The sequence below is a fragment of the Arachis stenosperma genome, chromosome 5 (assembly GCF_014773155.1).
Source record: "Arachis stenosperma cultivar V10309 chromosome 5, arast.V10309.gnm1.PFL2, whole genome shotgun sequence".
Classification (NCBI taxonomy): Eukaryota; Viridiplantae; Streptophyta; class Magnoliopsida; order Fabales; family Fabaceae; genus Arachis; species Arachis stenosperma.
In genome coordinates, this window is record NC_080381.1 from 5,151,265 (window position 1) to 5,295,443 (window position 144,179).

The 144,179-nt window shown below is 32.5% G+C and overlaps 12 protein-coding genes across 12 annotated transcripts; 6 read left to right on the forward strand and 6 right to left on the reverse strand.

Moving 5' to 3' along the window:
- The first annotated feature begins 15,134 nt into the window (after positions 1-15,134).
- LOC130980318 (uncharacterized) lies at positions 15,135-15,822 on the forward strand. Its single transcript, XM_057904009.1, has 3 exons — positions 15,135-15,291; positions 15,387-15,488; positions 15,562-15,822. The coding sequence occupies exons 1-3, from the start codon at positions 15,274-15,276 to the stop codon at positions 15,820-15,822; spliced, it is 381 nt and encodes a 126-aa protein (XP_057759992.1). The 5' UTR covers positions 15,135-15,273.
- Positions 15,823-23,060: 7,238 nt separating this feature from the next.
- LOC130980319 (uncharacterized) lies at positions 23,061-25,379 on the forward strand. The gene is made up of 6 exons (XM_057904010.1): positions 23,061-23,280; positions 23,368-23,609; positions 24,319-24,528; positions 24,653-24,745; positions 24,802-24,900; positions 24,996-25,379. Exons 1-6 carry the CDS (start codon positions 23,061-23,063, stop codon positions 25,377-25,379), a joined length of 1,248 nt encoding a protein of 415 aa, XP_057759993.1.
- A 2,929-nt stretch (positions 25,380-28,308) lies between these two features.
- Positions 28,309-29,270, reverse strand: LOC130983019 (ethylene-responsive transcription factor 5-like). Its single transcript, XM_057907186.1, has one exon. It carries the CDS (start codon positions 29,252-29,254, stop codon positions 28,427-28,429), a length of 828 nt encoding a protein of 275 aa, XP_057763169.1. The 5' UTR covers positions 29,255-29,270; the 3' UTR covers positions 28,309-28,426.
- A 20,255-nt stretch (positions 29,271-49,525) lies between these two features.
- LOC130981783 (ethylene-responsive transcription factor 1A-like) lies at positions 49,526-50,890 on the forward strand. The gene is given in 2 exon segments (XM_057905485.1): positions 49,526-50,463; positions 50,466-50,890. Coding segments are annotated over 2 exon segments (900 nt in total). The 5' UTR covers positions 49,526-49,673; the 3' UTR covers positions 50,576-50,890.
- Positions 50,891-60,705: 9,815 nt separating this feature from the next.
- LOC130980320 (protein FAR1-RELATED SEQUENCE 5-like) lies at positions 60,706-65,766 on the forward strand. Its single transcript, XM_057904011.1, has 6 exons — positions 60,706-60,822; positions 61,585-61,761; positions 62,371-62,391; positions 62,478-62,582; positions 62,867-65,134; positions 65,674-65,766. Exons 1-6 carry the CDS (start codon positions 60,706-60,708, stop codon positions 65,764-65,766), a joined length of 2,781 nt encoding a protein of 926 aa, XP_057759994.1.
- Positions 65,767-77,443: 11,677 nt separating this feature from the next.
- LOC130980321 (uncharacterized) lies at positions 77,444-78,449 on the reverse strand. Its single transcript, XM_057904013.1, has 3 exons — positions 78,378-78,449; positions 77,812-78,273; positions 77,444-77,695 (listed from the first exon to the last, which is right to left on the reverse strand). Exons 1-3 carry the CDS (start codon positions 78,447-78,449, stop codon positions 77,444-77,446), a joined length of 786 nt encoding a protein of 261 aa, XP_057759996.1.
- Positions 78,450-82,368: 3,919 nt separating this feature from the next.
- LOC130980322 (uncharacterized) lies at positions 82,369-83,091 on the forward strand. The gene has a single exon (XM_057904014.1). It carries the CDS (start codon positions 82,369-82,371, stop codon positions 83,089-83,091), a length of 723 nt encoding a protein of 240 aa, XP_057759997.1.
- Positions 83,092-103,224: 20,133 nt separating this feature from the next.
- Positions 103,225-105,794, forward strand: LOC130982351 (G-type lectin S-receptor-like serine/threonine-protein kinase LECRK4). The gene has a single exon (XM_057906325.1). It carries the CDS (start codon positions 103,262-103,264, stop codon positions 105,659-105,661), a length of 2,400 nt encoding a protein of 799 aa, XP_057762308.1. The 5' UTR covers positions 103,225-103,261; the 3' UTR covers positions 105,662-105,794.
- A 25-nt stretch (positions 105,795-105,819) lies between these two features.
- Positions 105,820-108,263, reverse strand: LOC130982352 (ubiquitin carboxyl-terminal hydrolase 3-like). Its single transcript, XM_057906326.1, has 9 exons — positions 108,135-108,263; positions 107,868-107,999; positions 107,712-107,750; positions 107,437-107,542; positions 107,298-107,356; positions 107,095-107,169; positions 106,845-106,893; positions 106,666-106,742; positions 105,820-106,233 (listed from the first exon to the last, which is right to left on the reverse strand). The coding sequence occupies exons 1-9, from the start codon at positions 108,216-108,218 to the stop codon at positions 106,135-106,137; spliced, it is 720 nt and encodes a 239-aa protein (XP_057762309.1). The 5' UTR covers positions 108,219-108,263; the 3' UTR covers positions 105,820-106,134.
- Positions 108,264-109,278: 1,015 nt separating this feature from the next.
- Positions 109,279-111,614, reverse strand: LOC130979626 (probable enoyl-CoA hydratase 2, mitochondrial). The gene is made up of 7 exons (XM_057903102.1): positions 111,278-111,614; positions 111,030-111,199; positions 110,878-110,952; positions 110,537-110,627; positions 110,375-110,426; positions 109,902-110,005; positions 109,279-109,786 (listed from the first exon to the last, which is right to left on the reverse strand). Exons 1-7 carry the CDS (start codon positions 111,501-111,503, stop codon positions 109,530-109,532), a joined length of 975 nt encoding a protein of 324 aa, XP_057759085.1. The 5' UTR covers positions 111,504-111,614; the 3' UTR covers positions 109,279-109,529.
- Positions 111,615-113,547: 1,933 nt separating this feature from the next.
- On the reverse strand, positions 113,548-115,607 carry LOC130983230 (uncharacterized). The gene is made up of 6 exons (XM_057907429.1): positions 115,541-115,607; positions 115,367-115,403; positions 115,011-115,213; positions 114,838-114,874; positions 114,470-114,705; positions 113,548-114,290 (listed from the first exon to the last, which is right to left on the reverse strand). Exons 1-6 carry the CDS (start codon positions 115,577-115,579, stop codon positions 113,640-113,642), a joined length of 1,203 nt encoding a protein of 400 aa, XP_057763412.1. The 5' UTR covers positions 115,580-115,607; the 3' UTR covers positions 113,548-113,639.
- A 3,785-nt stretch (positions 115,608-119,392) lies between these two features.
- On the reverse strand, positions 119,393-127,039 carry LOC130982024 (polycomb group protein EMBRYONIC FLOWER 2-like). Its single transcript, XM_057905841.1, has 14 exons — positions 126,893-127,039; positions 126,373-126,428; positions 125,788-125,852; positions 125,467-125,519; positions 124,411-124,464; positions 124,261-124,320; positions 123,386-123,432; positions 123,164-123,285; positions 122,798-123,074; positions 121,851-121,899; positions 120,885-120,968; positions 120,606-120,685; positions 120,377-120,466; positions 119,393-119,777 (listed from the first exon to the last, which is right to left on the reverse strand). The coding sequence occupies exons 1-14, from the start codon at positions 127,016-127,018 to the stop codon at positions 119,654-119,656; spliced, it is 1,287 nt and encodes a 428-aa protein (XP_057761824.1). The 5' UTR covers positions 127,019-127,039; the 3' UTR covers positions 119,393-119,653.
- Between the last annotated feature and the right edge of the window lie 17,140 nt (positions 127,040-144,179).

The window sequence follows — 144,179 nt, forward strand, 5'->3', positions numbered from 1 at the left end:
AAACACAATAAAGAAGAAGAGAGTAAAAGTAACTGTTTGGTCTAACTTAAATTAGTTTTTTTAATTAAACTATTTGTATAAAATAAATTAATTTTTTTTAAACCAAATGAGGTTGCCCTTCTGAATTCAGCCTCCAAGACGTTTGGGAAGTATATGTCTGCAAGAATCTAATCATGTCTTCAATCGCCACTCATCTTCTCACTATAGGAGTATAATAAAATAATTTATTATTATCATATTTAACATTATCTTTTTTTAGAGTTATTTTTTTTTAGTTTTTATCTTTATTTTTGTGGCTCATTGTTTTTGTTATGGAAGCTGTGAATATGTCGTGCGTGGTTATGGATTTTAGAGGTGATAAACTAGTTTGTGGGACAGCTTTTGCTCAGCTTTGGCGTAAAGAAATCAGGCCATCCGATTTCTTTGGAGGAAAAATTTTGTAAGCAAATCGGAGGGTTCGTTTTCCACAGAAGAAAGATTTGAATTTTCAGATAGCTAATCGTACCGTCCATTTTGTATATACATACACACACATAAATCGATTAGTGTAAGCTAATTCAAAAATAACATATAATAATAAAATCGGACCATCCGATTTGATTTTCTGAAAATTATATATATATGAAGGTGTGTAACACGTAAACAGCTGATGAGATCCACTCTTTTTCATCTTCTTCGACTTGCTCTTCTTCTTTCTTATGCTCTTGTGTCTCTCTAGTTGGCTTTGAAAAAAAAATTGATAGTGAAGTTTCTGTTTCTGTTTAAGTGAGTGAGAGAAATAGATGATAGAGTCCTTTTAAAAGTATAGTATTTTGGTCAGATTTTGTTACGAACATCTGAAAGAGTAAAATTTATTTGTGAAGATCCATTAGATGTTGTTATTCCCTTCACAATTTCATTTGAAGAGTTTAAAGGTGTGATTTGTGAGAAGATAGGTTCGGAGATGTCAAGAAAAATATCATGTATTTTATATAGATATCTCGTACCAGTATTTGGTGGATTTGTTCAATTTCAAATCAAATATATAACAGATGAAGCGAGTATGCAAGAGATGTTTTCAATGTATATTGAAAGTCATGCTCAAATCTCGTTCATCGAGTTGTACATTGAATTCGAACAATCTAAGGCCGACCGAAATATTTTACGGGAAGATTACAATAGTGACAATGAGGAAGATTTTGAAAATAATTACGAAGTTATTGGTCCAAACGGAGATGAAGATCAAGGTGAAGGCACTGTGGCTCCAAATGTGATAGATGTGGCAAATGCACTCGCAAACGAAGTGCCGTTTGAGGAGCCATCTTTCATGCGAGTTTTGGATTTGGAAGTCATGCATGCTCCGGAGTTTTCAGAATATATGAGTGCAAGTACGTAATTACGTATATTTATAAGAAGAATTAGAATTTTGTAATAGTTGATATTGATCGATGGACCAAATAGTTAAGTGACTTGTGAAAATATACTCAATTAGCATTTGTAAAAGTGTTTATTTAGTCAAGTTTAAGATAATAATATTTTTAGTTAATTAGTATTTAGGAATCAGTATTTATTTAGTTATTTAGTTAATTAGTATTTATTTTAGTATTTATGAAGTTATTTAGTTGATTAGTATTTATTTTTAGTTATTTAGTTAATGTATATTTATTAATCAGTATTTATTAATGTGTTTATGTTTTTATTTTATTAAGATTGAGATAATAACCTAATGTAAAATTTATTTATATCATTATTGATGTTATGAGTATTGATTTACTTTTAATTTCGGTTTTTAAATAATCGTGTATTAAATACTTATGGTATGGCTGCCGTCGTGGCAGAAGTTTTTATTGTCGCAGATGGTGAATTCGCCATGAGGATAGAATTTAGTTGTAGGAAAGCTGTTATTAAGGCAATGAAAGAGTATATCCTCCGAAGAAGTGTAGACTACCGGGTGTATGAGTCGGAGCCGTTGACATTTTATGCCAAGTGTACACAGTACGGGTCAGGGTGTGATTGGCTTATCAGAGTTAGCATGATCAGCAGAAAGTACGATTAGGTTATAAGGAGGTATAACGGCAGTCACACTTGTACCAGAGCCACCATTTCTCGCGAGTATAAAGTGTGTTACCAGCGTTTAGGAGAGCGAGGCGAGGCCTACACTAACTGGTTAAATCGTGTTCCCCGCGAACAGTATGCGTTGGCATTCGACGGTGGTTACCGATGGGGTTACATGATGACAAATCTAGTGGAATGCATCAACTCAGTCTTGAATGGTGCACACAATCTCTCCATCAATGTACTTGTGAAAGCAACATTCTACAAACTTAATGAGTTGTTCACTTGGAAAAGAGTTGAGGTGGAGGCTCGGATTAATGCTGGCCATTTGTTTTCTGAGCTTGTGACCTCAAAATTGCATGCAAATCAACTTGCAATAGGAAACATCCAAGTTAATTGCTTCGATAGGCAGAATGAGGTCTTTGAAGCGCGTGAGATGCCAAATGAACTGGAGTATGCCGTCGACCTCCGTTGTCAATGATGTGACTGGAGTGAGTTCCAGGTGGACCGGATTCCTTATCGACATGTGTTTGCATATTGTGCAAATCAACGACTAAATTGGCAAGTATATGTGCATGACGTTTATAAGATGGACCAAGTTAGACAGGTTTATTGAGCTAGGTTTAGGCCACTCGAAAATTCTACTATGTGGCCTTCTTATAACGGTCCTCGATTCGTACCGAATCTGTACCTGAGATGCGTTACCAAAGATCGCCCTAGGATGACGCACTTCTTGAATGAGATGGACACGTGAATGTTACATCGTCCTAGGCGATGTAGGCAATGTGGGGTTGAGGGACACAGTCGTAGAAGATGCCGTCAAACAGGTGGTCCAAGTGCCGACAATAATGCGCAGTAGAATTATATTTTATGGTATTTGAAACATTGTAACTTATGTCAATGATGCCAAGGCATCTTAGGCTAGTTTCACTAGTATTTTTCTGTTAGTTTTAGTTGTTTTATGCATTTTCTTGAGCTTAAAGTAACCAAGAATGGTTAAATGAATAACAAAGCAATGAACCATCCAAACAGTATGATTTTGATGCAAATTCCATGAGTTTTTAGTTATATTACTTGAATGCTATGAATGGAAGATTTCTCATGAAATTTTGCAAGACTTTGATGCAGTTGTTTGGATGATTTCAGGGAAGAAGAGGTTAGGCAAGGAAGCAACAAAATCAATAAAGGAAGCTTGAATATCACATGTGGAGTTTAAGCTCCAGTTTAAGCTCCAGTTTAAGCTTAAACTGGAGCTTAAACGCCAAAATCATGAAAGCTGAGGAAAAGCTGAAAGTGGCGTTTAACCTCCAGTTTAACCTTAAACTGGAAGTTAAACGCCAGAAATGAGAAATGCACCAGGGAGCCATTTCCACGTTTAAGCTCCAGTTTAACCTTAAACTGGAGCTTAAACGTGTTCGACCCAAATTCTCCTCCAGGGTTGCTTTCTTCATTTCCACGTTTAAGCTTCAGTTTAACCTTAAACTGAAGCTTAAACGTGTTCGACCAAATTCTCCTTCAGGGTTGCTTTCTTCATTTCCACGTTTAAGCTTCAGTTTAACCTTAAACTGAAACTTAAACGTGTTCGACAATTCCACACTCCAGGGTTGCCTTCTTCCATTTCCACGTTTAAGCTTCAGTTTAACCTTAAACTGAAGCTTAAACGTGTTCGTCTACTTTACCCTCCATGGTTGCTTTCTTCCATTTCCACGTTTAAGCTTCAGTTTAACCTTAAACTGAAGCTTAAACGTGCTTGAATTATACCACCTCCAGGAGTGTCCAACGTTTAAGTTGCAGTTTAAGCTTAAACTGCAACTTAAACGCCACTATTTGAAAAGGTTTCTGGGCCAAAGATATTGCAGTTTAAGTTAGCATTTGAGCACAAACATTAACTTAAACGTACTCTGGTATGAAACCCAATTGAATACCATGGTTTATGGGATTCGACCTCACTCTATTGTGAGTTTTTACTTGACGATAACCGGTGCACTTGCCGGAAGGAATTTTTGCCGCTCGTGCAATTTCCTAAAATCGTAGCTATCAGTCAACGTACTCTATGAAATATCTGACTTTAGATTCTATCCATACAGTTTACAATATTCGAAACATTATAACTTGTCCAAGTATTCCATCATATGCATAGTAATGATACATATAATCGTTAAATGAAAACTTAGAAAAGTTAATTCAAACATAGAATAGTTAATTGGTACTTAGGAAAGTTAACTCATACATAGAATAGTGAACTGATACTTGGGAAAGATAACTGATACATAGAGAAAACTAACTACGCCACAACTACTTTCTCGTTGCCCACTTTACACCTTTCACAAGATTCTTGCATTTTTTGGCAGCCTTTTTGAACACAGATGGAGTGTATCGACTAGTGCTACAATGCGGCGGATCAACCATGAGATTGTAGCATTTGCCTGTCTCATCTGGAGTACATGCGTCACCTGTATATAATATAATCAGACCATGCAAGTATATAATATAATCAATCCTAACCAAGATACCATAAATGAAACAACATCAATTGACCAAACAAGTATATAATATAATCAATCCTACCCAAGATACCATACATGAATATAATAACATCAATTGACCAAACAAGTAAAGCAATAATAGGACCTGCATCATTACGGGATTCTTCATCCTCGTTCATGTCCTCATCTTCATCCTCATCCATGTCCTCATCTTCATCCTCCTCTTCGTCCTCGTCATCTGGTTCATCCACTAGATACTCATCAGTCTCATGCTCAAGTGTCTTAGCATTTTCTTCAATCAGAGTCATCGAAACACGGTGAGAGTTTTGACTATTAAGAATTTCTCGACCACCGTCACTCCTACTAGAATCACCAGATACTAACCCTTCAGAAACACCCGAGGAAGTGCGACATGGATGCCTTGCGTCGAAGGAATAGTTACCCGCCATGAAATCAGGCTGATAGCCATATTGTACTTGGTCGGCATCTAAAGCCATGAACCTAAGCAACTGGCTAAAAGAACCTCTGTCTCCTGAGTCAAACTATGGCGTACTCCAATACTGCCGATATATTAGGAACGATGGGGTAAACTGTGTTTGAGGTATATATTGGCTTGAGGACTAAGGTTGTTCTTGTGGAGGTAGAGGTGGAGGTGGAGGTGGAAGTAGCGGTGACTGTGCCTCATGTCCTTGATTGTCGTCATCCATAACCTGATTACCCTCAACATCCTCTTGAACCACAAGATCCGACAAGTTCAAGTGATTGCCATAGTACATGTAAATATCTAAGGGATGCTGTGAAGCCATGAGAAGCTCAGTAAGAACGTGATTATACCTGTTTATCCACTGCATCTCCCAAAATGAATGAGTCGTGGCTGTGACCCAGTTAAGATTCTTAGGACCAGTCAAGACTTTTCCGTGTACCTTGTCTAGATTCCGTTCATGATGAGGAACTTCCTGAACGAAACCAAACTATCGTCTAAACCTGTCGGTTGCATGCCATTCAATACATTCGAAAGACACCAACGACATCGTAGCACTCCACACAACCGAGTGCATGTAGATATCTGCAGGAATTATGTCCGGATCAACACGATCAACAGCATATGCAACCCACACAAACTGGGAATAATAAAGCAAACAAATGATTACAATCCAAATAACAATATCACTAAACCTAAAACAAATACTACTTTAATGAAAACACACCTGACCTTCCTGAAGATCATCCAAGGCCTTCCTAAAATGAGCAAGTTTAAGATATCTATAGACTCGGTCTCCACGCTCCTAGTTACGCCTAATATGACTTATTTCATTAAAACAATTGGATTCTAAATATGAAGATACCGGGTAAATGTAAGATAATGTTACCTGTTTGCAAGCAGAAAACTGCGGGATTCTCTAGGAATCGGCGCTAGATATGGTATGTAGGGGTGGAAAAAGGTCAAGCGGCCTATTATAAAATAGGCACAGGCTCAAGCTCTTATAAAAGCCTTATTATGTTAATAGGCCAGGTTCAGACTCACTAATTAGCCTTATTAGCCTGTCAGCCCTGCTTGGGTCTGTTAATACATAATTACATATATAAATAATTTTTTTATTATTAATAAAAGTATGAGATATTTTAAATTTGTTATATTTAATTATAAATAGTTGTGTATATTTTAAATACTTTAAAATTTAAAATTTTTTATAATTATTAAATATGACATATTACATTTAAATATGTTTTTTAAAAAATATTTTTTTAAATAATATTTTTATTTTTGTAAAAAAAATGATCAGGCCTTTTAACAAGCTGCAGACCAGGTTAGGCTGAATAACATGTCAGACTTAGTACATTAAAAAAGTCTATAACAGGCTGCAGGCCAGGCTCAGGCTAATTGACTACATGACAGGCCAGACCTGTTAAGAACAAAACCTGGCCTGGCCTGTTTCCACCCCTAATGGTAGGTGAATCTAAGCCCAACTAAGCAGAAGTGTTAGCGGACCATCGATTTCCTTACAGTCAAAACGTGATGCCCGGCATGACGCTATGTACAGGAGTGCTAGGCATGCTGATCCCCAGCTATACTGTCCTATACTAGCAAAATCATGAAGCAGAGGCAGAAATTTTCAGTGCACAGATGCCCCAGACTTGTCTCCAAACAAGATCGTATCGACTAACAACATAATTGGCACTTTACGTATACCTGTATACTGTTTTCATCAGTCAACTATAATCGTTCTTTTAAACCCTGTAGTCATGTCAGTTTATGCAGCTTCCTCTACAGTCCGACTTTCTCGGTGCAACCCCAAATTGGTGCAGACACTCCGCCTCTAAGACTTCAAAACCATTCAAAATCATTCCTGTGACTGGAAGACCGTCCGTCGGAAGATCGAGGATCATACCCGCGTCTTCCAGTATCACGGCACATTCACTAACCGAAAGGTAAAAGGTATGTGTGTTCGGATGCCACCTTTCGACTAAAGCATTTACCAGTGCTTTTTGACATTGGACTACTCCAATCTAGACCACATGGTAAAAACCAGTAGATCGTAAATGCTCCTCCACCCTCTCATTGTACCGATCCGGAGGGACAGATCATATGTTAACATTCGTGAACTCTATAAAAGAATAGCAAAATCACGATTCAAATTCCACAACTATCATAAATAATTTTAAAAAATCTAATTAAAACATATAATTTTACTGAATCCAATTTACTAAGTAATAACATTTTAACTTCTAACTTTAATTAATGTTTCTAGAGCTTATTTCTAACTTCCTACAGATAATAATCCCTAATACATACTTCCAAATACATTATATTTTACCGATCCTAATTTCTAATCGAAATTATCAACATTATTTTAAAAAATTATACACCGATTTAATTTATCTATTGTTACAAAAGATTACTATAGTTTATAAAATTATAATTTTTAGAATTAATTATAACAATTAACTAATTAATTATAATTTCTAAAATTATTACAAAAAATTATAAACAAGTCATTTTTAATACTAATCTATTATATTAAAAAAAATTCTAAACAAAAATTAATTACATTTAAAAACACATATTTCTAACTATTATTTAAACATATATTCCTAAATTTTTAAAATTAATTATAACAGTTAACTACTTAACTATAATTTCTAATATTATTGCAAAAACTTCTAAACAAGTATTTTTTTATTACTATTCTATTATAATACAAAAAAATCTAAATAAAAATTAACTACATTTAAACATATATATTTCTAACTATTATTTACACATATATTCCTAAATTTCTAAACTTAATTATAACAGCTAACTACTTGATTATAACTTCTAATATTATTGCAAAAAATTCTAAAAAAGTATTTTTTTTATTAATCTATTATATTACAAAAAGTTCTAAACAAGAATCAACTACATTTACACTTTATTTAAACATTTATTTCTAAATTTCTATCAATAAAAATAATAATTAAGTCACATATATCTTCTTCAGTTCAACTTCTAACAACAAAAAATATAATTAAATTTCTAAAAATAATAATTATAATCCTGAAATAAAAAAATAACAAATAAACTTACATAATCATAATGGCTAAGATATTTTATAATGTGAAGTTCAGGACGATCAACATTTCTAAATTTTTGTTTTTTTGATTTTTTTTTTTTTAGTGAAGTAGATGAACCAAACAGCGTTTAAGGAGGAAGAAAAAGAAGGAATGGATGCTGGGTGGGGATGAAGGAAAAAGTGACTCGAAGGGTGGGTACGGCAGGGGCGCAGGTAGGTATAAACAAAGGGGGGCAATGGCCCCCACCAAAATTTTAGCTTTTATTCAAAAAAAAAAAAAAAAAGTCTGATCCCCCTTTTTTTATTTCTCAGCCCCCCCTCTCTTTTTGTTTTATCTTTTCCAATCCCCCTCCCCCTCTCACTTTTAATTTCTACAAAACCCAGCCCAATAGCCCATCTGCCCATTCCCTATCCCTTTTCTATTTTCCAATCCTTATCTCTTTTTTATTTCCCAACGTATAATCACTAATCAGTTCCCCAATCCCCTTTTTCTATTTTTCAACATACAACCGGTCTCTTCCTCTCCCTCTCTTCCCACCTTGGCTTTCAAAAAATTTAGGTAACAATTTTTTCTATTCTTCTTCTTCTTTATCTCTTTAATCTTTTTATCTTTTACAATTTTACCTTTTTAACTCTTTTTTTTGTTTTTTGCAGATTAAAAAAAAAGAGTAGTTTAACAAGTGATTTTTCACTCCTCTTTCTCAAAAAAGGTTCTATTTTTATTCTTTTTTATATATTTAGTTATTTACTTAATTAGTTAATTTATTATTATTTGTTAATTAAGTTTATGTTATTATATGTTAGTTTGTATATTTAGTTTTTTTTATTAGTTAACTATTTAATTACAATTTTATATTATTTATACTAAGATGTTAGTATTATTGTTCTGAATTTTAATATTTTATTTTAAATTGAAATATAATTTTTATATTTTATAAAGATTTAGACTGTAATTTATACTTTTTGCTAAATATATTTTAAATTATAGGAACTTATTTGGCCATTTGAACTTATTTGACTCTCAAATACAAGAGTTGAATAGTAGATTTAATGAGCAAACAATAGAGCTTTTGACTTTGAGTTGTGCTTTGGATCCTAAGGACAATTTCAAATCATTCAATATTGAAGAAATCAGCAAGTTAGCAGAGAAGTTTTATCCCCTTGACTTTCCTTCTAATGAGCTAAATATTTTGAAATCTCAGTTGCAACATTATCAGCATGATATACCAAATCATTTGAAAGGCATTGGTACACTTTCTGAATTGTGCAACAAGTTGCAAGAAACGGGAAAATCAAGAACTTATCACATGGTTGATAGATTAATACGTCTTGTTTTGACTCTACCAGTGTCTACAGCAACAACAGAAAGAGCTTTTTCAGCAATGAAAATTGTTAAGACAAGACTCCGAAGTAAGATGGCTGATGAATTTCTTGCAGACAATTTGGTCATCTATATAGAAAAAGAATTAGCAGCTATTTTTGACACAAATTCAATTATAGATGATTTTGAAAATAGAAAAAAACGTCGAATAGCCTTTTCATGATACAAAACTGTAAGTAGTAATTTTTATATATTATTGTCTTATTTTGATTGAGATTATATATATATATATATATATTTTTTTTTTATTTTATCAATAGAAATAGTAATATAAATTATAACACCGCCCCCCCTAAATAGTTAGCCTAGCTCCGTCCCTGGGGTACGGTGTGCGTGCAATGAAGGGGTATGTGGGGTTAAAGGGGCACCGTTTGTGGGGAGCAACACGTATGCGACACGTGGCTGGAGATGAAGAACTCAGACCGTCCGTTTTATCACGAGGAACTCGGACCATCCAATTTGTCAGCTCCAACTCGCACGGTCCGATTACTCCATCGCTGACACCATAGGCAGGTAAAGTACGACTGCTCTCCATATCGGAATCCTATTTCATTATAATCTCCATAACAAAATTGAAAAGTGTATTTTTGTGTTATGTATCCGTAATTTAGAAATAACTTCATGTGAAATTGACTGCAGGTGAATTTTTATTTATTTATGCATATATAATTAAATTAGATTAGTTTAATAGTTAATTTACCAATCTACTTAAATAAATGAGGATTCAAATTCTGTCTTAACTTGTGCATATAATAATTTATTGATTAATAATAAATATTTAAATAAAATTTTGATCCACGATAAATTGATCATTATCTTATTAAACTGGGGGATACCGTGGAAACCGAATATTATTTATACCCACGAGTGTGTTCAACAATGAGCTATTTTCTTAATTTGCAACTAGAAAATTAAATGTAGTAATGATAGAATCTCTTATTAATTATTATATTGCGTGATGTGTTTGCATTGCTCAAGAATTAGTTTGTAATCTTGTATCATTATATTACATGTGTCCAAAAAAAAGCGCCCTATATGTCACGCCTACGCCAGCATTCACCTGGAACCTGGAGAGCAAGTAAAACAATCAAAGCGACTTAATTAAATAATGACCTGAAGATATAAATAAGAATTATTTTTATTTATATAAATAGAAAGGCAGCAATAACAATTAAAATAATGATAGCACAGAGTTGAAGTCAATGGAGAACCTAAAACTACAAGACGACATTAAATTATATATTTTGAAAAAGTCGCTATTCACTCCAATGTAGATTGTAGAGAGTATTGAAAACTAATTAACATTGATGCAGGGAAGGGTGAGGACTGAGGACCCATCGGTGATTTTTCAATTTGGCACGACTTTAATTAGCACTGGAAGGAAGTAATGACTTTGTATATAAAGAAAAATAAAAGGGAGTTATGACTTTTTATTCTACACCTTAGTTTACATACCCTACGAGACAATAATATTTCATATGAATAATTGAGTGTCGTGTCCATCAACAACTGAACATTTTGAAAAGTATGCAAAATTATTTTGCACTTTAAATATTTTTCTATAATTAGAATGTTTCTTGTTTCTTGAAAAGTTGTAAGATTTTTTACTTACATTTCGAGACAAACAAAATTCGAACTCGGATACGTATTTTTCTTGTTTCTTAAATTGATCTTTCTTTTTTTAGAACTTTTCAACTAAAATTAGAGAGGTCTAAAACGTCTTTTTTTAAAAATATTTTTTATTAATTAAAATTTAATACATATAATCGATTAAGTTATGTTATTTTTGTTAAAATTATATTAGACAAATTAATTTAATAAAAAAAATAATGAATCAAATATTGAATCGGTTTAAATTAATATTATTTTTTATAGAAAATAATTACAATATCCTTATTATAAAAAATGACTAAAATACTTTTATTATATATATATATATATATATATTTAAAAATTCTAAATCTTAATCCTATAATGGCAGAAAAGTAAAAGATTAGAATTTAAAATTCACAAAATTAATATATATAATAAAAGTATTTTAGTTATTTTTTTATAATAAAAATATTATAATAATTTTTTATAAAAAATAATATTAATTTAGATAAATTTAAAATCTAATTCACTATTTTTTCGGTTAAATTAATTTGTATGGCCTAATTTTAACAAAAATAACCTAATTTAATCGATTATATAAGTTAAATTTTAGTTACTAAAAAATATATTTTAAAAAAGACGTTTTAAACGTCTTTATTTGACGGATTCCTTTTTTGTATCTGATAAGTTAATCATTTGTTAATGAACTAACTACTAAACTGACATAACAAATTAGTTTAGACATATTCAAAGCAGTTGTTAAATAATAATTTGATTATGTTGACAAAAAGAAATCCTATATATTCGAAAATACTTTTGTTATTTTCTTTTTTAAAAATAATATTTGTTATTTGTTAACACTGAAATCTTTAATAACCTATTTTACTGGTTAACCATTTGCTAATTCAAAGAGTATATATCTATCTTATATACGCACCTTCTTATATCATATGTTGTTAATTTTGACCGGTCTTTATGAGTTCACAATCATTCATAGACGGATGATTGAAAGTTTGAAACATGAAATGCTGACCAAGTTCCAGAAAACTATTACATATTTAGTTATTTACACGTGATGGAATGAAATTCAAACCACGCTCGTGGGTTTAAAATTTAAATTAATTTGACAATATCGGCATATCACTAACAATATTATTGGAATTGACAATATATAGCCGTATACCGTACGTAGTAATAACCATTATTACTACGCATTATTTAATTTATTACACCAAAAATAAAACAAATGATAAACTGCAATCTGCTAATAAAGCTATATCAAACTAAGGCATCATAAAAATTATTACCTTCGTTTAGGTTATATGAAATTGATTCACAAGATAACGAGTTAATACAATTTCTTGGAGGGTTATGCTACGTGTAATTAACCACTAAAGTGTTAATCACCAGTATAAAATATATGTTGAAATATAAATATATTATAAAAATAAATTAAAATATATATGTATTTATACACAAATATATTAGTGACTGATTTTAGTGACTAATTTTGGTGTACAAATAGCATTTCTCTTTCTTTCTTGGACTTACGAGATAATGGAATGATGTTAGTTATTATATATTCAATAAGAGACTTTTGACAAAAGGCATCACTACCACAAAAACGGAGTCTAGCCACTAAATTTTAACCACGAATACTGAAACGTGATAAAAATAAATGAACGTGTCTTATATTTAGTACGAAACATTGTCACAGTGGCTAAAATTTAACATTTTGCCACAAACAATATTTATCGTAGCCTTTCAATTTAAAGTTTATATTGCTCATTATTTTAGTAAAAGTGTTTTTTCTCTTCTCCTAAAAATAAAAATCAAATTATAACCTCTTCCCTTACTTGTTTCTGCTTGTTTTCCATGATCAATTTATAATATTTTTTTTAAATATCCTAACATCAACACATATTTATGAAATTAAATTTAAAAAATAAAAAAAATTTAGATAAAACAAATAATTATAAAAATAAAAGTTATATTCTAATAATTAAGTTAATTATAAAGATAAAATTTATCTAACTAAGATAAAATAATTTGGATAGGTAATAAAAAATTAGTAATTTGTAAGTAAAAAAAAATTTCAGTAAATTTTTTACAAAAAATAAATTATTTTATTATTTGTTAAATTTAAATAATTGAAGATAAGTAAAAAAATTAGTTTTTTATTTATATAATTTAGTACTCACTACATATATTTGTGAGTACTGTACTCTTATTATATGTATAATTATTTTTTAAAAAATTATTTTATGAAATTATAAATTAAGTTTTTTATTTATACTATTATTTAATTAGAATATACTATTAATTATTTCTTTTATAATTATTATTGTAGATAAATATTAATTTTACTGTATATTTTACTATGTTAGTATGTAAAGATAAATTAAATTTGTCAAATACAATAGCAAGTAATTAATATTTAGTACTAATTTTTTATTATATTATTTTTATTTTAATGAATCACTTTTTTATTCATAATATCCTTCGTTTTATTAGGTCACATTTTGTTTCACATAATTTTTTATTTCATTAGTTAATAATAAATAATTTAATTATTTTTATTTTATTTTAAATTTTTATTTATAATATTAATTACATTTTACTTTATATTATTGTAACAAAAAAAATAAAAAATATACAAGCTCAAACTAACAAATCAAATTCTTAATTGGATTTAATCATTAAATGAAAATAAATGAATATCATTTTAAAATAAAATATTTTAAAATATATTATAGATAAAAGGTAAAACGTAAAAGGAGAAAAAAACTCTAATAAATCCCTAAATCGAAGGTATTGGGAATCCTTCTCCTTCTGCTTAGTTTCAATCCCCTTTTTTTTGAATCCATCTTCTCAGATTTCGATGATTCTTTGAGTTTAGTTATCTTCCTTCAACGACACTCAGGACATGCATTGCTTCAGGAAAATGTGTGTGACTTTCTTAGTAGCTGGGCTTCTAAAAGGTACGGTCTTTAGCCACGCAATAATATTACTGATACAAAATTATTGCACAAATTGGACGGAGATTTATGACAAACTCATATTTTCGTGGCAAGAATTGTATAAGGCTTTCACATCTTCGGAATTTTGATTTTCCACCAACAACACCCACCGTAGCAAAGTTGGGCGCGATGAATATTTTTGGTATCGTTCCCACCATTTTCTCCCATTTTTTACTTAAATATCTTCCCTCTATTTTGGTTAAAAATTTTTAACTGTTCCCTCTAATTAATTTGGTGCAGCACAAAATCACACTGCCAGAGAATTGGGAAAATCTTTTATCAGGTAACACTTAACTATTATCCTTTCTTATCCTCTTTTAATTTCTGTGAGTATCATGTTTATTTATATTTTTGTGAATATCATGTTTATTTATATTGTGTAAATACAATTTCTGCAATAATTATACTAAATTTTTTTCTTATACTTCTCGTTATTTTTGTAATTGTTGTTTCTGAGTTATTTGTTGTTATTAGGTTATTGGGTGTTTGCTCTTGTTAGGTTTTTGTTATTTAGTTCTTTTACATTAATGAAAAGAAAGATATGATATGTTACTACGATATCTTTTCCTTCATGTTTTTTGTGAAAATATATAGTATTAATTTATCTATTACTTATGTTTTTTTTCCTACCGTTATGATGGTCATTTTATATTTGTTGAAGATTATAGTGCATGCTTGCTGGTTGAGGCTAGTTTTATTTGAAAATAACGTCAAATTTTAATTAAAGTGATAAAAACTACATATAGTATTTAAAACTTGCATAATTACATATAAAAAAAATAAACGACAACCTTTAATTTGCATATTCAATTTTTAATGTTCAAACACATTGAAAATGCTATATCTACTTTTGTTTTTTTATTCATAGTGTATTTCGTAATATTCAGGTGATCAAAGATGGCAATTCTATCTGAGCATGTTCATACATCATTACCCCAAATCCCACAATCTTGCAGCAAATCTTCAAATTGGATTGCTATGGAAGAAAGTGAATTTCTTGAATGCTGTGGAAGCATCAAATTCGCTAAGGAAATGGCTTCTGCCTCTCCTTTCTCCTCGTTGCAACACGCACTCGATGTTGCCTCTAAGGTTTGGTTTAATAAGATCAATATCCATTCCTGTTGGTGGCTCTCAATGCTCACACGAATATCTCTGAAAAAGCACCCTTCTATCGAGAATCCTACGATAGTGCTTCATCCACTAGTATGGATTCTACTCTTAAGGTTTGCCACGTTTGCCATTCTTTTTGCGTTTTGTTATTTAATTAAAAATAATCCTTTAAATGTTTCCTGGATTATGATTCATTTGAAACTTGTAGGAGATATATGCATTGAGCATGCAGTATCTGGTAAGGTTCGGTTTTCCATACTTTAAGAAAGATTCTGATTGGGATACTGATGTTATACTAATGGATTTGAAGGTAATTTTAAAAAATAATTTATTTGGCAAACAATATAAATAGCTGAATTTGAATCATTACATTTTCTTTGCAGATGAGTGTTAAAAACAAGCCGGCATGTGAGTTCCATTGGGCATGTCGAAAGCAATTCAATATCATAGAACGACATATTGCAAAGTTTTTTCAAAAGAGAGGATATGTTCGCTCTACAACTGAATCGCCAATCATCCAAACTGCTGTAAAAGACTTTGATCTGAACAAAAAGCCGTATCCTATAGATGATTTGGATCCTATTGCGCGTGACAAAGCTAGGCAATTTTGTGAAATATGGTATCCAGGAGAATACTATGTTTGATGTATTTTTGTTTGTTTTACTTTTGTTGAACATAACTATTCTGTTAAATTCCAGTTCTATCTAGGCTTAGTATCTTTGTTTAATGTTATTTTTCGGTTTCAATTGAACATATCTGTCTACGTAATTGATTATTATGACTCATCTGAAAAGTAAATTTTCCATTGTAAGAGTTAATATTCTTTCAAAAATAGCATTCTCGTCCTCTAAAATTTTTATATACTAATGTGTCCAGTTAGCATGATTATTGCTATTTAAACAAGCTAATTGAAATAAAATTACTACAATAATATTAGAAAACAGACACACAATACAGAAGGAATGAACATTAAATCAAATTAACATTTATTTCAAAAAAAAGTGAAATTCAGAGGCTTAAAAATAAAATAAGTTTTATTTCAATTAATAATATGTATTTAATTAAATCAAGTATCAATATTTAAGAATATTTAAATTGAATGTTTTAAGATTTTGAATTTAAAATTTGTTATAAAAAAGGATAAAAGTAACAGAAAAGGATAAAAACAACGACCAATTGATAAGATAGTTCAAATATGCTTAACTAATTCCTAACCCTTTGTTTAACTAATTCCTATAAATATGCTTCATATCAAACATTATATAAGAACTAATACTCATTCTCATTCATTTGTATGTTCTTATCGAGACTAGAGATAAAGGTAAATTATTTCACAACATTATACCTTACTTCATATGATTTAAGTATACTTTATATATTTTTGGATTCATAAATAGCCTGTTCTCTCTTGTAGGACACTGAAGGTCAAATTAAAGAAGACAAATAAAGTGTGGAGCCAATCTTAATCAACTTTTTGAGATTCCAATTACCTTGAAGGTTATATTTTCTTATATTTGATTTTTTATTCCTTGTGCACCACTACTCTCTTTATTATATTTGATTTTCAGAAATATATGACCGTACTCACAGTAACCCGAGATTGACTGAAAAAGTTTGAGGAGACCAACAATTTTAAGATAAAAATCATGATAAAAGTTTTATATAAAAATAAAATTTATAAATAAAAATTATTTTTTATTACTAATATCATAAAAAATAAATATTTACAAATAAAAATTATAAAATATTATGTAATGGTACTCAGTGTTGAGAATTTTAATAAAATTTTAGTTTCCATAACTACTAATAAATAATTTTATAAAAAATTTTGGGGCCATACCCCTCCATGGTCAAACTAAAGTGTATCTTTGCATACTCATTATAAATATTTGTTAGACTTTTTTACAACCTCAAATACCCTTTTTTTTTTTTTTACCAAAGATAGGAGACTTGAACCCGCAACCTCAAATGCCCTTACACAATACTATTGTGCATTAAACATAATTTGATATACTTTTAAATAAATCATGCTATCACTTCAGATAAATTTTATGGTGTTTATATTGCCTAACTTTTTCTTTCATATATAACATGCATAACATATTTAAAAAAAAAAACTATATAACATATTATACATAACAACTTTTAAAATGTTTAAAATATATTAAAAAATATCTATTTACAATTTTTTTAGAGTAAGTTATGCACCGTGTTAACAAGACCATATCCTTATCCATTACTTATTCCTTTTTATATAGAAATTTTTTTTGTATATTTTTACTCAAATATTATATAAACTTATTTGTTTTATGATTTTCTACCGTAATAATTTTTAAACTTATTATGCATAATTGATTATTGAGGACAAGGTTCATTTTTTTGTTGCGATGCAAATTGTGAGTTCTATAATATAATTTTACTTACTCTATAGCTAATTAGTGAGTAATATTAATATTAGTTTGACGATCTGTTTAGGTTAGTTCAGTAACACCTCCTTTTACACTTTATGTCAATACATTTCTGTAATTTGTTGTGTATATTAATTAGGAACTAATACATGATATGCTGATTTTTTTGTATAATTCATTGTTATGCCTTTCATATACTTATATTTTGGTACATTATTATTTAAACAGAGTCATTCAATTATGATTGATAAGAGTTGGATTCATAAATCAATTACATCAACAGAGTATAAATGCGGGGTTGAAGAATTTTTAGAGTTTGCCTTTGCTAGAGCTGCTATAAATGAAAAAATTATATGTCCATGCATCAAATGTGGGTTCAACAATATGGGGACGAGAATTGAAGTATTAACTCATTTACTACAAAAATGATTTCCAGAAAAGTATACTTCTTGGTATATGCATGGAGAAACTATAGTCCAGCCGGAAGAAGAACTATTGGGTCATAATCAGACAGAGCCTGTTGAAAAACCACCACTGCATGATATGTTGACTGATGTTTTCGGTATAGATGATATCAACTATGAAGGTGATGATGATGAGCCCTTTGCTTCGAGAACTGATTCCGTTCCAATGCCGTCGGAAAATGACACTAACGAGGATTCAAGAAGAATTACAGAGTTGCTAAAAGATGGAAATCGTAAATTATATCCTGGGTGCGCAAAATATACCAAGTTATCATTTATTGTTGAGTTGTATCATATCAAGGTGTTGTGCGGTGCTACTGACAAGACATTCTCCATGATAGTCGATCTTCTCAACAATGTTTTTTCCCATGCTAACTTGCCCACTTCATTTTATGAAGCCAAAAAAATGATTAAATTGTTAGGTTTGGGATACGAGAAAATTCATGCATGTCCAAATAACTGTATGCTCTTTTGGGGAAAAGACAATGAGAAAAAAAATAAATGTGTGGTTTGTAACGCATCTCGATATAAAGTTGAAGAGAACACCAGCAACAATACGGAAGTTGTGGAAACAAGTCAAGATCAAAAGAAAAAGATACCAGCAAAGGTGTTGAGGTACTTTCCTCTTACTCCTAGATTAAGAAGGTTATACATGTCCTCTAAGACAGCAAGACTAATGCGCTGACATTCGGAGTTTCCTAATTCAGATGGAAAGTTAAAGCATCCTAGAGATAGCAAGGCATGGAAAGATTTTGATTTATTACATCCAGAATTTGCTAAAGATCCTCGTAACATAAGGCTCGCTTTAGCAACCGATGGCTTCAATCCATTCGGGACTCTCAGTTCAAACATTAGCATTTGGCCAGTGATGCTATATATATACAACTATCCTCCATGGTATTGTATGAAGCAAACTTCCCTTATAATGTCTATGATAATTCCTGGTCCAAAGATGCCTGGAAATAATATTGATATTTTTTTGCAACCACTTATTTGTGAGTTGAACGAATTATGGAAAGGTGTTGATGTCTACGATTCTGTTGATGGTAACAATTTTCGTATGTATGCTGCACTATTTTGGACTATTAGTGATTTTCCAGGTCTTGATAATCTGTCTGGGTGGAATACACATACGAGCCTCGCTTGTCCATCATGTAACTTCGATACAGTCTCTAGAAGGTTGAAGTTTGGCATGAAGTATTGCTTTATGGGACATCGTCGATGGTTACCCGATGATCACGAGTATAGGCACAATAAACACTCTTTTGATGGCCATACAGAACTAAGAGGCCCACCTCCGACGTTATCAGGCAGAAGGATTTTGTCCCAAATTGAGAGTAGTCGAAAAAGACCTCAAGATGCACTCAACGATGGCAACATCCCACTACAATGGAAAAAGAGGAGTATTTTCTGGGATTTACCATATTGGAAGGATAATCTTGTTCGTCATTGTCTTGACATGATGCACATAGAGAAAAATGTGTGTGATAATGTGCTTTTTACTATACTTGATGACAAACAAAGGACTAAAGACAACTTGCAAGCTCGTAAGGACTTGCAGTTGATGGGAATCAGAGAACAACTCCATCCATATCCTAATTCTTCCAAGTACCCTGCCTCGTGCTTTAGAATGAAAAATGTTGACAAGGATATTTTTGTAGGTGTTCTAAAGAGTGTCTCTTTTCCAGATGGTTACTCTTCAAATATTTTTAGATGTGTCGATATTAAAAAACGAAAGGTAAGCGGTCTAAAGAGCCATGATTCACACATTCTTCTAGAACATATCTTGCCAATTGCACTTAGAAGATCCTTGCCGAAGGAGGTTATATCTGTGCTTATCGAGCTGTGCAACTATTTTAGAGAAGTCTCAGGCAAATCATTATCACTAGAGAATTTAGAAAGACTACAACAACGAATTGTTTTGACGCTTTGTCACATGGAAATGATATTTCCTCCAGCATTTTTCACTATTATGGTTCATCTAGTTATTCATCTGGTAGAGGAAGCAATGATTGCAGGTCCAGTGCAGTATAGATGGATGTATCCTGTTGAAAGGTAAATTTTGGCACTCTAACAAATTTTAATTGAATCTATTTGTTACGATATATTTTTATGGATAACTAATTTTCTCTTTTTGTTATTAGGGCCCTGGGACATTTAAAATCTTATGTCCGTAACAAGGCTGCACCAGAAGGGTGCATAGCTGAAGGTTACATAATAGAGGAATGTCTAACTTTCTGCTCTAGATATTTGGAGGATGGTAATATTGAGACAAGGTTCAACCGACCAAGGCGCAACGATGACCAAAATGAAAACACTTCTAGTAGTTGCTCTACTGTCTTATCTAAGATTTTTCCAGCCTTAGGAATATCTCGTGGAGCTCATAAGATTTGTTCGTTAACACCAACAGAGAAATTGCAGGCCCATCGTTATGTGTTGACAAATTGTTCACTGGTGGACAAGTTTCGCGAGTGAGTTATGTTGTTATTTCTAACTTAGATTTCAATTATTTTCTATAACTATTACATAACTGTAATCTACTTTACCAGAAAATGTAGATGTGAGATTGCCAGAATATACCGTGGTAGAAAAAATGCAACCAAGCTTGTTGAAGAATACATCCATGCCAAATTCCATGAGTGGTTTAGGGATTATGTGAGTTAGTTACATTTTGTAAAACTTGTTTGTTCCAAAATAGAATTTAGGATCACATATTCCTAATCTATTAACACATGTAGGTTGCAAAAAACAATGATCCAGATATCACTCCCGAAATCAAGTGGCTTGCAGAAGGGCCTAATGATATTGTGAAGAGGTTTGAGGAGTTTAATGTTCATGGGTTCAAGTTTCGTACAATGAAGAAAGATCAAGGCCTTAAAACACAAAATTGTGGCGTGGTTATGTCTGCTATTACTAATAGTGTTTCAAATGGCAGGAACCCTATTATAGTAGCAAGCGACAACACATACTATGGTAAAGTGGTAGATATGATAGAGTTAGACTACTTTGGCAAGCTGAGGGTTGTGTTATTCAAATGTATTTGGGTTGATACCACACTTAACAAGGGAATCAAGATAGATCAATTTGGGATCACAAGTGTAAATTTTTCTAACTTGATACACACCGGTGATAATGAAACAGATGAGCCATTTATTCTTGCAATAGATGCAAGAATGGTTTACTATGTTGATGATCCAGTTGATGAAGGTTGGTGTTCTGTTTGTCATATGAAACCCAGAGATTTATATGATATGGGAGATTTGAATGAGGAGGAATTAGATGAATCTTTGGTGGAAGACATACCATTTTGTGAGCAACAAGTAGAGAATCTTAAAGAGTTTCAATTGACGAGGGACGAGATTGATGAAGCAGATCAGGATGAAATGCATGTTGACGAAAATGATGATAATGACTGCGATGATGATGATGAAATAGATAATTTAGACAATATTTGATGCATTCTAGATAATTTGTTACTCTAGAGTTTCTCGAGGTCTCGAGAATTGGCTTTGATCTGGATGTTTTTATAACAATAATATGAGATAATTTAATTTTATTATTTAACAACTATTAGCTTTGATGGTTTTATACGTTTAAGGTTGATTTATAGTGATAGTGAGTAATATAGTATGCACTAATATTAAAATGTCTAATGCTAGAAGATAATATTAAATATTGAATAATTACTTTTGACTAAAGTTATGAGAAATATAATAAAAGACAATACAAAAACTAAAGATAAGAGGATAATTAGCTATTTTTTTTATTAAACTTATGAAAAATCTATTAGTAACAACTTAAATTATAGAAGACATCTTTTTTTATTAATTCTTTGAAAAATTTATCATTGACGACTTAGATTAAAAATAAATTAAAAAATAAACACTAAAAATTACCCTTAATATGGAATTTTTTAAAGGTTTAATAAACTTTCCATTCCAAGTATTGTCTAATTTTTTTTTTAACTAAAATATTAATTTTTCTTAGTTTTTTTTTAATCACTCTTTTCACTCTGAACTCAAAACAAAAACAAGAAAAGAAGCACAAAATATATCAAGGGATCAAGCAAAAATTGATTCATCACCTTTCTAATAAATTGATTCACAAAATACAAAATAATAAACTAGTTTAATTTAAAATTCAAGATCGACATGAATTCATATCTGAATTAAGTTGTCAATCTTACTTGTAAGAAAATTAATACTAATAAATTAATGATTATGTACTCACTTCTATAAAAGTTCTTAATTTTATTAAGTAGTAACATAAACGAATGTGTAAAATTTATTAAATAAATTTTATAATTTTTCTTATAAAATTAAATTTTAAATATGGACTTAGTAATTAAAATTTAACAAACATTAAATTTTTTAGGTAAAAATATTTACAAAACCGAGTTAATGTATAACTCTTACTATTGTTTCGTGCAAAATAGGAAAAATAATTAAATTATAGTGCATCGTTTGAATCATCATTCACATGTAGTGAGAAATTGTGAGGGTCATATATTTATTAAAATGATTTTTACATTATTTAATATTATTACAAAAATTAAAGATAAAAATATATAGATTAAAAATTAAAAATTAAATTTCTAATCGTATTTGACCGTTAAAAAATAAATAAATAAATAACTATTGTATTAGAAATAAATTAATATAAGATTTATTTAATAGATAATAAAAAATAGAATTAAAAAAAGATTTTCAAAATTAAAAAAAAAAAGGTAAAAAGACGGCAACAACAACCATGACTATTTTGAATATTCAAGATTTAAAATTTCAAAGTGCGCTTAATTTTTAATATACCCTTTGGCGGAAACTTAAGATAACCACCCATCACTCTGTTCACGTCTTATTTTGAATCTGTTACTCTATAGCACGTGAAGGTACTTCCTTTAACACGTTACATGAGTCGTCTCATATGACAACATTCTCCAAATAAAAAATACCGAACAATTTTTTTTTTCATTTTAGTGTTATTTGTTAGTTTGTTTTGGCAGATTTTCTCATGAAACAAAAACGTAATAGTTCAGGAGAGACCCTTCTAGCAGAACTTCGACAACCACAAAATATCAACAGCAACGAAGAATTTGCAGAGGGTTTGGATGAAATAAATCTCGACCAAGGGGATGCTGGATCTTTGGGTATAGACATGACGAATGAGCGTGATACAGTGACTGCACTCACTAAAAAAGATCATAACGACCCTTTAGTTGTGAATGTCAAAGGTAGATATAATTTCAAATTTTTACGTGATTTTTTTATGTTCTAATCTTTGATTTATTTCTTTTATTCAATGTTGCATTCGTTTATAGACACTTCTACCGGAGAAATTACAGCTCGCAAAATGAGTGCCATTCAAGTTTGGTATTTGAAAAAAGAAGAAAAAGTCATGATGGAACTTGATGGCCATGGACAAGGTCGAGATAATGGCGCAAATTTATTGGTACGGTTTCTGGGTTTAATGGCCCGTAGAGCAACGCTGTGTCCAATTTCAATTCAAAGATGGGATCAGATGCCTGAAGACAACACAAAAAAGCAGTGGAACTATATTGAAGTAAGTATGTATACTTTAGAAAAAACCAAAATTTTGTCTGCCTTTTAAAATTTACCTTTATCTTTCTAATTTATGCGCCTTTTCATTTTTAATGTTTAGTTTTGTTCGATTATTATATTTCCCCATTTAATTTCCTGTATATTATTTTGATTTCTCTTCTGTGATTTTGGAATATGATAATATTATATTAGCTTGAAAATTTTGATATGTCTTGTACTCATAAACTATTTAGATATCATGTTCTCAAAAGATGTGAGTTATGCAAACATTAAAAAAATAGTTTAAGAATAGTTAATAAAGAGAGAATTTCCGAGAGAGTACTACTTGAAATAGACAAGATAAGAGGATTGGATTTGGTATTAAATAAGAGTGATGATACCTTATTTAAATTTGGTTGTATTGTTGGAAATACAAACAATGTTGATAAACTATGAGTGTTTTGAAAAATGCATGCTGGCTAGCTTGATTAATAGTATTTGTACGTTTTAAAAAAGAGATAAAATGAGAGAAGGATATTAATGTTATTGGAAAAGTGCATGTATCTGGCTATATTTTTATTAGGTCTACTTTAAAAAATTCATTGTGTAGAATTAGTTTGTTTTTTCACTCATTAGGTCTGTTTTTTATTTTTTATTTTTAACTTAAAATGTTAAAATAAGTAAAGGGATGAACAATATAAATTTTAACATTATGTATAAATATTTTGAAGGAAAACTTTGAGTTTGATTATGCTGCTGGCATTAAATGGGCACTAAGGACATTGGGTGATCGATGGAAAGCCTACAAATATTCGTTACGGAATATTTATTTTTATCCTAATAAAACAAAAGAAGAAATTCTAGCAACTAAGATTGATTCAGATATACCTCCTATTGAATGGGCGGCTTTTGTGCATCACTACACAAATCCTAAGACAAAGGTAATAGAATAATGTTTCTTTTAGTAGTACTGTTATATTATTATTATTTTTTTATTACAACTATCTTTTTTCTTGTTATTTTTATAACAATATTACCTTTATTTTTTATGATTATAAATTTTAGAAACAGTGCTTGCAAAATAGAAAAAATCGAGAGAAGCTTCAAGTATCACATGCTGGTGGTAGTAAAAGCAATGCTAGAAGAGCAAATGAAATGGTATTTTAACGTTTATTCCTATTGTAAGCGTTGATAATGTAACTGTCTTATGATAGGAAAAAAAGTTAGGAAGACCTGTATGTCGGAGTGAAGTTATTTTGTCGACTCTGGTGAAGAAGAATGGAAATTATGTAAATGGTGGGCACAATTTAGCGGTAAGTTATTATGTTATTTGTTTTAGTTTAATGTATAATTTAATTTTATAAATTAAAACTTGGTATACACTAATCTAATTTTTTTTCTTGTGTAGGAGCAAATATTAGAGCATTTGCCTGAAGATCAAGAACGTGCTGCTGCTGAAGGAGTACCTTCGAAAGTGTTAGCTCATCCTAATGATGCAATTGGAAAGGTCTTTGGTGCTGAAAATGTAGGGCGTGTGCGAGGTTTTAGTAGTGCTGTATGTCCAGTAGGTTTTGGCAAGTCTAAGCGTATTTTTGGATTTACAACCGGAGGAGTCTCCAGCAACGTATCTCAGCAGCATGTGTTAAATTTAGAGAAGCAGGTTGAAACATTAGAAAAAAAGTTAGACGGATATGAAGAAACCAAAATTCAATTGGCAGCTCTGCACAAATTTTTATCATCAAAATATGGCGATGAAGTACCTAATATGTCTGGTGATATGTCAGACATTTAGTTAGTATAGTTAATAAATAATAGTTAAAATTTTAAATATATTTACTCTAGAACATGTTAGAATTTTAATTATTTATGTTAGAATTTTTCTTATTTTTTATTGTATACAAATTTAGACTTGTCATAATAATAATAATAATAATAATAATATATTATTATTATTATTATTATTATTATTATTATTATTATTATTATTATTATTATTATTATTCTGAATCTTTATTATATTTTTTATTAAAAAATATTAAATATTATATATTTATAAAGTTTGACTTACGTTATTAATGATATATACGTAAATATAATTTTAATTTAATAAAATTGTTCAATTAGCCACGGTCAAATTAAAACGAAAGCTACATATTATGACACAATAAAAAAGAAGTTAATTACAGAAAAAACGTAGCAAATTAGTATAAATTAGCCACGAATGGAATATAAAAACCAGTGCACGTTAGCTACAAAAATAGCGTGTTTAAATAACCCGGCGTTAGCCACGCAAAATATTGTAGCTGAAAAATTCGGCCTGCACAAATTAGCTACAGATGAAGTGTGGTAGAATTATACTTTTTAATTTGATAATTTTTATTTTGCCACGACATTAAGTGTGGGTAATGATATACGAATCGTGGCTCTTTGAAGGTCTCCACGGTGTTTAAAACTGTGGCTAGTAACTCCAAAATTGTGGCAAATTGAAAATGCAACCCCCTGATTAGGCACAAATATTTTTTCGTGGCCAATGTATAGTTGCTACCGTTATCTTGAAGTTTAGCCATGATTTTTTCTGTGGCTAAACCCCTTGTTTCTTGTAGTGCATGTGCAGGAAATTATAAATGATTTTATGACAATCACCAAAAAGAAAAAATTTATGAGTAGATTTGGGTAAGGTTTAGTTTTAAGAAATATATTGAGGTATTTCTCTTCTTTTACGTAGCATTGTAGGTTAGGGGATTCAATTAGCCCCTCGTGCTTACCAAAAGAAAAAGATATGAGCCAAAATTCTCTTAGTTCATAAAGAGTTAAAGACTAATCAAGTGTACATATATACTTTCAAATAAAGATTAATCAAATGAATATACATTACCTCCAAAAGACCAAAGCAGTGGCGGAGCTTGGGAAAATTTTGTTGGGAGGCCAAATTTTTTTTAATACAAAATATATAATAATAAAATTAAATTGAAGTTTTGTTAAGAATATTTTAATTTTTTTATCTAATAAATGAGTGATACTTTAAATTATTTTTTGAGAAATATTTAGTCAAATATATTAGTTCTCAACAAATTTTATTAACTAAATCGGTTTCTAATTAAATTTTTATTTGGTTAGACAAATTAATCCGCATATTAAATTATTGTCTATATAAAATGACTAATTTAAAAATTTTAAAAATTCTTAACGTTATTTTGGCTTTATAAAATAATAACATATTGATTTGTCAAACTTTTTTTTACCAAAATTTGATGTTAGAACTGATATGTTCAATAAAAATAAAAAATAAGAAAGTCTGAAGAACCAACATTTTTATTAAAATTAGCTACATTTAATTAGTAAAAGAAAAATGAATAATTCTACACTATTAGATATAATTTTACACCATTAAAAATACTATTAATGACTAATTAATAATTACAAATTACAAAAACTGCTAGCTTTCTAACACTCCTCATAAAAAATTACAGAATGATTAAGTGATTAAATTTTGTTAAAAATCAAATTATTTAACTAAAAATTTTTTTAAGACTGATTTGACATTACTCTTTAATAAATACATTAAAAATTTAATTTTTAGTTATTTAATAAAAAATTATTCTTTCGAAATCTTTTTAAATATAGCACTTATTATTTTATTAGTTAAATCATCAAGTTATTTATATATTTCGAGATATAATTTAAAAAATAATTATAAAAATCGTGGAGAATAGAATTTAAACCTACAAAATTATAAAAGAAAAATCTAATTTTAATATGTTAACCAAAATAATTATAAAGATATTTGTTCTACCAAATATATAACTAATAATTTTTAAAATTTTGGGGAGCCATAAGTCCATAATTAACCACCCATTACCATAACTAAGATTCGCCCCTGCTGCAAAGTTATAAGGTTTTCATCAGATTCTACTCAATTTTTATCCAAAAGTATGTAGAACGAGTAAATATCAACTGTCATTTTCAAAATTTATCCCCAACAAATGAAGCATACATCAATTAAACATTTTTCTGTTTCAAGTTTTTGGATTTCAATAATCTCTTTTTATGGTGTGTTTGTCTCTTTTTTTTTTTAATCTTTATTCCCTATGATCTTTATGAATTATTGACATCATGATGCAAACACAAAGAAAAAGATATATTGAAAAAACTTTTTTGTGCATGAAAATATTTTTAGAAAACAATTTAAATTTAGTTAAAAAAGAAAAAATGATAGCTTATAATAACATTGTAATATTTTTTATGTAAATTTAGAAACTAGAATGACTTTGAATTTATCTATATTTTTATTTGTTAAGATTTTTTAATAAAAAATATACTTTTTTAGATTTGATATAAAAAAATACTTATTTTTTTTTAGTTTTAGATTTAATATTTTTTCATTAGTACATTGATTATTTACATAATTAAAAATAACTAATTAAATTATTTTATACAATATTTATTTACATCTTAATTATTATTTTTAGATGATATCTTTAGTCTAATACCCTTATGAGTTGATAATTTATCGTTATTAAATAGGTAAAAATAAATCTTTTGCAGTAAAAAAAATTAGATGGTGTCTAATGTTTAATTTTATCTTTTATTATTTTTTTTATTTAATTTTAATTTTATTTATATAAAATTAAAAATAAAAAATTATATTTTATTCTCTTAAATATTAAAAAAAATAAAGAGAATCTATTTTCTCGAATGGACAAGGGATATATGCTCAAGAATTTATAAATAAATAATGTCCATTATCAGCATATAATGTACTTAACAGTTAACATCCCTTAAATAGGATGCAATTAACTTTAAAAAAAAGGAACACATAAAAAAAAAAACTAAAAAAATTCACACAACCATAAGCTGGGGAAACCCCAAAGCCGGGTGGGGAGATAACGGCGATAACGGTGGCACACTGAAAATACCAGTTACGTCAGCGTCCCAAAAGCCAGTCCAACTAGACGGCGTTAACGGAATATCTCTTACACCACTAACGTCAGATGATTCCTCCATCTTCTCCTTCTTGACGACCGGCTTCTCCTCCACCTCCTCCTCTTGACGGGGGCGCTTCCTGTCATCGGCGTTGGCTTCGAGAGGGAAGTTGAGGATGGCTTTCGAGCCGCGGAGCTTAAAGGCGGCGCGGTCGTAAGCCTTGGCGGCATCGATGGCGGTGTCGAATGTTCCAAGCCAGACTCTGGAGCCTCGCTTGTTAGGATCTCGAATCTCGGCGGCGTACTTTCCCCACGGTCTCTGTCTTACCCCTCTGTAGTGCTTCTTCTTCTGTTGTTCGCTGCTCTTGGAAATCTCCTTCTCCTCCCCGAATTGGATCCATTCGGTTTTCTTAGGGAGAGAGATTTGCAGAGACGGTTTTCGGTTCGACGAAGACGCCGATGAGTGCGGTTTGGATCTTGGCGTTTCTAGGTTGTTGACCACTTCGTTGCAGTTAAAGTATTGGTTGACCGAAGCAGAAGAAGAAGAAGAAGAGGAGGAGGAGGAGGAAGAAGAAGTAGTAGGGTTAGTTTGGTAAAATTGGAAGGAGAAGGAAGAGTTATGAGGAAGTGGTGAGAGTTCTCCAAGAAGATGAATTTTGATTTGATTGAGGGCAGAAAGTTCAGCTGGGTTCGCCATAGTTTTAAGTTTTTGAGTTTGAGTGGAAAAGTGAGAGTATGTATGCATATATAGAGGCAAGGTGATGGATGGATATGTGAATGTGATGATTATTAATGTAAGTTTTAAAATTTCAAAGGATTGGTTGCTTTGTCAATGACGGAAACTCGAAGGAACCATCCTCTATCTCTATCGTCTATCCTTCTCTCAATTATTATGGATTTTTTATCCTACGCTACTCTCCACATTACCTTGCTCTGCACCCTATCTATTCTTCTTTGACTTTCTTTGGCCTCATCTAGGCCTGGCAGCATGGACCCTATCCGCGGGTACCTAATCTGACCCAACTTGATCGGGTAGTGTTGTCAATCCGATCCGCTGCAGGTAGGGTTAGGCACAAAGGACCTTAAGCATGTGCAAAAGGTTCCTAGCCACTGAACTAAGGATATTTGTATTATTTATGAGATATTTGTGTCATTATAATATTTTTTTTGTCAACCCGCAAGTAGGGTCGGATACCCGCGGGTTGAACGCGGGTAGGATTAGGGTTGGGTATTTCTCAACCCGCGGGTAGGATAGGGTTGAGTGTTAGTCAAAAACTCAACCCGCGATTAGGGTTAGGGTTGGGTTCAAACCCTACCCTACCCTACCCATTGCCACCCCTAACCTCATCCATGCGCTCATTACCCCATTCTTAATGCATTCTTGCCATTGCTTTAACCTGCCAACTCGAAAATAATATTATCATTATATATTTTTAATCAAAATATATCACATGTACTTCTTTAATTATAATTAAAACAAATTTTTTTATTATATCTTATACAACAATTATACTACCTATACATTAAAATTATTTATTAAAATTATTCACTAATATAAAATACATTTTAAAAATATATTAAATAATACATGTATTTATGCATTAATTTGGCCTAGCCTATCAAAAACTGGGATCTACCTGACGAACTCACGACTTGACGGTCCCCGACATACTTGAATAGCAAAGTGTCCCTGGCATGACACAATTCCCTCGGTTTGAACACATAACTAGCAAAAATTTTCAGATAATTAGACCCAAACGAAAGGGTCCACTCGATAAAAAAGAATAAAGGAGAGGAACCTAGTCCTCTCTTGAGATACATCACTACAATCCTAATTAGCCGACTTATCATACAGATTTTTACTTTGACATCGGAATATCCTTAAAAATAGTCTTATCCACCAATCAACCAACGATTCGTAAACACAATATCTCATCTGAGCCTTGTATTGAGGTCCCAATCTTCATTTCCAACGCTTTCTCACCAACCAATTCAATGAACTAGCAAACATACATAAATATATAATGACTAATTTTGGTAGCTAATTTTAGCATACAAGTAGTAGTTTTGATTATACAAATACAACTATATTTGATATACACTAAAATCAACTATCAAAATCAAATATTAATGTAAAATACATATTAAAATACAAAATATACATTAAAAATAAGTTAAACTATATGTTACTTACGCATAAATATAACACAAAAATATTATTTATACACCAAAATTAGTCATCGAATATTTATCTATCTATATATATTGTTTAACTTTTTTAATATATATTTTAAATTAATATTTATTAATTATTGTTATAATAATTATATAATTTTATATGTAATAAATATATACCTATAAATACTATATGTATAAAATTATAAATATTGAGTTAAATAAACTAACTTTGATTATTGTCTCTCCGGGATTAATGATACTTTAAATCACTTGAAAATAGAGCTTACTAAATGCTTTTCTGCCTTTGAAGTTGAAGTAGGACATTCAGTTGTAGTACTAAATTGGGTAATTAAACATTTGTTTATAAATAATGTATACATAACAAGTCATACGGAATCATTTATATATACTATATAGCATGCGGCAATGAATATATAATTAATCCAAGCACTGAATATAATTGAAATTGCTAAGTAGTGATAATTACGTAATGTATCTCGTGGGTTACGTTAGTTGTAGAAGATACAGGGGCAGGGACATTTTGTTGCTGTGTTTAAGAATTGGTGAAACTTTTACTCAAATTTTGCAACTTGCAAGCAAAGAATTGGGTTGTTAGTGACAATTTTATTTTATTCATTTATTTATAGTGTCACGATTTGTATTCCTTATCTTGAGACATTAATAAACGGATTGAATGGTTGGAAAGTCAAATAACTTTTACCAGCGGTCAGATAAATTCACTCTGGACACACATGCAGAGGCAGATAATACACAGTTTGAAGGTTCCATAAACCGTGTATGTCAACACATTGATGATATTCATCAAATTCTATATGAATTTATTTTGGGGTTACGTCATTTGAATATGCATTCGTAGACTCTGGAAATTGAATGGATATGTACAAGTAAATGCTCTAGAACCTGCCATCTTGCTATAAGCGCTTTAATTCTAATCTGTCATGTAGTGATAAATAACAAGAACAATTCATACATAAGGAAAATTTTTTATATATATGCAAATACAATTGTATGGTAACTAATAAGTATCAACTGAAGATAATTAGAGCTAGAAGATGATCAATTCTGTTGTAAGGAGTTAGAAGATTTTATTCCTACTTTGTAATCAGATTCTGTCACAACTTCATTTCACTAAACTCTTATCTCTAATAAATTGAGTCCTCAGCTTCGCATAAGATAGGGTCTAACGTTTTTATTTATCTTTTAAATGATCGAAGGGTTCTGAATTAGTCAATTATTGACTGGTTATATGATCTCATGAACCGTCCTTGTCTTTAATATATGTCAAGCCTCTTGGATGTTTCAACCACTCAATTCTTAATTAATATATATTTAAGAAAGGGCCAAAAGCAAATAGAATTATATAGTTAATTTAGTAGTTAATTAATATGTGATAGTGTTAGAAAAATAATAAAAAAATCAGTCAAAAACAGTTTAAATTTATTTTATTTAATTTTTATAATTAATAAATATTAAATAAAATAAATTTAGACCGTTTGAATTAATTTTTTATTATCTTCCAAATATTATATTGATTAATGTGCATGGGATCAATGGAAGATGCAATCTTGTTTATTCATGCTGGAATAATTCCCTTCCAAACACTCCAAAACATAGGGGGGCGGGGATGGAATCTACGATTAATTAAGCCCTTGACATAGTCCTAATCATTCATCTTGTACCTTCACGGCTTCACCTTGTGAGGTAATTAGGGGTGACAATATATATCTAATTCGGGTGTATCTAATTTTATTCTATTCAAATGGGATAGGTTGTCAATTTGATTTGATGTAGGTAAAATTGACTGTCTAACTAATCTGAATGCAGACTGAATTTTAATTTTTACCTCGTTAATCTGCATCTTATATATATACAATATTATAGTATAATATTTTATTTATGTTTATATTATTAATTTAAATAAAGATTTTTACGTCAAATTAAACGTTTGATGGTTATGTTATTTATAAGATGATTGTGTTGTTTGTGGAATGATTATGTTATTTGTATTGAATTTTTAATTTTTAATTTGTATATTTATTAAGTTATATAATAATATTACATATTTGTAAAACTTGCGAGTAGGGTCAAATATCCACTGTGGTGTTAGGGTTGGGTTGTTTTCAACCCGCAGGTAAGAAAGGATTGAATTTTCATAACAAATTTATTCTGCTGATAAAATTAGGATTGGGTTCAAAGTCTACCATACTTTACTTATTGTCATCCCTAAAAATCATCATTTTCTGTTTGAAATTCTTAAAACTTTTTTATACCTAAACTAAGTATTAAATTTTTTAACAAGGTAAGATCGGTTCAGGATTATGAAATCTTTTTCTATCAAATAGAAAGCACTATTTTAAAAAATATACTTTTAAGTAATTTTTCCATAAGAAAATAAATTTAAAAAGTCTTTTTTTTGTCTTAAAAGTCTTTTCTGTTCAACATAGTCTCCATAAGGTTTTAGTCATAAATTCATGGATTTATTTTTGTTGTTACAAATTTTGGATCTTTTTAAAGGCCCAGTCATAATCCACACTTTTGAAGGCCCAACTCAGACACCCTAGGGTCCAATTAGTGTATAGCTAGCAAAACTAATGTAAGCAGATGAGGTTTGGCAGCAGCGGACATCCAGTTTAGATGGCATATTTGTATGCCTCTTGAATGTTGCATTTGGATTCAAGTCCTAGTTTAGGTTGGATGACGTTTAAAAATTCCATAGTATGTGTAAATGGATTAGTGTGTAAATACTAAATAGTGTATAATAAGTAATAACACAAAAAAAAAAAAATGAAATACAGGAATATAGGAAATAATGACAAAGGTGTTTGCCTTAAACTAAGCCACACCAGGTTTAAATCCTAGCAGTGGTAGTTAGGTTAATGTGTGTAAGTGTGTTTTAAATTTAATGATAACATAAAAAAAAAGATTTGTTGATCTCTATACAGTAAACATGAATTTAACTCATGTAGTGGAATATAGGAATTCATATATAATTGTGTGTATTTATATAGATAAATGGTAAGTTTGTTAGGTAATACTTAAAATTGAGAGTTGTTAAATTTATCTAAAAATAACTAATGTAATAGTTGGCTTATTCATCTAATTGCCACAATGTTACAAGGTAATGACTTTGTGAGAAGATGGAAAACCTGTCACTATTTTCAAATTATTATTAATAAACCATTATATTAAAACATATCAGTGATTTTTAATCAAAATAATAGAGATAAATATCAAGAAGGAAAACATAAATAATGACGCAATATTGTTAGCATGTATCATTTATATGTGATATAAAATATATATCAAATAAAGTTTAATAAATTTGACAAAAAAAATTAGCTAATTGTGAACGATTGACAAAAGGAAATTCCATCTTTAAATAAATATTTTTATCAAGTATAGTCATTGTTATATATGTAATATTTAATTCTCTATTATCAAAGTCACAGTTCTAAATTATTGTTCATAAATCATAATAACTATTATAATCATTTAAATTATTAATTATGGTATGGTTAGATACAAGATTCATCTCCTACGTAATTTATAAGTCATAATTAATTTAAATTGATTAAGTAGTTAATTCATTTATTTGCTATTTTAAGCAAATATAAAAAATTTATTTTTTTATATATAGAGTAATTTATTATTAACAATAAGCAAACTTTGAAATACAAGTTAGAATCATATATGAAAAAAACACTTTTTTTCAGTGTTTATTTATTTATTTTTAACGACAATAAAAAATTAAAAATAACCGCTAATATCTTTACCAATAATTAGATATTAGTCTTTTTATATTTTATTGCTAAAAAAATTTGATAGTAATTATATATTTGTTGGTAATAAAAACTTTTTAATACTATAAAAAATATATAATTGTCACTATAAAATATAGTAATAATGGTAAATATATAATTGTCGCAAAAGTATAAATTAAACAAGACATGTAATATAATGGCCATTATATTATTGCTACTAAAAATATTTTTGTTATAGTGGGAATTAAGCTGTGTTTAGTTAGTGTCTTCAAGATACATGAATATAGAAACAAATATACCAAAAGACATAAATGCAAATATACATATTTTTTTTATGTGTTTGACGATAATATATAAAACACAACAATTTAATTCAAATGTCAATTTTATTCTTATTAATTTTCTCTCATCATCTACTACTAACACTAACACCACCACTACCAAAATTTTCTACCACCACTATTATTGTCATTACCGATTTTTAACTTTATCACAAAATACTATCACTTTTATTCGTTCACCATTTTAACAAATTCAATTTTTTTATTAAAAAAAACTTAAAATAGGTTAAAATAAATGAAAAAAAATGAAAGGGAGACAGATAATAAGCAATGTGATTGTCAAGACGAACATAGTGAAAACGGATAAATCTAAAAAGAGATGATGACCAATAACAATAATGAGTGTGGTGATGCAAAGAAAGGAAGATAAGAAGAGAGAAGGAGATGAAGAATAGAGAAATAGCAACAACAACGGTGTAAAAGAGGAACACGATAATAAAAGGAGAAATAGAGGTGATAGGTGCAATGATGCAAAGTGAGAAAGAAAGAAAAAGAGATAGTAACAAAAGTAATAATGTGAAAGAAGAACACAATAATGGCAAAAAGAAGAAGAAAAAGGAAAAAGAGAGGAGAAAGAAATGTAAATATTGAAAGGAGTTGAAAAACAAAAGAAAAAATAAGAGGAAGTAGGGGATTAGGCTTAAATTAACACAAGGGACAAAATTAGAATTTTAAAACAAAAAAAGATAAAAATATAAAAAACTGTGTCTCAATGTCGTAACTTAAAAAAAAAATAAAAAATACATATATTTTGTATGTACTTATGTATTATTATATTTATTAAAATTTTGTATTTCAACAAATAAATCGTGGATATATGTCATTGTGACTATGTCTTTGGAGGTACATATCTAGGGATGGTAACAGGGCAGGGTCGAAATAAAAAATGCCTTCTTACTTCCCGTCTTTGCCTCGCAGATTAGGCAGATTTATTTTCCGTTCTCGCCTCGATCCTTGTCGTGGGAGAATATTTTTCAATTTCTATTTTTCACAGGGTTTCATTTTATGTGAGACCCTATTTTCCATCTAATAATAATTTATATAAAAATTTTAATAAAAAATTCACAAAATATTATTACAATATATAGATAAAGTATTGTCCAAGATTATAAATCTAAAAATATAAAATAACACACCATAATTATTAAAAAAAGACTGAAAATGTAAACAGTATAATATTAATATTATAAAAAAATAATTTTTAAATTTGAATTATATATTTTTCAATATATATATATTATGTGAAATAACTAAAAAATTTATATTAAAAATATTTAAATAAATTTAATAATTCAGGAACTAATAAAAGAAAATAAAATCAGTCAGATTTTTGCACCTGTTTTAAGAAAAATTTTACTCTCCATTTCTATCTTCATAAAAAAAATTCTCCATCTTTAAATTATCATTTAAAACGGTCTCCACACAAATTTTGACGTTTCAAAAATTTTCGCCATCCTTATACATACCAACCAAACTCACGCTAAGGAGACGCAGTTTGCACAATGCAACAATTACACCTGGCTCTTATCATTTGATTCCATTCACGTTCATACACCTTATAGTAACCGGATCTTGAGTGACATATTGACCAGTCTTTGCTTGGAAAAGTTGAGAGCCTGCTTCATAACAATAGTAATTAAGCCATCAAACAGAATGTTACACTAATATTTTACTCAATGAAAATATTATTTGTATGTTAAAATTAAATATAAAAATTAATAATAATATATTTTATACTAATACTTAATTTTAATAACTAAATATAGTATATATATCTAATATGATTATTTACTTAAATAATCCTTAAATAAATCAAATAAATAAATTGAAGCTTTTTTATGTCCACTTATGATCACAAATTAACTATTGCATGCATATCCCGTCCTCATTGCTAGATAAAATGAATCTTTTTTATTTACAATCATTGAAGATTTTGATTATCTAATTTGAACTAATACACGATTGACCGTTGCCGCACAAAATCTTAAACTTATATTTCGAACTACTGCTAGCATGTATATTGAACATGCTCAATAGTGAATATATAAAGCTTTCTCAATTATTAATAAACTTTCCAAATCAGTTTGAAATGGCCGACAATAATATGGATAAAAAATTAGCAACTTGAGGGGATGGTGTATTTTTATATATATTGAATAGAAATTCAACTTGTTTGAATTAAGAGATTCACGCAATTGTGCAATTTAGATGCCGCCGATTTGTATGGGGTTTGGAATTTTCTTAACGCAACCACTTATTTTATTCATAAATCATAATAAGTAGTAACAAGTTTTGCCAACGAAGTTTTGTTTAGGCGTTTAATCGGAGGTTATCAAGGGATTTTAATGGGATGGTTTTAAATTGTACGCAATCGAATATTTCATATGGTAAAAAAAAAGGTAATAGCACGTTTAATTTATGAGTGTTAAGAGATTAGTAAATTTTGTGATTTATAGTTATTAATTAGTTATTATAAATATTTTTAATAGTGTAAAATTTTATCACTACAACAATATAGATTATTTTTTAGGATTATATGTGTCAAAAAAATTAAAGTTTGTCAAAAAAATAAATTTTGACACTATTTTAACTATAAAAAATATGCTAATAAAAAATGTCAAAAATAGTATTTTTAACATATAAATAATTGTAAAGAAAACTTAAATCTTATTTTGATAAATATTGACTCTAAAAAATAATTTGTTAAAAAAATTTGAGAATATATTTTTTATGATACTTATTAACTGCCAAAAGTACTATTTATTTTGACACTTATTGACTATAAAAAATTTTCAACAAAATTTTTTAACAAATAATGAAATGAGATCTTAAAACTGAAGTATAAACTAAAATTTTAAAGATGAAGAATGAGTAGTATAATTTTAAACTGAGAGGAGTGTGATACCAAAATTGACGGAACTCAACGAAAAAGAGAAATAATTGAATAAATTAAAAATAAATGAATGTCAAAATTAAAGAGTAATTTTTTATAATAAAATTATTCATTAAAAAATATAAAAATTTTGACATTTATAATATTTATCAATAATATATATTAATTTTTATATTTAATTATAATTATTAAAAAATATGTTAAAATAGTTTTTTTATAATAAATTTAATAATATAAAATTATTATTTTTTATCTAATTAAATATTAACTAAATTTTAATAAAAATACTGATTATTAGATTTTTTTTAAAATTTATAGCCAACAAACAAATAGTACTGCTACTAGTCTACTCATACTACTGTGAAAAATGATGGGTGTTGGTAAAACAAAATATAGTAGAAAAAGGAAGCTTACGGGCAACATCCTAATTAGGCACGTTGGGTTTTACTTTTAATTTATTTTCTATAGTATGAATGACCATGACCATTTTTACATTTTTTAAACTTGCAAAACTTGTACTATATAGGCATTGTGGGGCCTCCATGTCGACATGGCATAAGAATAAGAATTTCAGAAAAGTGAAAAAAGACTCACACATATAAATTGGGGGTGATGCGCACGTGGAGGTTGCGCACATGGATAAATATTAAATAATACAAGCATTAGGTATAGTCAAATTACTAAAAATAGGAAAGAGAAATTTCAAGTCAAAGTCAAATGTGCCATTTAGTTCTTAGTTGTTGTGGTCATCGGTCAGCTTCAAAGCCTCTGGTTTCTTATGTCGGACTTTTCCCTCCTCATCATTGGTGCTACTACCATTTTTAATAATATATCAGCATTTTAATTATTCCTCTCAACTCGTAAGATTTATAAAGATATTTATTAAATTGTTTTTTTTTCTACTTTTCTTTTTCGACATAAATATCTATTAAATTTATATCAAAAATTTTGATTCGGTGAACATAAAATGAAAAATAAAACTAAAAATTGAATCAAAAGAACCAAAATAAAAAATAAATAAATAAAATGAATTAACTCCTAATATTTATATGTATTTATACTCCATAATCTTACATTATATCAGCGATTGAAAACTTACAAAATAGTATAATTTGTGGTGTTGAATGAGTCCTTGTCCTTCTGCAATCCTCTAATAATCATATTTACAGGGAAATAATTCTGAGCTGACACCCTTTCTTTGACAGTTATTCCATCTCATCCACGTTCTCCCCATTACTTATTTCTCAAAGATAAAAATACCCACGTCTTTACTATAATTTGATAGTCAAATAATGCCTCATGTTCATAGTAATTAGATAAGATTGTATTTACATATGTACATTTTTCTTTAATCTTTCGACTATCATCACTCATCACCTTATTCCTTACTTAGTCGAACGTCTTTTAAGTTTTATCAAACATATTGGTGTCGAAACCCACCAATTGACGTCGACATCTTTTTAGTCGAATTTCAAGTTTTGTGCCAACAGTGTTAAATTTAAATTTTAAAATTTTTATATTAGTTCAAGTATCAGCTTGTAAGTGATTATTTTTGCAATTTATTATTGTATACATATGTGTTTATTATATAATGTATATGTTGTGAAAATCGCTTTGTACGTTGTGTATATATATGAGAGAGGACTAATATAATCACGTAAAAATTCGCACAGATGTCTTTCATTCTCTAAGTGCGAATCTAGGTATGCTGCCTAACAGACATACACCAACTTTTGGGGAAATTGTTTATAAGTGTGTGCCGCTGCTGCACCTTCGAGTGGTTATTATAACGTGCCCCATTATTCTCTGTTTTTAGTTTATATATGTTTCCTTATTTTAAGTGATTATTTTTGTGGTTTTGGGTCATTTGAAGTCCAAGTAATACAGTTGGAGAAAATAGCTAAATTTGTAGGGACCTTCTATCATTGCCACGGTTAAGTTGCCCTTATTGTGTGGCATCGACTGTTATTGTTCTAACATGGTGCACCTTGAAGTTTTTACAAATTAAGTCTAATTCTACGGAGAGTTAAATTTATCTGTAAATATTATGGTAAATTTTTTTCTATATAGCAGATAAATTTTCCAAAATGGTTTTTTTAATATGAATGTTTAAAAATTAATTGTGAACTTCACTTGAATTTTGTTCAATTTCATTAACACAGGGTGTCGATCAAACTTATATTATAGATCTCAATTCAGGAGTAGATACGACTCTTTTAAGAAAAGAGCTCAACTTGAGACTTATCGACTTAGTGACCAAATAAATTTTCTACACAATAAAAAAGACTAAAATTTTTGTATTAATAATAATAGATTGACATAACAACTACTTAAAACAAAAATGAGATTAAACAAACTTAAACATAGAATGAAAAGAAAAAGAATGGAAAATGCTAGAATTCTGAAAATAAAAGAAGTAATGAAGAACAAAGCTAGAAATTGAAATAAAATTAAAAGAACTAACCTGAAAATGAAATGTTAAACAAAAGAAATGAATAATCAAAGAAATCGACTCGCTTAGACATAGGGTATTGATCAAGCTTGTATCAATGATTTTAATTCGAGGAGCATATATAATTCCTCTAAGAAGAGAGCTTGACTGAGACTTATTGACTTAGTGTCAAAATTAAATTTGAGTAGAGTGAAAAATTACTGAAATTCTTGTATTAGTAATAAACTAATAATAGATTTATTCATACTTTGTCCTAAAATAAAGCTAAATCCAAAAAGGTTAAAAGCTCACCAAATAAGGGTGGTCTCATTTACTTCTACCCCACCTCTATGTGACGATGGTAGTTCAACTTTATTGAACTAAATAAGTAATTAATTCCTAAAATATCTTCCACTTATTTAGAAGGGAGATCTCAACAACTTTTTTAGAAAAACGGAACGGTTATCCACCATCAAAGGTGGAACTACACTAAAAGGTGGTTATCTATTTTACTATAAATATACTGACACGCTCAGGTATATTCAGAACCCAATCTACTAAAAACCTGTCTAAAACCTTTGCTAAAAGTATCGGAGTCACTTATAAGTACCACCTCCTACCTCCTCAAGAGGAACTCGGACGGCGGTACCTCGACTCCAGCATAAGTGAGACACTGCCTCCGAATGAGCTTGGACCTCACATTCAAGCCCAAACCACCGTTTCAGGTAACCTCCGGACTTCATGGTTTTTTTCAATTTCATGGTTTTTTTCTCGAAAAGAATTTTCTTGAAGGAGATTTTAGCGAGGCACCATAGTAAAGGTTAAGGATAAAAAGAAAATCCTTAGTAGTAAGCTTGCTTATCTAATTTTTTTTCTCCTTTATTAATAATAATTCATTTTCTACAACTTTCACATTCAAATGCATTAATTTAAACTAAAAAAATCGTGAAAATTATTGTCCGACCGGAATGGTCGGCAAGATGAAGCGACGAGGTACAAATTAGTGTAAGAAATTATATAAGCAGTTCGTAGTCTGACCTTAAACGAGTCAGACTTAAAACGAAATGTAAAAGTAACTTGATAAAGTCCGGCTACTTGAAGTCGGAACTCAAAAGGGAAAATAATACTTATACGTGAAAGGTCTAGAAATGATCGATTTATTTTGCCGATGTCTTTTCGAACATAGCAAAAAACATCATCAAAAGTTATCAAAACAATGGAACTTTTTATTAAACTAACAACTGAACCAATTAAGAAAAGTTGTTTAAACACAATTATTCATGCCAAAAACCATGATCAGATAGCGAAAAAAAGTTTTTAACAAAAAATAAAAGTTATTCAAACTACAACTATTATAAAAAGTTAAATTGTTCACAAAGACCTACAAGTCAGGCCATTCAAAGCTAGAAATTATAGAGGAAGGAGCTGTTCACCAATAATAGCATCTTTGGGCTGAGCAGAGAAGGTCAGGATAGATTCAAACCCCGACAGACCAGAAGTTGGGAGAATTGTGGAAGGAAGTGGCTCACCAACCAATTTAGAAGTGGAAACTTGGGAAGTCTGTCTGACTTGTGCCCCTGAGGTCTTTGGATTGGCCATAAGAGTGTCCTCCTCATCATCAGGGGCAGAAAAAATTTTTCCGTCAACTACAATATTGTCAAGGCTTATGAGGGTGAGGTCGACCATGGGAGCAACAACTTGGAATTGAGCCTTTAGATTCGCCACCATCTCATTCATGCCTTCGGCTATGGTTTACTCAAGCTCCGCATATTTGTCTCGGGATTTAGTGATCTCATCCACCAAGTCGAGCTTCTCCTTGAAGACTCTGGTGTAACTCTCATCGGCTTTCTTCTTTAACCCCTCTGCCATGGCTGAGGCGGGCTCCGCCTGCTTTACTGTAGCCCGAGCTTTGCCGAGGTCGGAAATGCGGGATTCCCTTTCACCATCCTACTCATTCTTTGACTCTCTCAAGGATGCCACTTCAGCCTGTAAATCATTCAAAGTGCACTGAGTAGCACCAAGGGAAGTCTTCTCAATGTCTCTTAATAAAGCTGCGCAAATCCTCGGTAGTCCGAACTCCACCTTGGGTAAAAAGCTGAAAGTGGATCTTTATGGCAACATCATCCATGCTAATAAAGCTGTGGGGAAGGACGTGTTTTTTACTCCAAGAAATAGCCTCAAAACCCTGCTCATAAATACCCAGCGATTTCAAAGTCTTACGCCTCTTAGGCTTGGGCTCCAAAGAAGAAGATGGAAGAAGAACTGTCTGCTTTATCGAGCTTGAAGGAGAAGGAGTTGGTTTGGGAGTTGGATCATGAATGATTTTCACTGAAGATGAAGTGTCTGAGTTTGACCTAGAAGGGGAGGAGAGGTCGCTCACTTCATCGGCCTCTCTCAGTTGTAGGTTTTGAACAACGGTATTCTTCTTGATAGTTTGGAGAGTTTTCATGGTAGCCGACTTGGGAGCCATCTTATCCGCACGACGTCAAAGTCGGAATAAATTAGTCACTTACAAAAGTAAAACAAGCAAAAGGTGACTACAAAACTTAAAAGGCTACCTAGCTCGGACTGAAGTTGGCTTGGGTTTCCTAAGAACCTATTAGTGTCCAGATAAGGAGCTTGACCCCAATACTCTTGGAATAGACCGACTACCTTCACCTCGACCTCATCTAAATAGTGCAAGTTATATTTGACTATTATAGGACTCTGCTCCAAATACAAAGGAAAGAGTGGCTCAGCCCTTTCACGCAGAAAGAAAGGTCGAGAACCCTCAACTGCTCAGATTTTGAAGAAATAATTTTTAAAGTCATGAAAAGAATCGTTGAAATTGGTGAAGATCTTCCTTTTTTGAATAGCTCGAAAGGAATTCAACCTTATTTTTTAGAGTTAAAGGGTTTGGTAAGAACGAATAGATAAAAGAAGACCTTTAAAGAATGGAGGATGTCAAGATCCCGACACAATAGCTGGTAAATCTTTAAGAAATTCCAAGAATTAGGGTGAAGTTAGAAAGGAGCGACATTACAGAGCTTAAGGACTTCTATCTCAAAGTCAGTAAAAGGAATGCTAACCCCCAACTTTGTGAAAAAACACTCATACATGTACATAAAGTTACGTTCCGACTTATCAAGTCGGGAAAAATAAATTCTCTCTTCAAGATCGGCAACTATAATCTCGTACTTCCTCTCATCCTCTCGATTTTCACACAACCTATGATGCCTATGAAGAGTCTCAACATACTCATTATCAATAACGAAAATGGAAGTAAGCACAGATATATCTATCTAAGTCAGGTCGGAAGGTACTTTAGAGGACATGTTGTGAATTACTGAATGAGACATCAAAAACTATACCTACAAATACAACAAATATAAGAAAATCGTCACAATAACTCGGGATACCAAAGAAGCTACTACAATAAGTCGAGTCATCAACAACAACAACAACAGTTTATAGAATTTCATAGACACAACAATAATCACCATCATATTATCAATACAGAAATGGTGTCATCTTTAATAACTAAAATGACACTAGTTAGGGGCAACACAAACATAAAGATCCCACATTCAGATTCATTAGCAATAATAACAAACAAAGACCAAGGCCAAAGCAAAATTTCCAAGACTAAACCTCATTTTTAAAAGTATTTGCCAATGCCGATAAAAACAAAAAAGGTATCACCCGTAACGCAAGAAAATGACACCAATTAGGGGCAACATAAGCATAAAGATCCCACATTTAGAATTCATTAGCAATAGTAACAAACAAAGACCAGGGCCAAATCAAAATTTCCAAGACTAAACCTCATTTTCAAAAGCATTTACCAATGCCGATAAAAACAAAAAAGGTATCACTCAGAACGCAAGAAACAGAGAATAGAAACTCCAAAAGGATAAGACAACCAACATTGAAGAGAGTGCGATGTAGAGGCGGTGCACGACAACAGCAAAACACGAACGTTCCTCTCCAACGTGCGAGCAAATCTTCAAGCCTCAAGACGAAGAAATCTTGAATACAAGAGAAAGTACACAAAAGGAAGTTGAATAGATATGAAAAAGAAGTTGAAGAAATGGCCCAATTGTTTCGAAACAAGAAGCAAAAAAGGAGATAGAAGAAGAATTTGAGTATTTATAAGACACAATGGGAAAAAGGGTAAATTCACGCCCCTCATTAATGACGTGCGCAATTCCCAAAGAAACTGCAAATATAACATACATCGTGCCATAAAGGAATACAACATTTCAAAGTTTTTGAAAACACGTCGAGTATCCGACCTACCAAAAGTGGTATACCAGACGTCGGAAACTGAACTACAAATGCTCGAATCTGACCTCATAAAAGCTCGAGCTCAAGTAAGGGCACTGTTCATACCATGGCCTAAAATAAAGCCATGCCCAAAAAGGTTAAAAGCCCACCCAATAAGGGTGGCCTCATCTACTTCTACCAGACCTCATAGAGGTCAGGTGTGATGATGGTAATTCAGCTTTACTGAGCTAAATAAGTAACTAACTCCTAAGATATCTCCCACTTATCTAGAAGGGAGATCTCAACAACTTTTCTAAGAAAACGGAACGGTTATCTACCATCAAAGGTGGAACTACACTAAAAGGTGGTTATCTATTCTATTATAAATACACTGACACACTCAGGTATATTCAGAATTCATTCTACTAAAAACCTGCCTAAATTCTTTGCTAACTTAAGTATCAGAGTCTCTTGCAGGTACCACCTCTACCTCCTCACAGGAACCTCGACTCCAGCACAAGTCAGACGCTGCCTCAGAAGGCGTCTGGACCTCACATTCAGGCCTAAATAATTGTTTCAAGTAATCCCCAGAACAAGATTGATACAACAAATACTTAAGATGAAAATTGGACTAAATGAACTTAAACATGCAATGAGAAGAAACGAATTGAAAATGCTAGAAATCTGTAAATAAAAGAAGAAATGATGAGCAAAGCTGAAAACTAAAATAAAATTAAAAGAACTAAATTAGAAATGAAATGTTAAACAAAAGAAATAAACATTTAAAGAAATAGACTCCTAACACTCACATGCACTTGTCCATAATCTTTCTTTGCGTCAGTGTGATTGAGACTTTTGTAGAGTTTTAGTGTGATTTTGTGGTGCTGAATGGAAGTTCATTTTTAGTTTCCGAGCCCTTTATTTATAAAGAAGAGAAAATTCTTGGTTTATATGAGCTATTTTGGTAGTTACATAGGATCACCCACGTTCTTCTTTTTACTTGCTCTAAGGACATATACCCAAGAGGAAGTGTATACGCGACAACCACAAGATTTTGAAATAGGTGGCTCAGAGATTGTGTGTAAATTGACTCGGTCGCTCTATGGGCTGAAACAAGCATCCAGATCTTAGTTCAATACACTAAAAGTAGCTTTATATGTTATGGGATTCTCTTCTACTAAGGCTGATGTCTCTGTGTTCTTTAGACACACCAAAGAAGCTACACTTTTACTTATGTATGTGAATGCGTTATAGTCACTAGGACTTCTCAAAGAGTAATTGTCGCGTTGGTACATCATTTGTACTCTACCTTTTCACTTGAAAATATGAGATTTTTAAAGTACTTTTAGGGATTGAAGTTGTTAAAACATCATCTAATAGTTTATTGTTAACGCATCGAAGTACATTGATCATCTACTAAAAAAGGCCAAGATGGAAAATTCAAAAGTAGCGCCTACTCCCATGACTTTAAACCTGAAGTTAACTTCTACAGATGGGACACCTTTTGAGCATGTAAGTTTGCATCGATCCATTGTAAGCACCCTTCAATACCTAATCTTCACCAGACCTGAAATTGCTTTTTGTATCAAAAAAATTTGTCAACTCATGCAATGTTTTCTTGACAAATATTGGAAGATAGTAAAATTCATTCTTAGGTATCTATAAGGGACAAGATTCTTTGATTTACACCTTAAAAAACCTCTTAAACTTAGCCTTACAAGATATACCAATTCTGACCAGATTTCTGATATCTAAGATCAAAAATTTACTACTAGATATTATGTTATGTTTGACCAAATTCTATGTTTTGGTGCTCTAAAAAACAAATTGCAGTCTCTTACTCTAGCACGGAGGCCGAGTACAAAGGCATTGCAAGTGTAGAAGCGGAATTGTTATGGGTTCAAAAATTTCTTGTTGAAATTCACATTATTGTACCCACTTCGAATATATTGTGACAATACAGGTGTCATATTTATGTTTGTGAATTTTGTTTAGTATTCTTGATCAAAATATCTTGAGATTGATCTCTTCTTAGTTCGAGACCATATTACTAAAGAAAGAATATATTTTCATCATATTTTAAGGGATGTCCAAATTGCTGATGTTATGACTAAGACAATAAATTTTACCAAGTTCATTAAATTTTGCAACAAACTCAATCATTGAGTTTAAGAGAGGATCAAAGGATAAAATAGTAAGAAGCTAGTTAGAGGAAGTGAGTAGTTAGTTAGAATTTGTTAAGTGAGTTATTAGTTAGTTATTACCGGTCCTTGGTATAGCAAGTTCAAGCCAAAGTGTGTATATAATATACTCTTGTAAATAACTAGAGATGTAGAAGGCAATAGCGGAAATCATAACCCCTGATTCCAATACTCTCATCTAGTATCAAACTCTCCAGTCTCTCTTACAAACACCAAGCCACTGATGCCATTTCAATAATAATAATAATAATAATAATAATAATAATAATAATAATAATAATAATAATATTATTATTATTATTATTATTATTATTATTATTATTATTATTGTCTAAAGTTAGCGCCTCATGTATGTATTATTTAAACTACTGGACTAGATTTTTAACATTTAAATTAAACTTTAATAGATAAATACTAAATTGGTATTCGAAAAATTTTGATGCTGATAAAATGATACTTGACTTTTGTTATTAACAAAATAATTCTTAAAAGATTTTAAAATTTGACTAATGTGTCCCTGAGTTCGTCGAAGCAAATCTCTGATGAGCACAATACTGACATGATGACCATTGTGTTTTGGTGACCTGGCAAACCACTCCCAAAACTCTCTTTCTAACGCATATTCTCTCCCCTTCCCTCTCCCTCCCCATCGCATCCCCATTCTCAGCGCACACTCCCCCTTTCTCTCCCTCCCTATCGCAGTCCCCTCCCTTAATGGTTGAGATTGTTGTTGTTGTTGATGTTAAAATTGTTGATGTTAAAGTTGTTGTTACTGCAAGTGGTGGTATTGAGGGAGGGAGAGTGTGCATTATAGAGGAAGAGTGATGAAGGTTGCGATTGTTGTTGCTATTGATGTTGAGGAAGGGGGCTGCGATAGGGAGGGAGAGGAAGGGGGAGTGTGCGTTGGGGGACTGCGATGGAGAGGGAGAGGAACGGGGGAGTGTGCATTGGGGGACTGCGATGGAAGAGTGATGAAGGTTGTGATTGTTGTTGCTATTGATGTTGAGGAAGGGGGCTGCCATAGGGAGGGAGAGGAACGGGGGAGTGTGCATTGAGGAGGGAGACTTTAGGGTGGTTTGCCAGGTCACCAAAACACGGTGGCCACGTTAACATTGTGCTTGCCGGAGATTTGTTCCGGCGAGCTCGAGGACATCGATTGTCAAATTTTAAAATATTTTAGAGACTATTTTGTCAATAACAAAATTCAGGTACCATTTTGTCAGCGCCAAAGTCTTTTGGGTATTGATTTGGTATTTACCTTTAAATTTTAATTTGATCTTTAATGTTTTAAATATTCTATTTTTATCCCAAAAAAATTCAATTAGATTTAATGTGGTTCTATCATTAAATTTGACACTAATAGTTAACATAATAAGTTAATAATATTATTAGTTAAGTTATATTTTCTTATAATACTTTTTTTTCTTCAATTTTTTTTAACAAAACTTTAAATCTTAACAATCAATCATAACACTTCAAAATAAAAAAAAAATTATATTAATGATTGTTGATGAATTAATTTTACTTACATTTTGAAATCAAATACCATAAGTTATTTAATATGTAAATTATTTGTGTCAAATTTAATGATGGGATAACATTCAACTTGTTTAAAATTTTTTGGGATTAAATATAACATTTGAAATGTTAGATATTAATTCGACTCAAACGTTAAAAATTAAAATAATATTTAATTTTTTTGTATTGGTTTTACTTAATTTCTTCTAAATTCTAAGTGATAACTTTAAATTTTTCAATATGTCGAATTATTGACAAATGTAATTTCAAAAATCTACTTCACACATAAAAAAAATAGGAACAAAAAATTATATGATATTTTCAAAGACTTGGTTCAAAGGACAATTGTACACAACATTAATATTTTACAGTACTATTGTTGGTAAACTTATCCATCAAAATAACTTTTGAAGATACTAGATAAACTTTTATTTTTTCTAGTTTTCTTTGTATATATATATATATATATTTGTGAGTACTTTTGTATATATTAGAAATGATGTTCTTAAAGTAAATTTGTCATTTTACCTTAAAAAAAAATGGGTGTTAGAATTTGATTGGGGGAGAATGTTTTCCACCCACCACCTTCCAGGAACAAACACACAAAAAGCAGAGTTACTGTTAGATTATTGGAATTGGAAATTAAATATAAAGATGGCGGGGTCCTCTTGCGCACATAGCTTAATGGGGAGTTATTGACTTTTTTGGATGACACTTATCCACAACATGCCATCACAATTTGCAATTTGCAATTTGCAAACCTAGCTAGCTAGAAACATGTCCACAACCTCTGTATCCAATTTAGCCCATCACGTCCCTTTCAACCCCACTCCATGTTTTCCTTTTCCTCACTCCTCACTCCTCAACCATCTCTCATCTTTATCAATTATTCTTAATTTTCTATTTTCATTTTTAACTTCAACAACATATATACTTGTAAAATTAAATTATTCAAAATACATTTGCTAACCTAATTTAATATATGAAGATTTATTTTCTCGGTTTTTAAGTTTTACTAGTAGTATTGGTCAAGAATCAAGATGAAATACAAGAAAGAAACTATTGAAAAATAATTTAAAGGTAGAAAACGAATTTGATAGTAGACAAAATTTGCGGCACAGAAAGCGACAAAAGCAGGAGAAGCAAGTTGTGTGTGGTGTCATGGTGTGTGCACATGAGAGAGACGAATGACGTCAGCGACGGGACTTATTTAATTAGAGAAAAAACTGAAAATATTAAGCACGTGATAAAAAGACCACCAATGACCAAACTGTGCCTTGCAATTTACACATGCGAAGCTTCATAGAAGCTTAGTTGGCGACCATCGTAAAAATAAAAATTAAAAAGATCTATGGTCGTACATAGTGATTAAAAAAGTTTCATGTCCAAGTTCACGAACCTTGCACTCCTATATATACCCGTCTCCTTCTTCCCCTTCAAAATTCGAATATTCAATACCCACAATTAAAAAAAAAAAAAAGCCTAATAACACCTTCCTTAGCTCTCTCTCCTCTTTATTATTTCTTCAGCAGATTCAGTTATAACTGAAAAACAAACACACTAACAAGAAAAGAAATGTGCGAACAAAGCAGTTACGAGGCCGATTTGGCGCTACTGGACTCAATTCGTCGCCACTTGCTGGGAGAGTCCGACCCTTTTATATTCGGAGCACCGAATTGTAATTCGGGTAGCACACCGGTTTTCTGCAGGAGCTCCAGCTTCAGCAGCTTGTACCCTTGCCTGAGCGAAAATTGGGGCGAGTTGCCGCTCAAAGAAGACGATTCAGAAGATATGGTGCTCTACGGCGTTCTCCGCGACGCCGTAAACGTCGGTTGGGTCCCTTCTCTCGAAGCCGGATCACCCGAATCCTTCTCTTCGGGTTACTTACCCGACGTAACGGTTAAATCAGAGCCGGATGTATTTCATTCGGTGCCAAGCTTGCCGGAGCCTGTCATCTCCGCCGTCGTAGCCCCGATTGAAGAGAAGCCTACGCCTGTTCCGGTTCCGGCGAAGGGGAAGCACTACCGCGGAGTGAGGCAGCGACCGTGGGGGAAGTTCGCGGCGGAGATTCGTGACCCGGCGAAAAACGGTGCTAGGGTTTGGCTCGGAACATTCGAAACCGCCGAAGACGCTGCTTTAGCTTACGACCGCGCCGCGTACAGAATGCGCGGGTCGCGAGCTCTGTTGAATTTCCCACTCCGGGTAAACTCCGGTGAACCCGACCCCGTGAGGGTGACGTCTAAGCGGTCGTCGCCGGAGCCTTCATCATCGTCGGATAGTGTATCCACGACGAAGAGGAGGAAGAAGACGGTGGGACCGAGGGTACCGGTGGTGACAGGTCAGGTTGAGATGAAGACGGGGCAAGTGGGGAGTCAAGTGGCGCATTGTACACGTGGCGAGCAGTTATTGGTGAGCTGAGTAGTGCAACTACTCACTCGTCACTATTCACTAAAAATAATACAGTTGGGCCAAGATAAAAAAGAAGATGGATTGAGAATTTCAGATAGTGACTAAAAGAGTTGCAAGGAAACAAATGGGATAAGTTAAAAAGCCATGTTTGGTAGAGAGCAAGTAGGGCTCCATTTTTTTCTTTTTGGGTTTTGTAAATACAATATTTGTTATTTCTTTGTTCAACATTTTGTGTATGAAATCAATGAATCGCCTTACATTGCATGAAATTAAAGCCTTTGTTCCCTAAATAGACAAAAAAATACTAGTATTAGTTCGTCTATAAGGCAAGTGGCAACTCTGGCAAGATAAAACTTTTCCGTTTTAGGTGATTGAATAGTAATTAGATAAAGTAGTCATAGTATCCGATAAATACAAAATGAAAAAAAAAAAAAAAAGAAGAGGGAGAATCACCAAATCAGATACCAATAATTGCGAGGGAACCCAATTTGGATGGAAGTAACTGAGTGAGGTAGTGCTTACAATTATGCGTTCCGTACCAAAGGCTTTACTTGAGACAAAATTTAGGAAAATAAGATGCCATTCACACATTATGTCGAACAATTACAAGTGTTAAGGACGAAAAAATATAGACAAAAAAAAAACAAGAAGGAAAAATAGTGGCTAATTTTTTTTTATATTGGTTAAATATAGGTGTAATACATTGTTATGGGAAAATTAGGTGTTTTTTTTTTATATGGTGTTTTATTCAAATCGGACGGTCCGATTTGTTTGATAAAAAAAATAAACTATAAATCGGAGGGTCCGATTTGCTTGAAGAATAAAATAAACACGAAATCGGAGGATCCGATTTGCATTTTTTATTTTTTTTAATTTGTTGAAATGGAAATCGGACGGTCCGATTTCAACATTAAAATTTTTTTTATTTTCGAAATTACAAATCGGACCGTCCGTATTGTAATTTTAACTTTTTTTATTTTTTTCAAACTGAAAACGGAGGGTCCGTTTTCTGCTATCACCATATATATGTAAAACATCTCTCTTCTCCACATTGTTGTATTACTCCATTCTCTTCTCCGTATAAAAAATGAAAAGCGAAAAATAGCATGTACAATAGCTCTCTGAACTCATGATCGGAAATAAATGCGAGCTCTAATAATTCTTCTATTCTTAAATCTTAATTACGTCAGTATTTGTTTCCACTTGCACTTGGTTTATTTCGATAATAAGTTAGGAGCATTTGGTTTGTTAATGGAATTCAATTATTTTCATGTTGCATTGCATTTTCTTTTTCACCTTGAAAAAAATTACATACAAAATCTTAATTTTATGATTATAAATATTTGATTAAAAATACTACCTGCACATAAAAAATTAGTCACTAAATTTTTTTCTATTTATTATATATAAATATATTTCACTTGATTTTTGGGAATTTCGATCGAATGTCGAATCAAGTTTGTATCAATATCTCAATTTGGGGAACACATATGACTTCTCTCAAAAAAAGTAAATTCGACTCATAAATTACTTAGCATTGGTGTCGAATTGACAGATGTCGAAATATTTGTGACAAATTATAGTGTAAGAGAATAAATAGAGCTAAAAATAGACAAGTAAAGAGCGTGGAAATAAAACGATTGAAGAAAAAATATCGTAAAGATAGAAATAAGAGATAATACTCAATTTGGTATCTGATTTTACATGCAAGTCTTAATTTAGTCCCTAAGGTAGCGTTTGTTTTGAAGTATTGGGACAGAGACTGAGAGATATCATGTTTGTTGGTTCAGATACTGGTACTAAAATTTTTATCTTTGTCCCTAAAATTTCAATATTTCAGTACCTCCAAAAAGTGAGGACATGGAGAACTGAAATTTTTAAAAACATAGACTGAAACTTTAATAATATTTTATACCTAAAATACCCTCATATCAATTAATTAATTCCAATTTTATCTTTTGTACAAATTAAATTAGAATTTCATTCTTGTTTTAATTTCTGTCTTCAACTTTGCACCAAACAGAATGCTGAGATTTATTTCTGTCTTTGTCTCTTAGTCTCTATCTCTCAGTCTCAATCTTTCAGTCTCTGTCTCTCCACCAAACACTACCTAAAGTTTTAATTGTCTTTATTTAGTCTCCAAACTTTGCGAACATAACTCAAGTTAGTCCTTGAAACAATTTTCAATGTACAAACATTAATGGAGCACTGTCGTGGACAGCCGGATGCCACACTAAACTTTGTAAAATGATGTTGTTTTAGTTTTGGCACTCAAATAATCCAAAAATAACATCGTAAGTTGTGTTTATTAAAATTTTACTTAACAAAATAAGTGATACGATATCGTTTATGAGCTATTTGAATGTCAAAACCAAAATTGCATCATTTTACAAGTTCTAACATGATATCTGACAGTTTATATCAGGGCTCCATTAATGTTTTTGTACTAAAAGTCGTCTCAGTTATTAATGGAAAGTACGTTTATAAAGTTTGGAGACAAAATAGAGGCAATTGAAATTTTAAGGACTAAATTGAGACTTGTGTATAAATTTAGGGACCATATTAAATATTAACTCTAGAAATAACAAGAGAGAAAATAAATAAACTAAACAAAGAATATAAATAAAATACTAAGGACTTCAAGTTTAAAATAAAATAGAAGAAAATTAAAGTGTTTAAAAAGAAAATCAAAGTAACAAAAATGAATTGGAACTTAAAAGGAAAAATAAAGAAAATAAATAAAGTGAATAAAAAATTTGATTTCAGACATTCATATGCATTTGCATTTTATTGATTTTCGTTGCATCAGTGTGACTGAGAATTTACAGAATTATGCGATGATAGTGTAGTGTTTTGATTAAAGTCCTTAGATTCTTTTGAACTTCTTTTATTTATAGACCACAAAAAGTAAACTGCAGAATGCTTCTTTCTCACACTATTTGACTCCCTCCTTTTTTTCAAGGTCTTTGTGATCCACAATTTTATCTTTACCACGAAAAATCATAATTCTCAAGTTTGACATCCCGCTTTCTTTCTTACCTTGGTCTCCAAATTCCGTATTTTATGTAATATTTTTGAAAAAAGCTACGTGTAATTAACGCATTTTAATTTTAGAGACTTCTAAATTAATTCATTTTATATTTGACATTCCACTTTTTTTTATGATTGAATTTTCATGATAAGTTAAAACTTCCAATATAAATCAACTCTTGTGCCATATCATTTTAACTTGCACAATATTTCGACTTTTATGGGTCAGTCGATTTGCTTTATCCTAGTCGAATTGTTTGTTCTGTTAACTTTTATACCAATAAAATATATATGTTATATTTAATTCATTTTTAATATGTATTATTTTATATTGTATTATATAATTTATATAAATAATTAATTTAGTAATTATTTTTAATGTTTCCCTAACATAGTTGATGTTTGATTTGTACTGAAAGTTATTGTAACCACCAAATTTTTCTCCCAATGGCAACATACCATTAAATGGTTTAAAAGTGTTTAGTTGTATCTAGCTATATTGACATTGGATTAAGATTAATTTTTTAAATAATATTTTTTGTATATTAAAATCAGTTATTAAAATTAGTTATAAATGTATTTGTATATAAATGTATATGTGGTTTAATTTTTTTAATATATATTTATATTTTAACATATATTTTATATTAATAATTAATTTTAGTGTTTACGTAACATAGTCATTTTCTAAACCATAGTGTTTCGAGTTAGCTGTAGTAAATTAAGACAAAAAGTATCCTCTAAATTTTGTAAGGATAGTGGCGGGGATATTATTCTTCACGTATAAGTGATTTTTCCATACAAGTCGTTACAAGTCATTTATATTCACGCGCGCACGTTCTTCTTCGTGTCGTTATTGCACGTTCTTCTTCTTCTTCTTCTTCTTCTTCTTGCTGCACGTTCTTTGTTATTTTTCTCTTTCGTTATCGTCGACTAACACCACCTCTTCTTCCTCCTCCTCTTCCTCCTTTTTTTCATTAGAATTTCTTCTTCTCCTTCTTTTTCCTCCATTATCAGTTATCTCGTTGTTGAAGATAATGAATAATTCAAGTTCATATTGTCAATTGAATCATAACGAAATTGATTATTGTTTTGAATCCAATCAAGTGGCTGAGGCGTGGTTTGATTCTAGTTAATGTTTTCGTTAGTAGTTTATGATTTTGTAGGTGAATAATGTTGTTTTTGTTTGTGAAAATTGTTGTTCATCGTTGATGGTTTGAATTGAATGTAATGTAAACGTTTTGCGTTAAAAAAAATATTTTTTTGTATTTGCAGCAAATTTAGGTGTAACACGAAGATATTTTGGTGTATTGTTTAAGAATTTTGGTGAACGTGTGCTGATAAGTTCTGCATAATTCAAAACTATTCTTCTCTCTCCTTCTTATCTTCTGCTTCTTCTTATTTTTCATTATCATCATTATCTTCTTTTTTTTCTTATTCATCTTTTTTTCTTGTTTTATCTTCTCAAGTTTTTTTTTGTTTTACTCTCTTAACAAGAATAAAAAATAAAATAAAACAAAGAAGATGAAAAAATACATAATGGTACAAAATTACTTGGAAGATGATAAACTTACATTCATTCAATTGAAAGAAATAAAGAAATAAGAAAAAAAAGAAGAAAAAATGCAGCATTAGAGAAAATATTTTTCCATATTTGCAGCAAATTTGGGTGTATTGTTTAAGAATTTTCGGTGTATGTATATTGATAAGTTTTGCATAATTAAAAACTCTTATTCTTCCCCCTCCTCATCTTCTGCTTCTTCTTCTTTTTTATCTTCTTATTTCATATTCTCATAATTCTTCTTAGGAGGAAAAAATTAAATAAAGAAAAAAATACATAATGTTGTAAAATCAATAGAAAAAAGAGGAGGGAAAAAATGCAGGAACAACAACAGTAATAAAAAAACGACAATAAAGATGAAACACGTGAAAAAAAATGAGAAGAAATACAAAGAAAAAGGAGAAAAAAAAGAAATAGGAGAAGGAAGAAGAATGCAGGATATAAAGAGAAACGTAATTTTCACGCGCATGTTATGAAAATAGATTTTAATTTGTTGAATTTGGATTAATTTGTATAACTTATATACAAAAAAAAAATTATATGTATAACGGTACCCGAGATATATTTATAAGCACTGTTTAATTTCCACAATGCAATAATAAACACTTCTAAATGAAAAAATTTAAAATTATCAATTTCCTCTATGGAACAATCTGTGAAGAATATCCTTCGTAGAATGTACTCGTGTTTATCGGGAGTTGACATAATTCGTTTAAAAGAATGACAACGACTAAAGATTATAATTTTAATTATTTGTAGTTGACGTTAGTGATCTTATCCTATTGAGCTAATTTAATTCTGGAAATATAGGACTTGTCGACCTCTCACCACCACTGATCACACAAAGCATTATAACTATAATACTAACTATTAATTGCCATATGCATTGCTTAATTGAAATTAATAATTTAAATAAGTCATACGATTAAGAATACAATTTGGCGTATCTCCTTGTATTCATCAATGTAACTCCTATCACATTTTTCACAAGCATTTGGCTCTCATGCTCAACTTATTGTCCTTTTCTTTTTTACTTTTGTTTTTTAACGGCGAAGAGTCTTAGTTCATACTTTTAATTATTTTTTAAAAACATAAAAATTAAAAAATCAACTTTTTTTCTTAATTATCGATTAAAAAGATAATTTAGAAAATGACATAGGAGTCTCAATTTTTTTTATTACTGATGAGAACATATTGTCTTTATGCATATTAAACAATGTACCGGTTCGGATGGGCAACCTTACATAGATCAGATTATGTGCATCTGTCAATTCATCGTTATGATTATAGCTAGGGCTATAGCCCGCGGTTTTCGACGCACGGACGAAAAAAAAAATACAGCCTTTAACTTGTGGTTGAAATTATTATTATAAAATAAATATAAATTAAAAATAACTGGACAATCTTGTCATAAAATTATATAAAATTAAATAAAATTATTAAATATATATTAAAATCAATTATTAAAATTAGCTAATATATATTTTTGTATAATACGTATACAAATTTAATAAAAATTAACTACTAATTTCATGTGTCACATGCTTCTTCTTTCCTTTAAGATTTAGCCGCCTTCTTCGGACCTTCGATCCTTCGATTCCACTTTTCACTTACCACCATGTCAAAGTCTATATGGCTCGGTGTTGGCACTGGTCGTTCGTGGTATTTTGCCGCTCGCTATGGTTGTTTTTGCTTCTTTGTCACTCGTCCTGTTTAAAGTTGTTGGGAATAAATAATATGATGACAATCTAATCAATTATATGTTAAATAATTTGTTATTGTGATTTTATTAAAATGTTAATATAATAAGATTTTTGATTAAATTTAAAAATTTATCATTGTGACATTAATCATAATATATTGAGAGATAAATCTTTTATAATTTAATTTAAATTATTCTTAATCATAGAATTATTAAAAAGAACGTTAATAATGGTCTTCATTGGATAAAGATTAATAAATCTCATTTATTAAATTATATATATATATGGTACATATAGAAATATAACCATTGAACAGACTCACTTTGAGAATTTCTAATTGTTATAATTACCACATATTAGTCAATAGGATATTCTCAAGATGAACATGGTAATAGAGTTTCCTTTGACCTGCGACTATCGTAGTAATTAATAATATATTTATTATATTTTGATTCTGGACACCTAATACCCTAAGATGCTAGTTGAATGGATATTGGGTATGATTTAAATACTTGTAGAATTAATGATTAGTTAATAAGAAATCCGTCAACTCTCGGTAAAGAGTTTGAGCTCCATGATTATAATGACTGAGATGAATAAAATATTGGCCAAAAGATTTTGAATGAATGAATGAAGAAATGAGTTTATTAGGTCATTCACAGTTCATTATAATAATAGTAACAAGTTAGAGTTTAACAATTAAACCATACTCTAAAGGTTAACCAAGAGATAGAAAAATGGAAGAAATTATACTTTGTTCTTATGAGATTCTTAATAAAAATAGATTACTTCATATTATCGGGTCGTTGAGGAGTGTTGCTAGACGCCAATCTTGATTAGTAAAATTAGTATGACTAGTTTACTACCCGCTTAGTATTGAACCTATGGAGTCACACACTAACAAGTGTTCTAATCTTTTTATAGAATTATTTAATTATTATTTTAATTGATCAAATAAATAATTATATTAATTCAAATGGAATATTATTATATTCTTTTCTAGCACAAAAAATATAATATAATAATAATATGATAATTGAAAATAATTAGTTATTTTATTCCTAAGTTTGAATAGTAAATTTGGATGAAATCCTAACTAATTCTGTTTCAAATTGAATTATGATATGATTCATAAATTTAAAAAATTCAAGTTTAAAATAACAAGTATGATTTAAATTTGAATTGAGATTCAAATTTAAAATAAGCAACAAATATCATACTATATATTTGTATGCCAAGAGTAGAGGAAATAGATGAAAATAAAACAGAAGAGTTTTATTCCTATACCTCTACACATATAAATGTATGTGAGTCTAATTCTTGGAGAAGAATTTTATGGCGTGCAAAAAGTTGCAAGAGGTTTCTCAATTTAGATCAGATGTCCGCTGATCAAGAAGTTGACAAAAAAGTTAGTCTCAGTGTGAATACGCATAGTGCTTTCGTATTATCGAAAGAAAAAGTGACTTTTATGAGCATCTACAAGTATTTAGATCTGATTTATATATTATTTATTTAAATAAAATTTAAGTATAAAATAAATCTTTATGATTGTTTTCTTTTTTTTCGCTACATGTTATAAATACATAATAATCCTTCAAAAATAAGGAGAAAGAAATGACGTCGATTTGAACCATATAAGGTGAAAGTCTAGCAGATCTGAGAAAAGGTACGTGGAGAATTTTGGTCGCACGAGACTTTGTGTGTTGTTTGATTGCTGAAAGAATGGATTCGATTGCATTTAAAAAATTTTCAAAAAGAGCCAACTACCACTAATCGCATTGCACAGCGAGAACCTACCATAACACTAATACATTTTGAATATAACGTGATTAAAATATTAGAAATCTCATTTTCTGAATCATAATTGTTTTTTTTAGTCGTTGCATGAATTTGTTTAGAGCCGTTAAAATGGGCTAAATTAATTGAGTTAGTCTAATTATTTATTTAACTAGGTGAGTTTTACTTCTAAAATTAAGTCAATTTAAACTTCAGGCTAAACGGACTGAGTTCGATTAACCCGAGAAAATAACGGGTTAAATGGGCTAATCCGTGAGTTAAATGGGTAGTCCGTTTATTTTTAACATTTTTTTTAAAAAGCAGCACCTTTAGTTGATATTCCTCATGGTCCGACCCGAAAATTCAACCATCAATTAAAAAAATATTATTTTTAAAAGATTTTTTATCTAAAAATTGTATTTTTTGTTAAAATAATTTTTAAAAAATAAAATTAAATGATAAACAAATTGATCCGTTTAACCTATCAAATTAACTATAAATGATTTGAACTAAAAAATTCTGACCTGCGAATAAAACAGACTTAAACGAGCTAATCCATTTAACTCACAAATTTAACAAACCAAACCTAAATGAACTAGACTAACCTGTTTGATGACCCTAAATTTACTTCCCTCATGTAACATTAGTAACATTGGCAGTAGCATTAAGTACATAACCAGACGTGAATGGATTGATTTCCTGTCTAATTTTACTAATTTTACACATTTGAGCAAATTGTTTTAGTACTTCTTTAAAATATCTAAAATCTGATACCAATAAATTCTATGATATATTGTCTTTGACAAATATTTTATCAAAGAGTTATGCTACACATACAAGTCTTTCTGCCTTACAAGTTTTATAAGTTGGGCTAAATCTAATAAAAACTACATTCACCCACTGGAGCGTGATAACACGCGCGTTACTCAACCGTTTTCAAAGCGCGCTCTCATTCACCATTATGGAAGATACTTCTTCTTCTTCACATTCCTCCTTCTCCTCCTCCTCTTCCTTCTTCTTCTTCTCCTTCCTTTTTGCGTTTCTCCTTCTTTTTCTTTGCGTGTTTCATCTTCATCGTTTTTTTATTATTGTTGTTGTTGCTGCATTTTTTTCTCCTCTTCTTTCTATTGATTTTGCAACATTATGTATTTTTTCTTCTTTGTTTGATTTTTTCTCCCAAAAAGAATTATAAGAAAACGAAATAAGAAGATGAGGAAAAAGAAGCAGTAGAAGATGAAAAGAAGGAAGAGGAAGAGTTTTGAATTATGCAGAACTTATCAGAATAAAAATACACCCAAATATCTTCGTGTTACACCCAAATATCTTCATGTTACACCTAAATTTGCTGCAAATACAGAAAAATATTTTCTCTAATGTTTTGTTTTTTTTCTTCTTCTTTTTTCTTTATTTCTTTCTGTGTTTTAGTTAAATAAATATAAGTTCATCCTCTTCCAAGTAATTCTGCAGCATTATGTGTTTTTTCTTCTTCTTTGTTTGATTTTTTTGTTTTTATTCTTGTTAAGGGAGTAAAACAAGAAGAAACTTGATAAGGTAAAATAAAAAAGAAAAGATGAATAAGAAAAAAAGAAGAAGAAGAAGATGATGAAGATAAAAAAAGAAGAAACAGTAGAAGATGATAAGGAGAAAGAGGAAGAGCTTTGAATCATACAAAACTTATCAAAATAAAAATACACCCAAAAATTCTTAAAATACACCCAAATATCTTCGTACTACACCCAAATTTGCTGTAGAAAAATATTTTTTCTAATGCTATATTTTTTCTTCTAAATTGAACCACACCTTATCCACTTTATTGGATTCAAAACAATAATCAATTTTGTTCTTGTTCAATTGACAATCTGAACCTGAATTATTTATTATTTTCAATAACGAGATAACTGATGATGAAGGAAAAAGAGAAAAAAAAAAGAGGAGAAGAAATTTCAATAAAAAATGGAGGAAGTGGAGGAGAAAGAAAAGGTGGTGTTGATGCGACGATAACGAGAAAAAAAATTAAGAAGAAGAAGAGGCACGGAAAAAAACGTAAAAGCGCGTGAATATAAATGACTTATATAACTTGTACAAAAAAACACTTGTATATGGAGAATAACCCTTTATCAAAAGTAACATGTGCTTCTCGTACTTCACCACTCTTAGTATAAAGACTAATAAGTGCATTATTAATTCAAAGATCAGAATTACCAAGAAACACATGACTGTTCTGGAATCTGCCACCCTTGATCAAGTACTTTTTATATATCTTGTATAGATTGTAAATGAGATATGTAAAAAATTATTTTGTTTATAATGTAAACTAGATATATGTATATATAAATAATTAAATATAATTTTTAAAATAATAAAAATTATTAATAATTTAAATTAGACTAAACTCTTAAAAATAAAACGTTTCAAATAATAAAAAAGATGGACAATTTTAAATGATAGAAAAGATAACAGTACATTTTAAATAATAGTGAAGATGAACTATCCATTTAAAATAAGCACGTTAATACATTTACTTTTTCATAACCGTTAAAATAAGTAAAAGCATAAATAAGTACACCATTAAACGGATTTGGCTCCTCTGAAGTTGCTCATTTACTTTAGAGGAAAAAGTAATGCAATCTAAACCCTTAATAATATAGGAAGGTTTTCAAGTGGTCCAGACCACTTTTTTGGATCTCTGATGATCCATGTACGGCCGGTTAATTTTTTCGAGTTTGTCCTGTAGCGGGTTGTGAAATGACGTGAATGTCCCTGAAGAAAGTCAAAAATGACGACAGGAGGAGTGCTCAGCTCAAAGGAAAAGTGAAGCCGAGTAGCCCCTCAGCAAGCTGGCGAAAGAGGTAGAGTGCTTGGGATGTAATACGCTGTCGTTTTGGAAAACCCCATATGCCCTAATCTGATATTGTGGTCTCACCCATGGAGGCTTCGAGGCGGTCTTCATCTCTCATCGTTTGTGTTGTTTGTGTATGTAGTTAAAGTGACGGTGACCTTCGAGTAGTGGATCGGTGATATCGGCGGAGGTTGGAATGTAAGTAAATGGTCATCGCAGCGGAGGCGTTGTTTATCTCACCCGGCCGATCGCACCAGTTCTCAGCATAGATCGCGGGTCGTGTTAATTAAAGGCGGTGGAGATCGCGCAATTGTGTTCGTCGACGCGTGGGTCCGATCGCCCTGTGTAAGTCCGTCGATGCGTGGAACTCATTCTGCCATTTTCCGTTTTGTTTTCAATTTAATTTCTCCATTGTGACATTGTTGCTGAAAGTTTAAGCTGTCTCTGAAATAATGGAGTTTTTACTACCCTAATTCGATGTTGTTGTTGTTCTTGATAATTATGAAAAGATATTGTATGATGTTGTTGAAAATTTGTGTGATGTGTTAATGTTGTTTTAACCCCATTGTTGATGCAATGAGATGATTGAGCAGAAATTGTCCTGTGAAAAAAGTTGAGGTAATCGATTTTGTTGCTTAATCCGGTTACAAACTCTTGAATTTGCTGCTCCAAAGAATGCGTTATTGTACTCTGTTTTTTTAAGAAAAAGCCGTCGGCATTTATTTTTTTACAAATTGCTTTGTACCTAACTGTATTGTTAGTAATGTTAGGAATTAACGGTGAACGTGTTTGGTTCTTTGTGTCGTAGTTGTAATGCATGTGGTGTTTTTGGAAGTTTGTGTATGTAGTAGGGAAGTGGAGGCTGTCATGATGTTGGAAGCATGTTGGATAGTAGATGTGGTGGTAAAGTAAGGGTTTTTGTTGTATGTAAGTGTCATAATTTTTCATTGATAGGCTGAGTCAGTTTTGATTCGGGCAAGTTGATTATAGTAACTGTGGCAAAGAAGTTTGTGCAATCCCTTGTTTATTGTTTGTTATAGTTTGACATTTTTGGCTTTCAGGTAATAATGGCATCAAGTAGCAAGTTTTGCAAGGATGCGTGTATGTGGAATGAGCCTCTTCTGGACAATTGGATGGAGGGCAATGCTGGTGTGTCGAATCCACAGGTACGACGGGTACACGTGCCAATCTGTATAGTGTGTGGGTGGGTTCGAGTTGGATGGGAACGGTCTGTTACACCAGCTGGGTGGTATTGTTCATGGAGTTGGTTTTACTGTTAGCATGGGTGAGGGTTATGCTGTGACAAGTTATATTCTATGTGGTGACTATGATGTGACGAGTCTGATGCGTTTAAGATCGCATCTGCAAGATATACATTTTGACTAATTTAAAATGCAAGGCTTTGATGTTATTTAGTGTTAATATGCATGGATATGCAATATTTAAACAGAATGCATTGCACATAATGGCAGCTGGTAGCATAATGTTTGTCTTGTTATTTCAGGACACAATGTATGATACCAGAGTGGAGGAAGATGCTGAGTCATCCGATTGGGAAGGTAGGGGGGCTTCGATGTTGCCCGTTTTTTTGGGTTTGGATGGGTTGCGAGCTGAAGATGTTCTTGAAATGGAGTTCTTTTCACCTCAGGAGGCAAGCGGCTTCTACAACAATTACAGCCGACTAAAGGGCTTTGCATCAAGGCGAGGCAAGACGGTTAGAAACACTGCCGAAGAGATAGTGCGGTACACGTTTGTTTGTAATAGGCAAGGATTTCGAGAGAAGAAATGGTTGGAAAAGGTTGATCGCAAAAGGGAGCATAAGGCTGTAACCCGATGTGGATGTTTGGCGGAGATGAGGATAAAGAGGAAAGAGGGTAGTGGGAGGTGGTATGTTTCGCGTTTTGTCGACGAGCATAACCACGAACTTGCGTATGGGAAGCTTGTTGATTATCTGCGGTCACACAGGAAGATATCTGAGGTAGAAGTTGCTCAGCTAACAACCATGAGAGAGCTTGGGATTAGCATACCTAAGATTTATGAGTCCTTCGCAGCACAACTAGGGGGTTTTAACCTGGTAACATTCACAAAGCAAGATATGTATAATGAGATACGGAAACAGAGAGGTCTGCAAGGCGGAGACGTAAGTGCAGCTGTTAGGTACTTGGAAGGTCTGGCACGCATGGATGGGAAAATGTTTTGGCGCTACAAGTTGGGATCAGGGCAACACCTATGCAACTTGTTTTGGAGCGATGGTCGTTGTCAGGAAGATTATGCGATATTCGGCGATGTGCTAGCATTCGACGCAACCTATGGCCGCAACAAGTACAACCTACCTATTGTAGTATTTTCCGGAGTAAACCACCACAACCAGACATGCGTATTCGGAACAGCAATGGTGTCATGCGAATCGCAGGAGTCATATATTTGGGTTCTTAGGCAGTTTCTGGAATGCATGCAAGGTAAGGCACCGCAATCAGTCATCACGGATGGCGACCCGGCGATGCGTATAGCAATCCGCACTGTTTTTCCTGACGCACATCATCGGTTGTGTGCCTGGCATCTGCTGAGGAACTCGACTGCTAACATAAGCGACCCGAGATTCACACAAATGTTTAGACACTGCATGCTGGCAGATATGGAAATCGAAGAGTTCGAAGCGTATTGGGAGTCAATGGTAAATGAGTGCGGTGTGAGGGAGGTTGAGTGGGTTAAGGACTTGTACACCAAAAAGCACGCTTGGGCAACCGCATACATTCGTGGTAGATTTTTTGCTGGAGTACGGACAACCTCTAGGTGCGAGTCACTACACGCCAAACTAGGGAGGTTTGTTGAGAGCAGGTACGGGGTGTTAGAATTTGTGAGAAATTTTCAAAGGTGTGTGGATTTTCTGCGTGACACCGAGGATGAGCTAGACTTTCGTTCATGGTACGGAACACCTGTGCTACAAACGGAGTTCGTTGAGCTGGAAAAGTCTGGATGGACTATGTTCACCCGCGAAATATTTCTCAGATACCGGGATAGCTTGAAACGGTGTGTTCGTGTTAGAATATGTGAATTTGATGACAGTGACAACCCTCATGCATATACTCTTCAGAAGTATCGGAGGCCTGAGATGAATTGGAAGGTTTATAGGGACCATATCTCGAACAGATTTAGTTGCAGCTGCATGCGTATGGAGTCGTTTGGCATTCCTTGTGTGCATATCCTTTCCGTTTGTGTAAGGCTAGACTTGGTGGAAATCCCTGAAAGCCTGGTGATGCGTAGGTGGTCTAAGGCAGCCAAATTGGAGATACATAACCAATGTGGTGAGCAACACATTGCTGAACCAAGTGTGACCTATAGGACACGATTGGGTGCTTTCTCCCAGCTGTGTAAGCGTTTAGGGCGCGTTGCTTGCATGAGCGATGAAGACTTCAAGCTTTACTCAAACAAGCTTATGAGCGATGCTCTGTTCCTTGAAATAAAGTACGGCTTAAGACCATTAACGGATAATATGACAACAGCAAATGATTGCGGGGTGAAGGACCCCATTCGTGTCAGGACAAAAGGCACGGGTCGGATGAGTCAAGCAGGCGGTTCTGCGCCGAAAACGAAAAGAAAGTGCAGCACATGCGGGAAGCTCGGGCACCGGAGGACTAGATGCCCCAACGGAGGCGCACAAGCTTCACCCAGGAACAAACAATCACTTGCTGGGAGAAATAAACGCAAGCGAACGAAGGTTACCACCTAACTTATTCCTGCATGGTCTATTTAGTATACGACGTTAGCAATAAAACTAACTCTATGGAACGGTTTAATATTAATGCCATCTAAATCTCTGAACTCAACTAAACGGTGTTTTTGGAGCAGCAGTAGGTATTTCATTATTATGTTCCTGCACATATGTTTTCTAAAAATTTTAGAAAATTTGTGTGTGTGTAAATAAAATACAGTTAGTGATTAATGCACGTAGGCAATTGTCTGTGTGTAAATTTTTTGATTCCCATTGAACTGTGTGTTAACATGTTACCTGTTTTGCGGGTATATACAATGCCCGACGATGGTATAGCGGCAGTCCTCGTTTTAATAACATTAAAGTCACAAGATACAACTTGGCTTTTATTAAGCCAGCGTCTTCACAAATCGTTCATGCAAATCATTGTGTGCATAAGTATGATTTAGCCAGTACAATGTTCATGCTGCAAGGCGTTTCCTTATCATTGCCTAATTAGTGTCTTAACAGCTATGTGGTTTGACATGCTTGTTAATATGCAACAGGTACCCGTCGTTGTTCCAGATAATTGTCCCCCTGAAAATGCATGTCAAGCTGGATGCGACTTATGGGAAAAATTTTCGCTTGCAGACCCATGACGATGGTCGACTTAGTTGTGAGCTGTTATTCCAACTACGATGTTAAGTACGACATGTTTGCCTGAAACCGATTATTATCTGATTTCTTATGTTTGCATATAAGGATGTTGTTAATAATAAACCGGTAAATCTAATTTCTATGTTATTTGGTGGCTACAATGTTAGACTCTGCTCGTACTGACGTTTATTCATACGAACACTAGGACAGCTGTGGTTTCTGATTATAAATTCCATAATGGACGGGATTATGCGGATTAGTTGCATTTTATGTGCTGTATTACCCATGATTTTGACGTTCTGCGTTGAGGATTCATGCAGGAAGGTTTTGATTTAGGTAATCTAAACCGTGATGTGTTCCCATATGGCCCCAAAAGTGACATAAATCGTGCACGAAGGTTTGGCCTTTCACCCATTTGGGTTAATTAATATTTATATATTCAACGTCATAACCGGTAAACCGTTTCAGATGGGGTTTCTCCAGCTACGTAATGGTCGGTGTTTCATTGGTCCACTAGTACACCGATTAAGATTGAGTATTTTAACTATATGCAGTCATGCCGTAATAGTTAAAAAAACTATTCATGTCAACAATTCATTAAATGCAGATATTCTAATATGGCTTATTTTTTGTTGTTGCAAACATATATAATCTGAAATTTGATTTTAATTGGCTTACAAAATTTTATATCTATCACATTCAAGAATGAAGAAGCTTTAGCCTAAAAGAGCTGATTGTTATTGTTAAATATCATAATAGGTTACATTTTGAAAGCAATTAAATTGAAATGTAAGAATATTAAAACTTTATAAGAATAAAAAACCTTTAATCTACCAGACCACAGCTTGCGTTTACGGTAGTATTACTCTAAACAGATTAAGCTATGATTATTAATAGCGAACCAACATTTATTGTTTCCTAAACGTTATTCATATAATCAATAGTCGTATGGATGAACGAGTGTTGTGTCTTTTTAATTACATCTAAAATTTATTCCAAAACTATTTTTATGATTATCATTTCATACCATACCGTAATATTGCTTCAGAGTGGAAATAGCAACAATTAGATATCATCGTTAAACCTTTTCTTAACGAAGGGGAGTAAAATCGACTGTCAGATTTTGATCCCTTATCTTGTTCGACTACCATGTAACAACTGCAAAATGACACAGGTCCTGCTACTACTTCTAAAATAGCTATAACTTCATTCATTAATAAACTGCATACGGTTCACATAGTTTTCCTAGCAAAAGCAGGCAGCAGCCATATATAACATCAAGGGCAATGAAATTGCCATAACCTACGTACAAATACGTTTTGGCCATAGATCCCCATTCAATACCAGTAGGTGTACCTCGGGGGGTGTGGATGTTGTGCTCTAGTCTGTCGACAGGACCACTAGTATCCACACTCAAAAGTAGCCATGGAACACATAATAAAACCAGACATACATGTACCACACAGTTCGAAATAGTAGTTAGCCAAACAAGTAATACGAGTTCTACTTAGATCACAGTTTCCTGCTTGTAATCAAACGTTAATCTATAACAAAATGCAGTTGTCATCTGTGTTTCTACCAGATTTCTGAAGTTTTTCAGTCCTTCATGCGAATAACCTTCCTCCACGCTGCATCTGCCTTGGAGACCACTGTTGCCTTCACCTCGTTACAATCCAAAAGGACAATCTTTGTTGCAGTTTTCATCCTTAATTTCAACGGGTCCATCTGCTTGTAAGGAAAATATGGGGTCAAAATGCATGTACTCCTTCGTAGAGACACAACATGGTAACATAATGGAGGACGAACCTGCCAGGGAAGGTTTGAAACTTTGAATTTGCCTTCTGTTTGGATCCAGTTCAAAATCCACAGACATGAATCATCGCTGCAAATTCGGAACATGTCATTTCAATCACGAATTCCGTCGGCCAGGTAGAGTTGAGAGATTATAAAAGAAATCATTACCATTCCTGGTAACTTGGGACTCCATCGGGATACTTAATTGGTCCCCAAGTGGTCGGATCAGCACTAACATGGGAAAAGCTTAGCATGTTAGGTTCCAGCATGAAAAACTGGGCGAGCAACAGTAGCTGCATTAAAGAAAAGCAGAGGGGGGTAAGTTGGCACGGAATGATAACCGCATTCACGTCTGTAAAAGTTATGGAAAATTTGTTGTGAGGTAGAATGTTGTGCAAATTCTATTAGACTAACAATGGTTCGCATGTTGCGTTCCCTCCGCTCCTTGTGCTCTGGAGATCTTGTGACATCTAGGCAGTATACCCTCCCATGCTTAACGTCCACCACCATCAGGTACCAGGTGTATGTTTTTTCGCACACCGGGACCAAAACCTATCAACACAGCAAAAATTAATGCTAGGCTATAACTTGAATGAAAAAATGGTCAAATTTGGAGTTAAAGGTTACGTTAACAACGTGTTCTAGACGACTAGTTGCCGGCAACCATCTGTTCATGTATTTTCTCCTAATGACCTCGAATGGCGTCATTGCTATGACGTCATCGGCAAACACCGAAGGTGTGTACCAAACACGAGGTGGCAGAACGCAGCAGGCTCGCATGGAGGCGCTCATGAGGATTATGTTCATAATCTGTGCACAAAGGAAACAACTGTGTCAGTCTTGTTATGTATCTCATCTTTCTAATATTAACGGCACCGTCGGGTTGTACTCACGTCAACATTGGGCATATAAACCGGCGATAAGGAATGGAATCCTGCTCTAGGAACTTCCAATGCTGAGAACTTGAACAGCGTTTCCCTGAAATTTGGGGAACAGCATTCACTTCCATTACAACGTTATCTACAAAAAATATATTAGCTACATTATAAAGATTCTAATAACCAAAGATTCTCCTTACAGATATTGATCATTTTTTCCAAAAATGTAAGCGGCCATCTTGCATTCGTCAAGTGTCAGGTCCATGTGAACGGTTGGCCTAAAAACCATTTGGAATCCCTTAAGAAGAGGCAATATAATGTTAGTTAGCCACAGCATACGAGGTTCTAATCAATTAAATGCGTAATTAGTATTATACTGAGCATTCAAAGGTGGGGATTCTTGCCAGTGGAATTAATAGAACGGGAGACTCCATTACGTTCATCATTCCATACGGTTTGAATGCACTCCCAACCCCTACAGAAGAGACATTAACATTCGTCTGGCTATTCTGCTGAGTCGTTGCGACCTTCCTACAGTCAGGCTGTTCTTCCCCAACGACATGGTTAGAATCGATTGGCTCCAGTTTAGGAATTTTAAGTGGAATTCCGCATGTTTCTGGGGGAGAGAACATCTCACATACTTTTGTTGTGCACTCAAACTTTGACATGCTCGGTAGGTCCCTGTAAATCTGCACAGCCCCCGTATGTTTTGTTAGTCGTTTGTTTATAAGATTAAGAACGGCAGTTACATAAGCTAGCAAGTGTGTAAGTTACCTTTTCACAGACTCCGTCAACTGAGTCGAGTGTAATGGTCGCAGAGTGGGTGGTCCTTTTAGGCACACCAGAGCACCAGTACTGCGCAAGTGGGCGCTTAGGCTTTCCTGAACTGTCAACGCCCTTAATAGGGCGAGGAGTTGAAAGTGCCTCGTCTATGATGACGTCGTCGTCAAAACCAGGAGAGTTTGGCACGATTATGTCTAGCGACGGAGTAACAGCTGACATGGCCAACCACTTTCTTTTCTCCAAGCTTTTCGCTTGTTCTGCTGGTGATCCAATTTCCTTAGTAACAGCTGTTAAATTTTGTCTTTGCCCTATGATGTTGGGTTCAACCTCCGGGTAACGATCAGCTGCCATTGTGGTCTTATGTGTGGATGGCATAGCGGCTGCTGAAGTTGGACTCGCCCCTTGTGTGGTTAGTAGTGAATGGATCTCAGTAACGGACTTCCCCGTCTGGTACGTTGGTCGCTCCAGCGCCGACATGCGACCCTCTAAAGCAACTGTCCTCGCATCGATCTTCTGTGTACTCAGTCAAGAAAGCAAAAAACACAAACATCAAACAACATCGCATTTGAATACCATTTTCGACCTAACCACCATGTTAGAATGGGTCAAATGTGGTCTTGCTATGACATGGTCACGTGGGATATTTTTTTTGGTCGGGTCAAACAATAGAAATTAAAAATATTTTGGACGAAAAATGGATTACCACATGTTCTTTAAAGCAGGGCATGTAAAATATATGTTACGAAAGGTGGTGCCTTTGTTCCAAACCCAGGCGCATTTCATAGATATCTCATCGAACATAGTTGGACTCAAATTTCTTGTTGGAAAAAAAATAAAAACGGGTCACGTACCTCGAGCAGCTTCACTGCGAGGAGCAGTAGTCCATCATGTTGGGTCTTGGGATCTTCAGTTAGGTTTTCTCCCTGACCACCATTAGGGCTCTGTACCAAAAAAAATGTTACACAACCATTATAACAAACTCCGGTTTCGCACAAAGGAAAGAGGGTAGACCAATGTCAGAAAGACGGTTCAGTCGTACCACGTTCATCGTTAGCTCTAGATTAAGGGTCGACGTTCCATCTGCGACCGAGACCTTGGGAAGAGTTTCCATATCTATCGCGGGAACAACTCTGGAAAACAACGTCAAAAATTGTTAGTAAACTAAACAAAGTGCTTAAACGGATAAGAAACACACTATTTTGAGAAACTCTTTAGGCCGAAGAAGGTGTAAGCTTCTGAAGACCCACAGGGGGGAAGCAACATAGACGAAGCAACATTTAACTTACGCATCATTGGTCTCAGTCTCCTGGGACTCCGCCGGCAGATTCTCCCCGTCGTCCATTATCGCCATTTGTTCGTTTAGGGTAAGGTCTGCCTTTGGTAATTGGCTGGAGTACCGTGGTTAGGCTTTCTTTTTGGTTGTGTGTTACTCTCTTGCTTAAGCTAAGATTTGATTTTATACAGATCCCATGACTGAAGCGTTTGTGCCAACATTGATTGATGTGACCCTTCCAGGTTGACCCACCTATTTCTGTGCTACCCACCCCTTGACAATGTGTGTGGAAACACTCGATGTTCACAATATATTTCTTGATTCACTAGCAATTTTGTGTAGAGTTTGAACAGTCTTGCCTTCCACAGGTTGCCATTTCCAACGATAACATAACATGAGATCAAAAATTTATAATTGTAAAGCTAAATATTAAATAACAATTTTAAAATTAAATTTAAATTCAGTAATTCTCTTCTATGCATAATGTCAAAGACATGTTTACTAAGCTAAACATTTAATAATTAAAATCTTAATTAATGCGTCAATATAATAATATAATCAGCCATTGTTCGGTTTCGACTGGATTCGAATTGTTATGGATAGTCGCTGCGACATCCGCTGCAATTCAGCCTTATGTACAAAAATCCAATCAGATCAAATCTAAACTATTTCGGTTTAAATCGGTTATGGTATGGGTGTGATTGTAAATTTGGGTTTCATTTGGCTATACTTTGATTTTACAACCGTCGAGCAAAGGTTTTAGATGTAGTTACAACAAAACTTTTCGCAGTTTCATTGTATTGAATTTCATCGGTTATTCACCAATTAATAACAAAAAGATGATTTCGTTGTAAACCTATTTGAGCCCAATTATTGAAATAAAGAGAATTTTTGACGCAAATCTGTTTAAATAAGTATTGGATAGATGTTAAGATGTTTTCCATTCAACGAAAATATAAATTTATGGCTGAAGGTGTAGCAACATCCTAGACAAATAAATATTGTGAAGTACATATTTACTTTCGGTTAAACAGTTAGCTTGTTCAAATTAAAAAAAGGAAGTAATTTTACCCAGAGTCACATTTTAACAAACACATCCCTACCATTTTATTTCAATGTAGTAAATTCAATATAAGCGTGGATAAATACTACAACTTCATTCCGTTTGTATTGAACACTAACAAGCCGTTATCTTATTAAATTTGCAAATAATATTAAATTGTAATTGATATCCTTAATTTTATTGAACTCTTGTTAACCGGACAAAGTATATGCATTTCACAACAAATTTAACTCTGGACGTGTTTGTCATTCAACTGTTTCCTCCGCCAACCTGGCTCTCACAGAGGATAGCAACAACTTGAGTCAGATGTTAAGAACACTGCTAACATGGAGTGCCTAAGTGGGCCAATCCATCCCAACCCATGCAGCCACGCGAATACAATATGGACAAACGGGGCGGACTGGTTCGACCGGCAACTAAATGTGTGAAAAAATATACTTAAAGTGACAACTCTATGGACGACATGGCTATAAAATCAATTGCACCTGGGGGTGGAAACAGGCCGGGCCCGGTCAGAGTTTACTCTTAACAGGCCATCCCTGTATTAGAGTATGTCAGGCATAGCCTGACCTGTTGCCTGGTACAGGTTTTCTTATGAAGATTGCGCCTGGCCTGTAATTAAATCTGGCCTTGCCTGAAGCATGTAAATTGGCCTGTTTTATTTTTTATAATGATTATTCGTAAAAAATATTTTAACGTTTAAAGTTACAGAACATAAAATAACAAAAATATGGATAACATTGATGCAAAGTACACATATCTAATTACAGACACAAATGGTGCGATGGACAAAGGTATTATTATAAGAAAGGAAACACATGATCCAATATTTTTTACTAGCATTTCAAGTAGTACAATAAAAGTCTCCATATATATATATATTTGCAGGCAGATGCCGGCCTGACAGGCCCAAGAGCCTTTTTCAAGTGACTTCGAATGGCCTTTTAAATAATATAGACTTAGTTAATAGCTTGAGCCTTAAACTATTTTCTATCAGGCCAGACTAGACCAGGCCAAACACAGGCCAGGCTGCAGGCCCCTGGCAGGCCGCCTTGCCTATTTCCACCCCTAAGCACAGCTTAAAATAATTCAGCATACACGTCATCGGTTTAGGGTTGTAGAGTTAATTAAAGATAATTTGATAAACGCAACGACATAAATGAAACAACATTTGTAATAATTTTACCGGATCGCCCTATTGGGCTAGAAAAGACCAAAGCACGTTTGGTCTCCTCGGTTCGGTTGCCTCTGTTATTATAACATGTTGGGGTTCTATTCTGTGATTATATTTGAAAATAATTCAATCTATATTATATAACACAACTGATCTAATCATTGAGCCAGTGACCCACTCACCAGACCGGTTCAATAACAGGTTTAGTTTTGGCAACTTTCGGAGGAACTTTATGGACAAGAGACTCGATCCACATATCAACATTTTAGTCGGGTTGTCAGTACGGTTGGCCTATTTTGAAATTTAACCCATAATTGGTGGGCAATGTGCTACAAACCAACATAATCACCCCATAATATCTTACTCTAAACGGCCAAAAACCGTAACCATATATGTCATATGTCTACACTAATAGCGAAACGTTACTAATTGTTTCTTCACGTTTGGCCAACTTTACTTCTGAACGTAAGTCGTGTTTAAGATCTTCAGATTATTTTTTCATCTTCTGTTCCTTGCTGACTATACTAGTTATACATGGTAAGATAAAAGAAGGGATACTTTAAATTAAAAAAATCATGTTTGATGAGTAGTTTATTATCGACATTGAAGCGATGTGTACGACCCACATTATGAAGATGCCAGCAGAGATATTTCTTTACACAACTGGCTTGTTATACAGTTACGTGTGCTGGGTCTGGGCCATTAACGTTTTAAAGCGTTTAAAAGTCTCCGACCCAGTACGTTTTTTATAACAGACCGGAACACGCCATGGCAAACAAAGGCCATGCTGCAGCTCCCTTGCAGGAAGCCTTGCCAGTTTCCAACAAAATAATATTGCAGGCCTCGTTATAAATAAGATTCCATCATAATCATTTTACAGGTCATGCTTACATTATCTGGTTTTTTTAGGTTAAAAGTGAAATTTGCTTTCGCTACAGTAACGAAGACAACATCTGTTAGTCGTACTTTAATCACCCATTTTTTAAAAAAAGTTACACATAAACAAAAAGAAACATATCCAACTAGATGTACTGTTGTTTCAAATTTATGTATACATCCAAAGTCAGAGTTAACAAAATGAAGGTAAATTTAAGGAAGTTAAAAATTTACAATCAATTAATAATTTTGTAGTGTTTTAATTGGTAATACACACGTGTAAAGTCCGGCAAACATATACGATATAAAACTAGTATCTTCGATACACGTTTAATGCTATGTTTGTTTGCGTGGACAATGGAAGGAAAGAAATGGGAGGAAAGAAAATGGAAAGAAAAATTATTGTTTTTCATTAATTGGTTGAATATGAAAATTGAAGATAAAGAATTACGGAGGGAAAAAAATTTGGCGGGGCCCACCAAGTTTTTTTCCCTCCAACATTGGAAAGAAAATGGAGAGAAAGCTAATGTTTCTCTCTATTTCCAATACTACCCATCAAATTTTTCAATATATATTATAATCTAGGGGTAAAATTGTCTTTTTATAATATTTTTTTCCTTATTGTCTTCCTTCCAACCAACCACATCTAAAGAAAATAAAAATCCACTCAATTTCTTTGCTCTCCTTTCTATTTCCTTCCTGTCTATTTCTTTCCTTTCATGCAAACATAGCCTTATTGAATGAAAACTATCGACTTTGGCTTCATGATTCAGTGCAATATAGAAATACATAATATAATAAATAAAAGATTTTAAGCTGTGTTTTGATTCGAATACTAATAATACATCCTGATTATTTTAAGTTAAAATTTAAATTCCGGCTTCATCAGTTTAGATGTGTTACAAATGGAAAAAAAATTGTCTTTTTTGCCGATACGATTTAATAAAAATAAACCCATTGACCATTCAAAGAACCAATCTGAAAAAAAAAATATGACTTTAAAAAAATCGTTGCTAACATTTACTTTTTATTTCGCTGGTCATGTCTGTTCAGTGTAAATATAACGTTTAAAACAATAAAACAAGGACAAACAGAAAAGAGAAAGTAATATCTAAGGTTTGAAATGGGAATTAATTTAAATTACCATCATCGTTACCTACAAGTTACAAGTAAATATCATTAGTAAATATCAATATGCAATTTGTTGTAACAAAATTATTTGAAATTGTGTACAATTATTTTATGCGAATGTATAGAAATCTCTGCATGTTCTTTTAATCCTGTCACAACCTTATATTTCCCGTCATAAAGTGGCTACTGTCTTCAAAACAAATAACCGGATTTGAGCCGAAATCCCTCCTCATAGTACGAGTCTGTGGCCCATAAAAAAAGCATGGATTTGCAAGCAAACATCGTCTGCACTCACGTACCGTAGTTCCCTTTCAGGGAAATGAACTCTGCTAGCCTTTACCAACCTAGTGGCCAAGGCCTGAACGCAAGCCGGTACTAGGGGTGCAGGAGAAGTAGGCATTAAAAGTTTCATTACACGTCAGCACCAACTCTTGTATCAACTTGGCCAAAACCTACATGATCCGGGAAGGGTACGTGTGTCGAATTACCAGTGACACATCAATCAGATAAAGATTTTGATGTGACGCGAGTGAAGAGAGGAGGCGCTGATTTCATGCTTTTGAGGGTGTTGTTACCCAAATTATCATTTTCAAAGCTTCCCCAGGAAGACTGCTTAACCCTACAAAGACATTATTTGTGATGATGGGGGCGGAAGCAAAACGAAACAAATTTTGAATCCCCATATCCTCCCACCGTAAAATCCCAAAAAGTTAGTCAGCTTCCCTCAGCTTGTCCTGACCCAATGGAGGAGACCATGAAGCAATTCACCTTTTTCGTTGTCACGAAAGGTCACAACACCGGAGTATACATCTCCTTTGAAGAAGCCAACAAGCAGATTCTCGGCCACCCCGAACCGGAGTACACAGGGTTCAACAGTTACGTCATGGCACTTCACGCCTACGAATCAAGGATGGAAACGCTGCAGGAGGACAAGGAGGCAACTGCGGAAATGATGGCCGAGATGGGCACAGTCGAATCACCGATGCGGACGCCCCAAACCCTACCAACATTCGAAGGGCGCGTTGCCTGTGTTGTTGGCGGTAAAGTTCAGAATGACCATTTCTCGAATGTCACTATATTCACAATTAGTTTATTATTGACAGGCAAACAATTCCAAATTAAGGCTAAATTTTTTTCTTACTGACAGGAGCACCAATGATCCCGGCGGATGAGTGTGCGTCGCATAACTTCGCCCTTAGCAACAGCATGGAGCTCTGGCTATCAATGTATTGCTACGACAGTAAAATACCCAGCCCGTGTTTCTTCCGTGAGGAAAAATTCCACCGGGTGCTGGGACCAATTTATGCTTTTAATGTTATAATCCCTGGAAACCCGTTTGGGCCAAACCTACGTGCAAAGGGTCATTACACGGTACTGGAGGATGATGCGAGGGAGGACGCTGCGTTCAGTATGTTGTGGGTTCTTTTAGCATACACGGGTAACGACGTCAGAGACTTCAACTATCTTCGTGCTAAGTCTCTGGAGAGGGAAAATGCGGATCTTCGGGAAGAGATCACGAGGCTGGAGTCTAAGATACACATGCTTGAATCTATTTGCGACAATAGCCTTGATTGTATGACCCCATAGATCGAAGTTAAAATGATGGCAACAACCCAGCCATAAAGGTTGCTTTATTCCTGCTAATCCCTTCTTTACCTAAAACTTTGTTATTTCCGTGTCTCTAGGAGGAGGTTTTTGAAAGGTTGTGAAGACTTTTATGTTTTACATATTTTGTATATCATGGTGTATCTTCTATGTCCTGTTGAAGCATGGCATCGAGAAACACATTACGTTATGGTTAATCTGCTAATGATTTCCAGTGCTTAGATTGTGAAACGATAATGGTGTGCAACGGTAATTACTGGTGTATTAGTTTCTCCCGAATAATTTTCTTATTAGAAGATCTTTGTTTGAACTCATGTGTTGCGAAAAAGGAACATTTTTTTGATGTTGCTTAATCCTCTGTGAACTGATAAGACGAGATGCAACTATGCAAGTGTGCCAGATAAACATTGTAGTGTTGAACCCAACGTTTTACACCTACAACAACTAAGCAGAGATGAAATTGTGCATACCAAAGTGTATTGTGCAAAACGATAAACAATATATATTATAAGAGAAACATGGGTTACTTCCAACATAGGAACCTGTTTGTTTGCATGCAAGTAAACTAATCGAAAAACTAATGCCTTCTAATCCTGACCAAATTATGGTGACGCCATTACAACAATTAACCGAACCTGCACCCTCCACCAATGTAGAAGAACAAAAACCGACGAGAAATGTAGAAGAACAAAAACCGACGAGAAATATGGAAAGCTTCCACTTTTACACATGTTAAACAGTAATAGTGAAATGCGAAGACAAAACAGGTCAGAAATATGATGCGCTTGTCCAATGCTAACTAAGGTTTCAATGCCAAAAATATAACATAGCAGAAGAATTGGCTCTTCTCAACCGCCAAAACAACAACTAAAGAGATGATTGCATCGCGCTGGAGAAATTCATATGGTAGAGTAATCTAAGCCACACAGATTATGTCAAAACTACTTAGTTAAAGGAGAGAACATTTTAAAAGGAACAAAATGAGTTAAGCGTAGTCGTTGCAATACAATCACCATTCACGACGCAGGACAAAAAGTTTTTGACAAATGAAACAGGACAATCCAAAACAAGAAACTCAGCATCCTCTTTAACCCAGGTTGATTCATTCAAAATCAACAAATTGGACCAACAGCTCCACCTCTGGTTGGGTACGGGAGATCTCAAACACGGCCAGCTTGGGTACAGTTATGTTGCACTTCCTCAAGAAATCCCCCCACCCTTGACTAATGCTGCCACAATTGCGCCTTCTTTTGCCAACGTATCTTCCGTAGACTGCCTGGACGGAGATCTCCCCCGCTCTCAGATTTACAAGGGCATCATCGTTGACGTCGTCTCCAAAGTGCGGCACATTTGGCTGACCAAACCATAATTGAGAATCGTATGTAATTAAGGGGAATAAAACAGATAATGTGGTCCCCAAACTTAAAGAAAGAAATCGGTGTATATAGAGTGTAGAGACAAAGCCATTACCAGGAAGTGGATGCCCAATAGCCTTTTTGTGATGTGCATGATGAAAAAGGGGTGCTCCGACTGAAAAGTCTGCTCCACCTCAGCTGCAGCGGAGCTCCTGGGGACATTGATACATCCCATTCGACGCCGGGGCGCTTCAGTAGGGCTTGTGCGTTTCCTGGGCGTCTGGGGGGGTGTTTCGTCGCCGGAGTCATCACCCGACGTATCATACGTCCTTTCCACACCCGGCGACTGAAAGATGCGAACGCTGAAGTCGTCTCTGCCCTTGTGCTTGAACAGCAGAATGTTAGATGGATTTAGCTTGTATTCATGATAGAACCTCTGCCATCCCCTGCCGAGAGTGATCTCTTTCCACCCATTGGGGGTGCATGCAATCTTGTAAGAATGGTTTGACCCATCGGCGACCGTAATGTACAGATGGTTGCTATCTTTGGGGAGGAGCCCATTCGGTATAGGCAGACGCTGCGTAAAAGGGAAGATGAGGAGTGCGAGTAAGAGATAAAACAAAATCCCGCGATTAGAGTAAGAAAGAATCGCAAAAATAAGAATCGGAGTCGACAACCTACCATCGGCCGCGACATCTCTCCGGCCGCTTTGATAACCCTAAGGGCGTCACCTTTGGCGTGAGCTTCTGCCATCTATTCGTCAGGGCACGAACACAGTGGATGAAGGGCACCAACACAGTGGATGAAAGGGATATTCTGAGTTTGAAGAACCTGTTCAGAGTGGATAGCGTGTGAATCAGGCGGATATCAGGTGGAGATCTTATCTAACTCATTAGGGAAGTAATGTATTGAGAATTGCAGTACCTAGAACAATGTGCCTTGGGCTTTTGATGAAGTCTTCTGCTAGAAGCCAAATGGTTGCCTTCCTCGTGGGACCCAAGAAGAAATTATGGTGTAGCCATTTGCCACTCAAATATAACAAAACAAAATTATTTAAAATGGAAAAATTTTTATTTTCGAACCAAAAATTTTAATTTCAAAAATTTGTAATGTGATTGAATTTAATTAAAAAAGTAACTAATAAATGAAGACATTATGTTGGTAATTTGCACTAGTCATAAATTAGAATTTCTTTTTTACTCTTATTATGATATAAATCACCCTTTAATTAAACACGGGAGAAATAAATTAAAGTTTTATACGAAATATAAATTAGAATTTCTTTTTTACCTCTTATTAGAATTTCTTTTTTAGTGTCTTTTTAAAATTAAATACACATTCAAAATATATCCTAAATAAATTTTAAAATAAATGTCTATTTCAAATTTAAAATTTAAATTTTAAAATTCTAAATAAAACTAAAATTTAAAATTTTAATTTTAAAAGTCTATTTCAAATTTAATATATTTAATTATTAGTATATTATAATTACAATTTAAATACACATCCAAAACTCAAATTAGTTATAATTCAAAATTTTGAATTTAAAATTTTAAAATAAATGTTAAACCGTCTTAAAATTTTGGATGTGTTTCAAACATGTTTTGCATATAAGTCAATAATTTTAGATGTGTAATAAATAAAAAATAACCAATATTTACAAACATACATTTTAAAAATATTAAAAGCATTAATGTTCAAATAAGTAACGATAAAATTCAACAAATAATTAAAAATTGATAAACATTACATGAATTTTATCGAATAAGATATATAATAAGTTTATTTTATATTTAATGTTTAAATTTAAATTTTTGATTTATGATTTTGGATGCGTTTTACATATTTTTTTTGTATCACTTAATAATTTTAGATGTCTTACAATTGAAAACAAAATCGAATTTTTACAAACAACCATTTTAATACTTTTAGAAGCATTAATATTAAAATAAGTAACGAAAAAATCTAAATATTAAAAAAAAAGAAATATTACATGAGTTTTTCTCGAATAAGATATAATAAATTACCTGTAGAGAAATTATTACGCTTCTATGTAAATTTTTTGTAAAGAACAGTAAGAGAGAAGAAACTAAAAAGAACGTTCACAAGAGAAGAAAAGTTCTATTAAAATAATTATTTTATGAAGTAGGTAGGAAGTTAGACAAATTCTAGTATTTTAAATTTAAATTAATTTTAATTGCCAACATGTTTACCTACAAATTAGGAATGTCTTTTAACAAAAATTTATTTAAATAATAATATTTAAATTTAAAATCTGAATAAAGGCTGAATTTTAAAGGACACATACTTATCTTGTATTTTCACCACAATAAGAATACTATTTCTAACTTTATTTGTTTCATGGATAAAAAAATTCAACCATCGTTACTATCCCTCTCTTGAAACAAATTCTAGCTCGAATAGCAATAAACTCAAAAAACCTAATCATTTTCATGTTGCTAACACATTTCACATTATTAAAAATGATAGGCGGAAAATATCTGAACTTTCAAAATATCTGTGCAGCATCTGTTTACAAAGACAACATGTTAAAAAATATTTTATTGTTATTAGCGACCCTGGTACCTAATTTAAAAAATCACTAATAACAAAATTATGGATATATTGACTACATAAACACCAAACACCATGTATGCTCAGACCACGTCCTAACCGTCTCCATTCCAATTGGAACTGCCTAATGATACCAGTTCACGAGGGAGTTATTGCAATTCCATAATGAATACAATAATTCTCCATAAACCGTTTTCACAAACTCCAACTAAACACTTTCTGCCGTCTCGGCTTCCACATTTATGATAATTACTTGTATGCTCTTCAATTTACTCCATATTAAATGGTATACTACGTTCTTAAAAAAAATTTTCTACCATCACTGGAATCACTTTAAATTTAAAATGTATTGAAAGCAATGCACTGTAATCTATAACAAAATAACGCCTAGCTTCATGACTATATATGGAATGAAAATAATCATATAGATTGTAAGTATTACATAATATTGTAATAACTAGATAGATGTTAGAGTCACGAACAAAAAACATGAATAAGAAACCCTTGACCACAAACCCTAAAACCGTCAACCACGAACCGTAACCAACAAACCCGAATCCCCAGAAACTGTTAAGGGTATGCCCAACACCAAACCAACCTTATCCACGGCGGTGCAAGGTCTCCCAAGAAGCCAGCCGCTCCCTTAAGCGAGCGTTCTCAGCCTCCAGTTCAGCGACACGGGAGTCGACGGACAGACTACATATCCGCTCCAACTCCAGAACACGTTCCCTGCAACTCTTAGCCACGAAGTAATTGTAGTCGAGGATCTCCTTCCCTGACTCTCCCACAACCGCTTGCAGGGATGATAAAGCGGCATCTTGCCTGGCCATGCGTTGATCGCGAGAGAACCTGCCGTAGGCAACAAAGTTGACTCCGTCCGGTGGGCCCACCACATGAACCACAAACCCATAGTAGCGGACGCCGTCGACAGAAACGCAATCGCGGGCCTTAAACACTGGAGGCTCTGTCTTAAGGGCGTCGCATGCCCTCCGCAGCGTCTGCTCAAGGTCCTCCGTGATGACAAACTGGTCAGGACTCACGGTGGGGACAACTTCTAGAATTCGAAATGACAAAAAACAATAACAATGAGCAGACGTAAAGCAAAACCGGGGAAAGAAGATAATGTGAAACCGCCTACCGTCGTCGCCGAGAGGGTCGCTAGGGCCAGGTCCTCCGGAAGAACCACTTGCATCACCATCGCTGGGGCTCCACATTGTTCCAACCCAATGAAGACCGACTCACTCACTGGAGGATGTATAACAACCTTCGATCTTATTAACAAATTCCGCAACAACGAAGTAATCTCAAACATCAAACTTATATATATTTATATATGGCGTGCCCCATCACATTCTCCAATCCAGTTATGTATACACACTTATCTCATTCGACACTCACACCGCTTCCCCAGGGCTTTAAATTGGATAATAAATGCATTAACCAGACATAACCGTTTTTTCCAACCCTCCACCAAATGTTGAACGCCTTTTGATCTCTCATTAAACGCGTCTCATCATCTCCTCTCTATGTGATAAAGAAAACAAATTTCAAAAACACGAAGTTCAAATACGTGATATTAAACTAGCGTGCACTATGCAGATAACACAAGTAATTAACGATTAACTATATATAATAAACGGCTAAGTATCTGCCCCAAAGTTTAACATTCTACTAGTTGCACGTGGAATAATGTATACAACAACAGCTTAACAAAAATAAACCCATTTTTACAACTTTTGTTTAAGAACGGGTGAACAATGTATTATAATAACATTAATAGAGTTAATTTAATTAGGATAGTGCTAGGGGAACATTGTTAAAACATTTTCTGGTTCATGTATTCTTTTCCAATAATTAATACCATTCCCCAAACACTTTTCAGTTTTCACCAAACTACACTTACGCTTACTCTAACGTTTAATATTACGAATGCGAAACTCACAACGTATCTGCTACACTCAAGTTCAGGTTTCCAAAAGGATAGGTGGACTTATAAATATGGAGCCTATCTACACTCCTATGCCACACTCAAAACACCATACTCTGACGACGTATCCCCATCCACATCGAAAGAGGAACCAACAGGAACAAACTGAAGATGACAGTAGACTGTTGTTCAAATATCGCTTTCATTCCGAATGACATATGGGAAGAAATAGCCATTAAAGTTGCGACAGACTCCATCCAATCCCTGTGCAGTCTCAGAATGAGCTGTAAGGCTGCACACGATGCGGGACAGGCCGATATCGTTCACCGGAGTGTTTCCATACCACCCCCGCATGCTACGCCCTGGTGGTGGTGCCTCAACCCGGAGGCAAAGACATTCTTTGATCGCTGCATGGCAGCTGGCAACCCAGAGCTTCTGTTTCGGGAGGCACTGCGGGAACTCTTCATCAGACGCAACGAAAACGTTGGCATCCAGATGCTGAACAGAGCATCAAGTAGAGGACATGCAGCAGCCAAATACGCACTGAGCATGATGTTGATGCTTCGCACGGACTGCAACGTAGAAAAACAAAAAGGGCTGGAACTGTATCGGGAGCTTGATGCGGCTGGTTTACTCGCTGGCAGTAACGCGAGGTGCTTTTCAATTCTGACACAATCGTGGCCAGGTGAGGTCCATATGCCCCGTATAGAAGAACAACACACTGTCTGTGCCTCACCTACGTGCTCCACCAGGGGCCACATGCCTCTTCTCTACGATTATCGCAGACGTGCGGCAGAGCGAAACTCCGTCCATGCTTTCGGCAGGGCCGCTCATATCCCCTGCATCCAATGTCGCGCAGACTACGACCTGCAAGCCTTCGTCAATCTCCCATGACTTAATACAATTTGATTACAACCTGCATATTAAACATAAAATAAATGACTTGCTACAATTGAATTTCCCACTTGTTTTATATTTAGTTTTGATAATTAAGTTTCGAAGTTTGTAGATTATTTCATAACATTTAATTTCAAGCGCAACCCTGCCCATCATCGAAGCTAAATTAGGCAACTTTATGCTCCTATCAGAACGACACATGTGAGCCCCACATTCGCTAACTTTCCTACCGTTGGAAATGTTACAGTTGTAAAATTTTAATTTCCCGTTCAAATCACAGGCACATTCCTCGTTGACTATAAAAACCACCAAAACCAAGCTCCCATCTTAAACATGCGCAACCTCTTAACCTCCCATCTATACTCTCACTTGGAATCTCAACATGGTCCGTGCCAAGAAGAAATACTATGTTGTTTTCATAGGGAGGGTCCCTGGTATCTATAGTTCATGGCCTGCCTGTCATAGGCAAGTTAACGAAGTTAGCGGCAACCTCCATAAGTCTTACGAAACCTTCGATGAAGCTCGTATGGCGTTCGAACAATTCGTATCTGCCAACCAATTACAGACTGAGCTCACCAACAGTGGTTTTCTAGTGCATCCAATGCATGCAGCTTCCATTCGACACAACCCATCACAGATCCCTGACCAACTATTCCCTTTCGACCAAGGTATTCAGGAGCAACGTCAAATTGAAGGAGGGGACAACCACTCAACTGGCCGTCATAGCAACCGATCCAACCAAAGCCGCCGCCAACAAAATCCCTACCGCTTTATCATGTTTTTCTTCGTCACCATCGTCGTCGTATTCTTAACTCTGCTTTGGTGGTAGGCTCCTCTTAACCTTACCTATAACAGAACCTACAAGCATGTGTTACCTGGTTTGTAGCATTCTTACTTTCCAATGTCTTGCCTTGTTTGCTTTTTATCGTATATTCTATTGTATTACTTAGTCTAATGCTCACTTCACGCAGAACATCAGCTTATTATTCGACGTGAACTGTTATTAACTCAGCCAAGTCTAGTTTTTCATACGTGATTTTACCAACTTAAGCCCTTAATCCATTTACCCTCCTCCTCTGTTCAGGACATCTGAACATTCCTAAGATTTATAGAAATGGACAACTTTAAATGGAAAAGCGATGATTTTTTGTTCATTCTAATTTTTTACATTCCTAGTATGATAGAACGTAACGTTACTTCATAAAGGATCTATTTTTTTAAAATATAAAAAGACAAAACGTCGTTATTGAACAATGAAAGACTGCTTCTAATTATGAAAAGCGACTACGTCATACGCGTTTTGTTCAAAAGACAAATTTGTTATGCTGAAAACAAAATAACTTTCCCAACGTAACTAACGACAAAAAACCAAAAGAATCATACGCTCTAGTGCAATTGGGGATTGAGAATGACACACTTAATTAATGATAATAATTTTACGAATCACACACAGCTGCACAAAATTTTTTAAACTGATAACTGCTATAGGAAAGGCAAACTGCACAAAACATTATTTCGTAGTGCAATGCAACGAAGCAAGTAACGGAAAAAAAAGGCTACATTCTTTACCCACTCTATGACACCTACAACTAATACGCAGATTTTATTAGCGGAATAAAAACATGAATGGCGGAACAATGTAAAAAACTTCCATGACAAACACAACTGCTTCACTTGCTAAAAGCTGCGTGAAAATGTATAGCACAAAGTAGAGGTGTAATTCATCTTTCAGCCCGACTGGGAAGTAGAAAGCGAGAGTTGATGAAACGGACGGGAGGAAACCGAATGGCATGTCATGAACTTTCCAAGTAAAAACGCCTCCATGATGGTTAGATTATTGACAGTAATGGATCCGATTGAGACTGTGTTTCTTCATTGAAGCGAAGTCTAAATACAAATAAATTTCGTACAACCCGGTTGTAACATGAATAGGAAACAGACAATTCTTTTATAGTTTCAGTTTCACCATTCTGTCATGAATTGGAGAAGATCTTTCACCAACCCCCTGTCATGAAAGTGACACATTTGAGTTAAAGGGGTTGAAAATTTAAGGCATGTTTGGGGATCTAAACAAATATCAACCGAAAACAACAATACAGAACATAAACTTGGCTAACACTAAGTCCAAAACAGATAAAATGGTTCATCGGCTTCTGTATTTTCTTCATCAGACAAGAAGCATTGCTTTGAAAGGGACAATAGAAAGTCAAAGGAGGTTCTTTAAACGATTCATAAAAATATATAAATTTTCAAAAAGGGGAAGAAGAAACATTGGCATAACGATGGGAAAAACAACAAAATAAAAACAGGAACAAAACAGAAGCATACCTGAACCGGATAAGCATAGAAGACAAACATGGGTTCCAGCCAAGAGAGCAAAGCGTGTCTTTTCCATCCACTAAACAAAACACAAATCCCATGATTTCTCTTCCATAGCAATCCTGAGAGAACCGAACTTGCACCTTCCAACAATATAAAAGGACAGAACCCTCAGAACATATCTTACATACTAAAACTGATGAACCAAGACAAAACAATGGAGAAAGATGCAACATTACTCTTATGCTAATAAAGCTTTCAGTGCAAATAACACGGAAGAACAGAACAAAATATCGCGCCAAAACAACATACACAATCTGACAATCTAAAGAAATGTAGAGTAACGTTAAATTCAATAAGTTCCTTTCCAACAAGGGAAAAATGCTGAATATATGCAGCCTCATGTGGCCAGCGAAGTCAAAAAACACAATCACGTCTTCCCCATGTCATGCTTTGAAATTTATAAGGTACCAAAACTGAAACAACCTGTCAACAACATATATGTACCTCTCCAACAAAAGCCCCTTTTCATGTTGCGCAGAATGCGTCTCCCGTTTGTGAGATTTTGTCACTTTAAATTTCTTCACGTGCCCCTCCCTCCTCACGAAAACATGATTTCTAGCCAAGGACCATAGTACATGTCGGCAATGTGCGCACGCACCCTTTTCTTATTCCCCCTTCTGGGCCTCCACCTCAGGAAGTCAGCATAAAAAAGTACACATTAAAAAAAAGGTAACTGCATTTTTTATTTCTATTGCGTAATAATTCGACGCCAAAAGAGATCATAAATCATATCAGTTTCAATTTCCTGCATTCACATTGGTTATCGTGCTAACAACAATCATTATAGACCGTGTTACCACCTAGCACGAGGTAGCATCGAATTTCTTAAAACAGAAATATTCGAATAGCCTGCGGAAACAAATATTGTTGGAGTTACCAACCGGGATAAAGTAGAAGTAAAATGGAGAAAGAAAAAAAATGATAGTGTTTGAATGATCGAAGGCTGAGACAGAGTTGTAGAGTTATCAGAACTAAAGCAAGAGTTTCTCGTGGCATTTAAGTACAAAGGAGAATCTAAATTTAAACCCGCGGCGATTCGTTTGACTGCTTCCGAAATTGATTACTCAAGTTTCAGAGGTTTCCATATTGATCACCATCGTATGAATAGGAAAATTGTTTCCCATACGGCGGTCATCCTCATGGAAACTTATCAAACTTGAATCATCAATATCAGAGTCACTCAAATAAATCAACGGGAATTTAAATTTAAATTCCCCGTTATACTAAAAAACAACGAAATAATCTTGCTTTAACGCCGATAACTATACAACTCCGTAACAAACTTCATTCAAACAAACGCTAAAATCTTCTCTCTACCTCCATTTTACTTCTATTTCATCCCCAGCTGGTAAGTCCAACAATATTCAAGTTTTCAAATTACATTACAATGATTCTTTGTTCTCTAACTGGCAGAATAAACCATAACCAAAAAGCCAGCAACTTCTGATGCAACATGAAACTAACCGAATCATCAACTTATTCACCATTTTCGGGCACCAAACAACTATTTGCGAATTTATTTACCAGCACTAATCCCCTTCATAATTAATTATTTAATAATTCTAAGTCAATCATCAACTGATTAAAAAATATAAATGACACAAGGACAAACTTCAACGTCACTCACCTCGCCAATTGGCTCGCACTAACTGAATGGCTGTGGCAGAACAATATTGGTTTTGCATCCAGATCTCTCATCCCATACATTCCGGCAGTATTCTATAACCAAAAAATTTATATAAAATGGATTAAACGAACGAATAACCTCTTTCATAACCAAAATTAGAACATCAGGATCTCCGAAATCATGTTGGTTATACTTACAGTTTTTCCAAGGTCTGGGTGTGCTTCCCACAATTGTCCCACCGCACTGCACACTCCATCGGTTATCGCTGACATAAACACTCAGGATTTCATCCACCTAATACAACCGACTTTCAGATCCGTCGGAAGGCCTCTCTCTCAGCCTCTATCAAACAGATTTCAGATTTACCAAATTTAAACGAAGCTTGACATCAACAAAGAAAAATATCACAAACCTGAATGGGAGAAGATGGGCCCCACCTCTTAGGTATCAAACATCAAGGGCAACCCATTTCTATCCATATGATGCATGCAGCTGGAACTACTAGATCTGCCAGGTATTAAGGTTCTTGGCTCTCCGAAGGGGTAAGGTTCGCCGGTATGCCACTGTTGGGAGGGTATGGTCCCCGCTTCTTCTTGGCTCTCCGGACCTGCTTGGAGGCGGTTCTTCAACGGGACTCGCATGGGGTTAGGGGGCGTTGGTTCCTGGGACTGCGAGTGGCTGTGAGGTGCTGCTTCCGCGCGACCTCGACGGTTTGCTAGGTCCTAGGAGAACTGCGTGGGGTTGGAGGCGGTCGTTCGACGACACTGGCACCGGGTTGGGACACGTTGGTTCCTGGGACTTCCAGTCGCTGCTAGGTGCTGCTCCGGTGTGAATGCGAGGGGCAGGGAGGCCCTGTGAGGGCTGCGTAGGGTTGGGTTTCGCGTTTCGGATACTGGGGTTTCTCCTTTCTTTGACGGTGGCTGCCCTAGGTTACGACTTACGAGTTTCGATATTTACGTGATCTAATGGGGGTGGGGAAAAGCCTTTTTAAACTAACTGGATCTAAAAAAAACAACCTGGCCCATATTACTACTGTTAAACATCCTGGCCCATTTAGTTTCCAGCTAGCCGTTCCACACTTTGGCTGGCTATCTCTTTCTGGGTCAGCGCCATATATGGGCATGAATGACCCCTGCTCCCCTATAATGCCAGACAACCGCATCATCAGGTCACCCCATACGCTACACTCACTTTTCCATGAATCACATTATATAAATCTACATCAATCATGACCCTACCTTTATTAAATTATTAAATCCAACGGCTACTAGAACTGGATCATCAGAGATCCAAAAAAGTGGTCTGGACCACTTGAAAATTTTCCAATAATATAAATGGTTTCTGATTCTCTTAGATAAATAAATACATTAAATATAGACTTTTTAATAGGATTCGTTGAAAATCGTGTAAGCAGCTTCCAAGACGGCGTGATTTCTTCTTTTTATTTATCTTCTCTCTCTTTTATTTAGTTTTTTCTTTCTTTTTCTTCAACAAACAAATATTTTCGATTCTATTATTTTACAACATTTAATTCTCTTTTTATATTTTATTATCATGTTTTTCTATGATATTGTTATTATTTTGGTTATCTTCTTTTTTTTTTTGTCTTCTGTAACTTACATTTAAAATTTTGTCATAAAAAAAATTAATAGTGATCACTAATAATTTTTTATTTTTTTTTTGAATCTTGAACAATTTTTTAAAAAATCTGATAAAAAATATAAAATAAATTAATTTAAAATGGGTCAAGAAATATTTTTTTTATTTTAATATAAAAAATACTCATATAAATGTACTTAATCTTTTTTTAGATAAATGTACTCAATTTTTTTGTTTATACTTGAAATAAGAATGTAACTGAAAACAAACTAAAGAATGTTTAAAGTAACTAATGATATGATGTTGGTTTAATAGATCTCTAATAAATTGATATTGATATACATTAAATTAATTTATTTATATTTTTATGTGTGAATGCTACTTGTTTCATGTCTAATGTTATAGTTTAAATTTAAATGTGTGAAAGGTTAAAGAAATAGTTTAAAGTTTAAAAAAACTAAATGATATATCAAGCAGCATAAACACATAAAAATATAAATAAATTAATTTAATGTATATCAATATCAATTTATCAGAGATCTATTAAACCAACATCATATCATTAGTTACTTTAAACACTCTTTAATTTATTTTCAGTTACATTCTTATTTCAAGTATAAACAAAAAAAATTGAGTACATTTATCTAAAAAAAGATTAAGTACATTTACATGAGTATTTTTTTATATTAAAATAAAAAATAAAAAAAATATTTCTTGACCCATTTTAAATTAATTTATTTTATATTTTTTATCAGATTTTTCAAAAAATTGTTTAAAATTAAAAAAAGATAAAAAATTATTAATTTTTTTTATGACAAAACTTTAAATGTAAGTTACAGAAGACAAAAATAAAAAAAAAGATAACCAAAACAACAACAATATCATCAAAAAACATGATAATAAAATATAAAAAGAGAATTAAATGTTGTAAAATAATAAAATCGAAAATATTTTTTTTCGTCGAAGAAGAAGAAAAAAAAAACTAAATAAAAGAGAGAGAAGATAAATAAAAAGAAGAAATCACGCAGTCTTGGAAGCTGCTCACACGATTTTCAATGAATCCTATTAAAAAGTTTATATTTAATGTATTTATTTATCTAAGAGAATCAGAAACCATTTATATTATTAAGGGCTTAGATTGCGTTACTTTTTTCTCTAAAGTAAATGAGCAACTTCAGAGGAGCCAAATCCCCATTAAACTGTCCACTATTAACACAATTATTTTTTTCTAACATTATTAATAATACAATTGTTTATTCCATTCACTTAAAACTTTAACTAATATTTTTAGTATATTGTTAGAAATAAAAAATTAAAAGCTTTTTATTGAAAAAATAATTTTAAAATTGTAATGATAATAATTAAAAAATTAAACATACATAGGTTTACTTTGTTTATAAAAACTTTTTTATATTTTTATCTCTTATCTAATAATATTTTTTGTACAAAAATAATTCGAAATAATTAAAATTAATATTTGCATTATTGTTTGTGTCTATTTTTTATATATTTTTATAATATAAAAATATTTTTTTATTTTTTATTTTAAAAATAATTTGAAAATAGTTGAGTAGAATTTATGATAGAATAGAAGTGGGTGATACGATAATAGATTAAGCGGTTGAGAATGGAATGCAATTTCCAAAGAATGAAGGGCTAATGTATTATTTGGATATTAGCGGTCACAGATAAAAGGGCCAACATACAATTTAAACAATGGGTAGTTAAAAGAAAGTAAACGTATTAACGTGTTTATTTTAAATAGACAGTCCATCTTTCTTATTATTTAAAATGTACTGTTTGTTTTTTCTACTATTTAAAATCGTCCACCTTCCTTATTATTTGAAACGTTCTATTTTTAAGAGTTTGGTCTAATTTAAATTATTAATCTTGTTTACACTGTAAACGAGATAATTTTTCATGTATCTCGAGATATATGAAAATTGAAAAAATACACATATCTCGTTTACACTGTAAACGAGATACACGAAAAATGATATCGTTTACGGTGTAAACGATATAGGATAGGAATATTTATTTCGGTAAATATTTTTTAAATTATTTATTTCAATAATTATTATAATTATTTTATTTATTAAAATAAAAAATTCGATTTTTAATGCTTCAATCGCAATAAACTTTGATTTGAATGACTGAATTTGATTATTATCTTGAGCATATTTGATTATAACTATATTTCGTAATCAATAATGTTAGGGAACCAAGATAGTTCTAGCTAAAAATCAGCCAAATGCTTCTGAATGAATCCAAAACCTCTATGTGGATGTTGTTTATATTAGGCATGATGATGTTTCTTTTCTTTGTAAATTGGATGATTCTGAATCTATTTTTTTTTATTTATCATCTTTTAGGCATTTAGAGAGAGATGGTGGAGAGACCAAAGCTAATTGAATTAGTTTTTGTGATTCACGTTACTGAACGTATCTTCTCCTATTTTAAATGTGGTGAAACATTTAATAACCAATATTTTAAATCATAAATAGATAAAACTAATTATTATATTTATAATTAATTAAATTATTTTATTTTTTGCTGATTTAGAATTGGTTCTATATACTTTTCTTTTCGTAATATAATTTAGAGTGAGGTTGATTATAATCCAATTATAGTATGAGTTTGAACTTTTATTTGGATTCTAGAATTTGATTATTACTTTTGTTGTATGTGTTTGATTATAATCAGTTTTGAAGTATGACTTGGTATATGTTTGATTATAATCTAATTGTAACACTTTGATTATTAACTTTGTTATGTTTGACTATAATGGGATTTTGAAGTATGATTTGGGACATGTTAGATTATAATCTAATTATAACATTAAACTTTGATTTGAATTTTTGAATTTAATTATTACTTTGAGTGCATTTGATTATAATTGAATTTTGTAATATAATTTAAAACATGTTTGATTATAATCTAATTACAGCATGAGTTAAATTTTGATTTAAATTATTGAATTTAATTATTACTTTAAACACATTTAATTATAATCATATTTTGTAACATGATTTGAAAAGTGTTTAAAATTATAATTAGGGATATCCAATTCCAAAACAACTTGTCTAAAAACACTAGAATTTAGAATAATTTTATAATAATCAAACATATTATGTATAACTAAACATAAAATCAATCAAATTATTGTAGTAGTAGCAATTTATAACTAAACTATTATACATACTCAATGTTAAGTTTGTGTTTTCTCAACCTCCTATATAGTATTAGTGGTTTTAACATACGGGAACTGTGTAATCAATACATAAATTTCATTGTGTAAGAATACAAGCTAGTTTAAGAGTAACAAATATTAAATAATGTGCATCAATCAAACATCATTCTAAAAATTAATCATACAACAACATACTGATAACCTAAAACAAAAAGTAACAAATTGACACTAATACCCACAGAAAAGAACCCAATCTCATATTTAATATGCACAACTCTTTTAATGTAACTATTGAAATGACATTATCAAATTTAGTTTTACTTAAAATGCCTTAAAAGCAAATCTTTAACATTAATGTCGAGTATATACTAATCTGAATTTAAAAAAAGCATATATTCATTCACCATAACTAACTATAATTTAAATTTTAATAAATATAAAAATATAAATTTTAATGTTATAGTTACTGTTAGAATTTGGTTGGATTAGTCCCACATTGCTTATGATAGCAAATGGAGTAGGTGGCCTAGGCTATAAATATGAGGTTAAGTTCTCCATATTTTTCACACCAGTCGGAAACACTTAAAGCTTGTATCTGACTTTTCTTTTTCTCTATACCTTTTGATTAGAGAGTGTTGTGAGGTGTAGTTAAATATTTGCTTTGAGAGTGTGGGTGTACTGGGGTGCCAGTGTTAAAGAGAAAGAAGTCTATATGTTGCAACAATTTTCACATAGTGACATTCTCTGGTTGTCATTTGACAACGGCCGTGGTTTTTTCTCCAGTAATTGGAGTTTCCACGTTAAATTCTTGTGTTGTGATTGTGTCTATTTTATTTCTCTGTGAAATGTATTTTCTCAAGGGGGAATGGTGTATTATTCCCAACAAGTGGTATCAGAGCTTCAGTTCGATGAGATTTATTCTTAGTATGCTATGTGGTTGCAGTCTAGTCTGACCTTCCACATCAGAAAAGAATTTTGTCCTGTAGCTTGAGGTTGACCTTTGGTTGTTGTTGTTGTTGCTGGAAGGCAGTGTGACACTGTGAGAGTGCAGTTTGGAAATGTTCTGGTTAAGGAAAGACCTGGTATTTAAGTGTGTCCATTGTGACCCACATCTCTTTCCTGGGGACCCTTCCTTGTGCACTGTCTACAGTTGAGTTATACTATTTCAGTATACAGTTGCAACAATGTCAGGATATTCAAGTGCTGTGAAGCTTGAAATAGAGAAATTTGATAGAAGAATCAATTTTTCCTTGTGACAAATACAAGTCAAGGATGTGTTGATACAATCAGGTTTGCACAAGGCGTTGAAGGAGAAGATCTCTGGTATGAAGGATGAAGAATGGGAGGAACTAGATTTGAGAGCTGCAAGTGCTATTCGCTTGTGTTTGGTTAAGAATGTTCTTACAAATGTGCAAGGAATGAAAACAGCCAAGGAACTTTGGGATAAACTCGAAGGGTTGTATCAGGCAAAGGGCATCTCAAATCGGTTGTTATTGAAGGAGCAGTTCCATAATCTACGCATGGATCACAATGTGAAAATCTCCGACTATCTTAGTGCTATCAATGGTATTATCTCTGAATTAGAGGCAATTGGAGTGAAAATTAATGATGAAGATAAGGCACTGAGGCTCATATTGTCTCTCCCTTCTTCCTATGAGTATATCAAACCTATTTTAATGTATGGGAAGAAAACTCTGAATTTTGAAGAAGTTACCAGTAAGCTCATTGTTGAAGAAAGAAGAATAAAAAATGAGGGTAACACTTCATCAGATTTGGCGCTTGTAGCTAGAAGTGACAATTATGGAAAAGAAAATCGTGGAAGGAGTGTAACATGCTGGAAATGTGGAAAGCCTGGGCATGTAAAGAGAAATTGTCCAGGTAATGCGGTTTTAGAAAAAGGCTCTCAATATAATACATGCAATATTGCTCTCTCTATGAGAGAAGATGATGTTCTCTAGAAGATAAGAAGTATCCTCATGGTATTACCGCACTGCCATGGATAAGGATAAGTTATGGCAATCGGATCCACAATTGCACACGGGCATTGATTGGCGTTGAGATGCAAGGTGTGTGGCGGAGTTATGTCGATGGCTGAAGAACTTCCACGAAAAGCCAATTTGGAAGTTGCACCATGAATTTTCAGCAAGGTCTCGATTTGTACCAAGGCGAAATGCTTGGAATGGTCTAATTCCAAGTGAGTATACTTTCATGGTGGAGTATGATAGTTTTCTGAACTATGATTGTCGGTATAGACAATGGCAGCAAAGAATTGTCGGTGTTGACTATGGAAGCTGAAGATGTGTGACTATTTCAATCAAGGTGGAGATTGTTAGAATTTGGTTGAATTAGTCCCACATTGTTTAGGATAGCAAATGGAGTGGGTGACCTAGGCTATAAATATGAGGCTAAGTTCTCCATATTTTTCGCACCAGTCGGAAACACTTAAAGCTTGTATCTGACTTTTCTTTTCCTCTATACCTTTTGATTAGAGAGTGTTGTGAGGTGTAGTTAAATATTTGCTTTGAGAGTGTGGGTGTACTGGGGTGCCAGTGTTAGAGAGAAAGAAGTCTATGTGTTGAAACAATTTTCACATAGTGATATTCTCTGGTTGTCATTTGACAACGACCGTGATTTTTTCTCCAGTAATTGGAGTTTTCATGTTAAATTCTTGTGTTATGATTGTGTCTATTTTACTTCTCTGTGAAAGATATTTTCTCAAGGGGGAATGGTGTATTATTTCCAACAGTTACCGGACCCATTGATTCCTAGGAGGAGGCATCGAGATCCAAAAAAAAAAAAATGTTGAGCATGAGCATGAAATCAAACGACTGCCTAAGATAATTACGATCCTTACACTCTGATTTTCCTAGAACCTTCTTTTTCTTCTTTTACCATTCTTTTTCTTTTTTTTCTCTCTCTTCCTTTCTCTCTCTACTAATATAGTGATGATTAAAGTTTTTTATTAGTTGCGGTATTCTTTTATACACAAAAAATATATAATTGATATTTATATTTATTAAAAATTTATACATATAAATTAATATAATTTATATTTATATTTTTTATAATTTATATACATAAATTAATAAAATTTATTAATTAAAAATAATTTAATATTTACATTGACTAAATAATATTTAAAATTATTAAAAGTTGTCGCCAAAAATTTTCTATAGTAAAATGAATGGATATTATAAAAGGTGCCATCTATAGTGGCAGTAAAAGTTCAATGGCTATAATGGCTAAACTTGCTGAACCAACCGGTGCCTGACACCTGAAAAATTTGGAGGTCGCTTGACTCTTGGGTTCACTATGTCAATGACGGTAAAATTGTTAATGAAACACAATCAATATGTTACTGTGGTTAAAACTAAATTAACAAAAATTTCACCCAAAAAATTAAAAGAAAATTAAATTTTTCTTCGGTATTTGATTTGGAAAAAAGTAAATTATGCCTCTGTTGTGCTGTTTGGATTCAAGATAACCTAACACGAACAAATAATAATAATAATAATAATAATAATAATAATAATAATAATAATAATAATGCATGATTGAAGTAAGATAGTTTAATGAAAAAAATGTGAATTTACTCGCACCAAGAGATCAAAAAGTCTTTTATCTTGAGCTTCAGCCTCTTCTTCAGAATCAAGATCAATATATTCTTCTTTATCTTCCAAAACAATTATCTTCACATAATCAACGAAAATTAAAATGAAATTACTAAGACCGGCATTGAGATTGTTAACAGAAAATAGAAGAAAGAGAAAGTTAATTATATTCCAGCAATGCCGTCTCTCACTGATATCCATTGAACCCATTAACATTCATACCCTTGCTAAAGGATAACAATTTTCACTAATATCCCGGGTGAAAGAGATAAGAACTACCGTAGTTAATTCTTTAAACAAAGATTAACCTAACCAACAATGATATCACTTGTCATCTTTTCATTTCATGGTCAATGGATAGCCATCACTAGTCACCAAAATTGTGGCCACCAGAGATGTGGCCATTATAAAATTTTAAACTTAACTTATACATGTATACAACTATATCGAATCCGCGAGAAAGATTTTATTTTGGGGACGTAGACAAATATATATATATATATATATTAAGATCAAATTAGGAGATTCTTCGGCATCTTTAAAAAGTGAAAGAGTATTAATTCCCTTTAGTTGTTAATTAGTGGCTAAACATTAGTCATATTTAGCTCAGTATTTATTTTTAAATAGCACATATATAAAAGAAGACTTTTATTTTTCACTTAAATACTTATGGATTCCAAAAATCCAAATTTCAATCTTCAGATATTTTAGTTTATTAAATTTTAACATTTATACATGGGCAATGTAAAATAATTTTTATTTCTCAGTAATACTATAAATTTGTCAAATTATTTGGTTGTAGTAGTAATAAATAATAACGCAATTAACTACCATTATGGTGTTATATAGATCACTTTCAAAATTATATTTTCGCCAATATAAATTAACTTTGCATTGAAAATATAGAAATTGATGAACACTTTATTTTGGGGAGAAACGAAATTAACTAAATTTGATAAAGTGAAATTAAGTACTAACGCATAAATTGTAGCACAATTCATAAAAATTAAATTGCGATGCATAGTAATAGTCCAAACGGGTTTAACTAGGTCAAAATAATAGTCCATTCCATTTACAAATCAGCCTCACGTATATGTTACCACCCGAATCTAAGCTAGGACTAAAATTTAAATTCAAGTTTGAATAATCCACGTTGGAATGAATGTTCAAACTAAAAAAGAATGCGTTCCCATGCGAACTAAGGTGTGTTATAGCAGACATTTATACTAGATTCCAAAACGAAAGATGAAGCTATATGCCATGCATGCCATGACCACACGCCCATACCGCACGAGGGTTATTACTATAAACAATATTATATATATGGCGGTTGTAATTCATATTAATAATTTATTAATGTATGAGCTTGCGGGTTGCCGCAGCCATTTGCTTATTATTATCCCAAGCACTTCATTCAAACTTTGACCCACGACTTTTCGGCAACGTAACGTAACATATGTACAGAATATGTTCAACCTTTCTTAAGATGACTGCAACCTAGTTTTTTAATTAATGTTACTGGAAAATATAGCTACCAAATCACTTTCTCTTGACCTTTTATTTGTTTTTCTATTTCCTCATAGTTTACATTGTCTACATTTAAATTCTATAACCATTCGTGTACACACTTTGCAGTATGTGCAAAAATAATATCTGTATATTAAAATATTATTGTATATTTATATATAAATATATAATTTAATTATTTTTAATATATATTTTATATTAATTATTAATTTTAATAATTAATTTTAGTGTACATTTAAAATAATTACTGTATGTGTGAAAATTGCTTTGATCAATAATATTCAGTATGAAATAATGTTATTTAGTTATATTATTTTAACATAAAATTTAACACGACATGCAACCTTTTTTGTCTTTTCTTTTTCATTTATTTATGCAATGATTCTTGCTACCTATAACATGAATAATGAAAAGTTTCCCTTCGTTATCATACCTTTATTGTTTACCAACATATGATACTAAAATTACAAACAAAAATTGAAAAATATATGGCAACAGTTGCTTAAATTCAGGAATTTTTTTAACAAAACATAACACATATCTTGATGGTATTAAAAGAGAAAAAACTTTACAACTTAACATTAAATTTTAGGAAAAATATATAAAACCAAAAGGTTATCGGCCAAAAACTAAACAAAATCAAATTAATTTATATTAATAATTAATTTTAAATATTTAAAATTCAAAATTTAAAAAATTTAAAATTAATTAAGTAAACCTAATTAAAATCTATAAAAGCCTTCCTCTTCTCTTTCACATTAACCTACCCATCTCCAACAATCACACACACAGATCTCTTTCTCTCACCAATGCTGCTGGAAGCGCCAGCGACTTTCATGTTCTCCGCGACGCCTTCAACAAGCGCATCCAAGACAACTGCTTCAACACGAAGTCCACCTTCGACTTCGTCATCGACAAAACCTTCTCTTCTTCCCTCCTCAACCACGCACCTCTGTAAGCTTCAACACGTCGATGACCTAACAAAAAAACATCCTAATACAAGAATTTGAATGTCCCGATGACGTCTACATTCTCGACCAGGCCGAGGAGCTCGGCTTTGAGCTTCCCTACTCGTGCAGAGCCGGCTCCTGCTCTTATTGTGCTGGCAAAGTTGTGAGTGGCACCGTGGATCAGACTGATCAAAGCTTCCTTGATGATGAACAAATAGACGGTGGATTCGTTCTCACTTGCGTTGTTTACCCCCAGTCAGATATTGTCATTGAGACCCACAAGGAGGAAGAACTCGTTGGTTAAATTTTGTAACCACCATTATTATTTATTATTAATTATAAAAAAACATTCATTTAATATAAAAAAACATTTTAATACTTAACAATAAAAACATCCAATTATATTTAGCAAAAATAATTAAATATCTATAAATTTTTAAAAAAATATAAATTTTTTAAAAAAATAGAGACATTCACATTTGCAATACAAAAAAAAATTTCGAAAAATATATAAAAGAACATCCATTTAGTATGAAAAAGAAACATTCTGATACTTAGCAGAAGAAACATCCACATATATTAACTCGTAGAGATTTTGGATTCACTCAAAAGTATTTGGCTGATTTTTGGCTAATACCCTTTTAGTTCCCTAGCATTGCTCTAAATTTTAAGATTAATCGGTTATAACTCAAATAATATAGTTTTTTGATACACACTTAAGAGGTTGCAGAATTGAGTCTTTCTATCTTTAATAAAAAATATTAAATTTTAAGTTTTTATCTTGCTTATTATATAAGATATAAAATATAAAATATAAAAATTATATATTTATATTGTTCGGCTAATAACATCAATTATGGATCGGGATCTTCAGTGATAACATCAATAATTCTATAGAATATTATTTACCAAAAATATATAAAGAATCCTCAGTGATGGTAACACTAATGAATCTATTATCTATAAAGAGCGAATGTTCTTATTTATATATAAAGAACTTATAAACACTACAGTAATCATATTCTTATAACAATAAATAATAATATGGTAACATGCCATTTTTTGCTTAGGTTACTGTTATCTTGGTATCATATACTATCATACAAAGATTAGATTCGTACTCTACAACATTTTGGTTATTTTGAAGTCCTAAACTTAAAATACTAATAATTAATAATAAAAAAACTATATGATTAAAAGTTTGCGAAGTGATTGGGCCAATCATGTTTCAAGCCTAGAAGTGATTGGACCTATTGAAACTTAACAAATCTATTTAAATATTTCAGACATTAACGTTACAACTTCTATGACCCAAAACACAAAAAGAAGTTACGACTTCGCAGGCCCATTGTTGACTGGACCTCGAGGGTTTCATTTTCCTTGATAGTAATATGCAAGCCAATGGTTATGCAGACTCGTTGGCTAATTTCAGCATCAATCAGGAGGCCTCTACCCAAATATGGAACACCCCCCTGCTGCTCTTATGAGTATGCTATCTTGTGATGCTTCAAGGGTTCTCAATCCGAATCTTTAGTTTCCTCTTAGTTTTTTTTTTGGGCTTTAGGCCCCGTTGTAAACAAAAAAATAAACTAGTCAGATTAGTCTAATGATTAATTCACTAGTCTATTTAAGTAAATTTTGAAGATTTGAATCCTACCTTGTACATGCAGTAATTCATTGGTCAGCAACAACAAACCCTTAAATGAAATTCAGTACCACAGTTTAGTCGACGAATTATCGTGGACAAAAAAAATGTAAATTCTTATAAAAAAAAAAGAAACAAAAGATATGTATGTTAGTATGTAGATTCAATGATTGTGATGGATCCTTGAATAAGCATGTACAATTGGTTATATAGTTTTCAGATAACCGAATCGGTAATCGAACCAAAGATTGAGCTGCAGAAGGGTTCGAGACCCATAGTAGTAATAATGTCTAACGTGTCCAAGTGGGTGTGCTAAAAAAAAATATACAAAAAATTGAATACAGAATTAAAAAATATATAAAAAGCTAATTCTCATTAAAGTAAGAATAAATTATTATTTTTATCTATAAAATTTTTAAATATTGATCAATTTTTTTTTACAAAAAAAAAATTAAAGTTATATCTATAAAAAATAAAAGACGAAATATCAACAGTAAAAAAGAAAACAAAAGAAAAAAAATTAAAGAGCAAGCTAAGAAAAAATATATATAAAAAATAAGAGATTTGTGCCACTTTCAAAAAGGGAAAAATTGTTCACAAGAGGGGGAAAGACAACCATTCGAAAAAAAAAAAAAAGTAAAGCTAACTAAATAATGAAAGATGATGGAGAAGGACTTAGCAATAACTAACAATACACTGAAAAAGAGAGTATTGAAAGTGAAGCAGTCAAGACTTACAGACTTGGATCCTAATTCATGTTGCATTATAGTGATGAAGTACTTGAAAGAAATCCAAAATGAAAAGGCTAGCCCCAAAAAAGATTGACAATAAAACAAGGTAAAGAGACAAATGGAGAACAACTCTAAACCATATTAATATTTCTTATATTCCTCAATGATTGTGTTTTGGAGCTAGAGAGTGGGGAGTAGAAAGAGAATAGCTGGTATTATATAGAGGATACGAAAACTCAGTTCTAAATTTGTTGGTCTAGTTGAAACAAAAATCTGCGTATATCAATGATAGCTTGGTGAAGATTATGTGCGGATAGAGTGACTTTGAGTGGGGTTCATGGAAACTGTCATACTATTAGGTAGTGTTTAGTAGAGAGACAGAGATTGAAAGGCTGAGATTGAGAGACATAGATTAAGAGACAGAAATTGAAATAAAAATAAAACTCTAATTTAATTTTCACAAAGAATAAAATTAGAATTAATTAATTGAAATGAGGGTATTTTAAGTATAAAATGTTATTAAAATTTCAATTTCCGTCTCTAAAAATTTCAGTCAATACTGAAATTTGACAGAAATTTTAGGGACAGACAGAAATTTTAGTACCAGTCTCTGAACCAACAAACATGTCTTAGTCTCTGAATCTCTGTCCCAGTACCTCAAAACAAATGCTACCTTAGAATTGTAATGTGCGATTGGGAGAGAAAGAGGTTCTTATAAAAATTGAAAGGAAGGAAGGCAAAAAATGAAAAGAACAGGCTGTGGTTCATGTCTTGGGACATTTTGATGGTGATGCATTATTTTTGTGTGGTGTTAATTGTGTTTTGGGAGTTTTTGTTTTCTTGTAGTAGGGATAGAATAATAATTAGAAATTTTAGGATTCTGATAATAACCATGCTCTATTATGTATTGCATGTACTAGTGACATGTTTATCTTCGTTGTGGTGAGGTTTTGAAATCTAATTGTTGAAAAAAATAAAAATTATTTTTATATGATGAAACTATCTAAATATTTAAAAACTACTTCAAAATTTTATATTATCCTTTTTCTTAAATCCTGAATTATATTCATAAACTCTTATGAAAACAGTTTGCTATAGAATTCTACAAAAAAACATATATTTAACGTTAATCTTAGTTGCTTGTTTTTTATTCATTGAAATATTACTTGCTTGGTAGCTTCTATATATTGGTCCTAAATTAAGTATGAAAAGATTAATCTCTGTTCTCTGTGTACGCAGTTTACTTTAATCATTCATCAAGTGATGTGGAGCATTTTTTGGCTCATTTTTTTTATATGAAAAAAATATTGGTGTTTTTGTTGAAAATGGGAGTATTTGGTGTAATTACAGATGGGTGTATGTTTTAGGTAGAAAGTCAACACGTAGGGGGCGTGTTACAACACGTGAGGGTGTGTTTGACACGTGGGAGCATCTTAGCCAACATGTGGGGAGCGTGTTGCACCACGTGGGGGCGTGTTGGACAATGTCCACAATACTGTAAAACACTTCAAATATCAATATTCAACTAAAACATCAACTCTCTTTTCATATTAAAAATAATTTTTGGCATTTTTTTTTATTTTTCCTTTTCCGACGATAATCGTGTGAAGCAGAAAAAAAACATTTACTAGTCTAAAGTACTGTGGTAACGTTTTTACTTTTATTTTTTTATTATTTTTATTTCTGTGAAATCAACACATTTTATGACTAGCACTGCATAACTTAGCTTCAACATCTCATTAAGAATTCATATCTTCTTTTATTCAAATGTTACTTTGACTTTCCAAATTCTACGCTCAATGACATCCTATATAATGTAGGGTGTATCTCCTGTCTTAAACAATAGACATTCGTGAATTAAAAACTAAAAATAAAAAACATAATTAGTAGATTTTCGCTCCAAAAGCCAAGTGTCACCCTAAGAAATGAACAATCTTTAGCTTCAAAAGAAGAATCCATCATCGAAGCATGTTTGGCATCTTCTCTTCCAGCGCTCTTTTTCATTGAATTTTCTACTTTTCCAAATCTTAGTCATTCACTAAGTAACAATTAGTCAATTACGTGCACCATTTGTTTACTCATCATTTTTGCACTTTTCTGTTGGTAAAATTTATAGTGATTATGATATGGAGTTTTAGACACGTTCTAAAGACTCTATTTATTCAGGATTAATAAATATTTTAAAATTTAAAATATAAAATTTGTATGATATCCTTTTTTCATATGGAGTTTTTGACACGTTCTAAAGACTCTATTTATTCAGGGCTATTATATATTTTAAAATTTAAAATATAAAATTTGATATAAAATAATACTGGAGAAGAGAAACATTAAAATTTATTATTTTTATTCATCAGTAAACCATTAATATTTAAAAGTATAAGATAAAATATGTTATTGAATTACTAAACTAAAAGAACTACATTTAAAGAATCGAATTGATAGTTAAGTGATGATAAAAAATAACAACATATTTTATACACGACACTTAATTAATATTCGTCAATATATGTGTCTTTCATATCTTATTATATTTTCATAAAAAATATTTTTTCAAATATATTTAGATACATTCAAATACAATTATGCGTTAATATGATTTTATTTTTAATTTATATTCTTAAAATAAATTTATAAATAATATGTATTATTAATTTTTTGTACTTTAAAATTTATAATATATTAACCAATTTTTTATTGTAAAATTATTTTCAACTTTTTTTCCTTAAGAATTTAGGATTTATAGCTAGAATTTAAGATTTAAAATTTTGTATTTAGAATTTAGAAAGAAAAAAAAAACTCCAGTTAAATTGTTTATATATTTATGCAAATCACATTGTTAAGATTTCCACAAATGTGTATATAATAAGTAATTTCTCAAACATGTAGCAGCATCAAAATTTCCATGGCTTCACCAACCTTTTTCATCGCTTCTCTTCTCTTTCTTCACATCACACTAGCCTTTGCCAACATTACCATAAATTCAACACTCTCCACCACCAACAACAACAATGCATGGCCTTCACTTTCAGGTGAATTTGCTTTTGGATTTCACCAACTCAAAGACACAAATCTCTTCATAGTTGCCATATGGTACGACAAGATACCAGAAAAAACCATAGTTTGGAGTTCATATTCACTCAGCAATCCAACACCAACAGGATCAAAGATTCAGTTAACACCATCAGGTCTAAAACTAACAACTCCCAATGGTGAATCCACATGGATAGCACAAACCAACAACCCTGTTTCCCATGGTTCTATGCTTGACACTGGAAACTTTGTTCTTGCAAGCAGTGATAACAAGAAACTTTTGTGGCAAAGTTTCAAGAACCCCACAGATACTTTGTTGCCAAACCAAACTCTTGAATCTGATGCCACTCTCACTTCTAGATTGAGTGATACAAACTACACAAGAGGGAGGTTTCAACTCTATTTTCAGAATGACACCATCATGTTAAGTCCTCTAGCATGGCCTACCGAATTTCGCTATGATTACTACGATGTTTTGGGACATGCTGCACGCTTGGTGTTTGATGAAAGTGGTGAGATATATCTGGAGACAGAGAATGGTAATAGAACAACACCACAAGCTCCTAAATGGCAACCCAACTTAGCTCTTGATCCTAGGAACAATTACTATAGAGCAACACTTGATTACTATGGAGTTTTAACTCAATATGTTCATCCAAAGGACTCAAATTCTCAGCAAGGGTGGAGAGTTTTAAGGTACACTCCTAGTAACATTTGCACAAGTATTTTCAATGATTATGGAAGTGGTGCTTGTGGTTACAATAGCTATTGCTCCATGGAAGAACAGAGGCCTACTTGCAATTGCCCTGATGGGTATACTCTGATTGATCCAAGCAATGTTTTTGGTGGATGCCAACCGAATTTCACTCTTGGTTGCGGAGCAGATAATTATGGCAAAGAATTGCAAGCGCGCCCAGAAGATCTATATAATTTTAGTGTTTTGAGTGATGTGGATTTTCCTCTTAATGATTATGAGCAGATTCAACCTTACTCTCAAGATGAGTGCCAACAAGATTGTTTACATGATTGCAATTGTGCTGTTGCAATCTTTACCAACAATCAAACCTGTTGGAAGAAGAGGTTGCCTCTTTCTAACGGACGAGCACAAAGTGGAGGTCAAACAATACTTATCAAAACAAGAGTTGCACCTCTTGGCATTCCCACTGGTGCTGAATCAAAGAAAGATCATAATAAGATTAAGCCAGGTTTTCATGGATTACTTATTGGATCGCTTGTCATCAATGTTGTACTCCTGGCTGCAGTTCTTTTGGCTTTTCACCTGAAGAAGCGAAAAAGGGACATCAAAGTCTCAAGTCTTCTAGAAACAAATCTGCATTCTTTTAGCTATGAGGCACTGAAGGATGCGACACGGGAGTTTAGCGAAGAACTGGGAAGGGGTTCCTTTGGCATTGTTTACAAAGGAACCATAGAATCAAGGTTTTATAATGTGGTGGCAGTCAAGAAGCTTGACAGATTGGCACAAGAAGGAGAGAAGGAATTCAAGGCTGAGTTGAGTGCCATTGGTAAAACCTGCCACAAGAATCTGGTAAGGTTGATTGGATTCTGTGATGAGGGAACTAACAGAATGCTTGTCTATGAGTTCATGAGCAAAGGTGCTCTGGCAAACTTCCTGTTTGGACAAACCAAACCCATTTGGGATCTCAGGGTAAGGTTTGCTTTGGGGATTGCAAGAGGGTTGGTGTACTTGCATGAAGAGTGTGACACTCCCATCATTCATTGTGACATAAAACCTCAGAATATACTCATAGATGATAACTTCAATGCAAAGATATCTGACTTTGGGTTGGCCAAGTTGTTGTTGTCTGATCAGAGCAGGACCAACACCATGATCCGAGGAACAAGAGGTTATGTTGCTCCGGAATGGTTCAGGAATGTTCCTGTGACGGTTAAGGTGGATGTTTATAGCTTCGGCGTTATGTTACTAGAGATCATTTGCTGCAGAAAGAGTGTGCTGATGTTGGAGTCCGGGGAGGAAGAGAAGGCTGTGCTGACTGATTGGGCTTATGATTGCTTTGTAGAAAGGAAAATAGATGCATTGGTGGATGATGATACGGAGGCTATAGCTGACAGTGGAAGGTTACAAAGGTGGGTGAAGATAGCAATTTGGTGCATTCAAGAGCATCATGAAAAGAGGCCAACAATGGGGATTGTGTTGCAAATGCTTGAAGGCTTGGTTGAAGTCTCGGACCCACCATCACCCTTTTCTTTAAATCCGGTTTCTTCACTGCCCCACGGCCAAGAACCAAAATAGAAAGGGGACAAAAAGATATCCCTGCCAGTGCTTTGATTTTGATTTTGATTTAGTATGTACAAATTACATAGCGAATGGTTATCTTGTATTTTCAACTCTCTTAACTAGTTGTAATTCATGCATAATGAAAAATTCGTACTTTTTAGGCTCATTTGTGATTCTCTGAACACAACTTATGATATATTCATATCTTCATCGGTAACGTTTTTTGTAATATGCTGTTAGTTACAGGGGCTGCCTGTTACAGACGGTGTCCTTGGACCATGCATATGCAGACATCTTCGCATGATTGAATTGTCTCGAAATTCCATCCATTAAATCAACGATATTTTTACTCGCACTGCATTAAATCTTAAATCGAAGAGCATCCATTTCCTAGACGCTTTATGAAAATAAAATCTGAGCATAGCACTGGCACATTCAGTAAGCAGATACATGGATTCCTTCAACATGAAACTTGACAGCCTTAGCCCTTAGAATCCATCCTTGGATTTCTTTGAGACAGCAATGACATTGAAGTTGATGGAGTCTGGATTTTTCTGGATCATGCTCTTAATCACTTTAGCTGCATCCTGTTGTAATTAAGAGACATTAGTTTTTCTGAAAAATACAACTAAAGATAGAAAAGAGACAACAGTTATTGCAACTTAGAAGAATGCATCAACAGAACGCAAAAGGAGCATACACGTGATATATGCAAATTTTTAAGCACAGTCTGTGGCCAGATTTTCCAAGATGATTCCTTTTTTTTTTTTGGGCAGTTCAACAGTCAAACAAACTCAAAAGCATTACCAATTCCTATAAAATTGGTCTTAAAAGGGCGAATGTTTCAGTCATGGCAAATTGTCCGAGCCATTTTAAAAGAACAACCAGTCCATTGTTTCTTCATGCATCATTTAAATTCAAAGCCCTCTACCAGGACAATAAAATCATTTGGCAATACTAACGATTTCGTTTGAAGATCTTTAGGGAACAAACAATTATTGCCTATGCAATATATTTACCTTCAACAAAGTACTTGGAGAAGATGGACCATGAGATATTGGCTCTGACTTTCTTCCATCAAGCTCATAAAGTTGACCTGAATGGGTTTAATTACACAGAAATTAATCAGGTAAATGTAACCAAAATAAAGGGGATGAGGGCAAAGCCTCATATATATGCAGTTATATAAAGAAATTACCATCCACACAAGCAAAGCAGATAAAATGAGCATATGCATTATCTGCTGCCTGCATTACAAATATTTGAAAGACAAAAAAGGGGATAAGTTGACAGATTGAATTAAATATAAGCATCATACTAACAAGGCCTAAATTGATTCAAGTACATCGGATTAAAATTTTAAAGATATGAAAAAAATGACCATTTTAACTACTATATCAGTATGACTGAATCACTAATATATCATCTTCACATCATTCTCCATTTACCTCTGTATCGCCAGCATTTGCTGCCACTGAATGAGCAACTTCCATTTCTCCATCATTCTCAAGGAATTTTGCACGCTGTACAATACAAAAGTTCAAACAAGTAAAATTTAGTAATATTTCAAGCTCATCAATAACATGTTTTCCCGGCAGCACATGTGGATATACATAAAGGAAGACACAAAGTCCAGGCAGAGAGGAACAACCTGCATTGGATCCATGCTTGCAGTAGATTTAAAGAACTTATCCAAGAATGACCCATCAACTGACAAAATCAACACCGACCGAGTGAGAAATAATGGTTGATGTCTTAAAAGTCTATTCCATCTACTACTGAAGACTTACCAAGCTTAATCTCAGACGTGGGGTTGCCAAGAGCATGAAGCAATCCTACTGTACCACAAGCATTACCCACAGTTTGCTTCATAAAATACACTTTACTGCTATATTCCTAAAAAAAAAAACCCCTCAAAAAAGGTTGTTCATAATAAAAAAATCAAGGATAATGCGCTATGTGCTAACCAGAATAGAATTTTATTGTTTTTCTGAATATTGAAACATGCATGTAAAGTGTCTTAAAATTGAAAATGAATATCCACAAACAGATTATGTGCACTCACCCTTTTTTCATGTTCCTGTTGCAACCTCTCTTCTTCAGTCTGGTAATATCAAAATGTTTTAAAAAATCAGAAGAAAAGAAACAGCATAGTCACATTCATGTGCATAAAATAAAAAAATAAAATAAAATAAAATAAAATAAAAAAGAAAAGGGAAACCTGAGTGGTTATAGGATAAAGGAAAAGAACAGCAAGAACAGGCTTAGGAACCATTTCGAGAAGCTGATCATCTAAGCCATAAACATCACAGCATTCTGCTTCATCCTGTGGAAGCCCAAGCCCCCATAGGAACTGCAACAATCATCCAAAAACAACACATTTAAATTATGCGTTCATGTTCAAACTATTCGGCAATAAAAATTTGTTACTGTCATAATCTTAATTGCATTAGAAACTAACTGCGAGAGAGGATTAGTAGGAAAGAACCTGGTTCATGACATCAGGATTAGCTTCGAGAGGAAGCCACCTTTTAGAGGAAGCAGAAGAGGTGCTTTGTTGTACCGACGCCATTGTTGTTGTTAAAAGTTTTTTGCTTCTTTCCTTCCCACTCCAGGCACACACTTCGCGAGTTCTCGTTTTCATTATTATTTATACTTTTATTTAGTCTTCTGTTGGGCCTTATTGGGCCTGAGTCTACACCAACCAGGCCCAGGATTTCAACAACCGAAGCCTAGCCCATTTAACCACATGCCCTCTCTTGTTTCAGCTTTTCAGTTGACATACATATTCTAGTATTCTACAGATATGTACTATGCAGCAAAAACTGTTACTTCGTTTTTATAATATTTCTTGATGGCTTTTATTTATCTATTCTGGAATAAGTAGAAGTTATTATAAAATATCCCTAGATATTAGAAAAATCAAAAAATATTTTTTTGTTTTTATAAATTTTATATTGACTTTTGTTTCATGAGTGAAAGTGAGAAAATAACTAGAAGTTTTAGGAACCAGAAAGAGTACTGAAACAAAAATGTTTGCTACTAAGTGTGACTTGGGTAGTTATTCAGTTAAAGTTTTTCGTTGCTTGGAAGAACACATCAGCGTAGAAAAATTACAGATGGATTCAGTGCTGGAGTATTCAAGTAAGGTAATAACTAATAACAACTATATGTCTAAAGCATAATAAGAGGCGAAAATTTGATGTTTGAAAAAGCTTTATTTAAGAGGTGAAAATCGATATGTCTAAAATATTTAGATTGTGTTTGATTTGCATTTTTAAATTTGTTTTCATTTTCAGTGTTTTTTTTTCTAGATTTTATGAAGGAAAAAATAAAAATAAGAAGTAAAAACAAAAAACAGAATTTTATTATTTTTACTGTTTTCACTTTTTGCTTTACAAAATTCAGAAAACAAAAAATACTGAAAATGAAAATGCAAATCAAACGCACCCTTATTTTCTGTTTTTATAACAAAACAATATGACACATTTTACTAGAAGGATTTGGCTCTTCATGTTGTTGCTGCACTTTAGAATTAGAAAGTAAAACACCTTAGAGGCTTAAATTATTGATGAGAGCATCTTAACTATTCGCCATATTTTGCATGACCCTCCTGAAAGGCCATATCTTTTACTTTAAAATTATACTGATATCACAAGTTGAGGTGAGAACATAAAAATTGGTGGTGTTATATAGTTTTACAAGAACACAATTGCAAAAACAAAATCCATTAGTTCTTAAAGGACCACACAACCATCGGTACCAAACATTACAGGTGGAGAAGAATTGAATTTATTGAATGTTTGATTCAAAACATCAATGACCACCTCATAATTTAACCTCCCTAGCATTCAAGAAACAACTAGCCATGGTGGTACTTCTTTCATTCACCTTTGTAGTTTGGCTTTCTCTTCTCAACAAATGCAGCCAAGCCTTCCAACCTATCTTTGGTATTCAAAGTCATCTCATAGCATGCTTCTTCCAAATCTGCAGCTTCTGCCGGATCTATTATCAGAAGTCCCTCCTCAATTGCTCTTTTACCAGCCCTTACGGCAATCGGACCCTTCTCATTGATGTTCCTGGCAACCTCAAGTGCCTTTGTGTAAGCTTCACCAGCAGGAACACAGTAGTTGGCAAGCCCTGCAGTAAATGGAACAGTACACAATGTGTTATGTGTTCAAAGATATTCTTGTACCTCCAAATTAGTTAGAGTTTATTAAACAATGATAAATATGGTGGGAACTAATCAGCGTACCTAGAGCCTCAGCTTCTCTGCCGTAAACCCTTCGACCGGTCAATATAAGATCCTTTGCTATTGCCTTACTGATCAATCGAGGTAGTCTTCTTGTTGCACCAGCCCTGTCCAAATAATAATTCTATTAAGGCATTTCATTTTACACCATATGTTGATAATTGGGCTGTTGGTACACTCGTTTGAACTTGCATCAGCAGGAGAAATAAGTTGTTCTCGAAGCCAAAGCATTAAAAACATATGATGATAACCAAATCAAACAATAATTGAAAAAAGTAAAAGAAAAAAGATTCAAATTCCCTACTTCAATTCATCTTATTTAACAAGTATATTCTTCATTAACTATCTTGAAATTGTATCATTCATTCATTATTTGTTGGTAGTGAGCAGAACTAGTTTAGATATAGAGTTGAAAGTCACAATAGAAATGATGCAGTATGGCTATGTGAAGATCTAAAGATCTAAATAATATATACCCCGGGATTATAGCATGTCCTGTCTCTGGCAAACCCAAGACAGCATCTTCTCCTATAAGCCATGAAAGGGGAAGAAAATCAATTTATATAATATTTCAATTTCATTATAAGCATATAAAATATACAGATACAGTTTGTGATTAATCTGTCATGTTTAAGTACCGCATATTCGAAAGTCGCATGCCAGGGCCAGTTCAAGCCCACCACCCAATGCTGCCCCTTCAACAGCAGCAATAGTTGGTATGGGAAGCCTCTGAATAGGAAATGACAAAGTTAAGTAATTCATACAAGTTTCAAGAAGGCAGGTTCACAGAGATGCAAAATCAGAACAAAAAGAGTAATTTCATTCACAGAACTGAAAAAACTAAAAGAGTAATTTCATAGGCATTAACACAAACAGGTTAAGGTCATGAATACAGAGTTCGATTATATGATGTGTGGATTGTGCTGTTCTGTTGTTCAAGTAAAATTAGCGAGTGTTAGATATATAATCGTTCATATACCTCTAGAAATGAGAAAGTTGCGCGAAGAGCTTTGGAATATTCCCGAACCTCAAATGCAGTAAACGTCTTGCGTTCCTATAAGTAACAATAGTAACACAATATTTGAATGAAGTTGATTTCAAAATGCAGAGGGTGATTTATATTTGTTATACCTTCAAATCGGCACCAGCACAATAGACACCAGGAACTGAACTGGTGATGATGGCAACATTAGTGGAAGAATCTTGATTAATCAACTCTAATGCATGCTTTAACCCTCTCATTAATTTGGTGTCTATGGCATTCTTATTTTTAGGCCTATCCAAAGTTACCTCAACAATCCCTGGCCAAAAAGAGAATTAAGTAAAATTACAGGTATACCCTCGGCGGTTACACCATGATCAACAAACTTAAGTCTTACCAGAATCTGAGTGTTGGAGTTTTTGAAGCTTGACGAACTCAGAAGCGGAAGGCTCCAAAATGAGGGTCCGTTGGGTCTGATACTGATAGTGATGATGTGTGGCGATGTGGTGAGGTTGATTGGAAACTGTAACGAAGCTCAAAGAAGCTTTATACTGATAAGCTATCACATTGGAAATGGAGTCTCTACCCACACTCCTGCTCAGTGATCTCAACGCATGCATCATTTTTTTCTTCTTCTCTCTTGAGCTCAAAGAAGATTAGTAACTAAGCTTTTTTTTTTTCTTATTTGCAGGATGGCAGCAAAAAGAGAGAATGATGAAATCGTTGCATTTTTATATCAATTAATTGATATCGATGGTGGTGCTGACAGTGCGCTCATCTCTAGACAAGATAAGGTTCCAAACTGGAAGAAATTCATTTATTAGGTGCACCACTATTATTGGCTGTTGTCTTAATTCTAAACTCAAGTGTCTCTCTCTTAGAATTTCCTTTTTTTGTTCAAACACGATTCTAAATAAAATATTAAAAATAAGACATAAAAAATAAAAATATAAAATTTTATATTATTATATTTTATTTAATAATAAATTAAAATAAATTATAAAAATTTAATTTTTTATATTCAAAAAATTTAATATATATAATAATAATAATAATAATAATAAATATAATTATAAAAATGAGTAAGAATAATAAAAAAATAAAAAATAAGTTATATTTTTTATTAGTATTTTTATATTTTTTTTATTAAGATAGATATAAAATATGATAAACTAAGAATTAATCTGTTATAAATTAAAATTTTATTTAAAAATTTATTGTTATTGACTAATAAATTACTATGTATATAAAATGAGATACAATTCCTAAAATTTATTTAAATAAATAAATAAATTGACCACTCGCCTATGTGGCACTTTAAAAGACTACAACAACTGTCACCAAAAACAAGACTACAACAAGTGCCACTTATACACATGCGTCAGCCACAGAATTTCCTTCTTTTAGAAAGTTGAGTGGATGGGCAGCCTTTCCTTTTTTATATCCATCAAGAGACAGAAGATGGGCCTAATCCAATATATTGATATGATGGTACAAATTCGGGCTATAGAATCCCCCCGCACCTCTTTTTTTTTTTTAAAGATAACTTTGTTTATGAAAAGCAAAATGAATTGCATAATAATCAGTTAATCACTAAGAATCAATTATCAAATAATTTTTTCGAAATTTCTTTAGTAAACGAATGAAGGTGGGCTAAAAATAATAATTACAACTCAGTTTTCGAAATGTATGTTGTACAAGACATTTTTATTTTTTATTATAAAAAGAATCATTTTTATTCTTAATTAAAAAATATTTTGTATCATAATACGATTCTAATTTTTTAGGATAAAATATTCTTTTAATATCTAACATTTAGATTTTTTCTTTTAATTTTTTGGTACTTTTTTTTAAAAGTATTTTTTTCTCAATTATAATTTTCTTTTAGATAGTGACAAATATCATAATTATAGTAGTCATAACTCATAAGGATAGTTGTAGTGGTTTGAGAACGAAAATAATAAAATAATAAAAAAATAGAAAAAAAATTTTAAAAATGCATTTTCTCAAGAAAAAACTTTAATTTTAACTAATAAACTAAAATAAAACGAAATATAATATTTAGAATAAAAATATATTATTTCATACATTAGAAAAAAAGTTAAAATTTAATCTGAATATTAGAAATTAAAACAATAATTTACCAAATCTTTTATCATTGTGTTAATATAAAAGAGACATACATTAGAGATAAAACCTTTTTTTTTGTCAGGAGATAAAACATGCTTAAACGGGAAAAAAACAAAAACTTTTGCTAGAATATAATTAAGATAAATTAGGATCAATTAAAATTATTTAGTATATCTAAATATTTATTATAAAATATTACGTCTTTTTTATTATGATTCTCTTAGTCTCTATAAATACTCTTCTATATTGTATCATTCAAAACAACTTGAGTACACAATTTGAATAGACAACTTAAATAGACAATTTGAATACACTCAATAATACCCAAATCTTTTCTCCAGTTTAGTCTCTTGTTTCTAACAAAACTTAAAATTTACTTTCTCATTTGATCTTAAGACAACTTTTTTTCCCAGCACGAAGAAAAAAATATTACATAGACCAATCTGAATTTGGTGAACACAGTCAAATAATAAACTTTTTGCTTGTTCAATTGATTAGTGTTACACACTTACACACCATTCGACAAGTAGATTATCAACATTGATTTCGTCCGAAGACTAGAAAGTAATAAAAACTCACTGCACAATTAGCCTTGAGCAGTTGAAGAACATGTCTCTAACAATATTTTCTTATAAAACTCTATGAACCCATTTCTCAAGCCTAAGTTGCTTCAGAGCAGGCCCAACATACGGTTTACCCTTTTGAGGGCATTTCCATTTCCCTGTAATCTCAATGACATTGGATTGTTGAACATTTGTTACATCTGTTAATGCCTTTCTCTTTTTGACAGCTTGCTTTTCACAGGCCAATGGAACTGTTCCTGTTTTTGTTGAACATTGTAGTGATACTATTTCTGGTTTCTTCCAAGAATTTTCACCATTTGGTTTGGCACATTTGTCCTTCCCTGTTGAAATAAATCCATCATTTTCTTTATTTCTTGTACAAGTTGAACTCGTTCCTGAGGATCTTTTACATAAACTTATGCTCACATCAACCGTGCCATGTTGGATCTTAGCTTCTGATTTTCCTTCTCTGATATCATTATTTTGTATCATTTCTTGAATTCTATAGCCTGAAGTTTTCTTGACATCTAATGGCACTATCTGCGCTTCTCGGCTACAATTAACACTTCCATGATTCATCCTTATTGTTTCCCCATACTCCTTTGGATTAGAATGATGTTTCAATGTCTTATCCTGTATACATGGCTGCAAAACATTTTCCAAATGGGAAGTGCATGTAGTAGCTAAACTTTTTTCAACTGCACTACCATTGTCACCCTGTGATTTTCAGTTTTCAACACCAGAGAAAATTAATGAACACAGATAAGTTGGATGTGTTGATGTATTGCAAGTGCAAAGTAATATGTAACCTACTTAGTATGTATTAAAAAAGTGTTATGTATACCCTATTACTTCTATCATAGAAAGATTGTTGAAAAAGAAATCTAGAATAGTACCCTCCTAGAAGCCTCTTCTATCCTTTTGTTTTCATCAGAAGGGCTATGATGTGGAAAACATGCTTTTGGATGATCATTCTGAGACCTGTCTTCATCTTCATTTATGACTTCTAAATCAAGCCTTTCCTTCTCACACTCACTCGCTTCTGAAACAACATCCTTAGTCATGCTATACGTATCCGGCACATAAGACTCGTATGCATAGCTGGAGAACCAGTTTCCAATATCAAGAGGCTCTGAATCAAAAGAGAAAATATAGCAAGCACAGATATACACAAAGTAACCACAGTTAACTAGTGGAAATAATCAAACATTTCACATTTTCTGTAAGATTAAACGTTTCTTGGTAGCCAAATCAGAGGACAAACCTGAAAAGGGTGAGTCTGAGCTAAAAGAATCCAAACTCTGCCCAAAAAAAAAAAATTAAAACCTTAAAAGCCCCTTCTGAGCTACAGACAATAATACAGTTCGTTAAATTCCTTCTTTTTTTTAATGGTTATGCATTCAATTCAAAATTAGCAAGTTGAATTGAAAAATTTACCCTGGTCAAACACACTTTCTCATTGTGCTTATCATCCTCAACTACTTCATCTTGGATCTTATCAATTTCGAAATTCGCATTTTCTTCTTCATTTTTCTGGATATTGGATCCTCTAAACTCAGATTCTTCAAACCCAAAATTTGTATCCGGATCGGGAGACTGATACTTGTAGCTTGAGAACCAGTTACCAACATCAGGAGGCTCTAACAGATAAGCCCACAAAACACATTTACCAAAATGAGTGCATATTTTTCTGCTTAAAGTTTAAAACTTTAAGAACCCCTAAGTTTCTTGTTTCTAACCCATTACTCGATTTCATGCTGTTAGGAAATTTTCAATAAGAAATTGATACATACCAGAAGGGAATGAAGGTGACGGAAACGAATTGGAAATCTAAAACAAGCAGAAAGGGGGGGGGGGGGGGGGGGGCGGGGCGGGAATCAAGTCAGAAAATTGAAAATGTAATTTTCTCAGCTGCCAAACAGTGAAAAAAGAGAACGGCAGAAGCAAAATGTGGTTGAGGATTTTACCTGGGAATCTAGGTTTTCAGGGCTTAGAATTGAATCCATGAAAACGCATCTGAAGAATCTAGGCTGGGAAGACACACGAGAAGCTGAAATAATAAAATTATGTTTACTTCTCTTTCGGAATTTTGAATGATATGCCAAATTTTTGCTTCTTCGCGGCGCGGTTTGGCGCCAATTTTGAAAAAGTTTAAAGAAAGAAACTATTTTTAATAAATATGATATTCTTTTATAGATTTATATAAAAAATATTTAAAAAAAAAAAAGTATGTTCTCAATTTTGTATAGAAGATGAAAAAAGAATTGATCTTACCACGTGTAGTCTAAAAATCAGTTTACAATTAAAATATAAAATATATATTAAAAATAAATTAAAATATATATTTATACACAAATATATTCTACCTAATTTTTGTGTGAACATAATATTTTTTTAAGGAAATTTCTATAAAAAAAAAAAACTATATTTTTTATAAAAAAAGAAATGTACTGTGATAGTGAGTGGCAATTTCACAAAAATACCCATATAAAAATTAGATAGCGTTGGGGAGTTAATAAAGGATAATTACATCTTTAATTTGCTTAACATTTTGAAAAAAAAAACAATGTTTTTTATTTATAAAAGGTTTAATTACTTTTTTTATTTCTATAGGTTTGTGAAATTTTTAATTAGATCTCTATTTTTTTCTTTTAATTGAGTCTTTGCACCAATTTTTTTTTTAATTGAATCTTTATACTATTTTTTTTTCTTTTAATTGGGTCCTGGTACTAATTTTTTTTAATTGAGTCCCGATACAATTAAACCAATTACTATCAAGAGGGACCTAATTAAAAAAAAAAAATTGGTGCAGGAACCCAATTGAAAGGGAAAAAAATATGGCGACTTAATTGAAAATTTCGCGAAACTATAGGGACCAACAAAATAATTAAACCTTTATAAAATATACACTTTTTCCATCAAAATTAAAATAACATATAATTTAGTCTTTTGTTCAAAATACTATAATAGTGATAATAATATATTTATTATTATTGCAATATATATTTTTTTAATATTTTTTATCACATGATACAAAATATTTAATTTGTTTATTACATTAATATTACATAAAATTTAGACTCATTCTTAAATATTCTATATTCTTATTAATTAAACAAATATTAACTCTATTTATTATATATGGTTCAAATTTAAAATTTATGGTTTGGAGTTAAAATTTAAAATATTTTTCCCTTTCTTAAATCTGATGGCAAGTTAATTTTAACGAAATGTTACAACTCTTCACTTTTTCCTAACAAATTAGCCTTTGCATAAAATTTATTACATTAATAATCATATAATATATAAAAAAATTAAATTAAATATTTTCATAATAAGTTTAAATATTTTATATTGTGTAAAATATTAAAAATATATAAAATGTATTATTATTATTATTATTATTTAAAATATATTATTTGAATCAGGTTAAGTACATAAAGGATAAAAACGAGGAAGTTCTCAAGAGGAGAAGATCAATGAAAGATGAAAAAATTACTTCTACGAGTTATTTAATGAAGGACAGAAGACTTTTCCAAGTCTTGGTCGATTATACGCTAGGGAAAAAGATCAAAACTTCGACTACTATCGAAGGATTCGAGACTTTGAGGTAAAAGAGGCTCTAAAGCGGATGAAAAATGGTAGGGCAGCAGGACCCAATAATATTTCGATGGTCTTAGAGAAAAAGGTATCAGTTGGTTAACCAAGCTTTTTAATGATATTTTAAAGTCAAAGAAGACATCAAATGAGTGGAGAAAGAGCACCTTGATAACTATCTATAGGAATAAGACGGATATACAAAATTGCAAAAATTATAGAGGGATCAAGCTCATGAGCCATATCATGAAGTGATGAAAAAGGGTGATAGAACGGAGACTAAGACAAGAGACACAAGTAACAGAGAACCAATTTGGTTTTATGTCAAGCAGATCCACCACTGAAGCGATATAGCTTTTAAGAAGATTGATGGAGAGGTGTCGTAATAATAAAAGGAATCTACATATGATGTTTATTGATTGGAAAAAGCGTACGATAGGGTGCCAAAGAAGGTCTTATAGAAAGTTTTGGAAAGGAATAGAGTAAGGATCACATATATTCGTGTAATTAAAGACATGTATGATAGGCTACAAATAGTGTGAAAACTCACGGTGGTGTGACAAAAAATTTCCTATTAGTATAGGATTACACCAAGGATCATCCTTAAGTCGATACCTCTTCACATTATTCTTGGAAGTACTCATAGAACATATCCAAGAGTCTGTGCCATGGTGCATACTTTTTGCCGATGATATCACCTTATGAAAGAGGCAAAGGAAGACCTAAATAAGAAGTTGGATTTATGGAGAGAAGCTCTAGAAGTGTATGGTTTGCGCATAAGTTGTAGCAAGACGGAATATATGGAATGTAAGTTCAGCCGCTGAAGAGAAAACTCTAATACAGAAGTGAAGATTGGAGAAAACATCCTATGAAAAGTTAAAAGTTTTAAATATCTTAAGTGCATCATACAGGATAATGCAAAGATTGAACAGGATGTAAATTATAGGATCCAAGCTGGTCAAAATAGCGGAGTGCATAAAAGTGCCTTTAAAACTCAAAGGTAAATTCTATCGCACTGCTAAACGGTTTTTCTGTAGACATGATAGAATTCAATGCATAGTTATTAAAATCGGATCAGACCGATCAATTCGATCGAAAAACCAGTAAACCAAACACTATATCGGTCCAGTCCGATATTTGGACCGTACATGACAAAGAACCGAAATGAATTGGTTAAACTCGGAGTTAACTGATTAAAACCGATTTTTGAAAATGCTTAAGGTGTGATTCAAATCCCTGTCATCAGTGAGAGAAATGTCTTTCACAACCACCAAGCTGTCATGCTTTTTATTAATATATATGCAAATTATAATACATATAGATATCTTTTATTAAATAGTTTACTTCTATTTAATAGATTTTAATTTTAGTTATAAACTCACTCATTTTTAAATTAATTATATTTTTATTTAACAATAATTACAAACTCACTTAATTTTTCTTTTCAAAATTATATAATATCTATTAATATTATTTTTTAATAAATACTTATAGTATATAATAGTATAATAGATATAAACTAATTAATGAATTATTAAAATTTAAAAATAATAGTTATTTTAATATAAAAACTAAATAAAAATATTTATGAAATAGTAAAATTAACAAACCACTTATTGTTCATGTTCCATATTGTTTTAGAATAGCTAGATATTTTTAAAATGTTAGTAAAAATATGTATATTAAATTTTAGTTTTAAATTTTTAATTATTTTTTCATTTTTATTTACATGTGACTGGTTTAACCAATGACCCACCAATTGAACCAGTGACCCAGTAATCTGACCGATTCGATCACTGATTTAGTTCCGACAACTATGATTCAATGACGTCTGGTTCATATAGCCGACCCAACTATTGGGACAAAACTTTGTTGTTATTATATTATTATTTGAATCAATTAAATAATTATCACTAATTTGTATATAACTATAATAATTATTAATGTGCTTATGGAGGATAAATTACCTTTTATTTTATATTGCTGCATCATGATAGATTTATTATGCACATTCTCTACTATATCTCGTTCATCGTTTGATTCTTATCTTCGTGACATTTTACGATTGTAACAATAAAATAATAAACAAACAATCCAATTTTAAAGAAAATATTTCATTAATTTTTATATTTCAATCGAGAAATGCTAAAAGACTAGCAAATTTTATAATTTATAGTCATCAATTAGCCATCATCAATGTATTTAATAATATAAAATTACTTACTTTTCTTATAGATTCTATATAGTTTGAATAAAACGTTTTTAATTTGTCAGACAAGATTCAGCAATGGAGGTCATTGCTTTGAGGAAATCTACCTAAATTTCAGATTCATACATTGCGAAGATTAATACAATGTACAGTAAAATGATTAACAATAATAATACATTATTAAAATAAATGGAAAATGGGGACTTGCAATAAGGTAGAATACAAGACATGTAAGACTAAATTTTTGTAGCTGAATCGATTTCCTCCTGATCTTCTAATTCTTGCCGTTATCCAACCCTTCGTTTCTGTAACTATCTAATATTATATTACAGTTGTTCATTGTGCAAGCATCAAGAAGACCGTGATTCCAAAGTTTAATCATGAATAACCTCCAACACCTGTAGTAAATTATAGCGCGATTTAGTTTCTGAAAAAGAAACGAAAAAGACATGGGTTTGGGAACATGTGAGAGACGCACATATAGCAATCACAACAATGGATCAATAGAACATCTGAGCAAGATATAATTCCTATTTCCTACATCGGGAAAAACCAGATAACAATTCTACCATACTTAATCCTGCAAAAGCATTTTATTTTTATTTTTTTTTTCTAATTGATGGATGCCCACATCCTGTAGGAAGAACTGTCCAGATAGTAAGTTTTCAGTGCCAACCATGCCTCTTTTCATTATCAAAGTCAGCTACATGAAAATGTGTTTTGAAAGTGATTAGAATTAGATAGTAAATTAGATGTGTTCATTTTCTAAAGCCACCCTCTGGAGCATATATTTTTTTTTTTTTATTTCAAGTGATTCATATTTTAATGTTTTAGAAAGACAATGTATGTCTCTGCATATAATTCGCTGATGATTTCTATCTGGAATCAAACTCCATAAGTCAAAATATTAAGTTGTTCTTTAAGTATGAATGCTTCAAGCACAGAAACTGCATGAAATTAGAGAAACGTAAATGGAAAAAAGCAGCAAAAAGAGTACCAAAATAAAGCTGGGGATGAGATTAGCTCTTTTCCGTGAAGCTTGGAAAATGCCTCACATGCCCACGAAACATGGCCATCAGCCAGCACTCTGTCATAGCAATTAAAACCAACATTAATTATGCAACAATTTCTTTATTAATCATGCAGGAGTCAAAAGCAATCTAGCTTGATAATGATAACCGAAGGTACACATGTGGAAGATTAATAGGGTGGCCAGCAGTAGATACCTTTGCTTCCTCATAAAAGAGTTCCACAGATGCATGAGTTGCTTTTCATCTTTGGAAACATCCACAAAATCATCAAGCATCTGCAACATTACAGTTAAACATTATCATAGTGATTCATATGTAGCGGCATTTGTAGCTCGATATACGAGTAAACAGCAAAATTTTTATAAAGCATTACTTGGGCAAATTAGGTGTTTGGTATTTTCTAATTAAAAAAAAAAATAATTTCATTTGACGTGTCTTCAGAAAGAAGATAAAAATGTTGAAACCTTTGCTTACCCTTCGATCTTCAAGATCTGCAATGTCATCATCAACTTCATCTTCACTATCGCGATCTGATAACACTTGTTCTAGAGCCATAGGCTTAAAGTAAGACACACAAAAGCAAGAGATGAGACTTATAATCAAATCAATCATTACCAGCATATGCCTATTAACAGAAGGAACACCTCAAGTCTATTGGAAAAGAATGTCAAATTACAAAAGCTACACAAAATGTGTTAAATACCCCACAAGCCATATTCAACAAGTTAGCTAGAAACGCTAGAATCCAAATTTGTACATTTTATTTCTTAATAAAAGTATTCTGCACTACTCATATTGAGTATAATATTCTATCCCTCCAGAGGGGCTAGTGAAACATCAATTACATCCAAGATAACCCTTGTCCATCAAAATCAAACCATATTTTGTCCCAGGGGAAAAGCATTTAAGAGGAACGGAGAAAGATGGGGCCTTCAAGCTCCCATCAACAACTCTGTTCCAAAAAGAGAATATCTTCTGAAGGAAATAAAAAGATATGAGAAGAATTAGGATCGTAAGGTATCCTCCAACATCAAAAAATCAATCAAGAGAAAGGGACTGCAAGACAGTTAGGAAATACATACAATAAAAGGAAAGATTGCTCAACCAAAACAAATGAACTAAGCTAACCAAGGCCTTAAGCATATCACAAAAAAGAATTCCCATAATCAGTAGACTCGAAAACCAGCAGCCTGTCAATATAAACAGTAAACCAGCTAGTGATCATAGACTCATTACAATAAAGATTAGCAATCTAGCACCATAGTAATGTATGACAGATGTTATAACATAAAAAACAAGATCCTTTACAGCCAACAAATCAAAACAGCCTTAAGTTAACTAGCATCAATGGTGCATAAAGTACACCATACATCAAACATGATAATATGCACAATTGCACATTATAAAAACTATCAAGATCTTAGATATCTTATCACGTACCTGAACTCTATGTGAGTGAAAGAACTGTCTCTTCTGCAGGAGCATTCGGCTGGAGAAACAAATTTGAATTAAAAAAAATATTGAATTAAATTGGCCAAACACGGAGGATCAAAGGAAAAGAAATAAGAAAAAATATCATTATTTCTCTGACACATTATATTTTATAGGAATTACAAGGTGGGATAGTCAATAGCTGATAACGGCTCATAGGAAAGGGCCAAAAATCCACTGCAGAAATACAGCAGATACTGTTGCAGCTTATATCTACACATATTTATTATATGTAATAATGACAAAATCTAATAAATACTCATGTAATGACGTATATCAAGAACAATAAAATCAGAGACATCTCAAGACTTACAGGAAATAAAAATTCATCAAAAGTTCAATAATTTTTCCTTTATACAAAAAAGGAAGAAAAAAATGACATAAAAGAAATGCAGAACGGACAAAAAACAGAGAAGATAGAAGCAGAGTGCATGTGTGAAGAGAGAATACGAAGTTACTGTTATTATGAGTGGCAGAGTGGGCAAATTTATATAGAAAAAATAAGGCTTTTCAAAATAAAATTAATATCACAAATCTGCCATCCTTTTTTATTATTGGAAAAGGAGTTTGCACTGATATTTCAACAAGCGGCTGCAATGGGTGTGGAACCACGGCAGAGAACAGCAGCTGCTATGACCAATGCAGATGATACAATAATAATGAATGCACGAGCCAAAAAAATCAAACACAGATGATAGAAACAAAATACAATATCAGATACTATGGCCATGCCATAATTGTGTTACATAGAAACTAGTTAATCACATATTCATGTTCCCTTAAACAAGCATCAAGTATAAAATATCAGTTAGAGAAGTAACCATAGAGAACTCAAGAACTTTAACAAGTAAAACCTAAGCCTTCAAAAGGCAAGATATAGGTTTCTAAGAACGTACTTTTTTGAGTCAGATCGATCCATGTTTAACTTCTTTGTTTTAGCAGGCACAGCAGGATCACTTCTATATACTGACTTACTAGTTTCTGGATCTCCTGAAGATTGCGGCATGGCAATTGAAACACCTTGAATGTTGAAACTGGATGCAACATATTCGAGGCAGTCTGCAGTGCCAGGAACATCGGGACCAAATCTTTCGACACCTTGTTTTTCCATTTGTAAATTCTTCTGAATATGACATGTTTTAGACATATTCTCCCCTTTGTAGGAAAGGATATCTGCAAATAATTTTTGAGATTTTAGTCCACCCTTTTAAGGGTTTAAAGTAAAGAATTAGATAAGTATACAATTGTCATAGGATTGTTACCATCATTCTTCTCTAGAAATCCATTCTGTGTTCCCTCTGGTGAGTCCAACTCTAGGAACTTTACATTGGCTCGTTTTTCATTTTGAACAGAGTCCTTTTGTAAACGTTTTCGGGGTCTTGAACTGTATAGATGTTGTTGTTTGAATAAATTAAAGTCAACAATCTTGCACAATATTATATGAACTCGTTCGAGATTGCATTGAATGTATACAAACAACCAACCAGAAGATGAAGGTTTGTGATTGTGGATTTACTCCGTCAGCAACACTCTGTATACATATTATAAATTTGATAACAAAATAAGCAGCTAGCAAAACAAAAAATCCATTCATCTCAAATGAAAATGCATTGCCATAACATATCTAACATATATACATAATCAACTGATGAGGCAAACCTTGGCAATGTCCAAGACACACCATTGTTTGGTGCATAATTCACACACCTTCAATGACAGATTTTCAAACAAGTTCTACAGGAGTACAGGAGAGGATTAGACATTTGACCTCTAATCCTCTATTAATTTATTTAGTGTAGAGCTCATGATCTTTTAGAGGATTTTTTACTCTCAGATTTGTTGAGATATTTGAAAACTATGCTTCATAAATAGCTTTTTTCATCTGATTGTTTCTTGCTCTTGTAAGGAGGATCTCTTATCTTCTCTTTTTCTTGTATTATTATTCTTTCCGTCTTAATTATATTGTTCATTTATCAATTAAAATAAGAAAGTTTAGTCAATATATTCTGGGGTTACAAACGCACTAAGCTAAAATATTTCTCAAATAACAACACTTGTGAATAGCCAAACATCAATAAAGCAGTCAACAATGGAAATAAAGATCATTAAGTGGTAATCAAGTTGAGCTATCCAACATCATTTTAGCTTGTTACCATAGAATCCTGGCTATTGATAAAACATTTTATAAAAATAAACAACAATGTATTACATGAACTTTCCTCTCCCTCCTTTTTAATCCCCAACATAGTTCCCAGTGAATTGCTTGATGATTTAATCAACAGTAAAATTGTAAGCAGTGTACAATCCTTAAGAAAAGCAAACCATTAGCCATAAGTCAAACATTAAATAAGGTTCCTACCTCTGATCTCAATATATCAATTTTTACAGAGACATTAACTGCTTGGTAATCATCAGTCACCTACAAAATAAAACAAGAATATGTCAAAAAAAAGCTCTTACAAAATAATCCATGAGTTTAAAAGTTTAGTTCACAATAAAAATTGCGCACCCAGAACTCAAAGTTGAATAGATCATGTGATGAACAAAGATGAAATCGCAAACCCTGCATGAATAAACAATGCTTTGATAAATTACCAAGTGAATAAATGTAACAAATACTGAATAAATTATTAAGAAAATGGCAAAAAAAAAAAAAAAAAACAGCTTATGACAGGGAAATCACATACCAAATCCACACATGTTCATATCATGATAACATGAACATAGCAAAAAGGGAAGTGTGGCAAACAACTCATTATTAATTTGTCCGGTTAATTCTAGCTGAATTATGAAAAAAAAATTCCCAGAAAAGAGTGAAAGCCCTGGCTATATCCAATCAACATTTGTATTGAATATTTTACCACTTCAAAGCAACATTCTTGACCACTCAAACCAGAGTGGTACATAAAAATTTTGTCCATGACACAATTTTCAAAGTCTTCAGTATCCTCAATTTCAAACAAAGAAAAAGTAACAGCAGCCATATCATTAAATTATTAATGGAACAAGCAATGCAATAACCTATTTAAGTATAGACACTAATATGGAAATTCAACATGGACACAATAACATGTCAAATTCTCAAAATTGTAGAATCATAGATATGAGATATCAACTCTCACTTTTTCACTATTTTAAAGGCCCTATCAAAAAGCATGTAGCATAGTTTCTACTTTCCATTGGCATTTCCTTCCCTGAATGAACATGTCTTGATATAGCTAAAACTAGTCATGTACAAGTATATTACAAAAGAATAATCCTTTAAAACAACTGAAAGGTTAACTTTTTAGGTCCCTCTCTATCATTGTTTTTATCTATTTCATTTACAATGACTCCAAAAAAAATAGAGATGAAAATGGTCTTGTATTGAATTAAAATCTAAGTTAGTCTATTAAAACAGGCATGCAAAAAAGTGTCCAACTCATGCCTAGTATTCAAGTTGGATCACCCCCCCCCCCCTTCTTTTTCTTCTCAATTGCACACAATTGGACATGTCTTCGGTGTGTGCCAAACAAAAGGCATGCTTGTGTTTATAAACAATAATAATACAACTCCCGGAGGATACCTTAAAGCTGGCACATTGCATCAAGCAAAATGGACAAGAAAAATGTTCAGTCACTGCATTTGACAAGAGACAGGATATATATCAGAATATCAGATTAGCCAGAGTCTTAAAGTCCAAATTATAAGTGGATTTAATATTCTGCACTAGAAAATGCTCAGCAATAGACAGTTGCAAGGATGTTGGAGTCAGTGAAAAGAAAGGAAATCATAGAACATTGACAGCAAGTTTGATTGCTTCTCATAAGAGGCATACATGTACTATAAGAAGCCAGTGGTATAGACAAGATGTTGAATCTATTTTATCATTGAAGGTATGATATACCTTCAGTCTTTCGTATCATGTTGTAACAATCCCTGTAGTTGAAAATCACAATTCCTCCCCTCAACCTAGAAAATAGAAGCAAAAAGAGCATAATTCATGAGGCACCCTTCCATTGATTCATGTTTGGAACAACTTGCAAGAATTCACAGCTGTTGAAAGCAAATTTAGCCCATCGTGATAATTGTAAATTCCCAAACCCCCCCCCCCCCCCCAAAAAAAAAAGTCTACTTCACTGTGACTATAAAGGGAGGAGCAAATATTCAGAAATAACTCTGGGACAATTATCATCAGTGAAGCTTATAAATTGTTCTATGCACTGGGGCGATTAATGCAGAAATAAACAACTAACTAATGTTACTTTCTTAAAAAGAAGATAGAGATGTGGCAAGATGCATTAACTGGAAATTAATTTAATTCCAGCAGCATAATTATAACAAGAAAGAAAATACTCTGAAAAGTTTGAGTGAGCACATTAGCAATTAAAAAATGTAGTGAGTAGTGTGTTTCAGCAGAACTGCCTGAATGAAACGATATAAATGTATATAATGCTATCATATATAGCAGTAAGTAAATAGGAATACTTACCTCCTTTTACGCCTTGCTTTTATTTTATACCGCAGAGATCTCCTAAGAAATGAAGGCTGCAAAATTGAGATATGGCATGAGTTAAGAGAGTATAATCACGCAATGAATAATCTATCTATTCTATAATAACAATAATAATAATAATATAGTAATGTGGCATCCACGTTAATTCTAAGAATAACAACTTTCCAAATGTGGAAGGCATACACATAACAATGTCTAGAATATCTAATATATATGGTATTCAATTCATTTTCTATCAAGGTCAGCTCACCACAACAGTTGAAGCATTTAGTTAGGGCTTCCTTCAAATAACAAAGTTTCGGTTCTTCAAATTACAGGCAGAAACGAAAACTTAATTCATAAAGAAAAAAAAAAACAAAAAACAAAAAACCAGTAAAAGGTTTGAAACATTATGCCTAAAATATCATATGGAATTATAATTGGAAGACGCAAAGTGAATTAATTAATAAATGGAAAAAAAAAAGAATAAGAAGGAGGAGAAGAAATAGAAGAACACGTTGTGAAGAGAACGACGGTAGAGGATGTTGTAAAGCTCAACAGGCTTGCAGTAAATCAAGAGGCTCTCGTCGGCGGCGGTGTCTTCGTCGCCGGAATGGTGAACGGGAGAATTTTGGCGGCACATGTTTGGTTAGTCTGAATTTCAACTGCAAAGAAACTGTGTAGTTGCTAATCTGAGAGAGGTTTAGGTCAGAACGACGAGACGACACCGTATGGAAGCAAATGTTATTTATTGCAGAGAAGCTGAAACCGAATCCACGAGAGAGAGAGAGAGAAGGGGGGTGGGGGGCGATGAGGAGATCTGGCGGAGAAGAAGGAGGGGGCCCCACTCTGAGAACCTAATCCAAAGTTTGAACCCAACACTCCTTAATTATAATTATGGGCAACGATGGTTCATTTACGATTGTTGTGGTCCAATTGAGCCCAAAATCATCATTTAATAATGGTGATTAGTGAAGAGTTTAAATGGAAGACTGGTATTCTTTCAAGACAATAAGAAAAAAACAAAAAGAAAAACTCATAAGTTGCTCCGTAGAAGTCACGCCTGTTGAGTGATTGAGCTAAACTGCTAAAGTGCTCGAGCTCAACCTCTTCCTAAAACAGACAAAAGTCTACCCGACCAAAATGTATCAATTTGCACCTCGCTAACCACCACGTACTTTACTTTTATTTTTTTTAAAAAGGCAAATAGTTTATTGATTTTTTTTATTTAAAAATATTAAATTTTTTAAAATTTAAAAATTTTAATTTTTTTTTTAAATTTAGATTATCAATTTTTTATGTTCACTTGAATTTGTCAGATTTAACGAAAAATTAAACATAATTTTTGTTGTACTAACTTAATTGATATAGATGCACACGTAAAAATTTTTAAAATAGAACAAATTTAACATAAAAATCGATGTATCTAAATTTAAAAAAAAATTAAAAACTTAAATACATCTTTAAATTTTAAAAAACTTAAATATCTACATATAAGAATTAATTTGTCTTTTTTTTATTTTTATTTAGTATGCTTTTTTATAAGTAATATTAGAGTAAAAAGCAAGAATTCCTTTTTTGGAAATGAGAGTACGAAACCTAGATCTAAAAACAAAAAAAAAGATTATTCTTTATCAAGGGATTAAAATTCTTATTTTATCGAGTGTAATTGTGTTTGTAGGTGGGGTAAATTTAATTAGATCTGAACTTAATTATGAAAGATTGTAAAATGTATTTTGACTCGACCTAAAAGCGATTCAAAATAAAATAAGTTAAATTGAGAGTTGATCCAATATAAAATTAATATATATAAATTTATAAATATTATCTATTAAAATAATTTTACTTATGAAAATTAAATTTAATAAATATTATATTATATTTATACTAAAATAAATTATTTTAAAATAAAATAATACTATATAATATAAAAAATATTAATTAAAATATAAAAATATATATGACATTATTAATTTCATTCAAAATTTTATATTTTTATTATAAAAAATAACTTTATCTCGGACCGAATGATTTAAAATATAATACAAATCTGACCTGAAAATAAAATCGGATAAAATTAACAAACTCAAATTCAACATATTATAGCTTGAATTTGGACAGAATTTTGGATCGAACTAGATCTTGACACCCCTGCTACAAACTGAAATTCATATTAGTGTGTAATGTTTGTCTTGGCTAGCCAATTTTCAGAAAAATTCCTTTCCTCAACATGTTTCGGTATGTCAATTCTCAGGGTCTATTCCCAAACTTTGATATATTTTATAAGTGGGTTGAAGTTTTGAGTTTAAACTTGAGTTCTTCTAATTTCTTCTCATACGAAGGTCCAAGCCATTCTAACTCCAAAGTACACGCTCCATAAATCAGCTTTATTATTATTATTATTATTATTATTATTATTATTATTATTATTTGTTCTTGTTGTGGTTAAGCTATATATATATATAGGTAAATTCTGTAATGGCATGAATTCTGGTGGCTAAAGATAGCAAGAGTGTGACCGGCGAGTGGTGTGCTGACATTTGACATGAATAATTGACTGGTGAAAGTGTGCTATGGCCTATGGGAATGTTTAAGGAGATTAGGCATTAGCTTAATTTTTTTTTTTTAAGGAGATTAGGCATTAGCTTAAAGGTTTTTTTAACTGCGGTGACAAATTAGGTACCAATAAACCAAAAAAAAAGGACAATTTTAGGTTGGGCCTTCAACTGCATGGATAAAAATGAAAAATAGGTAAGATGGAATAACCAAAAAAAAGTGACCATAGAAAAGAATGTAATTGCACTTAAGTCGGTTCTAGTTACAATGGCACATTAACATATTGTTTAATAAAATAATGATATACATCTAAGTGTTTTTGTTAATTAAATTCAATTAAATTGATTTAATATAATAAAAATTAGTTATAATTAATATTATTTCAATTCTTATTGTTTGATTTAGTTATATTTGATTTATAAAAAAACTTAGATGTATAATATTATTCTGTTTAATATACTATATTGGTAGTACACTAATACGTATGAATTTGTAATATAATGTTTAAGATTGAGAAGAGCCTAATTCATGTGAAAAAATAGAGTAAGTATTTCTTTTTCATACTTTTCGTTTCTTTTCTTTTATAGTATAGGGATAAAATTTGATAAAATATTATAGGAGGACCAAAAATATTTACACAATAAAATAAAACTAAAATAAAATTTTAAGAAGAGGTAAATTAAAATTTATATATGATTTATATAAAAAAAAATTAAAATTAAGATTGTTATTGTCCCTTTTTTTTTTTTTTACTATGTGGCTCCGCCACTTATATAGTGTTCGTTTTTTGTGTTCTCTATCTTATTATAGGAGCAGACCATAATGAACAATGAGATGATAATGAACTAATGGGGAATTTAAGCAAGAACTATGAATGGATCCCTGTACATGAGAAAATCAATGGATGTCACTAAATAAACATGGGTTCAAACATGGATATCCCTTCTTGTAGCATTTTATCTCTGGGCAAATTTTTCATGCACATGCATGTTCTTCTCCAGGTTCATTTTCGGTGAAGAGAGATTGTCAAGTTTCATTAAAAGCATTCTACAAGTGAAGAAAAATAAATTAGTGAAAAAATTTCACACACGAAGGCACAATAATTCGTAGCAATTACCAAGAAGGTATATTTCGACATTAAAATCTATCCCTCGTCAAAAATCCCAGTGGTAACAGCTCTTTTTCTTTATCTGCTATACGTGAACCTCAAATAATTGAAAGATTATAATCGTATTATCCATAGTTTTTCTACTTCAAGTTATGAAATCTTTTGACACTTTTAAGAATTTTATGTTCTGGTGTTGCTTAGCATTTAGATAAATAATTTGACAAAGTTTAATTGAAAAATGAGTATATTTGGTTTTGAAATTAAAAAACTTAGGAATATAGTAAAGAATAATATTAAAAATAGTTTGAAACTTTGAAAATTGCACAGTGGTTTAAAATTGCCGCTAAATATAACGAAAGATTGCAATAGAACTAGTAATTTTAGTCACATATCCAAATAGTCGTTAAATGAATCATAAAAAATTTACCCCAATAAATGCTATAAATTAGCAATGCTTTGATATCTCTAAAACTGTTGCAAATGATTTAGCGAGAGTTTTACCACTAGTTGTGTAACCATCACTAAATATACTATCGACCCTCAAATTGGCGACAATTTTATATCCGTCAGGAAAAAAATTAGCAACGATTAAAATTGTTGCTAACGAGTAAAAAAAAACGTCGCATAAATATTGCTCTGTGTAGTGAGAATTTGTATTCAAACTTTGAAATAGCTTTCTTTAATATATATATATATATATATATATATATATATATATATATATATATATATATATATATATATATATATATATATAATGTTATTTTCTACTTCAGCAAATCATTAACACTTATTTAAGTAAATAGATAAATTATTGACCAGGATAAATTTATGTTGGTTAAATTTCATATGAAATAGCTTATAATCTATTGTTATATCTCCATTTCAGCCTCGTGATGATATTTACTTTCTATATTTTTAATTAGTATGTAACTAATATAGTAGAATGAAACTTAAAGATTTATTGCTCATATGATTACATACTAGAGGGACTCATCTTTATTATCCTTCAACTTATAAGAACGTCCCTTTTGTACAGCAATAAGCCAATAATCTCATATATATGTTACAGAATAACGAGACTCATCAACGTGTCAAAACGTTTCTAATTTTGTGTACAATAATAGAGTTGAAAATTTCTAATTCCTTGACAAGAATGTTTTCTATACAATAAATTAAAATTAGTCATATATATATATATAATATATTTTATTCTAATAATTAATTTTAATGATTGAATTTAATATATATCTAATATAATTAAAATTTCTTGAATGCTTTGATTGAGAAAAATTTCAGAATTGTAGATGAAAATTTTCCATCTGATATTGCATTGATAATATATATAATAATATTTTACTCATTTAGATTTTATCAAATTAAAACTTGTCATCAGATATCTGAAACTAAAAATGCTACAATAATAAAATTAGAACGAGAAGAAGAAAAATGACAAAAGAATTTGATGTTTATGACATTAGAGGAATATATATTTATATTTGTGTTACGGTGGTTACAATAATTATAATATTTTAAAAAATATTACTAAAACTAAAATAATCTTTTTTTATTATTAAATAACGTTTTTTAAAAGTGTTATTTAAAAAAATAGGATTATGCTACGTATACACTAAAATCAGTCACTAAAGTCAGTTATCAGTATAAAATACATTCTAAAATATAAATACACATTAAAAATAAATTAAATCACATATATATTTATACACAAATATATTGGTGACTGATTTTGATGTATAAATAACATTTTTCTTAAAGATATTATTAAAATACGTGAGTACCTGACTCATATGAGCTATAGATCAGAATATTTGAAAATTTAAAAGGATTTTAATTAGTCTACGGGGACAAATCTTAAAAACCACTTTTAACTTTATGCTAACTATTTCACTTGATTTGTATAATGCTTATAGTACAGGTCTAGAGGGTGGTCTTCCCACGGAATATATAACTGGATTAATTTGTCAGCGTCGCAAGTAGGTAGAGAAAAGCACATATAATAAATTTTAATCATGATTTGGATCAACTTTAAGAACTCTTATTCCAATCTGGTTTTGAAAAATGGAAATAGCAAATATATATGACCAAAAGTACTCGGTTTCGTGGACGACGAGCAACAAAGAAAATAAAATATGTAAAACACCAGCGAGTGGGAGTAATGCTTCAAACCATTGGTTTCAGCAACACAACGGGATTTGTATTTGTATTTTAAAGATAAAGTATACTTTTTATCTTTTAAAATTTATTAAAATTTTTTTAAAATATTTTAATTAAATTTTATTTTATTTTATATTAATTTTATTTTAATTTTTTTATTTATATTAAATATATTTTTGATAGTTAAGTTTTTAAAAAATTTATGATTAATCTAATAATAATATATGATAATTATATCTTATTTATTTGTATTAAAAATTATTTTTGTAAAATTATTATTAAATTGATTATAAATTTTTAAAAAAATTAGTCATTAAAAATAAATTTGATGTAAATTAAAAAATTTTAGAATAAGATTAAAATAAAATAAAATTTAAAAGTATTTTTAAAATTTTTAATAAATTTTAAAAATAAAAAATATATTGGATAAAGTATATTTTTTGTCCCTTAAGTTTACTAAAAGTTTTAAAAATACCCCTAAATTTTAATTTGTTTCAATTTTATCCTCAATGTTTTCGATTTGCATCAATTTTATCCTTATCTTCAAATTTTTTTGTCAAACTATGGTCAACATTAATTTTTTTCCAATAACACCCCCAAACCCTATTCTCTTTCATTATCATCAAGAACAACAACTATCCAACATCTCCGCCGCCGTTTGCGCCCCAACTCCGACCACCGCAAGTGATGTATATCAAATCCTCCTTCTCTTTTTCATGGAGAAGACTCCATTACAAGACCCAGCATTCCACCACCGATCCCTGACTATGGCTCCAACCAACAAGTACTATGAAGCACTTGAAATAGAATCCATCAACATTTAAGAAGAAGCAAAATAAAAAATGAACAACGACAACATCAACAACAGTAAAACACAACAACAACTCCATGCAACAATAGATCAAAACTCCATAACAAATAAGAGGTACATGTCTCTTCTAATTCTCAATTATTTTCTTCTCTTTGTGGGTACTATGTCTTCAAGCATGTTCTCAAAGATTTCAACAAAAAGATGTTACCTTTATCATCTTCGTTGGAATCATGAACATTCTCTTCTCATGGGGCGTTGTATCTTTCAGTTTGTAAATGTTGAAGGTAAGGTCCTATGGAAGTTGTGGAGTCAAGCCAGAGATGCTCGAGCTTCTTTAGAGCTCCGATGGTGACCGAAATCCCACCGAAAAAGTCATTGTAGGACAAGTTGATGAGCTGCCATTGAGATTTGGAGGAGAAGTTCATTGGAATGTCGCCGGAAAATGTGTGAGAAGACAAATTAAAGTACCAGAGAAAGTTCGTTATGTGGCCGAAGTGCGTGTTGGAGAGAAGATTGTGAGCGAAGTTGAGTAGCTGGAGGTTAGCGAGGTTAAGTTTGTGAGGTTGAGGAGCGGCGGAAGGAGGTGGCTGGAAAGGCAGTTGTTCTGGAGGTAGACTACACGGCAGAAGAGATAATTAGAGAGGGAGTGAGGGATGGCCAGATGAGACTGTTGATGAGTGAGTTTGGGGATGATAATGAAAGAAAATAGGGTTTGGAGGTGTTATTAGAAAAAATTAATGTTGACCATAGTTTGACCAAAAAATTTGAAGATAATGATAAAATTGATGCAAATTGAAAACATTAAGGATAAAATTGAAACAAATTAAAATTTAGGGATATTTTTAAAATTTTTAGTAAACTTCAGAGACAAAAAATATACTTTACTCAAATATATTTTACTCTTATTTTAATGATCCGATGAGTGGCCTAACGGTTAACATACTTTTAAGAATGGTATTTAGTATTTACTTTAGAAAATGAGAGAGAATTGATGATATATATTACCTTATATTGGTTTCCATATAGTAAATATCCTCCTAACTCAAGATTTAATTTATATATATATATATATATATATATATATATATATATATGGTTCAGTTGAAATTTATATATATATATATATATATATTCAAAAACCATTTAGAAACAATATTATTTATTTAAATTCTTTCAAGTTTTAAGGGATTGAGCATCTCATGTTGGAACAAAAAACAAAAAGAGTTAACCCTCTAAATATGAAACAAATCCTTTGAGATGATAAACATCTATTTGAAGTTAAAATGTTATTTTTTTCTTTTTAGAAAATTTATCATTCCCCAAATTATATTCACACTGCTTTTGAGTTTTAAAAATATCTTTCAAAGATATAAGCAATTGGACTTTAACTATCATTTATATTTATAAAAAAATGATAATGCCTGTCTGTCACACTTATTTTAATTTTTTTTATAAATTCATATAAAATACAATTCACAAAATTCATGTGAAGAATGACATTATCATGTGCTAGTTAAATAAGATAAGCATTCTCATATTTTAAAAAAAGAGTTACTTAAATTAAATTAAGATGTTTAAAATATTTTTTTAAATATTTTTTATTAATTAAAATTTAATACATATAATAAATTAAATTGTGTTATTTTTATCAAAATTAGATGATAAATTGATTTGGCTCAAAAATTGATAAACCAAACTTTGAATCGATCTAAATTAATATTCTTTTTTTTATAGAAAATAACTATAATAACTTTATTATAGAAATGACTAAAATATTCTTATTATATATATATATATATATATATATATATATATATATTTAATTTTAAAAATCCTAAATCCTAATTTTATAACGACGCAGAAAAAAAGGGTTAAAATTTAAAATTTTCAATATATATATATATATATATATATATATATATATATATATATATATAAAATAATAAGAGTATTTTAACTTTTTTATAATAAAAATATTATAATTATTTTTTATAAAAAATATTAATTTAGATAAATTTAAAATATAATTTATTAATTTTTTGTCAAATTAATTTATCTGATCTAATTTTAATAAAAATAATATTATTTAATTAAATATATGTATTAAATTTTAATTATTTAAAAATATTATTAAAAAATGTTTTAAGAGTCTTAATCTAAATACACTAAATATATATAAACTGTGTAAATATATCCACGATAAAAGATTGATAATAATCAGTTAATCACACGTTGGATGGGTATATCACATATATTTCACGTGGTCGAGTGAAGTGTTCAAGTGATTGCTCCAATCCACCCCAAAAAGAACAAAGAAGAGTATGTTGCACCATTATCATCATCATTATCAAACTTTTATCGTGGAAGACTCTGGAAGTGGAAGTTCCATTAATCCGAGTAAATGTATAAAATAAGAATTAACGACGAAATGCTTACATTAATCTAAAAGATCGTGTTTCTTATTCTTTTGCTCTACTATTCTCAATCTTATCAACTCTTTATTACTTCACTAGAAAATGTGTTATTTACTTTTAACGTGAGATCTATAATAATGGGTTGTTGAAATGACTTTTAACCCGTTAATATGTTAGAATTTAACGAAATAAATTAATTGTAAAAACTAAAATATATCATTTTCAAATTTTACGGAAAGAAGAGTTACGATGATTAACTCGGTTCGAGAATTATTTAGGCTCATTTTTTTTCATATAGAAAAAATGATGGTGTAGTGTAATAAAATGGAGGTGTGCAAAAAAATTTTGCTGTTATAATATCAGCTCAGATGGCAACTTGCGTTTTACTTTTTTTATTGTTTTTTATTTTTTTTTTTGTTTATCAAAATAACGAAACGCAGCCTGCGTTTTATGTTTTTTAGAATTTTTTAATTTTTTTTGTTTTTTCTTTTAAGTCCAAATGCAGCCTGCGTTTATGGATGCACAAAGTTTTTTTTTTTTTTGAAATTCCAAAACACAGGTTGTGTTTTTAGGTGTCAAAAACTTATTTTTAGAAGCTTCAAAATGCAGGTTGCGTTTTGTGTAGGAAAAATATTTTAATCGAAAATCTTGTCTATAAATACAAAAGGACACTCGTTGTCCGAAGCTCCTCACCTCACTTCTACTCCTATTACTCTTTCTTTCATATATCTCATGAGTTTTTTTGGCATTTACTAGTGTCAAAAAAGTCGGATTAAGTGAGGTTGAGGCTATGGAAGGTATTGTAAATATGTGAGTGTTTTGTAATGGTGAGATTATACCAAACACACACGAAGGAGTGACTTTTGTATGTGAGTATCCATTTTCATTTGCTATTTCATGTACCATGCGTTTTGTAGAGTTACAAAATGGTTTTTGTGAGAACATAAAAGTCACATTTCGAAAAGGGTGAGCAACAATTTGTACAGAAATCTTGTACAAGTATTTAGTGGACTGATACAGTTTCAACTAATGTCCATCGCTGATGACGCATGTATGCAGCGGATGTTCTATATTTATCAAGAAACCCGATTTCACATGCCGATGATAGAGCTGTACGTTGAGTTTAAGCAGCATACGGGGATGGATGCAGTTGGCGACGATGTCAACGTTGATCAACTCAGGGATATAGATTGAGAAGAAGATAACGACAGTGAAGAGGAGTTTGAAGCCAACTATGAAGTTGATTACGAAAACAATTACAGAGACTTGGCAGTCAATCCGGCAGTACAAAATGAGGCGCATGCGATTGTAAGTCAGCACCCCTTTGGCGTTCCGTCTTTTATGCGGACTCTGAATCTCGAAGCCATGCTTGCCCCAAAATTTTTTGAGTATGCGAATATCGGTATGTTATCTTATGGGTATTAATTAAAGTTACTACTACCATTTATTTTATTTGCCTTGTCCGACGGACGGGTTCGCATGTTGTAGGTGAAGGCAACATTGCAGCGGAAGACGGTGAGTTTAGTGTCGGAATGGAATTTAGTTATAGAGAGTCAGTGATATCTGCAATCAAAAGCTACACTATCTCTAGAGGAGTTGATTACACTGTTTATGAGTCTGAGCTGTAGGCATTCTATGCGAAATGTAAGGGTTATAGTGCAGGGTGCGATTGGCATATACGAGCTACCTTGATTCGAAAGAAGGGGTGTTGAGAGATCAGGAGATACACATGTGGTATGTGGGCTTAGCTGCCTGAGGTGGTTGTGGTTCTGGTATGTACGGTTATTGTTGATCCCACGCTGGCCACTACTTTTATTGCTCATATACCGGAACATGTTGTTGGCCATAGGCCGGTGCCTGAAACTGCTGGACATATGCCAGGTCCTGAAAAATGCTGCTCATACTCTAGCATCTGGAACTAGTGCTCATATGCCGGAACCTAGTTTATAAATAGTAATAATTAATAATAATTAAACAACCTTATTAATAACAGTTAATAACGAAATCAATAATAATAATTAATAACGGAGTCAATAATAACAATTAACAATGGTAACATTAATGATAATAAATGTTAATGATACCTGAAACCCTTGGTCATAGTCCAGTGCCTGATATTGGTGCTCATGACCCAGCACCTGAAACTGCTGCTCATGAAGGAGAATTTGCTGCTGAGGTCTAGTTGGTTCTTCTTGTTGTTCATGTGGCTCATTTGCGTCAGCCTCTTCACCTGAAACTCTATTTGACAGTCGTAGGTGATGCCCGTGTGTACCAGTCGTAGTACACCTGGAGAGGATGAAAGTCGACAATCTCGTCCCCTAATTGCAGAGTGTTATAGCGGCCAGATATCCACAAGTTAATCCATTGAATGTTCCTCTCTCTAGTCATGGTTCTGTGGGCCTGTCAACCGCCTGTAATGATCATGACCAATCTCGAATGCCAGGTCTGGTGGAACCTGTTGCTGTAATACCCTACTACATAGAGTTTTACGCTTAAGTTGTAGAACAGAGGTAGTGTGGTGTTACAAACCTCTAAACAGTAAAATATTTACATATAATAATGAAAAGAGATAATATACTAGGAGCCTTGAAAAACGGGTAAACAAAAATCGTAAAATAAAAAGCACAATGCTCGAGAAATAGAATTACTTGTGTGCTAAGAAACCTAAAAGTTAAGGACAAGAATAAGCGAAAGAGTAAAAGAAGGCCAAGAATACAGCATACATAGCTCCTGACTCAGCCTCCGAAGCCAAGGCTGGACGGAGAATATATATATATATATACAGGTATCCCAAAATACTCAAAATACAAAATAAGGCCCTAACTCTCCCTCAACCTCTATGAGGAACAAAATAAACAAATTTCTTGGAGAGCAAGCTAAGTGCTTAAGTACATATATATACAACCAGAAAACCCAAAATAATCCAGGGACTACTCTGCTTCAGGAATCCAGACGCCTAGCGAGGAGCCTCTCAACCTGTATCTGAAAACAACAACACGGTATGGGATGAGAACCGGAGGTTCTCAGCATGGTAAAGATGCCACGCAATATATAAGGTCCTGGGAATGCCAGAGGCAATCCGAGAACTCCAACGTACAGTTATAAAACTTAAGTTCTAAGCGAAAGCTATAAAAAGGGGTAGGTAATATAAGTACCATAAACTTATTTGCTTTAAAACCTAACATGTAATGCCTAACTAATCCACCCTTCCTCCGCTCCTCCTTCATCATAGATCCAACAGAGACAAGCAAACAAATAATTTCACACACAAGTAGAAAGCAGGTAGCGCAAATAGCCTTTTGTGTGTGAAATTATTTGTTTGCTTGTCTTTGTTGGATCTATGGTGAAGGAGGAGCAGAGGAAGGGTGGATTAGTTAGGCGTTACATGTTAGGTTTTAAAGCAAATAAGTTTAGGGTACTTAGATTACCTACCCCTTTTTATGGCTTTTGCTTAGAACTTAAGTTTTATAACTGTACGTTGGAGTTCTAGGATTGCCTCTGACATTTTCAAGACCTTATATATTATATGCGTGTCACCTTTACCATGCTGAGAACCTCTGGTTCCCATCCCATACTGTGTTGTTTTTAGATGCAGGTCGAGAGACTCCTCGCTAGGCATCTGGATTCCTGAAGCGGAGTAGTCCTTGGGTTATTTTGGGTTTTTTAGTTGTATATATATGTACTTAAGTACTTAGCTTGCTCTCCAAGAAACTTGTTTATTTTGTTCCTCATAGAGGTTGAGGGAGAGTTAGGGCCTTATTTTGTATTTTGAGTATTTTGGGATATCTGTATATGTATGTGTATATATATATATATATATATATATATATATATATATATATATTCTCCGGCCAGTCTTGGCTTCGCAGGCTGAGTTAGGAGCTAGTTATGATGTATTCTTAGCCTTCTTTTACTATCTCGCTTATTCTTGTCCTTAACTTTTAGGTTTCTTAGCACGCAAGTAATTCTATTTCTCGAGCGTTGCGCTTTTTATTTTACGATTTTTGTTTACCCGTTTTTCAAGGATCCTTGTATATTATCTCTTTCCATTATTATATGTAAAATATTTTATTGTTTAGAGGTCTGTAACACCATACAACCTCTGTTCTACGACTTAAGCGTAAAACTCTGTGTAGTAGAGTGTTACAATTGCAGCCCGAACTGTTGTCTAACTCGGTCTGTCGAGTGCCACTCTATACACTCGAACGACACTAATGGCGACTTTGTGGAGCACATAAACAAATTTACAACGAGGTACCCCAGAAACTCCACTCCCACATACGGCAACCATATAAACTTCACATTAGTAACCACGAGGTCGATTAGTAGAATTATTATTCTAAATAAACAGCCTAACATAAATGGTTAAAACTTACATCGTTGACTCCTATGTCATCGAGTCCTCGCTTAAAATGCGCATTAGGCTTCCATATATATCTTATATGTGGTGTCAATGACTCCACCTAAAAAAAATTAGAATGATTGCAATAACAATAACAATAACAATAACAATAACAATAACAATAACAATAACAACAACAGTAAAAAACAATATCATCGTGCAAGTGGAACACCAACATGGACGAAATCAAATAAAAAATAGGTGAGATCAGTATATATGTATAAAATATTTTAATGTTTTAATAATTTTATGAATATATATAAAATGTTAAAAGTAAGAATATAAAAATAATACACAAGATATACTATCTAAAATTTGATATTTCTTCTTTGTTAAAAGGTAAAAATTAAAGGTGTCTTTTAATTTATAGATACAAGATAAATGGTATTGAAGTTATTATATGACTGTTTGATTATTAAGTTAGTCTGCATAAATCCATTTATATATGTTACGGTGGGTAACCGGAGATTAATAGGATGGATGGCGCTAGTTGGCCCAATCGTCTGCGGACGGTAGTCTCCGAGCTGGTTTGCACGCTGGAGCCTCCTTCCGACTTGTGTACGTGAGTGAATGGGGGGTGGTACCTGCAAAGACACTCCGATGCCTAAGTTAGCAAGGATGTGAGCAGGTCTAGAGAGTATTGGGCTTAGAGATACCTGAGGGGAGTCAGTGTATTTATAGTGGTGAGCCAATAACCACTGTTGGAGTAGTGCCATATTTTTAGGGTGTTAACCGTCCCATTATCTTAGGGAGGTTAAGATATGGCTCGATAAAGTAGTTAGAGAGATTTTAGGGGCAGTTACTCATTTGAATGAGTGCTTATCTGCCAGCTATTCTCCGTTCCGACTTCTTTGGAGTAAGTCGGGTTTAACACCGACTTCTTAGTGCGAAGGTTGGTGCTCAGCAAGGCTCAATCCTCTGGACTAGGCCTTTTATTTGGACCTGTGCCTTTATTATTGGGCCAGGGTATGAACAGTCCCCCTACTTGAGCCCAAGATCTTTATAAGACTTGGGTTCGAGTATTTTACTCGGGGTCGTAGTCGACTTGTTGGAGGACCGACGTGATTTTCTGAAACCGACGTAACTTTCCGTATCTTTTTTGTTCTGACAGTTACGTCTAATCAAGCGTCGTGTCCGTTAGGGATGTGCGTAGACTTTGGTAACGGTGCATTCTCATTAATGACTGCCCCGCTTTTACCATTATGCCCCTTAGCATGTTTATAAATACTTTCCCTCTCTTTCATTTTTTCGTTTCTGCAATTTTTCAAATTTCTTCTTTCTTTGTTTGTGCTTCATTCTTGCATTTGGAGACCTCTGCTTCTTCCAACCTTCGCTTTTGGATAAAGGTTAGTGTTTACTTTTATGACATGCTTTGTGTTTGCATGCTTTTATTTTCTTTGGAGAGGGAGAAGTGACGTTGTAGGCTTTCGTATCCCCTTAGGGACTCTCGTTTTTTATTCTTTTTCCTTTTTCCTTTGTAGGTTTTCATTGTATTTTTAGAAAAATGTCTTCTGTAGAAGCTCTTTCTCAATGGGTTGATGTCACAGTCCTAGGAGAGGAACCCTTGGTCGATACTGAGTTTATTACTCATCTTCGTACTCACCACAGGATTTGTGTTTCTGAGGATGACGAGCCAAAGTATGAGTTGGTAGTCCCGGGTCCAGAAGACCGGGTTTGTTTTGGGAGGGCCAATGAGGTGGCCTCTCATTTTTTCTTTATGTATGAATGTATGATCACCCGTTTGGGTGTCTTTCTTCCTTTTTCGGATTTTGAGATGTCTGTTTTGCACCACTGTCGAGTTGCCCCTACCCAACTTCACCCCAATTCTTGGGGTTTTCTGAAAATTTATCAATTTATTAGTCATGCTTTGGACTTCCCGACCTCTTTGAGGATTTTCTTTTTTCCTTTCCACATGACTAAGCCCTTTAGTGGGCTAAACAACAAGCAGCAATGGGTGTCTTTCCGAGCCATACAAGGTCGGAGAATTTTCACCCTTTTTGACGAATCCTTCCATGACTTCAAAAATTATTTTTTCAAAGTGCAAGCTGTTGAGGGTCACCACCCCTTTTTTCTGGATGATAACTCTTCTCCTCGCTTTCCCTTATACTGGCTGGAGGCCTCCCCTTGTGAGAAATATGGTATGGATGACCTGGATAAAGTAGAGGCTGCCATTGTGGGGTTCCTCCGAGAAGTGTGGGGGAGGGCCCCATACTTGGATACTAAAAAGTTTCTTCAAGGGTCTCCGACATTTATCCAAGCACAGCTAGGTATCTTTCTCTTGTTTGTTAGATTCCCGACTTGTTAACTGATCATTCCGACTTGTTTGATTCCTTAGATATTGTTTTCTTTTTAAGAAATGGCAAAGAAAAACGCTCAGGAATCTTTCCAGAGAGTCCAGGAGACCAAAGCCAAGTCTCGCGCTCGGACTGGTGGTGCCAGGGTTATCTCTCCTCCTCCTCCTCCTCGGAACGTTGGGACTCTTTCCAAGCCCATTGTGATTTCTTCTTCAGCTCCCTCTCAGCCGCCCCCCGTCGTCCGACCTTCCCCTGATCCAAAGAAGCGCAAGACCTTAGAGTCTGGCTCTTCTGGTGAGGTTAAGGCGGATGCTATTGCGTTCGTCCGAAAGAATATCTATCCCCATGCTCGTATAAGCATGGATGATATGTCCGTTCGGAGCCACCTTACCACTATGATCGAGGAGAGTCTCAAAGTGGCGGGGGTCTGTGGCAAACTCTTGGATATTTTTGAGAAGGCTCCTCTCAGCTCTTTAGGGATGACCTCGAGGGTCGAGGAGCTGGAAGGAAGGCTTCGTTCATACCAAGAGCATGAGGGAAAGTTGAAGAAGGAAATCGCCAAGCTGAGGGAGGAGAGAGATACCCTCCGGGAGAAAGGAAAGGTTTTGCAGGCCCAATGCAACATGGAGATGGAGTTGAGGAAAACAGCGCAGGCCAGCTATCAAAGTTTATTCAATGATCTTGTGTCTGTGAAGAATGATCTGCTGAATTCTCGGAAGGCATATGATGAGTTGGAGGACTCTATTGCTGATGGCGCCGAGGAGTCTTGGAGAATCTTCCTGGAGCAGGTCAGGGTTATTGCTCCCGACTTGGATCTTTCTCCTTTACATCCTGACAAAGCTGTTATTGATGGTGCCATTGTGGATCCTCCTGCCCCCGTAATCGTTTCCGAGTCAGAATTGAAGACTCGGGGGCAGAGGATTATTGAGTCCCCTCCTCGTTCTAAAGACGCTCCGAGTTCTTCAGTAGATCCTCCTATCTCTTCATCTCCCATGGATGCCTCTGGTGGCGCTCCTCCTGACTCCGGTGGTGGTGATCCGTCTACTCTTCTTCCTAAAAAATGATTTGTGGCTATTTGGGGGTCTGGCCTGTGGGCCCCCCGTTTTTAAACTCTTTATTTATTTTTGTTTGGTGGTGTTGGTTGAATAATTTTCTTTGGCCTTCCCAGGCCGTAAACAAAATATTAAAAAATACCCTTTTTGATAAGGGTTTTTGAGTTAACAAAATGGATACCCTTTTTTGGATAAGGGTTTAGATTACCTTATGCGTGTATGCTTTTTTGATTTTCTGAAGTCCCCTTGATCTTTTCTTGAAAACCTTTCCTTTTGGCTTGTTTGTTTTTCTGAGCTTTTTGTTTAAGGACTTTTGGGACAGCCTTTAAACTTTTTCCTAAGTTTTCCAATCTCTTTTTATTATCCCCTATACTCAACTTTGTTTTAGCGAGTTCTTATGACTTAGGTTATTTTTGCGATGCGTTTTTCTTCTACTCGGTCCTTCGCTCCGATTTACGGGTCGAAGTATTTCCGAGCTTTTCTACTCGGGTTCTCATTTCGACTTATGAGTCGGATTGTTCCCGAGTTTTTTACGATCAACTCATATAACATCTTTACACCGACTTGTACCTCGTTGTTTTATCCTGACGACCATCTAGGTCGGTTCATGGGATTTTCACGTTTTGTCGAGCTTAAGTCGGCGTGTTTCGTAGAAAGACTTAGAAAATAAAAGGGATTTTATAAGAGATATTGTAGATGAAAAATATCTTTATTAATTGGGGAGGTACCTTCTTGTTACTAAGGGTTTTAATAGCCTATTTTCCCTTAGCCTCTACTATGATGCCTCGTTAAAAACCCTTCTCCAGAAAAAACCCTTTGGGAAAAAATCATGAAGTTGGGAAAAGAGTACATCAGGGAGTAGAGTTTGCTTTTAACTGTAGTACCTTTTCATATTACAAGCATGCCACGACCTTGGGAACTCAGTGCCATTCAGGTCGGTTATTTTATGATAACCTTTTCCTAAAACTTCATTGACTTTGTATGGTCCCTTC

What these genes read in the sequence shown, in the direction of transcription:
- LOC130980318 (XM_057904009.1), top strand. An exon ending in TTATACTAATGGATTTGAAG is followed by an intron (nt 15,489 to 15,561) that starts GTAATTTTAAAA and finishes TTTTCTTTGCAG; the next exon opens with ATGAGTGTTAAAAACAAGCC.
- LOC130980319 (XM_057904010.1), top strand. Translation starts at nt 23,061, where the DNA reads ATGAAACAAAAACGTAATAGTTCAGGAGAGACCCTTCTAGCAGAACTT. An exon ending in AGCAGTGGAACTATATTGAA is followed by an intron (nt 23,610 to 24,318) that starts GTAAGTATGTAT and finishes AATATTTTGAAG; the next exon opens with GAAAACTTTGAGTTTGATTA. An exon ending in ACACAAATCCTAAGACAAAG is followed by an intron (nt 24,529 to 24,652) that starts GTAATAGAATAA and finishes TATAAATTTTAG; the next exon opens with AAACAGTGCTTGCAAAATAG.
- LOC130983019 (XM_057907186.1), bottom strand. Translation starts at nt 29,254, where the DNA reads ATGCATACATACTCTCACTTTTCCACTCAAACTCAAAAACTTAAAACT.
- LOC130980320 (XM_057904011.1), top strand. Translation starts at nt 60,706, where the DNA reads ATGTGCTTCTCGTACTTCACCACTCTTAGTATAAAGACTAATAAGTGC. An exon ending in CTGAGTCAGTTTTGATTCGG is followed by an intron (nt 62,392 to 62,477) that starts GCAAGTTGATTA and finishes TTTGGCTTTCAG; the next exon opens with GTAATAATGGCATCAAGTAG. An exon ending in CTGGTGTGTCGAATCCACAG is followed by an intron (nt 62,583 to 62,866) that starts GTACGACGGGTA and finishes ATATTTAAACAG; the next exon opens with AATGCATTGCACATAATGGC.
- LOC130980321 (XM_057904013.1), bottom strand. Translation starts at nt 78,449, where the DNA reads ATGGCAGAAGCTCACGCCAAAGGTGACGCCCTTAGGGTTATCAAAGCG. An exon ending in GAGAGATGTCGCGGCCGATG is followed by an intron (nt 78,274 to 78,377) that starts GTAGGTTGTCGA and finishes CCTTTTACGCAG; the next exon opens with CGTCTGCCTATACCGAATGG. An exon ending in TATTGGGCATCCACTTCCTG is followed by an intron (nt 77,696 to 77,811) that starts GTAATGGCTTTG and finishes TGGTTTGGTCAG; the next exon opens with CCAAATGTGCCGCACTTTGG.
- LOC130980322 (XM_057904014.1), top strand. Translation starts at nt 82,369, where the DNA reads ATGACAGTAGACTGTTGTTCAAATATCGCTTTCATTCCGAATGACATA.
- LOC130982351 (XM_057906325.1), top strand. Translation starts at nt 103,262, where the DNA reads ATGGCTTCACCAACCTTTTTCATCGCTTCTCTTCTCTTTCTTCACATC.
- LOC130982352 (XM_057906326.1), bottom strand. Translation starts at nt 108,218, where the DNA reads ATGGCGTCGGTACAACAAAGCACCTCTTCTGCTTCCTCTAAAAGGTGG. An exon ending in ATCCTGATGTCATGAACCAG is followed by an intron (nt 108,000 to 108,134) that starts GTTCTTTCCTAC and finishes TGATTGTTGCAG; the next exon opens with TTCCTATGGGGGCTTGGGCT. An exon ending in CAAATGCTGGCGATACAGAG is followed by an intron (nt 106,894 to 107,094) that starts GTAAATGGAGAA and finishes TTTGTAATGCAG; the next exon opens with GCAGCAGATAATGCATATGC.
- LOC130979626 (XM_057903102.1), bottom strand. Translation starts at nt 111,503, where the DNA reads ATGATGCATGCGTTGAGATCACTGAGCAGGAGTGTGGGTAGAGACTCC. An exon ending in CAACTTTCTCATTTCTAGAG is followed by an intron (nt 110,628 to 110,877) that starts GTATATGAACGA and finishes TTTCCTATTCAG; the next exon opens with AGGCTTCCCATACCAACTAT. An exon ending in ATGCGACTTTCGAATATGCG is followed by an intron (nt 110,427 to 110,536) that starts GTACTTAAACAT and finishes CATGGCTTATAG; the next exon opens with GAGAAGATGCTGTCTTGGGT.
- LOC130983230 (XM_057907429.1), bottom strand. Translation starts at nt 115,579, where the DNA reads ATGGATTCAATTCTAAGCCCTGAAAACCTAGATTCCCAG. An exon ending in CTGAAAACCTAGATTCCCAG is followed by an intron (nt 115,404 to 115,540) that starts GTAAAATCCTCA and finishes TGCTTGTTTTAG; the next exon opens with ATTTCCAATTCGTTTCCGTC. An exon ending in GTCACCTTCATTCCCTTCTG is followed by an intron (nt 115,214 to 115,366) that starts GTATGTATCAAT and finishes CTTATCTGTTAG; the next exon opens with AGCCTCCTGATGTTGGTAAC.
- LOC130982024 (XM_057905841.1), bottom strand. Translation starts at nt 127,018, where the DNA reads ATGTGCCGCCAAAATTCTCCCGTTCACCATTCCGGCGACGAAGACACC. An exon ending in TTGATATATTGAGATCAGAG is followed by an intron (nt 123,433 to 124,260) that starts GTAGGAACCTTA and finishes ATATGTATACAG; the next exon opens with AGTGTTGCTGACGGAGTAAA. An exon ending in ATTTCTAGAGAAGAATGATG is followed by an intron (nt 123,075 to 123,163) that starts GTAACAATCCTA and finishes AATTATTTGCAG; the next exon opens with ATATCCTTTCCTACAAAGGG.